The sequence below is a fragment of the Diadema antillarum genome, unplaced genomic scaffold (genome assembly GCF_040938485.1).
Source record: "Diadema antillarum isolate AM-2024a unplaced genomic scaffold, OU_Dant_1.0 scf00000017, whole genome shotgun sequence".
Lineage (NCBI taxonomy): Eukaryota > Metazoa > Echinodermata > Echinoidea > Diadematoida > Diadematidae > Diadema > Diadema antillarum.
This window is the reverse complement of record NW_027270906.1, coordinates 1,516,841-1,661,019: the sequence shown is the minus strand read 5'-3', so window position 1 is coordinate 1,661,019 and position 144,179 is coordinate 1,516,841. Positions and strand designations below refer to the sequence as shown.

At 38.4% G+C, this 144,179-nt stretch overlaps 2 protein-coding genes across 4 annotated transcripts; one reads left to right on the top strand and one right to left on the bottom strand.

The window, feature by feature from the left end:
• The first annotated feature begins 10,157 nt into the window (after nucleotides 1–10,157).
• On the top strand, nucleotides 10,158–11,291 carry LOC139725516 (galanin receptor 2a-like). The gene has a single exon (XM_071636603.1). It carries the CDS (start codon nucleotides 10,158–10,160, stop codon nucleotides 11,289–11,291), a length of 1,134 nt encoding a protein of 377 aa, XP_071492704.1.
• Nucleotides 11,292–51,344: 40,053 nt separating this feature from the next.
• Nucleotides 51,345–127,622, bottom strand: LOC139727148 (myosin-16-like). Of its 3 annotated transcripts, none has more exons than XM_071638140.1 (40): nucleotides 127,549–127,622; nucleotides 124,767–125,023; nucleotides 120,445–120,588; nucleotides 109,331–109,487; nucleotides 107,495–107,522; nucleotides 105,402–105,516; nucleotides 102,134–102,226; nucleotides 101,311–101,374; nucleotides 99,906–100,004; nucleotides 99,161–99,264; nucleotides 98,686–98,824; nucleotides 97,728–97,846; nucleotides 96,484–96,633; nucleotides 95,418–95,588; nucleotides 94,091–94,279; nucleotides 92,921–93,047; nucleotides 85,353–85,408; nucleotides 81,775–81,980; nucleotides 80,667–80,787; nucleotides 79,744–79,962; nucleotides 78,765–78,938; nucleotides 77,685–77,765; nucleotides 76,224–76,352; nucleotides 73,070–73,279; nucleotides 72,206–72,351; nucleotides 71,052–71,142; nucleotides 63,339–63,395; nucleotides 62,027–62,280; nucleotides 61,605–61,683; nucleotides 60,664–60,909; nucleotides 60,168–60,364; nucleotides 59,655–59,787; nucleotides 59,067–59,283; nucleotides 58,519–58,759; nucleotides 57,749–58,271; nucleotides 57,245–57,415; nucleotides 56,764–56,964; nucleotides 56,170–56,322; nucleotides 53,870–53,936; nucleotides 51,345–51,503 (listed from the first exon to the last, which is right to left on the bottom strand). In XM_071638140.1, the coding sequence occupies exons 2-39, from the start codon at nucleotides 124,944–124,946 to the stop codon at nucleotides 53,907–53,909; spliced, it is 5,814 nt and encodes a 1,937-aa protein (XP_071494241.1). In that variant the 5' UTR covers nucleotides 124,947–125,023; nucleotides 127,549–127,622; the 3' UTR covers nucleotides 51,345–51,503; nucleotides 53,870–53,906. The 3 variants fall into 3 exon arrangements, with proteins under 3 accessions (XP_071494241.1, XP_071494230.1, XP_071494236.1); XM_071638129.1 differs by lacking the exon at nucleotides 53,870–53,936 and adding an exon at nucleotides 53,265–53,343 and having other exon boundaries at nucleotides 51,354–51,503; XM_071638135.1 differs by lacking the exons at nucleotides 53,870–53,936; nucleotides 85,353–85,408 and adding exons at nucleotides 53,265–53,343; nucleotides 84,749–84,795 and having other exon boundaries at nucleotides 51,354–51,503.
• Between the last annotated feature and the right edge of the window lie 16,557 nt (nucleotides 127,623–144,179).

Genomic DNA, 144,179 nt, shown 5'->3' with positions numbered 1-144,179 from the left:
CCATTCAATGAGATATGAAAAGTGTCGATTGTCCCGAGATTAGCACGGGAACCGATAATCATGACACAAGGTTTGTCGGTGTTAGGGACGAGATGATTTTCCTTAACCCATGCCATAACTTTGTTTAGTGCAACAATTTATTTTTCTTCAAAAACTGTTCCATCACCAGCATTGGCAATGAGGGTCTTATTGTCAATGTACCATTGTACCATGATCCCTTCCATGGAGTACACTCGTACAGGTAGACTCTCTGTTCACATGATATTATAAAAAGATAAATGGAACCGCGAAGTGACCTTTGTGACACACCTGATTTTATAGTTGATGGAAGGCACTAGTACATTGTAACTGAACTTCCATACCGTCCCATATGTCTAGCGACGAGCATTGTTAAATATTTTCAAATAATGATAGTTTCATACTCAGTATTCTTCCTGTACGGAGATCAATATTCAATACTCATACTATAGGTCAGCGTTTATTCTAACAACGAGTTTATCATATCGTCTGTATGACAAGATGTCTCCCACACAGCGTAAGAAATTCTGCAGATTGACATTATCATCCCTGCACAGCTAGGGAATACCTAACATCACCTCATGACACGCTGAATAGAATGCCTTATTTTCGTTTTTGTTATCTTTTTCTTTATAATAAAAGTATGATGAACCCAGGACATTCAATGCAGTATTGTATGTTCTCCAGGGCCGGTTGAATGTATTATCAGAAAAAAAAAAGTCTACTCCTACGTCAAGTATAAAGGAGAAACGGAAAGCCTGCATGAGAAGTAAGAAAATCAAATGAATAGCAATAGTACTGTAGATATCCATTACTGTAAGGAATTTTTTCCCCTAGAATTGAACATGCTTCCGTATTGTGATAGCAGTCCAGACACAAAATACCTCTTCTGATGTGTTACATCGGGGAATGCATTTTTTCTCCATTTATGCAATTTCTGTACGAGTATGCCAACACTCTCGTATCTCTTGGTACGATTGAAAGCTCAAAACGCCAAGCCAATTGTTATGGTAAGAAAAAGATTAAGATTGCATGATGAAGCTTTCATATGAAATGTCAACTTGTCATAGTGTCACGTAAAACGAAAATCGTCTTTAAAGTAATAGCAGCAAATCAGGCGAAATAGCAGAGGAGCTAGAGGTTTAGAATGTTTCCCTATAGAATTTCTACTGATAAATATTGAATATGAATTTACGTCATCACTCCTCTTTCTTTTCTCCTTTTTAAACGTTATTATTGTTGGTTTTTTAAGTAAAAGCTTTGCCTATCGACTGAGCAAATAATTTTATCAGTAGTATGTTAACAGCATGTTTACGTCCGCATGAAATGACCACAATGAACAAAATCTAACAGGAATCAATGTTGGGTCTGAAGTGGTATGATTGAATAAAGCACAAACTTAGATGGTTTATGAATCGAATGTTGGCAAGACATTAATGTACACAACACAAGTCAGTTTCGTCGGGTCAAACCTTTCATCGTAAGGGGACTGCACTATACAAGTTTGCTTTTTAGCAGCCACTCAATTTTCATTTCCACCAAGTTCTTTATGAAACAAGATGTACACTCAGCAAAAAAAGAAAGTAAACACTTCTTCAAGTTCATCTTTCTCATAGACTATCTGGCTAAAAATGGTGTTTTATAATATACCATATTAAAGGTAATTGTAATCAGCTATCAACCTAGAAGGTAAATGAAAGGTTAACTTTACACATGAGTGAACACACTCGTTTTTTCTCTTCCAAGGCACAAAAGTAAAAATTGCAAAATGGACAAGTTTTTATTCAAGCGCATGTGCTCTTCCATATAATAATGAGAACAAAAGATAAATTCAACACAATAGAAATTCAAATCAAATTTGCACAAATCAACCTATGATCTCTATAATGTCTCTGTAACCCTCCAAAGATAACGAAAAGCAAAAAATAATGGAGGAAATTGAAGAATCTTCTGTCAAATCCGCAGTCAAAAGACATAAGAGAAAAAATTAGGGTAATAAAGAAAGTTAAATTTGAAACGTTATCAAGTTAAGAAAATTTGAAATAATATTTGGTTCTTGAATTTGTCTCATGCATTCTAAAATTCCTTAATTAAAAGGTAAAATGAAAGAAAAATCGGTCGATTTTATCATCTTTACGGCTTACTCCCTTTGTCATTTAAAGTTTGAATAGATGGAAAATGCTTTTGATTCACCTTCAGTTTCCCCACTATGTGTTTGTTTTGAATATAAAGGGAAACAAGGTAACGGAAACTTATTTCTGCTGATTCATTCATGTCTCTCATTGCGTTAAATTGGTCTTTTGTTATCATTGCTATCTTGGAGGGCATTTGCAAATGAATTTCAATATGTCCAATTCTGCAATTTTTTCTTTTGTGCCTTGGAGGACAAAAACGAATGTGTTCACTCATGCGTAAAATCTCCCTTTGTTTTAACCTACCAGGTTGATAGCCAATTTTAATAATCTTTGATATGGTATATAACACATTTATTTTTATAAAAAGTATCTATGAAAATTATTGATTGGAAAAAGTGTTTACTTTCTTTTTTTGCTGAGTGCATTATATTATGTTACAAGATATGTTATCATTTGGCGTTTGTATTACCTATGTATATTGATTGGAAATGAAAATAAAAACATGAATGAATGAATGAATGAATGAATGAATAATAATAATAATAATAATAATAATAATAATAATTGATATGATTTATATAGCGCCAAATCCACTCTGCAGAGTGCTCTAGGCGCGGAAGGAAGAGAAAGTGACGAGGTAAAAGACATACAAATATCAAGTACATGTAATGAGTAATCAAATTGAGGCTTTAAACAAGTGAGTTTTTAGACTGCTTTTAAAGGAGTCTGATGAAGAACAATTTTTAACGGCTGAAGGTAAGTTATTCCATAAGGTGGGAGCAGCATGGCCAAAGGCACGTGTGCCCCATATTGTAGTGAATCTTGGAATTATCAGAGAACCGGAGTTGGATGAGCGTAAAGATCTAGCAGGGATGTAATTATGGATGAATGAATGAATGAATGAATGAATGAATGAATGAATCATAGTTTTTGTATGTCGACGCTTTTATACGGGTAACAGACTAAAGCATGAAGACAAGTAACATTGCTATTTTTATTATTAACTCTCTGAGAATGATGGGGTCTATACAAATCGGTTTGTGATTGACTCGAATGGAGATCCCGCAAGGTTTAGATCAAGGAGGTATACCTCCTTGGTTAACATAAATCCTTTTCTCAAAGCATTACATAGGCAGACATGTACCACGCAAGCTTATGACTGCGACACGCAATTCAGTGAAAAAAAAAGACGACCAGACCACTAGAATGTAATTGTGTATCTTTATAGAACATAAAATTGTGTCATTCAACAGGAGTATATAGATGCTGGCCTAAATTCATTGAAATGTATGTCGCCATTTTCTTTCCCAACTTTTCTGACTCCATTAAAGTAAGTATAGGCCCTATTCCTATAACTATATCATGTATAAATTGTCTTGTGACGAATTCCCCTAATTGCATGAATGCCTTATCATTTCTTGCCAAGCTTTGATGGTAAATGAATTTGAAAATAAATCGAATACTATTCTCAAATGTCTGTTGTTGTTGTTGTTGTTGTTGTTTTGTCAAAGCTGCCGTTTGTTGAAAAGACTAGTCACTGCGACAGAAGCACAATTGAATACGAGCTATATAGTGAACCTCTTGTAAGATTCCTCTGTGCTCTATCAAGTTGCTTAAAGTAGCGTCTTGTCATCGAGTGGTCACGTGACAGCTTAAGTTAGCCTCATCCATCTCGTTGCGCGCTACATTCCTGATCCCAGTGAAACCTCATCGAGTCTTTCAGGGTGTCAGACACACACACACACACACACAACGCACACATACACACAATAACATTGTACATGTACATGCATATATATATATATATATATATATATATATATATATATACATATATATATATATATATATATATATATATGACATGGCAAAACGGGATGGCTAGGCCTATACAATGAATTTATTTGTCTAAATGCTGACTAACAGAATGTCGAATAACGAAACGAGGGTCACATATCGTTTTGACAGCGAACAACCTTCCGTCATGTGTCTCTATGGTCATGGCGACCATATTATGTATAGAACAGTATAACTGGGCGGGGTTTAACCTGAGAGCTCGCGAGAAGTACAGTAACCTTACCTCACTTCTCATTTCTGGCGGCGACCATATCAACCAACATGCTCAGTGAATTTGCAGTGAAATACTGCGCATCCCATGTTTGTCCTAATTGGTCGAGACACGTGTCTGAACAGTCTGTAGGCTGTATACTGTGTATACGATAAAGATTTTATTCGATGTTTCTTTGTCGAGTTTCGGTATAAACGTTTATGTTATGAAAAGGAGATTTGTCATTTCATCTGAAATATCAATGTGCATCGGTATGATTGCGGACACGTGCATGCATATTGCTAAGCAGATTGATGGGACGAAGTTTAATGAAGACCATAGTTCTGACTGATGTTATTGGAAAGCTCCGACTAGAGGTGCCAAACAGATACGTTGGTCAACACTTGTGGACCCTCTAATACCAGTGACGCGGGTTTTTTTTTTCTTTTGGAGTAGGACCGGCGACGTAAAAAACTTTTTTAGGTAAGTTGTATTAAATGATCTCTTTGTTTTTTTTTTTTTTTTAATTGTTCCATATTCCACATTTCAACAAATACATAAAACATAAACATCACAATACAAAAGCCTGGATGAATTGTCAAGTACAGCTTATAAGACAATAAAACATGTGAAATATGAGGAATCTACATAGAAGCATTGCTTGTAAGGTGTAGATTCCCAGATGCGGATGTGAGATTATTTCTTACTTGGTTATGTAATTAAAGGAATGACAATTTGTGAATTGGAGAAATATAAACGCCAAAAAGTAAAAAAGAAAAAGAAAAAAACAAAGAAAACAATGTCCGCGGCACAGACTTCTTGAGTGTTGCGTGATCACCCGAGCGAGGTACAAGTCAGATGCAGTGTACAATAGCAGAGATACCAAATGTGTACAAAGGAAGTTCAGGAGATAATACAGAAATCACGAGCGAGGCACATGTTACATAATCGATAATGTCAGTAATGTGAAGTATGAACAGAGAATATCGAGGAGGATTGAAGAATAGCTATAGATATGAATTCAGAAAAACTAGTTTAAGTTTATGTTTAAATGAATAAAGAGACTGAGATTGGATTATTTCTCTATCCAACTCATTCCAAAATTTAGGTCCTGTAGTGGTTATTGTTTTTAAAGCAGATACGGTTCGTACAGGAGAAAGATGAAAAGAATCTTTTTGTCTAGTAGGGTAAGAATGAACTTCAGTATTTTTGACAAACATCGAAGAAAACACATCAGGGAGACCACCTGAGTTTAATTGATACATAAATGACCCGATATTAAAATGATATAAATCCTGGATCTTAAGTGTTCTACTGGAAAAGAATAAGACATTAGTGTGTTCGAAAAAAGTGGCGAAGTTAATTATCCGTATAGCTCTTTTCTGTATCAATAATAAAGAATTAAGTCTAGTTGTACAGCAGTTTCCCCATGCCAGGATTCCATAACCTATATAAGGCAAAAATAGAGTAGAATACAATGAATGCAGAACATGTTTAGGAAAAAAACTATTTTAACTTATACATAACACCTACATTTTTTGATAATAATTTACGCAAAGAATCAACATGAACTTTCCATGTCAACTTACAATCAATATAAAGACCAAGGAATTATATATATTCCACCTGGTTCAATTCTACGTCGTTTACAACCAACTTACCCGGTAAAATATTGATTATATTGCTAAAAACCATAAATTTTGTCTTGGTCAAATTCAATGACAATTTATTAGCCTGAATCCACTTAGATACTGATTTTAATTCAGTATTTATGGTATTCAGTAAAACATGAGGGTTTCGATTTGAATAAAAAATACTGGTGTCATCGGCAAAAAGTAGAAAATAGAGCAGAGAGGACGAACTGCGAAAGTCATTCATATAAAGAATAAACAATAAAGGACCTAAAAGAGATCCTTGCGATACCCCACAAGTTATAGGCTGTGAACTGGACACATGGCCATTCAAACTAACAAATTGAGTTCTTCCAGTAAGGTAACTTCTAAACCACTCCAAGGCCCTCCCACGAATCCCATAGTGTTGTAATTTGTATAATGATATTTCATGGTTGATTGTGTCAAAGGCCTTGGAGTAGTCAAGAAAGATACCTACTGTATGACACTTGGCATCGATCGCTTTGATAATTTTCTCTATCATGAGTAAAATAGCATGAATTGTGGAATGCTTTTTACGAAATTCAAATTGATTTTCATCTATTACATTACAGTCATTTAAGAATCGGAATACACGTGTGTACACAATCTTTAGAAAAAGAGGTTAATAACGATATTGGTCGATAATTTCCCAGTTCGTCCTCTCGGCCCTTTTTATATATCGGGATAACTTTAGTGATTTTCATCCTAGTAGGCACTATACCGTTCAGCAATGACAAATTAAATATATGGGCGAGAGGTACAACAATCTCATGTATAACATATTTCAGAAGATAATTAGAAATTCCATCATAACCAGTACTTTTTTTGGCTTTAAGATTATTTACAATGTCAACAATTTCGGATTCTAATACAGGCATAAAAAACAAAGATTGATTATTGCGATGACTTAAATACGTAGAAAAAGGTATATCCGTTTCCGGAATAACATCAGCTAAATTAGATCCAACCTTCACAAAATATGAATTAAACGCTTCAGAGATTTCATTATCATCTCTTAACTCGATGTCATTTACACAAATCTTATGGATATCAGATTTATTTCGTTTCTTCTGAAGAACATTATTAATAACTTTCCACGTGGATTTAATGTCCTTCTCATGGAGAAGAAACAGTGAAGAAAAATATTTCTTTTTTGCCTCACGCAACACAGAAGTAAGAACATTACGATAACTAGTATATTTGCTTTTAGCAGCATCAGTTTTTTGAGACTTGAATATATAAAAGAGCTTATTTTTCTTATTGATAGACCTCAACAAAGATTTCGATATCCAGGGGGATCGTGGTATCTTTTTATAATTTGATCTAGATTGTGATCTTATCGGAAAATGAAAAGAGAATCTGCGTTCTAGAAATATAAAGTATTATCACAAAGTTTGCTTGTGGCCTGCTCAACCATTGCTAATATTTCGAACTGTTTTCATAGTGAATTACAGTTTACGTCAATTTTTACCCGACATATTGATTATGATTATTAAAGGAATGTTCATATTCAAATCATTATCAACAATGGGATCACGAATTAGAGAACCGTGGTCATAGATTATTGAATATCCCTATTGAAAATGACATAGGCTCCTGGCAGACTTTCCACTTTTTTTGTAGAATGTCTCTTATCATTTAAGTAGCATCACAATTGAATTGAACTTTATTTTTGGATATCTCAGTTATTTCAAAACAGATTTTCAGGAAATAAACTTTGATAAAGAATAAGAATGTTTTCTTAATTTAAAACAAATCACAATGAACAAGGACGATGACACAGCAGCTTCACCATAAAAGTGCATGAGTGAGGGCTGAAGGAAGCAGAACAAAAGAAGAAAGCATGCATAAATTCTAAATAGATGACCTTGTTAAGCAAGCGTTATTGTAATGGATTACATTGCTACATTTCTGAAAATGTGAGCCTCATGATCCCCATCATACTCACATTTTTATGGTGAGCCCCCACTCTTGCATTCTTATGATTTGTCATCAGCCTTGCTCAGTGTAATTTGTTTTGGGTTTTTAAAGAGCATTGGCTTCTCTGCTCAAGGACCACAATTAATTTCAAATATCTAAACATGGAGTTCTCGATTTATTTACTACATGATGTGAAATTATGAAAATCGTCTGGACTTTCCCTTGAAGTAACGCTAGGAAAAGAGGAATTTTAGACGAAATGTTTAAAGCGTTACTTTTTTTTGACAGGATTATTATCATCTCCATCATCTTGATCAGATAGTTATCGCGTGAAAACAGCAACTTGTGCATTATCCTTAACAATAATAAACACATACATAATTGTACATTTTACATCCCCTACACAGTGTGATAAATACTGTTAATTCGAATTGTTGAAAACAATCACGTCGTATACAACTAGTCTATCGAAATGGCGAAAGTGCATTTGTAATCAGACACCAAATTACAGATATTCTCCCTGTTCGTCCCTCTTTCTATGAAACACTCGATCGTCATCACAGATATTTACTTGGAGTCTCTCGAACACTCACGTCTAATAGAGTGAAGATCATTTTTATTCTTTATTTTTATTTTCGTCTCCCAACACTTTTCCTTTCTAGTGATTATACATTTCAAACTTTGGAGATGCTTCCAAAGTAGCAGTCGTTTCAGTAACAATTTGAAAGTTTACTACATGTACTTCTACCAATTCACATGGTATATTACATTTATATATGTTAAATACTACATCTGTGATGATTGTTATATTTATGTTATAGGCAGATAGGTATGAACTATGTACATGTGTAATTCTCATGTTAAGCGTTTCGATATGCCAGGGTTGAATGGGAGAATACTTGCTATATCATATTACTGGAAACAGGAGCATCGTGTCTCATTGCTCGTTAGGCGTACTATGTTTATAGTTAATAATGATAATAATAATAGTAGTAGTAGTAGTAGTAATGATAATAATAATGATGATAATAACAACAACAATAATGATATGGAAAATTTATGTAGCGCTTAAGACAAACACGAGTGCTTTACAATTATATAAAAAACATATAAATCAACTACGAATACAAATAATCAACGACACATAATCATCAGTTTTGTTCTTGAAAGAAATGGGTTTTAAGTTTGTTTTTGAAAATGTCAATAGAGTGTGGAGAACTGAATATGAGTAGGTAGGTTGTTACAGAGAAGGGGGCACAAACGGAGAAAGCGCGGTCACCATAACGGTTGTGGGTGTGAGGGCCATGTTTGAGCTGAGCTGGATAGATGGTGATCTGAGGTCCACGCGTGTAGCCTGTTTGGGCTTCGATGAGATCAGGGGGTGTTTTGTAAAGCTGTTCGTAAAGTTACGAACGACTGACGAACGACTGGTGATCAGTTCTTGTGCTGAATTGATATTGAAATTCTGATAAGTATGCACATCAGAACTGATCACCAGTCGTTCGTTAGTCGTTCGTAATTTTACGAACAGCTTTATGAAACAGGGGCCAGGTCAGTTAAGTATAAGGGTAAACGGTTTATGGATGATGTTGTAGGCGATGAGAAGGATCTTGAACTTGTAGGATTTACAGCCAGAATAGATTGCGGATGACATACTTCCTATAATACAAGTTACTATGAATACTAGTTTTCATAGTTACTATACGAAAACATTGCCCTCTTGAGAAACTATGAGTGTACTGTAGTATCTAGGAGTTGAATTCATCGTATACAGATATTGTATTTTTTCTTTTACAAACTGAGGGGAGGGAATTGAACTCCCCTGGTTGATGTGATTTCCATCTACTGGAATCTTACCATCTACATTATGATGGGTTATGGGTTTAAAAGGGAGCGACATATTGTCCCGAACAAGCTTTGACAGGAGGGCAGGTCGGCATCTGCAGAATCCATTTCTCTCCTAACACTGCCTTAGCGCGTTAGAATAATGAGTCTTTCGTGTATTGTGAAGAAATACCCTTGTATTTACTATTGTCCCCGCCGTAGAATACCCTTTTTTTCAGATGAAAAAAAAGAAAAAAAAAAAGAAAACAACTATTAGGCAGTACATACAAATTTCGAGAATTTTAGTTGCAAGAATAATTTTTCTAGTATCAATGGGCAAAGTCGTTTGCAATTACTCCTTTGAATTTGCAAGTAGTTTGCAAGTCATTGCAAACTATTTTACTTTGCGTGTTGAAACTATATAGAACGTTTATCCTTGCAACTTCAATTCTCGAAATTTGTAGGGCAGCCCTTAGTCTAGATGAAAGGCATTGATACACTTTTTTTTAAATTACATTCATCTACACAGGAACAAACCTTGTGATACACGCCCGATGAGACATGGCATACTTCACATCAGGATCAAAGTTTGAAACATCTGCGACCATTTCGAGCACCATTGCAGTTATTGAAGATAGCCCCGACATACACCCTGACGGCCTGAATGAGGCTAATGCCTCTATGTCCACGTATTTGGTGACGTGGTCTTGGCAAAACATTTCCTGGTCATGGTGGTTGATTATTCAGTTGATCTTTGCAATCGTGGGAATCATCGGAAACTTCATTGTCTTGCTGGTCCTCTCTCAGGGTCGTCGTCACCGCTGTTCCACCGATACGCTGATCGCCGGCTTAGCCGCTGCCGACCTCATAACTTCGGTTTTCATCATCCCGCATAGCCCGATCAACACTTTACCCGACTCAATTCTGGGTCAGATATTCTGCCGCGTCATCCACTCATCCGTACCCATGTGGACGTCCATCAGTGCGTCCGTCTTCACCCTGACAGTGATCACCATAGAGAGGCTGGTGGCAATTCGACATCCCTTTCTCTATCAGCGTCTATTCACAGCTGAGCGAAGTGTGGTCGCCCTCGTTCTAGTCTGGGTTCTTTCCTTTATCGTCAACACGTTCCCTCTTTACGTCACCTTCATTGATGGCGGCACTTGCGTCGTTCATTTTCCTACACAAGCGCTTCAGAAGACTGTAGGCATTACTCTATTCCTCCTCAAATTTGTAGTACCTGTGACAGTCATGATGTTGGCCCACGTGCTGACCATCCGCAGCCTAAAGATTCGCAAACAGAACCTGACTTCGGGGAAGGAGCAAGAAAAGCACGCTTTGAAGATGCTGACGGCACGACGTCGCGCCACCAAACTCCTCTTCACCATCATTATTACTTTTATAATCTGTTGGACTCCCGACCAGGTGTCCTTTCTTGCCTTGAACGTTGACCTCGTCCACTTCAATCACCTGTACAGCCCTCTCTATCGCATTTTGGTGGTACTGGCCTTCGCCAACTCCTGTGTGAATCCCATCATCTATGCCTCACGAAGTCCGAACTTCCGGCGAGCTATCAAGGAGCTGTGCTGCTTGGGCCGTTCCGTCGGTTTGCAGTCTGTCTTTGGTGGTATTGAGGATATCAGGGTCAGTACACACACTGTAGTAAGTGCGGTGTCATCTAAAGAAATAATGTAGCAGTAAAGACCGATCAGGGGGATTTAATCGGAACAATCAAATGATGTTCCGTGTTTCTCTCTTTTTGCAGTAGTCCTTTATGGGTGTTGGGTATGTGCGCGTGTGTTTGTTTTTTGTTATTTTTCTTTGTTTGGTCTTATTTTTGGTTTGATGTTCTTGTTGTTTTGTTTGGCCTTGTTTTTGTTGTTGTTGTTTTTGCTTATTCGCAGAGTGACCAATAAACATGTGATGAAGACGTTTTTCCAAAGACCTGGAGATTAAAGAAACTGTTCAGGGAGATAACAAGAAAATAAAATTCTTAGGGGGCTTTTAATTAGAAAAGTGTGAAATATAAAGAATATGGCACACACTAAGAAAAAAAGGTTCAATAAGGGAGCTAGAAGGGTTCGAAGTCGCGAAAGTGGGTGCAAACTACACGATTTTAGAAAATGGTGGAACTTTGCTTCTTATATGGTTCATTTTGGGTTCGATCTTGCTACTGTCATTGACGGTGCAATATTACGCCCCAAACTAGTCTCAAAACAAAGGCCATCCTTTGGTGTTGCTCGGCACTAAAACGCAATATTACATATCCTTGTGCTGATATTATGAACATATATTTTTTGATATCAGGAAACTTAAGTTTCTTTCATATTCTATAATCATTCATCGAGAGTATATGTGACCCGCTACAACAAAATGATCCTAAAGTCGGGGGAGGTCGATTATTTGAAATTGCATGATATAATCCCCTAATCTTTCTGCTTTAAATTGATATATAACATATTTTATAAAAATAATCGGCTGCGGAGATATCGATGTTTGAAAGAGAGCATGTCGAGGCGTCTGGAAAATCACTGTTTCGAGAAAAGCGCCCTAAAAGTCTTCATTTCAACGCATTCTCGACAGGGACACGCAAGTCATTTTTCACCTCTGGACGATAGAAGGTAAGTCCTAGCAACCCCCGAAGAGTTCATTCAAGCACATCAGCGTAGGCGGTGTCCTCACCAACCAATCAGTGACCAGGATGTGAGAAGCGGCTGAGCATAGCGCACCCCGCTCACTGATCTCAGGGACCCCGCCCGCACGCACCAGTCGACTGGGCAGTGTGCGAGCTTCACGCTTCGGTCAGCAGCAAGCAGCAAACTGACCAATGAGATCACTCTGGTCGTTGTTAGGGGCGGAACCTATCTGTGGCGCTCAATCCAAATTTTCGAACAGTTTCTGCTTCGTTGAAACGCCAAAAAACATGGCTCAGAAAAACGCTAGTTTTGGGTCTTTCCTTTGATCATTTTGCTTCAAAATTTCGACAGATGATAGAAGACATGTTAGACTCCAATAATGTATCAAAATCAGAAAATCGTAAGTTTTGACCAATTTTAATGCTCTGACTTCAAACTCGATTTTCACGGCTTCGACCGTGCGCGACTTTAGGACCTTTTTGTTGTAGCGGGTCACATATTTTCAAATTAAGTTGAGTCCATGATGAAAGGGGTCTACTAAAAAAACAAACGTAGAATACCTGATTGCTTGTCTGGTATTGACCAATCACATTGTACACATAACCTAGGAGGTTTAACAGATGAAGTTCCAACTGAATGTAATTATTCAAATAGTCGTCAGATTTCTATTGCTGTACAAAACAATTCCACAGGTGCATTTGTGCCTTCGCTGATCGGGATTCGATGCCGCCGTCTCGCTGAGCAATCTGAAGATTCATTTTGGACGTTTACATAATTTTGGCTATATTTTGCTTCAAATGAAATCCTATACTTTAAGATAAAAACATATAAAACAAAAGTCAATTCTGAACATAAATATTATTGTGCAAAAGTGTTAATCAGGGCTGTTTCATGTGAAAGTGTTTAAACTGTACCCTGGATAGCTGGTTTATTTTATCACTTTTCCTCATGATTCTGACAAAGCAAACTGATATGAATCTTCAAATAGAATTCTTTATCAATAGAAACATCAGATTACTGCCCAGGCATGCCTATTAGAATAATGTTCGTTTTATTTCATTTTTTTTTTGGGAGCAATTTCTATTCGTGTATCCCCGTGTCTTTAACATTCACCTAACCTATCTCTTATTGGTTATGATGTCGAAACGTAATTACCATTACAAAGACATATCTTCCTGTTTGTGGTTCATTCTTGCTAAGGTGCAATATTGAGCCCATAACCAGTCTCAAAGAAAGACCCATATGGTGTTGATCGACACTTGAATACAATATTGCATACCGCCGTGGTGCTACAATGTACATTTTTTTAAAGACATCATAAAACTTGATGTTCTCTTATAATTTCATAATCATTCATCGGAGCATTTTTAAATGAAGTTGAGTCTTTGATGAAAGGGTCTGCTAACAAGCTAACGAAGAATACTTGACTGCTCGTCTGGTATTGACCAATCGAAATGGAATATGTCACAGCATTCCCTGCATGCTTACTGTGCGATGATAGAGTCAAACCCTACTACACGCTAAAGATTTTCGTTGCGACTCGATCTCGGGACAGAAAAAAAAAAATCAATATTTTTTCAAGGCCCTCAAATCTGGAATTCCATCCACTCTGATGTGAAATGTAAGAAAACGGTACAAAGTTTTAAGAAAGCTTTCAAACGTATTTTACTTGAAAGGTTTTCTGGAAGTTACCAATACCATTTTACGAATTTATAAGAGACTAGCAAGATAGGGTGTGTTTGTGAAAATGACATCTTGTGTATTGCTAATATGCGCTGGTCCATGTTTTTGTCTGTGTATGCATGTGTGTGTATGTGTGAGTGTGTGTGTGTGTGTGTGTGTGCCAATGTTTTTCTCTGTATATACAATGTATTTACTTTTCCGGGATTAGTTTTACATAAGGCCAATTGCCTTCTCACTCACCCCTTCATTTGATATCTTTTGCTGTTTGTTTGCTTTGTTTGTTTGTTTGTCACATTGTTATTTTATTCGTACCATTGTCACATTTTATGTATGCATATTTCATTAAGTGAAAGTAAAGGAAATGATAAACTAAAATCATTTAGAGAGCAAACTCGCGGATATATAAGGGTGCAAACTACACGATTTATTTGTAAGGGTTGATTTTTTCCCCTTTTTTTCATGGATTCATGCACGGTAAAGCCTAAGGGTAAAATGCATGCACATGAAAAATGTAAGCACATGTTTCCGTGTGCTTGCAAACACCACATTTTAGAATGAATAAAGACCAGCTGTGATAGTGGAATTTCTCATGAATAGATAATAAAGCATTCAAACCCTGGCCATTGTTCAACACCATTGTTAGGGTGTTAACCACACACTCCCATACACACCCATTGACCCCTGTGCAAAGTGAAAATTTTGTACAGAGGGTTGGAAATAGAGCAAAATCTGTAACCTAACTGTGAAATTGATCATGGATTTCATGAAACTGATTTGTGTTTTAAACCACCTCCAACTAAATTGTACACTATACAACTATCTCCCATATCAATGATGGTGTGATCTGATATATAGTTACTGAATTATTAAGAATCAAAAGTGGAATTTTTTTAAACGCCTATTAATACATAGAATACATTCGATGCAAAATAATGACATGGATGTTTCCTAAAGTGTCAATTCACGGACCCGGTAGTTTGGTCACCTGGTGTGGGCATGTTCATTCTTTTCTTGAACATGATTTATGAATTCAATGAATTGTTGAGTCTTGCAAACTAATGTGCACATAAGTTGACTCCCAGATGGCTCATTGTACAGCTCGTTCATGCGTGTTTGAGCTGAGCATCTAGCGCAAATTCCATTTCCACAGCAGATCAGTTCTTCTGAGGCTTTTCGTAGCGGCTTACTGCAACTCTGACTTCAAAATCATTTTGTCCACTTCATAATATCAAGACCCCGCAGATTCCTACTACGTGGAAAATGGTGAGTTAAAACATTGTAAAGCATGATTTGAAATATCCACAATGTTCTCGACGAAGGCCTTACTCTCGATATTACCCTTCATCAAATTTCTTGTATCTGTTATGTTTTTGGTTGTATAGCCATGTCTTATAATGTAGGCTTGCAGGCAGTAATATTAAAATGTTCATTTTGGAGTTCTGTTAAAACTGGCTAGTTTTATGCGTGCTGTTTTCTGTTCTATTTTGTTTTGTTTCGTAACCATTCTGTGGAATTAGAGCAGCTTTAGCGATAAAATGTCTTGCTAAAGACGTCATGGCATTCCGATTTCAGATTTCAGATTCATATATTGTTCATTTAGGAAATTCTTTTTGTTGGTACATGGGCGTGCACATAGGAATATCTACATACATGCATAAACTCACATATATTCATGTACATGTACACGTTATAAATGATACAATTTTCACTATATACATACACAATTATACAAGCATAATTTATACTCACAATACAGTGAACACATACATAATCACAAATTTCAAGTAATTCTTTATATTTACCGATCAACAACAAAACAAAATAGTTAAGAAAACGTGGAATCGGATATTCCTAAGGAAGTGTATCCTTAACATAACCTTTATGCCACCTTCCCCCCCCCCCACACACACACATCCCCAAGGATAATACATCGCGTCGTGCCATACCACATTTGATTTAATAACGAATAAAAGGAACGGAAGTTGATGAATAATTGTTGATAAACTTATGGATAAATAGACCAGTGTACTAACTAAACTCATAATGGCAAACATTGCACGCTTATCTTTATGCTGGGATAATTCTCTGTAGTCAGGTAGTGTTAGTGGTGGACTTAAGTTCACCCTGTATGCAGCAAGGCAGTGCATAAGAATTGAACTATACATTAAGCTGCCATGGAGAGAGTTATGTAGTCACATTTATATAAGTTAGCTCTTCTGCAAAATTATTACACACGCATGAACAGTGGCCTTGAACTCATGACACTTGATTTTCCTTTTCAGGTATTCAAGCAAGATACAATATGATGAAGTTGCGCGCATTCTCCTGATCACGTAAACTTATATGCAATTCTGAAGGACAGAGTGATTCCTCAACAGAATATGTAAGTTTCATTAATGGGTTAATCCGTAATACATGTATATGTATTTTCAGGTTATTGATTCATCTAGATTTTCAGAATGTGATATCCGTGAAGTATATTATATTAAAGCTTATTATTACACATGAACGCAGTTCTATCAGTTACTATTACGTAGCCACCGTTTAGTGGGTTGCGGAAAATTTGATAAGACTATAGTGCAATTTTTGATACCATCTATAATCGAGAGATATGTTACTCAAGTGGACCACTGCGATCATTCATTATTGCCTTTTCCGTTCTACATCTTCTCAGTTTTTTTGGACTTTTTCCTGAAAACTCCATGATGGATTGTAACTCATACAGGCAGCATCTCTACCCCGCAAGAATCTTCATTTTTTTTTCTTTTTTATCTATTTATTTATTTACTTATCTATTATTCATTTTATTTTATTTGATTTGATTTATTTATTTTTATTCATTTATTTATTTATTTTTTTATTTATTTATTTATTTTTTTATTTTTTTTTTTTTGGGGGGGGGGGTAATCTTCTTTTCTGTAACCAGTATTATCAAAGTAAATCAAATCAATGTTATGAATAGGTAGAGGGGGCTATATTTTCACTTTTTTGTGTGTGTGGTTGCAGGAATAGAGGTGTCAACCATAATGGGCATCATTACACCATTGCCATGGCCACCACCCGGACCATCATCTGTGGCAAGCTCAGCAACGGCTGAATGGCTGAAGTCTATAAGTCTTACTCCTTTCCTAACTGTGTAAAATATACAGCAAACTGATGTTGAATTGGCATGTAATTTGATGTTGTCTTACTTTGTTATTTTATGTTATGAAGACTTTGAGTTCGTCAGGAAAAATGTGGGAATATTTGAATATGCCCTATGTCATAAATGTATGCAGGCCTACATAAAAGGTGTGTATTTTCATCTCAGTCCAAATTCGCCACATTTTTCTTTTCAACATGACTTTACTCAGGCTATTCCGCATCTATTCTTTTTTTTCAGCTCTAACTTAATGATGTCGGCATGCTGTCTCCTAATTCCCCGTCTGCCTGGAGAGGACATGCTGTATGTCTGTGACAAAGTAAGTGCTGCACTTTTATTTTTTTATGGGAGACGGGAATTCCATCTGCTTTGTGACTAGAAATGTAAGAGGAATATTTCTTTGCAACATTATCATGTTTTACTTATATGACAAAGAGCTGAAATAAATCTATCCGACCGGATTTGTTTAGAAACCAATATCAAAGCTTAAAGGGATGGTGGTGGAGGTGAGGATTTGGGCTTTTAACTTTTTGTGATATACCAAGAACCTACTTATGAAATAATAGAGAGTATGCCATTCTAAGAGGAATTCTAAAGATTATTTGATGAAAATTGGTTTTGAAATGGATGAGCCATGCAAAAACAAAATAGAACGCAGCGATCGTAATAAAAAGTGAGTCCTATATTATATTATTATTGCTCTGTTTTGGATATCGCAGCTATTTCAAAACCATTTCTCATTATTTCAGCAAAAGACGTTAGAAACCTGAAGTAGATCTATGCAATCAATTTAATTTTCCATTTTCTGGTCAATGGTCATAGTTGCAACCTGTTAATTTATGTAAGCAACACAACTGCGTAGTGTAAACGACCTATTTCCTTCGAAATTTTATTCAGTCATTATTTATTCATGCCAAAATCTCTTTCAGAACCTGACAGGACTAAATCCCACAATCTTCACTGTGAATTCTGCGCACTAGTGACATCACTATTTGGCTGGATGGTTGTGAAATCGTGTCTTCCTTCGCTACAATGTTTCCGGCCTTCTGTGCTCTGTGGCTTTCAGTATCCCAGACAAGGCAGAAACACCCGATGCATACTTCAGCAGTACATTGCAAGCCGCGATCTGAACAGGCAACTATCACGAAGAAAAACCTACGGCATTTCATTAACAATATTGTTCAATAATTGTCTTGATATAGTTTACCAGCCTAAAATTTATATTTCATGGTGTATACTTTTACAAGGAATTGTCACCAGAGAAATGATGTTGTTCAGCTTGTCCCTCCGTTCGTACATCAGTCTGTTATCGATTATGGCAACGTTGTATCACGAAGGGAAATGAAACGAAAAGTACAAGTGGACAAGTTAATGCAGGGAGATTACTTTAGCAGTTGAACACATCGTCACAAATTGAGGAATATCGGAAAATCCGTTGAAGAGCTATATATACACATATATTTAGAGTTTCAGTGCCGCCATTACGAGATGAGAAAGCTACATCTTTGACGTCAACCATGGAAAATTATATAAAGAAATGTAAAGAAAATAGGCATAGTTTCACGTTTCTAGCATTACAAAAGGAGCACTTGATTTACTTCTTCCAGAAGGGGGTGGGGGTAATATTACCCTTAACATTATGGCAACGACAAATAAGTGGAGGCAATTTGTACTTTTCATATACAATCAGATTTTATGGAATTCCCTTGATATTTTCTTCATATACGTTTCCATACATGAAAGTGACACTGAAACTTTAAAAAATGCATAACTTCCACTGGATCATACGATTTTCCATGTTCACTTATGTGTTCTTATGATATTGCTCCAATCCACGGGTACATTTGGGTTTCATTCCCCTTTAAGTACTGTTTGAGGTATCCAAATGAAACTTTGCATATTGACTACGCGATGTGCACTCCCCAGGGCCATTCATGGATACCGCTCAAGGTGAAGGTGGATTGTATGTACGATTGGACGAAGTTACTTCTACCACCTTGTGGGTGCCAGCGTTCAAGGTCAAATATTGTAGGTCATTGTCAAATTCTACAATGTCATTTCGTGCTCTTTCCTTGTATCTCACCTTGTAAGCACTGTCGACATAGTATTGTGGTATTCCTTTAATAACTTTCCACACTTTTGAGCTATATGACCACCAAATTCACTCCTCATATCATCTAAAGATGGCTGTCAAGTGTTGATATTGGTGAAGTCCGACTCCGTCAACAGTCAAAAAGTCAATGAGCTTACATTTGAAAATCAGTGTAATCACAAATTCGATATGTGGGCAAGACATCACTTCGCTTTTACCTTGTTAGATGGTGAATATTTGTGAAGCTTCCGTTTCTAATTCATACAGCATCAGCATACCTTATGTCTGAGAATAGTGGTAAAGAAGATTAGATACTTTGGCAACAGCGTGTAAAATTCGCAAAATTTTATTTTGTGCCTTATTTGCTGAACAAACGTCGTAGGAGGACTACAACCTGCCAGGCAGTATGGCGGAACAATTACTCTATTATTAGCGTCATAGAATATTAAAATGACAATGATGTAGTTCTGAAGCATGCTATTCATTAGATACTTTTGCAATGACTCCATGTATACTTTTAATCGAACTAGGTATATAATCATCAATGTCTTCGTACTTGAATAACGACAGAATGATTTCGGTGAGGAAAGTTTTCTGTCACGTCATTTAGGAATAAGGGAACGTGTCAATATTATGCTATTTGTTCCATAGTTATTTCTGAAGTGGTTAAATGTATTTTCCTTTAAAAAAAAAAAACATTTTATATATACCTACGTTGCATCCAGATGCCTATTCGTTGAAAAATATGGGCAATGTATTCAAAGGTCAAAGATCATACACTAATGGGCCTAGGGTATACAACATTTCACTAGTTGTTGTTTTGTTTTGTTTTGTTTTGTTTTGTGTTTTTTTTTGTTTTTTTTTTGTTTTGTTTTTTTTTTTTTTTTGGGGGGGGGACACGGTTCAAAGTGTCCTGAAACCTTGTATAATGCATGCATTTAGTCATGTATGATGCCAAACTGTTCCCGCTCATACAAATGCAGCCGTTTCAAGGAAATAACATAAGATTATTCTTATACTCCATGATTTGGTAATGCTTAAGTGGTTCATAAGAGTCCAGTGAAACTGTGTACAGAACAAAAAGTGGACATGACATTGGTATACGATATCCGCAATTTACTCTTTGACGGGGTCTATCATCCGATTAATATGTATAGTAAAGCACGGTAGTCCCCTTTTCGGAAACTACAAGTTAGATAAGCTGCAATCATTTTGCACGCGACCATGGCGTTATAGCCAAAGGTGATCTGCAAATCCCTGTGTGCCTACAGAGGATTGGAAAACGTAACAACTTTCTATGTATAGAACAACGAAACAGAAACTGGTGCATGTATTATTCTCAGTCACTTTGTTAGTCATTATGATGATTTGCTCATTGCAGTTCCGGAATCTCAGCTCGAGGGACTCCAATTGATCCCAAATCAGTCGGAATGCGTGTATCACCCAAAACAAAATCTGAATACATAACCATGATAACTGCGATTCTGCCTAGTCTCCATTGGTAGCCCATAAGGGCTGGTATCAAGTTCGATTTTCATATTATAATTATACCTTGAATTTAGATGTTTTTATTGAAATGCCCGTATACCTGTATATGGTATGCGTATGTCAGTTAAGTATCTAAACCATAATAAATTGTAGTCGTAATCTAAGTGCCAAGAATCTCATGATTTGAATAAGTGTGAACACCAAGACATGTCGTGATAAGGACTTTAAGACAATTGACATCGTCATTATAAAACAAACTCCTAATTGTAAGACATGTTTTACATTTTAGATAAATTCATGTCTATGCTGGAAACATATCCTTTTGATGATTCATGATGACGTCACTGTTACATGAATATTGTACGCATGGAAATATGTAGGCCTATTCGTTTAAATGCATACAAACAACTTGTTAAATCCTCTTACATTTTTTTTTTCAAGATATGGTGCATACTTTAGAAATGTACGTAGCATGCTCTTGTTTTTTGAGGCTTTGTGTACTGGTAAAAAGCATATCTTATTCTTATAGATTATGTGAATAAGTACGTATTCAAATGCGTTTTGAATAAAACGTATCCAGACAAATGTATATCATATTTTTACCTCTTCCTTCATGCAGATGTATGCTCTTGCCTAGAGGGTTTGTTTGATAGATAGTGATAGTGCTCACCTCATTGGAAAGATAATCGGGTAAATATTTGGTTTTAGTATGTCATTCAAACACAACTATAAGTTAACTTCTACATTAACATTTCAAAACTCACAAATTCCACACATACATTTCATGATTCACAGGATCCAAATTACACCAATCTTATTTACTTTGCAGAGTGCAACAATAGCATAAGTTTGATATACTGAGCAAACAGGCTTGCATTAGTTCGCACTATTCAAGGTTTTGTTATGTGATGCTAAGTATATTTACCTTATAGGTATAATGTTGCAAATATGTGGTGCTTATTTCATCCATAACTGCTGCAAAATTGCTTCTTTAAAGGAGCCAATCAGTGTCACTGCCTGTTCCTCTAGAGACGCAATATTGCCCAGTAATCTCAAGGTGCACTTGAGGTTATACTGGGCAACATTGCGCCTCTAAAGGCGTAGACAGTGACACTGACTGGCTCCTTTAAAGAAGCAATTTTGCTGCAGTCATGGATCAAATAAGCGCCACATAGGTGCAACATTATACCTATACATATGGCACAAAATCGCACCCTCAAGAGAGGCTACAATCTTGGAACTTAGGGTGCTTCTTTGCACCCTCACGAAAGGTGTAAAGTTGCACCAAAAGTAGAGGCAAGAGAGGGTGCAAAGTTGCGCCGAAAATTAAAGGGAGAAAGATCGCACCCTCAAGAAAGGTGCAACTCGGCACCAATTAGTGTGGGTGGAAAGATGCACCCTCAAGAAAAGGGTGAAACTTAGCATCACTTAGTGTGGGTGGAAATATGCACCCAAGGGAAGAACTTCGCACCCTGAATAAAGTGTGCAATGTTGCACCCTCTATGGTGGGGCAAAGGTGCACCCACAGGGTGCAAAATTATACCATTGCACCATGGTGCTACTTTTGCACCAATTTCTTGAGGGTGCAAGATAACACCCATAGGGAGCCACCAGTGTGACATCACTTTGCACCCTTAAAAGGTGCAAGAATGAATCATTTTTTCTTAGTGTGCATTGACATGAAATAATGATAGAGGAAAAGGGGTCACAGAGGAAAAAAAAGAGGACATCTTGGAAGACCAGTCTATACAATGCATGGATGAGAGGGAGAGCAAGTGGGCGGGTATATAAGACACAAAGAACTAGTGGGGCTGATTGAGAAGGCCAGAAACAAAGATTTGAGGCACACCTCCGAATACGTCACATGATGGAGAGAGCATTTTTTTTTTCCTAGTTGAAAAGCACAATCATGTGTCAGAGCTTTTTGTATTTCACTTCATTTTCCCTTAGAACACTCAAATTATCAACCCTGTCTTTATGATCGACTGACTTGGATTCCTCCTTTTGACTACTTTTTTACAATTCTTGCTTGTCGTGTAAGAATATGACGTAAAAGTGACATCGACTGAATGGTCACACACGCAAACAGTGTTTTTCTTGCGTTTAGACGGTATACGCCTATACGTATCTAGATCTGTTTAGATAGAGACCAGTAAACCTGTGCATGTATGTAAAGAGAGTAAAGAGGCAAAATGAGTGCTTTTAACAGTGGATAGTGGAGGAAATTAATCGGGCCTAAATGTAATTTTCCCTTTTTCAACTGCCGCCTGTGCAATTCAATTATAATCATTGGTCAATGCCTCTTTATCGATGGTCAACAGATTTTAAAGAAGTGGGGTCATTGAAGCAGTAATCGTTTAACTTTTGCCACCAGTTTTCATAGGACATCCCTTCAAGAGCAATCATCTTTTCTCTTTTATAAGTGGAAAATCGTTGAATTTTACTGAAAAACCGGCTAGAATGAAATTCAATTATTATCACTTCAATTACCACTACTCTCAAGTTTTTTTTTTCTTCTGTAAAACTCGTAGCAATTTTAATTCAATTTTCCTTCGCGGAGAAGACAATAGATTATATAAATATGTGTACATATATAATTATGCGTGTGTGTGTGTGTGTGTGTGTGTGTACGACCTTCTCCTTCGTTGTGAGGTTCTGGTTTTGAATTAAAAATCTCAACAAATATGATTAAATGTGAAATTAGATATCTGTTCAATAAACAAACTATGCTATGAAAATGTAAAATGTTAGTTCCTCTAACGATGCACTGGTATTATGAAACAAGTGCTATAAACATGAAGACCATTTGATTTTGAAACAATTATATCTCTTTGGTTAGATAGAAGCAACAACCTCGGTAGATCTATCTTATTGTGGTTAGATAGAAGCAACAACCTCGGTAGATCTATCTTGCAGTCAATAAAGGCACTATAGATAATATCAATATATTGCACATCTCATTCAAAATAAAAGTATAAACTATACTATTCTGGCTCACCTAATGACTTTAACGGTATATTTCTGCATAGCTAATTTATCATCATTCCCTGCTTGCATTTCTTAGAATCATTTTCGTTGATGTGGCCCTCGAAAACGCTGATCACTATTACTTTAACGTATTTTATCTTGCAATTATTCATCATAAATGAACTCGTTTCTCTCCCCGTCCATTTTAAGAGTATTTCCATTAATCAGCAGTATAGCTGGCATATATATATATATATATATATATATATAATCTGGACGATAATACTCATAGGCTGATTTGTGCCTTGGGAAAATTCTGAACTCGCGTAAATATGTGTTACTGAAATAGGCTTGTAGTCTCACTGTGCTCAGTGCTGTGTATTTTCGTTTACATATCGATGTAGATTTTGATTCATCCAGGTAGTATGCTAAAAGCGTGTAAATTAAATCTGTTCGACTGGACTTACTTGTGAAAATTACGGAGAAAACAGTTTCGTGACTCGTCCGAGTCACTTCTTCAGCTCTGTCTGGCTGGCGAGCATTCACCCGTGGAGGGTGAATGGGCGATGTTACTGACTTTTTTGTCTGTACGTCGAGGAATTTTTCGGATCACCGACTTGTATGTTGGTGAAAGGTTGTGTCGGAGTCCCCCTCCCCCTTGAGCCCATTAGTTGGTTTGTCGGACCATCACATCCAGAACTCAGGGGACTTCATCGAGAAAGTGCGGGACATTAAGGTCGAGGAGAAAGAGACCATTGCCTCCTTTGATGTGTCCGCACTGTTCACGAGTGTACCTCCTGACAAAGCCATTGAAGTAGTAAGAGAACGCCTGAGCAGTGACACCAGCTTACATCAAAGGACCAAACTGAGCCCAGAACAAATTTGCCAGCTGTTAGAACTGTGTCTTTCCACAACGTGTTTTGTGTACAATGGTGCCTTCTTCAAACAGAAGCATGGCTGTGCCATGGGCTCACCCATATCTCCAGTCCTAGCCAACCTGTACATGGAACACTTTGAAACATCAGCTCTAGACTCATTTAATGGAAGAGGGCCCTCCCACTGGTACAGGTACGTTGACGATACATGGGTCAAGATACAGTCTACCGAACTGGACAGTTATTTCAGCACATTAACAACTGTGATCCGTTCATTAAGTTCACCGTGGAGAACATCAGGGACAACAGTCTCCCTTTCTTGGATTGCTTGATCACGGTCAACAAGGACGGCATCTTGTGTTCTTCAGTTTATCGCAAACCCACACACACAGACCAGTACTTGTTGTTCGACTCCCACCACCCACTTATTCACAAACTTCGAGTTGTAAGAACTCTGTTGTTTCACAGAGCATCCTACCTCCCTTCCTCTGAAGAGACAAAGGAAAAGGAACATTAACACCTACGAACCGTCCTGAAAAACTGCGGTTACAAACACTGGAGCATTGAGAAAGCCCTTCACCCTCGCAAACGGGACATCAGAGACAGGGCTTCCAGTAGCACAACCCAGCAACGAGGCAGAGGGGTTTCAGTCCCATACTGCCAAGGACTGTCGGAGAAAATCCAACGGATTTTCAGCTTCTACCGAATTCCTGTATATTTCAAGCCGACCAACACTCTTCGACAGAGACTAGTTCATCCTAAAGACAAAATCCCAAAACACAAACGGAACAATGTAATTTACAGGATAAAATGTCAGGGAAAAGACTGCAAAGAAAACTACATCGATGAAACCAAACAACCTCTCCACAAACGTCTCTACCAACATCGTAGATCCAGCTCAGCTGGGAACGAGTCGGCCGTGTTCACCCACCTGAAGAACACGGGGCACCATTTTGAAGACAAAGAGGTCGACATCATTGACAAGGAAACCAGATGGTTTGAAAGAGGAGTCCGTGAAGCTGTGTATGTGAATGCGGAAAATCCTTCACTCAACAGGGGAGGGGGACTCCGACACAACCTTTCACCAACATACAAGTCGGTGATCCGAAAAATTCCTCGATGTACAGACAATAAAGGCAGTAACATCGCCCATTGCACCCTCCACGGGTGAATGCTCGCCAGCCAGACAGAGCTGAAGAAGTGACTCGGACGAGTCACGAAACTGTTTTCTCCGTGATTTTCACAAGTAAGTCCAGTCGAACAGATTTAATTTACACGCTTTTATTTTCGTTTACGTATATGCTCCTGCTAAATAACATCCGTATGAGTTACCTGACATTGCATTTACAGATGTCTCGTAGAAGGTGTATGGTTTTTGTATGGTGCCAGTGGAAATTATTTTGAAGTTTGTGCCAGAGAAATTTTCATTGATCGAACAAATAAGATGGATAAATTGTTAGCTGAAAAGAGAAAAATGATGTAAAGAAAATTGTAGATTTAAGGGGTTGTTTACAGTCCGATTTGCGTTGCACGGTATTGCATAATATCCCACATGATAAGCGCATGACACTAACAATGCCACATGTAACATGTTAATGTAAAAGAAATTTTCCTGACCCGGAACTGGCATGATTAAAGTTTTAGGGGCACGTGCACTTTCGAAGAAGTGTTTGAATTCTATGCGTCAATCTTTCGAATCTTGTGACTGGATGTTGTATACCAACACAAAAATTATACATCAATCTGTGATATTCCCTTTTATAATTACTATACAGCGATACAATCAACAATTCACTTCAATTCTGTCTGTTTTCATTGATTTCTTTCCTGAAAACAACATAAGGGAATTGTTAATGGTCCTGGGCGTACTTTCACCATTATCATATTACATCACATCAGGCAGCAGATCATATAGTATATGATGATATCAACAATGCATGTGATACATAACAGCTCGCCTTAGAATATCAGAAAAGATCTATTGTAATTCAAGGTAGATTTCTGGTACTTTTGTGGCTGCGAAATATACGGAGCATAGGAGCATTCCTTTATAATTATGGCATCTTCTCGCATATAATTTGAAAACCATAGAAATGACAGAGATTTCACATACGCAGGTTCTTACTACTCCCCAATTTTGCCCTTTTCCTAATTTTCCATAATTTTACAGTAATCATACAAATGTGTTTTATATGGATTTTGAAGAAAAAAAAAAGCTCACAGACGCAGCCTATTTACAGCAAAAATATACTTTCACTGTATATATGTTTATAAATCACATGCTCATTTCAATTATTGTAATCAAAAGTATAATGCTTCCGAGCTAGGTAATTTGCTTGATTAGACACGGAAAATTCAAGTTTGTTTTTCCAAACGCCGACATTCACGTGGCCAGTTACTTTTAATATTTGTGGTTAGACTTTAACGCGCTTTATTCATAATTATACACTCTCTTGACATATACGCCTTTTCTCCGACTTTCGAGGAAACAAAAATCATGAAAATAATGAGCTTGTTTTTATCATTGTATTGTGCCTGTTCATGTAGCTTACATCATACACGTGACACTAAAAAGGGAATTGACATATTATGTACACTTCTTCGTATGTGAAGAATTATAGAGTCTGTCACCAAAAAAGATATAATTTGTACATTAACTCATGTCTATAAATATTATGGAGTCTGAATTATACTCGAATTCTGGGTCCATAACCCCATGTTAACCAGTTCATCGAACGTTATGTGACGGCTTCATTAACAATTCGTTCAACAGGCGTGACACAATCTGACCAAAGCTTTAATAATTATGCTATCACTTTTCAGTAGCATAAATCGAACAGGAATGAATATAGAATCTTACATTTTTCTACAGATTTTTAGAAGGGTATTCAGCCAGTGTTTAATATACGATCCCTTCATTCTGAAAACATAAGTTGCAAGGAAAATATGTTGCTACGACGGTTGACCATTGTGTATTCTCAAATCGATACGACGATTACAATGAACTTCGATATTTTGCAGTCTTCTGGATATTAAACCTTTATTTACAAAGATATTCACCAAAGGACATCAATCTGAGGAAGTTCATAGAATTACCGGCAGAGTAAAACTAGAAAATAAATTCAGTACTTAAACAGACCAATGGGAAACAGGCTTACCAGAAACAAACTCAGTTTCCCATAACCAGACGTAATCCGACTATCGAGGACGATTTTGTCCATACGCATTGAATCTAAACCATGAACTCAATACGGTTGAATACTTTGAGTCATACCATGCATACCAAACACAGTTGAAGAGTCAGTTTGTACGTTCAAAACAGGCATAATTTCTCGTAGTACTAAACATTTAAACACAATTTTAGTCATCGACAGAAAGAGTCAGTAGCCATCCACAAATGATATTTGTCTGGGATATGAAGCGGCAGTGGATGTCGATGTTAGGGAGTTGTACGAGTACCGGCCATCGACGTCGCTCATCTCGACGAGGGAGAGATAATACACGCCGTCTAACCAGTACGTTTTCCCGCCAAAAACTTCGACGTCATACAGACTGGAAGGATTCAGTACTTCCTCGGTAAGCTGCACTCGTTCACTCGTTGATATGTCGACGGTGTAGACAGCCGTACTGTTGATAATGAAGAGCCGCTCTGAAGTGTTGAGAAAGAAAAATAAGGAATAAAATGATTGGCATGCACTGTAGGAGTTTCATGATTGTAAACCTTAAACTGTTGTTGTTGTTGTTGTTGTTGTTGTGATGACTAATTTCTTTTGCAGTCTACAAATTTACAAGGCCCCGTAAGGACTGGACTCAAGATAACTACAAATAATTTATATTGACACTGGTTTGCGTGAGAGGGTGTCTGTCAAACGATTATACTGATTGATTGAGCACCTGGCAGCAAACACCACACACACACACACACACACACACAAAACCCCACAAACAAACAAAACAAAAAACAAACAAACGAACAAACAAAAATGGACTGTTACATTTTGAAAACTTCAATAATCTCAAATCACGACTTTTTTAAACTCTGCAAGTCAATAAGTCAATGCTTTATTTCATATCAAAACATCACTTGAGCTTAATATAGGCCTACATGCGAAGCCATTCTCCTGTATCGGTGTTGGGAATGAGGGGCATTGCGTGAATTACATGCAACATAACGGTATATTGCTCGATCAACTTATTCAGGGTATTGATAGGAAAGACTGGTGAAAACAGAATACTTTCTATGACACTCTCTCTCCGATAAGAAGATTTTCTGGAGTTCCTTTCAGTTTCATCACCACTGCTAGATGGCAGACCATAATTCAACGACCATTCAAGCTAGGATTCAACCTTTATGACGTCATGCACGGGAATTTCAAAGTACAGCGTCTCTGATTGATCCATTCATGTAACTGAAAGAGCTGACCGTATATCAAAAATAAAAGTAGGCTAACAAGGCACATACACAAACAAAAGCCGGGTTACTCGCAATTTCGTTTTGTTTCTTTGATCTTGCGATTTTAGTATCCCTCATTGCTACTTTTCACAATATTTTCTTTTTAACAATGAACTTAAACAGTCTAAAAGGAAACAACAATGAAATAAATGATAATAACAAGAATGATAATGATAAAGTCCCCTTACCTCCCAGATCGACTGCAAAGCTGCGTACGTTCCAACCATCGGCAACTTTTTCGCTGGGTCCCGATGCGTTCATGGGAACTCGGTAGATTGTATTGAGACCGGCCCAGTAGACATATCTGCGAAAAAGTCAAAAGAGGATCTCTCTTTTTTTTCCCCTTGCAATATTCCTCCAGCTCTGAGAACCAAGTGTAAAGTATGCTGCAATTTGTTGCATCCTGGCATTACAACAAACGGATGATATTCGTTATTCCGAAGGTTCGTTAATCCGAAATAAGGTTCGTGATTCCGAGGGTTCTTTATTCCGAAACTCACAAATTCCCTATGATGTGCGTTAATCCCGAAATGAAATAGGGTTCATTAATCCAAACACTTGTGGCATATTCCGAAGGTTCTTCAATCCGAAAATGAAATGAGGTTCGTTATTTCGAAGGTTCGTAAATCCGAAAGTGAAAAAGAGGTGCGGTACTGACGAACCTTCGGAATTACGAACCTTATTTCATTTTCGGATTAACGAATCTTCGGAATAACGAACTGAAATCGCATTCCCATGCCTACCAAATGATGAATAGGAACGTTGAGGGCATAACATCATGTACGACGACGAACACACTAACCAGGATTCGAACTCAAGACCTTTTTACAAATTCAGAGTCTCATCCATATAGTGCTCCCAGTTAGTGTTTGCTTTGTATAATTATGTAAATGACTAGAACTTAATGACAAAGATAGTGATGAACATGTCATAAAAATGGGTCATATAATGTAAAACTACACGAATTTTAAAGTTTTGTCTGTTTTTCTTGGAACAGTTAGTACTACAGTAAGCACAATGACCATATACACAGAATTATGCACATTGGATGACGACAGTGATGATGTCCTTTTCCACAGTCTCCTATTTAGCTGCAAAAGAAAATGATAATGATAATAACCATCAAGCTATTAAAATAGTATTCCTCTCGATTCTAAAATGAAAGAAAAGAAAAAGACAGAATGAATTCTTTTCATTAAAGTTAACATTTGCAACATTGTCATATCAAAACAGCGATGACTGGCGGGAGAGGGAGAACCACTTAACAATGAAATTGGCGACCTAAAATATGAATCTTAATAACACTTTGTTGTGAAAAACCAAGGTGCAATCTGTCAGCACAATAATGACATAGCCCTATCTTTTGTATCCAGATGGTCGTGACTGATACAGCTATAACGTATCCGGGCAATTACCACCTGAGGGCAATTACCCCCCCCCCCCCCCCCCCCCCCGGCTAAATACTGGTTAGTGGTAAGGTTAGAGTAAAGATTAGGGTTAGGTTTAGGGTTAGAATTTTGGGTTAGGGTCAAGATTAGATTTAGGATTAGGATTAGAGCCAGGGGAAGGGTCCGGGGTAATTGCCCAGGGGGTAATTGCCGTAGACCCCAGCTATAAGATTCCATTTCTTTCTTATGTCTGATTTTGAGAGAACTTCCACTGCCGTTTGTTGGAGTCATCGAGTTCTACATGTACATCCTTTCCTGCCCAACGTGAAAAAGAGGTGGCAATAGCGAGCTTTAAATCTGTGACGCGGCCGTTAAGACGACGGTTGCTTTGACCGTTTTCTCCTTCCTGCGTCGTGTTGCAAAGTAGCTTTTGATTTCGCAAAGACGTAGCCTATTCAAAGTAAAATAGCGCCCCCATATATCGTTCGTCATAATGACATTAAGAAGCTCTCTGCGTTGTGAATTTGAGCGGACGCCAAAATGGCCCAGAACCGCCAAAAAGAGGGATCGATTTTGATTTAAACGGCCTTGTGCATGCTCAGAAACCATGTCCCCCTCTTAACGTCCGCGTCGCAGATCTCAAGTTCCCTGTAATGTTGCACATCTACTCACGTGCCATCATCGTCCACAGCAATCGCAGTTATCTCCTCCGCCACTGACGCGAGCTCTCGAGTGGAAGGGTTGTTCTCGATCGTAATGGCTGTCACTGTTGCTAAGCCGTTAGCATCGATGCATGACGCCCTGAACAGCATCCGAGATGAGTGGCCAATTGCCAGCCAACAGGGATCTGCGGCAGGTCAAAGGCGCCCACAACTGTATGTAATGACCGGATAAATGCTATATCCTATGCCAAGCATCCCCCCATACCTCCACAAGAATATAATAGATTTCATAATTATGATATGTTACAACCATAATTATACAGGGCATATACGTGTGGGTTTTTTTTTCCAAGGGGATTGGCGAAATGGGATAGAACTTTGCTTCAAAGACGAGCATCTAGGCCTCTGCGTAGTTGCCAGAGAATGTCTTCACTCATTTTTTTCTTTAACCCCCCCCCCCTTCTCTCTCTTTAAAAATGACTTTAATGACAGAGAATCGGCGATATCCATATCCAATCGTTATTATTACTAGAGTCCTACTCCTATTATTGTTGAAAATTGAGTAGTACATGAACTTTCAGTCAATTTTTTTTTATTTCAATTTCAATTCAATAGTTTATTTCTATCAAAGAAAAAAACATGATTCAAAGTGGTACAAGTTGTCAATCTGACTTTCATTCATCTGATAAGGACAGTTCATCGAACACAATGTAAAGTATATGCACGAATGATAATATAACAGGAAAAAAGAAACAATGTACACTTTGTCATGATAACAAAAAAGTCACACCTGTTATTTCAGGGGGATTTTAGGGTAACGTAATCTGAGGCTTGCTTACATTGGGCTGGGTCCGTCCAGAAAGTTTCTACTGCAGGGTTGACCATCTCCGTGCGCTGAATCACGCGGCTGCTGATGGACGTCCAGTAGACTCTTCGGTCTGTCGTGTCAACGGCTATATCAGATGGCCTCTCGCTGAGACTCAGGAAATCTACCGGCTTCAATGGATCTTTGATTTCAGTTTTGAATATTTCATTCTGTCCGTCGACTATGAAGAACGCTCCTGATACGTATCCAAATTATACAGCAATATTATAAGGAAAGAAAGACGAAATAAGAACAAATAACACACAGAAATGTGGACACACAACTGGTATATATACCAAAATTCACAATCAGCGGTAGGTAGGTTTATTTCAAAATCAATACAAAAGTCAGGGGCAGCAGAGGGAGGGGCGGGCTATTTGGATAGCACCCCCCCCCCCCCAAAGAAAAACACACACACACACACACACACACACGCACTTTTTTGGCTCTAAACAAAAAAAAACAAAAAAAACGAAGAAAAACACAACACACATGACTTTCCAATGCTCTCGCTCCGAGATTCTTCCCGTCTAAGCGGGAAGGGGTACCATTGGCCTTTGATCCAACCACGAGCACAACCCTTTACTCCTCCCCCAATCACACACACATATTATGATAATCATACATGTATAATTACATAATGTATCACATGCTATACTACCTCCTTATGTATTGTTTGTTTGTTTTTATTTCTGCATTCAATCAGATACAATTTGAATACAAACTTCAAAAAGTACAAAGACAAAGAATAAGAAGTGCAGTGAAATAAATCGATAGCAGTACATAAATAGATACACATAGGTGATTGCATTGAGCAATGTAGATACACAGAAGCATAACATAAGATATACAGTATTTTTCAGTAAACAACAGAGATCATTGAATGCAGGAGATCACCATCATAAGCGATTAAGCTTGAAATGGATGGAGGCCTCAATGTATGCACTATATGTATGTACTGTATAAATGAATATTGTATGCATGTACTATATGTATGTACTATATGTATGTACTATATAAATGAATATTGTATGCATGGTTATTATGTATACATACAGCAATGTCTTTCTTTTATCAAGGAGCAAAGACTATTACCGATAGATCCTGATGATATTGGGTTCCCAGTTGTTGCAACAGGAGATGTTACCACACTGTTCGGCGCATATGTGGCTACCTCTGATGTTGATGTTGCTGTTGTTGAATTAAATATAGATGTTGTTGTCAAAGCAATAATCGAGCTTGCAGCTTTACTTGTTGGAGGCAAGCCTGGATTCCCAGTTGTTGCAGCAGGAGTTGTCGCCGGCACACTGTTCTGCGCATATGTGGCTACCTCTGATGTTGTCAAAGCAATATTCGAGGTTGCAGCTGTAGTTGTTGGAGGCAAACCTGAACTTGATTGCGCTGGTTCGTCACCGTCAGACAATGTTACCGTCGACTGTGTATCCGAAAACTGAAAATTCAACTGCGACGTGGCGGCAACGTTGTCAGACATGCCAGATCCATGGAAAAGATCGGCAGTCGTATTCGGTGGAACATCAAACGCTGGAGGCGCTGTTGAGGTTGAAACGTTACGCATAAGATGGATATCTGGGGCAGGGGAAGAAATGTCACGTGACGTCTGGTACAGGTTGGGTGGCGTAGTCGATGACCACGAGCGGCTGGTCGGAGTCGTTCTTTCTCTGAGCGAAATGGATGTGGACAATGGTGTGGTTTCCCGAGCATTTTTAGCGGGTACGGTTGACGTCACAGAAACATTTCCCACTGATGCTTCGAGACCGCTGAGGGTTGTCTGCTGCCGTTGTGCAGTCGTTTGTTTGGTAGCAGAGGGAGATGTTAGACCAACGTCCGATATGATGTCGGCAGATTGTGTTGTTGGTGTTCGTGATGCTAGAGCTTGATCAATAAATTTGTATGATAATTGTCAATATCATACACATGAGTTGAATGAATTTCAAATACGAAATGAATGATTTTTCAGTTGAACATATATAAGTTATTATCATTGTAGCTTTGTGAAGAAACATTACAGATGAAAAGAAGTCGTTTTACATAATGTCTTTCCTCAACCATCTGCTTGAAAACTTTATGAGTGTGCTGCATCAACGTTGTACGATCCAAATTCCCAAATGATGATGTTCATATGTATTAATATTGGTGGCATGAACAATGCATTCCACTAAAAGCCATCACCACACAAACCCGACCCCACCCACCTTCCAACCCCGTCCCAGCTTCACGCACACCCACTAGGCTATCCCGTGCATATGACAGGATTGCAATACCATATAAGCCAACAGAGCGTGTTTTCAGTGAAGTGAGAAAACTCGGAGGCACGTCGGAAACCTGCTACATTGTATACAATTTGACATTATGCATACCGACATTACAGGATGTGTGTGTGAGCTCACTGGTGCCGGCAGTTTGACTACGTATGGTAATACTAGTAGCTTTACCTGTTTTGCAGTCTCTACCACTGAAGCCTGGGAAGCAATGACATTCATAGCTTGTCATAGTCTCCTCACACCAGCCGTTTACGCAGGAGCTGACGCTACAGTCTGCCGAATTATAACGAGATGGGAATTATTTAGGACAACATAGTGTTTGATGAAGCCTGGACTTAGAGGATTATGTGTATATGAATACAAACTATTTCATGGGATCAAGGACACAGTGAATAATTTACAATTTTCTCTCTTTTTTTTTGCACATAGTAATCACCTCAAAGAATGATCAGGACGCATTATACCTCATCCATGCTTACCTTTTCGAGAATTTTGATCTTTTGGCAAGGATCTGACTTGGGATGGTAGGAGAAAATGATGCAATAGGTGTAAATTTTAAGATTTATACATTTGCATTCCTCACATCGCCATAATCTTACATTATTCGTATAGTTATGTTACGGTCAATAGACAAGACTCTTTCTCTCTCCAATCCCCAACAGTTCTTATTCATAAATGATTTCATTTTATCCAACTCTGAATCAATGGCTACATTGAATAATCATCTTGATGATATGACATAGAGTGGAGGTCCCGTGTGAGAGACAGTCGCAAGCCATACACGTAAATAATCCCACTTTATTCACTCATCGCTGAGAGCATGGTGCATAACCCGATGAAAAAGTCCGCCCGAAGTACATACAACAGGACCCCGTGGAATACCAGCTATGATGCAGCTGGATGAGATGATTGTGTTACAGTGGACTACCGTTTTATAACGAAGTCCTCGGGAACGGCAGTTTTCTTACGTTTATATCGAAATTTCGTTATACTCGAACACCTTTGATAAACATTAAAAAACAAACAAACAAACAAACAAACAAACAAACATAGAACGGATAATGTTGCGGCCTGAACTTTTACTTCTTTGTAACCGGGATTTAGTGTTCGTTATAACGGGAGTGCACTGTAATAGCCATCTTGTATAGATAGAATTTTTTTTTTTTTAAAGACCAGTCGAACAAACTAACAAACAAATACGTTGTTGAAGAACTACTGGCGTTGCATTCATTTATTCTGTGGCGTGGACTTACGTGGTATACTGCAGATGCGTCGACCAGGCATGCTAGACGAACCACATGTTTTATGGAATGTAGAGATGGGAATCAGCTTCGGAATTGTCTGTACCATCTGACCGTTGATGTCCGGTATCTGAGGACACACTTCAAACATTGGTAGTGAGTAGTTCAGAACTGGTCGTTGTCGACACGAGGTGGCGCCATCTGCGAAGAAATTGCCTAGAAACGCCACAACTGCAGGGGGGGGGGGGGGGGGGGAGTTCCAGGGGTAAACAGATCAGTATAGAGTTGGGTCAGGCCATAATATTTTCTGAAAGTACACTCCAATGTTTCTACAATCCTTCAATTAGAATCAATTCAATCGAGTTGTGGACATGATTATGTAATGCATCTGAAACTTTTAGAAGCTTTTTTTTTTAAAGATTTGCACATTTGCGACTCCATTCATTTCCACCAAGGTTGCCCCACATCGCAAAGCCGGTTACTAAGTTTGTGGCATTGTTATACTGCGATGACCGTGACATGACCTTCTAACTGCCAATCCATGCTTAATATACACTTTATCAATTTGAGTTTGACATTGAACGTTATTCCGGCACCAAAGGCATGACAAATCAAAAGAAAATGACGGACACCATACCTGGGATATAAAACAGTCAAACAAATATTTTGAATTGATGCAAACGGCATGAGGGGCAGCTATGAATATAAACAGAGGCAACAGAGATTCTTCAGCCCATTCCAACGCGCACTACCGTAGCTAGCTCTCGAAATAATGTAATGAAAACAGAAAAAAATGAATGGAAAATATACAAATGAAAAAAAAAAGGAAATGCTGACACCAGTAACCTCGCTGCTCTGCTCACTTGGTTCGCAAGGGAGATGGGGTTATAACTCAACAATAATGAATTGGAGATATTCCACAATAAAACCCATTCTGTGCCAGGAACTTTGGAGAGTTTGTACAACATATGGGGTTTTCTATGCCAGTCTGCTCTCAAAACCATGCACACGTCGAGGTAACATTACGTTAGTACAATCTTGCATGAAACGAAATGAAATTGAATTTGGTTCATTTTCTTCTTCCACAGAACATAATAGAAAATTAAATACAAATGATCTTGAGATAATAATGAATCAAAACACATAGTTACATATCAACCTTGTTCCATGTTACATTGCTCATGCTCTGAGGGGGGGGGGGAATGTGGAGTCTACTAAAAAGTTTAGCTTGTGCAATGTGGACAACTCATACAATAGACTAAAAGAAATAAAAAAACTTACAAAAGAAAAAATAGGAAGTCATTCTGAAGACGACAGATAATACAGGGAAGAAATGACCGATCGAAGAAGCAAACATATAAAAATATATATATATATAAAATCACAAGAACATACATTGTGTTGTAACATGACTGTATAATGCCTACAAGCTGCTATTGAGGAATCGGAACAGGGATAATCAAGAGCGTTGCTCGAAAAGCTGTATGGCTGTCCTGATAGAATAAAGTGTACATTTCATTAAATGAGGATGAGATTATTCAAAGTCATTTATAGCTTAATGAGAAACACTGCCTCGATATTACATACCTTACGATTTACATTGCGTTAAGTATTTTTATAACTGATAAAACAATGCGATGGTGTGATGAATTCTGTGTATTTTGTGTTACTCTTTGTTGGATGGAAAGTAAATGAAACTGAACTCTGAAGTCTGCAAAGTAAGACTCAAACAAACAATATTTCCATTTGCGTGTAAAGGAATACGATGAGAGAGCGTTTGTTACATCCTAATCCAAAGATTCTAAAATTGATCTCAATTGAACGGCCATTGTGCCGCAAAGGGCAAGTGTGAATAGATTAGGCGTACCTCAAGGGTCAATTCTTGGTCCCCTTTTATTTTCAATTTATGTCAACAGTCTACCCGAGTGTACTGAAGAAGGTGTTATAGATATGTACGCTGACGATACGACCCTCACTGTCAGTGCTAATGACGCAACAGTTTTAGAAGAAAAGATAACTGTTGCACTAAATAAAGTAATGGGGTGGATTAAGAAAACTCGGCTCGTCCTTAACACTGACAAAACTTCTGTCATGATTATCGGCTCCCATGCTAATCTCGGGAAAATTAAAAATTTCAGTATTTCATCAGATGGTAGTCGGATTAAAAGAGTTCAGTTCACTAAATGTTTAGGTGTTTTGATAGATGAAGAAGTGAAATGGTCTAACCAAATCGAAAATGTATGTAAACGTACCCAAAAAAGTGTCTGCATGATAAAGAGAGCGAAGGCCTTTTTGCCCCAAACAATCCCTAAATTACTTTATAATACGCTAGTGTTACCACAATTTGATTACTGTTCTGTTGTTTGGTCAAACAGATTTCAATCCCATACAACTAAGCTAGAGAAAATTCAAAAGAGGGCAGCAAGAATAATTTTGGACAAAACATATGACACACCGTCGGCTGATTTATTCAAAAGTCTTGAATGGATGACACTAGACAAACGTTTTGATTTCAGCTGCGTTATGATGATATATAAATGCGTCCATAACTTAGCACCTTCGTACCTTCAGGTGCACTTAGTTAAGCCTAGTGATGTACATGAACATCATACAAGGCTAATAGACAGTGGAAATGTACGTGTGCCAAGATTTCGCTCTGATTGTCACAAGCGCAGCCCAATCGTATCCTCTGTACTTGAATGGAACAGACTAGATCATTCAATTAGATCAGCTTCTTCCATATATTCATTTAAGAGATTGTTTAAGCAAAGTTGCTATTTGTAAGTAACACACGAAATTCATTCTGGGCTTTATCATTCCTGTATAATAGCGTTTTAATTGTTATTTCGGCATTCTGGTGAACTCTTGCTGTGGCATGTACTTTTTTATGTTACTTTGCAATGTACAGTATGCTGGTATGTATCTACACTGTATATATTGTCATCTTCTGTACATACGTTTTGCGATTTAATGTACATATGTTCATCAATATTATTCAGGGCTCCATGGAAGACCACTATTTATAGGTGAATGGACTACCCTGACAAAAGATTAGAAATAGATAAAATAAAAATAAATAAAAATTAATGTTTTCAGAAAACAGTACTGACATAATTATGAAAATGATGAATCGTATTCTGTCCTTTTTTTACCCTGTAGCTAAATCTTCATCGTCGCTATTGCTTATAATTTTCCTATTACTTCATAAATGGCTGAGTGGACCTTGATATCAGTCTGTTTGACATGCGATATCCGATTCTTGAAAGTGCTCGAGGGTTGATTAACGTCAAGGAAAACATCACTCACCACTCACAAGATAAAGATCGAGTAGAGACCGTGAATAGATCACGAACTCGTGCAACGTGATTACCTTGATTTCATATTACATTGTATATGTCTCGGCAACTCCGCGTGTAGGTGCCTTCGAGATTTCGAAATTACTGATTGACGGGATCGATTTTTGTCTTCGTTTTCAGATATGAAAAATCATTCTCCGTCTTTCTACCTTTGCATGAAATGAATGATTACTTGTCGTATTCGTTCGTCAAGGCAAGGTATATCAATCCGCAGGTTATTAGTGTTTGCCGTACTATTGTCTATACCTTTGGACAATGATTCCAATAAAACGCAAACACGCAGCACGTGCCACTAGCGCAAAGCGATGTGACAGTTGTGAACAGAAATATGAAACCCTCGATCGTGTGCATTCCACTAAAAGGAAGCGATCGGTATTGGGAGCTCCTGGTGATTTCTTTATTGCTATAACAATGACTGCCTGGGTTATGAAGTAAAAAAAAAAATCGCCTTTTAAATCACTGCTGTCAAGGCGATCAGACAGGTAGAATTTTTTATGACATCTGCATGAATGGGGATAATGACTATTGCAAAATAAAGCCCTATTGAAGCATGCCTAGTGTATAGAATGTTCAAGGAGAAACATTTGAATGCAATTAAAAGGTAATAAGAATTTTCTTCCACGTACATCATCGACTATTCTTATTACCTATCTATTCTTAAATTATGTGGACTCAAACGTGACTTAGAACCCGTCAGATTATCTAACAAAATGTTTATAATATAAATAGGCGAGGATGTCAACATGATCATAGTATCATCTCTCTCTCTCTCTCTCTCTCTCTGTCTTTATTTTCATCTCTTCTTCCTTTCTAATTATTTTCAAGTCAGCGTAGGCCTACCGCTAAAAAATGGGAGAGAAAACTAGAAAAAAAAAGTATATCAGATATTAAATTTGCTTTATTGTTCAAAACGCGCTGAAAAGTAGTAAGGATTTTAGCTATTAATGAAATAGTTTATACAGGCCTTGCATGTATAAACCATTCATTTCATTTCCGACCTTTTCTTTCTTATGATTCAGTCTCATTTTGCCCATGTATTTTTTCAACTAGTATGTCTATTGAGGCATGTAAACAAATGACGTGTATCTAAATTTCATTTGGAAATGTAATAGTTACATTGTACTTAATTTGTTTATATGAAATTGTCATATTATATGCTTTGGCGGGAAATGAAATTAAAATGAAATGAATGAAAATGTAAGCAAGGCCATGCTAAACTCGCTACACAGTGGGTGCACTCGCAGAAGCTTTCACAGCCATTATTGTGTCACGATGTGACTGAGAGTGCGAGTGTGGAATGTGTGAGATTCCTTTGTTCAGGCAAGCCATCAGGTGTCAAATGGGGACAGCAGGCGTGAACAGCATAGAAATTTAGAATCGGGCAAGCCAGGTGGAGAGAAGTGGTTAAGCCCCCGTTCCACTATCACGATTTGGACCCCGATCTGTCCCGATCTAGCAGATCGGGAGAGAGCGGCAAAAGCGTACGGGGATCGGAAGGATCGTAGCAGCAGCGTGTGGAGGTCGGGGTTGGAGCGGGCATTTTTTCAGATCGGGAAGAAATTTTGAACCGGTTCAAAATTTCTTCCCGATCTCCCCGATCAAAATTGACATATCTTTAATCGTACGGCAAGCGGGGAGAGCGTAGTGACAGCGTAAACGCAGTGGGGAGAGCGTAGTGACGGCGTAAATGCAGCGGGATGAGCGTAACAAGGTCTTTCTGAGCGTAGTAACATCGGCACAAGAACGGGAAGTAATTTTAGCTGTATTTTTCGAAGAAGAAGAAGAGATGAAGAAAAAGAACAGAAGAAAGCAGCGAAGCAGCTACCCGTAAAAGGCGAAGAAAGAGGACTGCACGTGATGCTGAAAGAGGAGGAAAAGGACATAGCAGAATTTTGAAGAATATGAAATCATCTCCAACTGGAGGAAGACGGACTATAAAAGCAAGGACATCAAGAAAAAGCCTTGGAAAAATCAGCACGTCTTTGTTTATACAATGCATTGCTGCAAAAGAACCGTGAGTTAAGTGAGGAACCTCTTCGAGGTCCACAGTATATTTCTTCGGTTCTGCATGCTAATAAGTTGACTGACTGCAGGGTACATCGGGGTACATCGGGCACTTTTCAGCTCTCCGAACGGGGTAAAAGCGTGATAAGATCGTATAGATCGTTCACAGCGTAGATACAGCGTGCATCGATCGGATATAACATCGGCAACATCGCTGACAGCGTAGCTACATCTTTCTAAAGCGTACCGGCAGCGGCAGAGATCGTAATGTCTCATTCCCGATCATCGTAGTAAGAGCGTAGCAAGCACTTGGTAGTCGTAACTGCAGCGTACTTAGAGCGTTCTAACATCGTACTGTGTCCAGATCGGCTCAGGTTTTACCCGATCCTTCCCGACCTGAGAAAATTGTCAAATCGTAGCGAGAATGGCATAGTGGAACGGGGGCTTTAGGGAGAAAGGACAGTGTGGAAGAAAGAGGGAGGCTTATTGGAGTCAAGGTAGAATGGCTAATGTAGAAAGGGATAGTTGGTAGGAAAGAATAGGTATTTAGTTAGGGGGAGATAGTTGGGATAGATAGGTTTAAAGCCAAAAAGGGGAATTAGTTGGAAAGAAAAGGGACATGTAATAAAAAGGGGAAAGCTAGTTGGAACCAGTTTAAGCACAGTAGAGGGTGCAGTTATATTAGAGGCGACAAGGAAAGTAAATTTGGAGGGAGAAATCAGTTGGATCTGAACATCTGTCAGAGCAAGACATGCTCTTCTAACTCACTGGTGATAGGAGTAGAGAGGTAGCTGATCGGCCTACAACGCAGCGCTGCATTTCAGGCAGGAGAGTCATGGCACAGCAGCCCCACGCATAAGGGCAGGGCACGCGCAAGACATGCTGCAGGCACTGACAACAGCTGAAGTCTCCTCCTCACCATTATTTGAAGGTCTGAACACCAAATCAGACATCGACACCGACGAGCTGGGCTCGACGGAATCATCGTTATCTCGACGGCATAGCTAATACGCTCGGCGGAATCATCGCTAGTAGCTCAACGGCATCTTGGTTAGCGTGAGGGCATATCCCGCTACCCGGGCAGAATTCCTGTACCTTGGTAGTCCTCCGGTGCAAGCGGTGGCATCTCGGTCGACACGACGACAATTCCCGCCGGCCGGACGACATCCTCGACATCGCGATTATCCAGGCAACTTCTGCATTACCGCACAGACTAGTTCACCCCCCCCCCCCCCATTCCCGTCGGACAGTATACATTGAAACCACACGTGCGCACAGTTAAGTATTGAACCACAGGTATTTTATTCAACCCGAGTCTAGGATGTGTTTATAAGATTAGTCTAAGATGTGTTTACATGAGGAAAGGATTTATTAGCATAGTATGTTATCTCATTGGATTGCTCCTGTACGTTTCTATAATTTCTTTGATGTAAATACGAACGCAGTTGTGATAGGGTTTTTTTTGTGGGAAAGTATTGTAAAAATATATTTTTTGTTTATGAAGTTTTGTTGGAAAAATAAATAGCATAAGAGCTGCATTTTTTGTTCAGTAAACTCACGAAGTGTTGAAGTATATTAATTACAGTGTATCTCATAGCAGAACCAGACTCATCGTCAGTCGTAGATAAATGCAGATCTTAGAGCTGACATATTGTTCAACAGAAGACATAAAAGAAATTTCAATAACAAAAAGAAAGAGAAGATTCTTTATTGATGAAAGATTCATTGTTAAAGAAAAATGCCGCAGTGTCATGTAAAAGTGAAGAAAGGCCGAGTATCCAATGACATTGATTAGCGTTTATATGCATATGGTTTATTTTCCGTTCGGGGCGAGCATTTTGTACAAGTGAAGCAGAGAAAGGAGATGAATATGACAATCTGGACAGAAGGATATTTTTACGACAATCACTCGTATCTCTTAGAGGAAATGAATGTAACAAAAACAGATATTCGCTTTTAGCGCTCACGTTGATCTGCAGATATACTTTTAAAGCGATGTGTATACTGAGCGTGTAAAGATTGTACTCTATAAACACAACTTAATGCAATGAGTGGAAAGCGAATGGAAGTTGTTGGTCCTTAATGGAAGTTGATGGTCTCACTGGTCCTTGACAGTGAGCTTTAGATCTGCGACGCGAACGCTAAGACGACGCAGCCTCCCGGCTTGGACAACGGAAACAGCTGTCGCGCGCATGTGTAGAACACTATTTTGGCGTAAATAGCGTCGTCTCCGCGTTCTCGTCGCAGATCTAAGGCTTGCTACTGTCGCTTTTGTCACAACGCACACGTAACGGAAGAATAATTGCTCCCCCCCCCCCCACGTTAGTCATAACCGATTCTTCGCTAAAATCATTGATTGCTCAGTGAAATGATTGGAGAGGAAAGAGAAGACGATGGGATCCTATTCAATACAAATCAGAAACTAATTCAATCAAAATAAGCAAAGCAAGGAATGACTGCATTCCCCTTAAAAGAAGGGACGGGAGAATTCAAAGAGACATTCCTTGATACAAGTCCGATGTGTTGTTGTCACTTCGTATATATACATTTCTCTGCTCGTAAATGGTAACATTTTCCTTTGCCTTATCAACAATGTTTGTGATGGGAATTCATATTACAAGCTCTGCTTTTAACTTCCCCTCCATTTTCAACATTCTATAGTAGATATCATGCATCATTGCCTCAAAATTTATTGTATGCTTATATTACATTTCGATATGTGAAGAATATGCATTTTTTTGCATGTTATGAATGTTTCGTACATTTGTATTCTTTGCAGAAAATGAAAATAAATAAATGTAAACGAAATAATGTCAAGTTTCGAAAAGCCTAAGGAAAGAAAATGACGTATACTCATACAAACACACACACAAATACATTTAAGATAAACATAATGCATGTCCACAATCATGTAATACATATACTCACATCCATAAAATTTGTCTAAACAATATATAGTAATAATAAAAGCACATTTCACTGCACCTAATGCACTTTATTCACTACTCTGCACATGTTGTTTTCTTCTTTTTCTTTTTTTTTCTTTATCCCACTGGCGTCCCCTTGCGGACGCCACAAAATTAGCACAAAGCATTTCAATGGGAAATTGCCCATTTTGTATATATATTCGTATGTTTCTTATTTCCTTTTTTGAGATTCATATCAAACATGTGTTTAAAGACGGCAGGCTCTCGCATGTTTTTTCTTCCTCTTTATTCTGAAACAAGTGTATCCTCGATTCCTTTGATCTCATTGTTATGTTTATACCTCAAAGATTGTGATTATGACACTATGAATGTAATGTTTTTTTCCTATTCTGTTGTCACATACACGTGTTGTCATTTTTTGTCAATATTTGATTTCCTTGAAAAAAAATGCAGAAATGAAATCGAACTGAACTGAACTGAACTGAATTGAACTGAACTGAACTGAACTGAACTGAACTGAACTGAACTGAAAAGGGGAATACAATGAATTCATACAGAAAAAAAAAACATATTTCAGTTTCTCCCAAAACGATACAGCATAAAAATATTTCTTTGGATTTTCCCCCTTTAACGTTAATTATATATTTTCAGGATTACATTGTTCAATTATGTCTCCTGTCATCGAAGCAGCAAAATAGTAACGGCAATAAGTATAAAATGTTTATTTCTTGTAATTGTCCATAAAAAAATATTTTATGTTTTCTTTACGACAGAAAGCAGCACAATCACACCTTACATACAAATTATAGAATTCCTCCTTCTGTAGAGGGACTTGTAAATGGAACCAATGCGGCCTAAAAACGCCTGAACTCAACTGACGTTTGAAATTTTGTAGAAGTGATAATAAACACAATTTACCGTGTTACCACGTGATAAACAGCTTCAAACAGATTCAGGGGGAAAAAACAATTACATCGTGCAACATTGATCCTGTATAAGATAGTAAAGACAAGACTAATAACACACTATATTTAGCACCTACCTAGAGGAAAGGCAATTAGGAATAGGGGGACACGGGGGCGTCTGCCTTGCCCAGTTAGCTGTTTCTGTGTAGGGGGAAGAATGCAGGTATAATAGCATGAGTTGAATTTCTACCATACAGCGCGTTGTTTTCGACAAACTGCGATTTGAAATTGACAACATACATTTGTATTAACATTGCACCACATAAATGGATATCTTTCCTACTGTTCTCGTCCATTCACAGTATGTGCCAGCACTTTGTGGTGGGTGTGATCATTGAATGCATTCGAAATAATTTCTCCCTATAAATAATAATACTACAGTTTTTTATAAAGCGCATAATAAGCATATGCTTCTCTATGCGCTTTCTATATACATGTACATGTCACTTTGCATAACATAGCCTTGATTTTTACAGAGTAATTTTAGATACTTTGCTTTTCTCACATTGATATGTCTGAAAGGACATGGTACATTTCTCTCAATAATACTCAATAATACTTTTTCCATGAATAATTTTTTTCCAAGAAACTATTCAGCTTATTCAGATCATATGGCAGTATGCGTGCTTTATCTTCCTGTTTGGACAATTACAGCGCGTCGGGGCATGGCTACACGTTACTACTTTTACCATCTATTGCAATCATTGCCAGATTCCTTTTTTTTAAGCAAATGAACATCAAAACAGCGAATGCAACACAACGGAATACAGTATACTCTTACTAAGCAAAATGAATACTGCGAGTGAACAAAATGGTCATGGAGAAACTAAAGTATGGTTCAAAGTCTACGTACACGTCATGAAGATAGAGCAAAATGGTATCATCCTTATTGGAAGCTTATACTTACCATTTTAAAGAGATAAGTAGATACTAAAGAATGTCAGTCCCGTGTAAATTATAGGTGTTGGTGTAAGTTCCCATATATTAGACGAAACTTCAAGTGTGTATGGGCCGCGCTTTGAGATGAATGATCGGTGGTGGTATCAGCGGCACTGGGACTTGACAACGAATTAGCTTCTTTTAAAAGCCCGTTTATTTGATCGCCTCGTCTGGCAGGAAGTAGGAGGGGGCACTGCATGTCGTAGTCATAGGACCGTGGAGCGATAGATCGTGATTACGTTATCGATCGATTTCCCAATGTAGAAGTGATCGAAAATTATTAAAATGTGCACAATGAGATCTTCCATACGTGGAAACGCTAATCATGCATTACAATAGAGATCTATAGTGGCTTTCTCCTAATTGCGCTATTAATGAGCGATCCACACTCAGCGTAATAACATAGCGTACTATATTTTTTCCCTCTTTTTATTGTTCATGGACAAACTAATTATTCTTTTTTCATATCAAATAAATATTCACGGTATATTACACGGATATTCGCAATAACTAAGGTAAAGTCACATGATGATCTTAAGAAATTATGCGAAACATTTAGACATCTTTACCCTTGATATATACCAGTGGAAAGGTTACTATAGATGCATTATTTTCATGCACGTATTTGGGGTTATCATATTAATATTACATTTTGAGTGGTAAAACACTCATCTTAGAATCTCTTCATTCAAACTTTACCTAACATTTTCCTCTTTTACACACACACACACACACACACACACACACACGCACACACACACTCTATTTTTGTTTTCCTTGATATTTACTGATTTCATTCAAATCATTCATGAATCAACCCATTCTGGGTGTAATATGAACAAAAACAATACAAATAACATTCAAAACACAAACAAATCCATTTTTCAATTTATACTGCAAATAAATCCTCTTCAACATAAATAACTCGATTATGAATCAATCCCAATGATAATTCCTTCACGAGAAAGTATCGACATATACCCGACATATATCCCTTGAATATATTGAATCATGTAACTCATTCTCACCCCAACCAAAACAATTCTACATCTATCCTAATATAATCTCTCGTAATATAGGCGTCATTAATAGACTAAAATTGTGTTTCCCACAAAAATCATTACTTATGTTATACTCGTCATTGATATTGCCCTACCTTAATTACGGAGTGTTAGTTTGGGGCAACACCCACCAAAATTTGTTGGATAGAGTGTTCCTTTTACAAAAGAAAGCTCTCCGCATCATTTGTTATTCTCCCATACGTTCTCATACAGATGTATTGTTTGCTTCTAATAAGCTATTAAAAATCAGAGATTTGTTTTTATTTAATTTAGGACAATTTATGTATATGTATAATGATAACTCTCTTCCTGATATTTTTCATTCCATGTTCCTAAAAAATCAGTCATTTCATGAATATCCGACTCGACGTTCTATTGAATATCATTTACCTCTTCTTCGTACCATTTTAGCCAGGAACACATTTGTTTATACCGGCCCAAGTTATTGGAATTCATTGCATTCCGATATTAGAAATGCCCCCTCTATATATTCATTTAAAAGGAAAGTGAAATTTGTTCTACTGCAATCTTACAATTCTACTTATTTGAATTAACCAGCTGTTGTAACCCTTTATCTAAGAAAAGAACCACGTATTGATTGCTACGTGTATTCTCTTATTATTAAACAGCGTCCTATTGTAATAAAGCTAGGATATTTCTTCGATAATATCTCTAGTAGGCCTACATTGTTCTTTCTCGCGTCACTCTCTCTCTCTCTCTCTCTCTCCCTCTCTCTCTCTCTCTCCCTCGACATACTTCCGACGAGATCGCTGTTTATGCTAAACGTTTTCGTTTGTTTTGTTTGTTCCGTTCTGTTCTCGTACTGTTATGTTAGTTTTGTCTCATCTCGTAGTCAACTGTCTGTTGTACTGTTACTCCTATTCAGTCCCGTTTCATGCTTTTTTTACGAGTGTACATGTGTCTGTTTTGTTGATCTGTCTCTATAGTGGGCTTCCAGACCTTCTCTTTACTTCTAATTGATGTTTTTCGTCTGAGGGGCCCACATCCTACAAGACTTGTCTTTTTAGTGGGTCCCTCCATTTTTCGAATTATCCACAATGTTAACTTACTTCAAATCACTTGTGTTTTATGATAATGTGTAATTATTGCAAGGTGCTACAAATATTATTGTATATTCTTTTCATCCTACATAGTTTTACGCACCTGATTTTCTGTTACCAAAAAAGAAGTGATGTTTATATGTTCTTGTCGAAAAATGAAATAAAACATTGAATTGAATTGAATTGAATAGAATTGAATTGATATTACAATCCTACCAATTTCTTTCATACAATTTACAACTATCCTTCTTCAAATCAAATCCCAATCCCACCAACCCCCCAATTAACCAAAAACCAAAAGCACACCCACACCCACACCCACACCCACCAACTCACATACACACAACCACACCCACAACCACCAAAACAAACACACACACACGCACACACACACACACGCACACACGAAGTTACAGGAACGCACAAATACATAAGCTCACTGGCCTACCACCACCGCTCTACCAAGCGATGCCAATGCGGCGTGACATTATCCTCCTCCCCACCTTCATTACCATTATTCTTTTTCTTCTCATCATTCAACATACCATTACACTCACTCACACGCACGCACACACACATACACACACGCACGCACACACATAGTACAACTATATCACATACACACAGACATACAGCCTCCTGTTCTCTGTCTATAGTCATTCTACACGAGTCTCCTTGGCGCCACTTAATCTTCTTGCCATAAATGCTCGCACACCAATTACTTTACTTTTATTCTTTCATGGCATTACATGTCATTTTACAACTAGTCAGATACTCTTATGATTACATTTACTCTACTGTTATTTTGTTGGAGCAAAAGGAGATTGCATCTACGTTTCGGTAGTTGTTGTATATGTGTTCCTTGCCGGTCATGTTACATATCAATTTTTGTAAATGCTCAGGGTGAGTGGAGAGTGTTGCATGTTCTAAAAAAAAAAAAAAATGATGTAGCGATATATCAAATCATGCTGTACTATACCCTACATTGCCAACGTTTTCAATCGTACTTCATTTCCATCCAACAAATGGTACAATACAACACAAAGTGTACATCTAACAATCCTTTTTTTTTCACTCTGAAATACCTTTTGGTCAAATTTGTAAAGTATGCATTGTTTTTCTCACTGCACATTGATTCGTACGCACATTGTGCATTGACTTGTACTTACAGACTGAGAAAAATATACCGTCACATTTATATTTGTGTCATGCATTACCTTCTGTCGGATGGAATCAAGCATAACTGAATTGAATTGAACTTCAAAATATTCACCTTTTTGTGACTGTGTATTAAGTGGCTTGATTGTTTTGTCTGATTGTTTATCAATTTTGTTTGTGTCTAGGAAAGAGATGGAGAAAGTACTAAAGAGTTAAGCAAGACTACTTGATGTGTGCTGGAGGAAAGTTGTACGATGCCAGTGGGTATGTCAGTATGTGACGGTGGAGTAGTTATGATGATACCCCAAAACACATTCGGCCACACTTATATCGAACCACGCCCACCACCAGTCTTCCACAACCACACCAGGAATCATTTACTACTGCGCGACATTGTCGTACTGAAACTATAGCCATTGCATTGCAACACTCATCGGTACATTTCCATACAACCATCGCAAAAATATCCGACATCCACCATACTTGCGTAAACCATGCTAAGGAGGCGATATTCAAACGGCACTGTTCCCTTGTAATTCGATACCAACTCAAAAACATATTTATTTTATAATCGCTGTGACAATGAAAGCATGATTTTACAAAAAAGGAGAAGAAAAAGAAAAGATAAGGCATTTTCACTGGATAATCACAAAACGAAATGAATTATCAAATCTATTCTTCAAAAAAGAAAAGAGGATAACACTATGAGAATTTTGACAAGTGTGGAAGAAGAAAGTATTTTTTCCTCGATTAAGCCTGGCACACATACGCACCTACATTAGTGCATGTTTTATAACCATTCATGCCGCACGCAATACTAACTAAGGGGAAGAAATGTAGATATATGTACACACATGGATGGCTGTGTCTTCTAGTAGTAGCTCAAGGGCGTCGGGACACAGGCATTGTCAAGACACGAACGACAATTTTCTCGAGTTCTAGCAAATCTACGCCATGAAGTAAGATTGTATAATGGCGCCTAATACTTTCGGATGAAAACATAACAAATAGGTAGTATGGAATGGGAACAAATCTAGAGGGATTTTCTTTGTTTAAAAAAAAAGATAAATTAAATGAGGGGAACGGAAAAACACAAACTGAGTATTGGTGCGATATGCATGGCGCTCATGTCACAAGATGCAATCGTAACCATAGAAACGTGCCATTCGAATCATGCCCGAGTACGACCAGAAAGGAAATGATCTTATACGTCTTTCTTTTTCTGAGTCATGGTTTAATGGATGTTTCTTCGTCTTTCTTCGTAATTGTTACAGTGATGAAGAGATGTTTTGATGCTATATCCACACTACTACATCGCTCGAACTTGATTTTCGTCAACTCCAAATTTAATGCTCGTATCATATCTTTCGCATAAATTTCCAACTTGTAGATAGTGTGTTGATATAAACTTTTTTCATCTTTTTACAAACAAGTATCTTGTGAAACTGCAAATTTGGTGAGTTCTGCATCAGAAAATTGCAATCATACGATACCCCATCCATGCATCATGACAGTAATGAACGTTCATGAGGACCATTCAATAGTGAGCATCACGTGATTGTCGATCTCGACGCTGATTGGACGGCAATGTGATGACCAAGCTTTATGAGTGCGGCCAGTCAGCTTGCAGCTAAGGCTCCGACTCGCATTCAGCCTACACCGGCTGACCTGGGCACCATGCACGCGATTCTTCCGCCTCACACCAATATCAAGCAGCTCTTTGTAAAATCAAAGTGAACATTTTGCGTCTTGCAGAAAGTAAGAATCGTGATGTAAAACGAAAAAAAAAATGAATCACTCACACTTCAGGAAAAAATACAATTTCATTCCACACAGTTTCATTTCATCAGTTCGTGACATATTTCTGATGTTCAAACAGAAAAGTGTTCATCATCACTCGGTTTTTTTTAACGTTATGTATAGCAATCCATCCTGGATTTTTTTTTTAGTACCTATCTTAATAAACAAACTACATAGTTTTCTCATGAATATGATTATACACTTGATAGTCAACTATATGTATAAATGAAATAAATTAATCTGTTTTTTCTACTGCACATTTTGTTAATTCAGAACACCAGGTTCTGCCAATCGCTGCACCTGCCAATGCCCACCCTAATGACTGTTCATAGTAATGATAAATACACATAGAATCTACAAATCAAATTCGTAAAGACGAGACAAGATCAATCCAAGCAACATGAATTCTAAATGACGTAAATGATGAAATCATAAATCAGGCTCCGCTTCAAAAATATCCACGGAGTTAGTAGCGAAGAGAACTCTGCCCGCTGTCCAGCGAAACAGGCGTTCCTTCTTCAAGTTCAATCATTCACAATAAAAATACAATTTTCCATTGTTTCTCAATGATGAACATAACCATGCATTTCACTTATATTCAAGGCTTATAGAAGAATCACCAGTAAAACAACATAAAAGTTTCAAATAACTCTCTCTTCCACCTTGCAAAATGACACATAACGCGAAGTTAACGATTTCTCGAATGAATGTCTTATTCTTGCTTATTTTGATGGTTGTTGGTTGCACGGTCATAATCTCCTCTTTGTGGCGGGGTGGAGACGTCCCCCTTGGCCGAAAAAGCACTAATTACTGAGCTACTCCTAGAAGCACGACGAAAAGAGTTGTAGAGACCGGAGCCACCCTGTTGAGACGCAAGGAGGAAAGCATGGGGAGAAAGAGAGAGAAAGCAGCGAGTAAGAGCAGTGTTAGAATATGCTTCACAGCACAGCAAACGAGGACGTAAAGTAACAACCAGGCAACCTAAATAAACGATCTTCTCTTTTCTTTTTATACCTTTTCCTGTTCTTTCTAATGCAAAAGTATCTCACAGACAAACTGTTATTCATTAACATGTTACCAAGCTTCTTGCCTCTGAATTGCATGACAATGAGAAATCATTTAGTTCTCTCAGATCTGTCACACATGCAATCAATAAAAAGCATCCAGTCCATCAGGGTCTCCAGGGGGGAACTAAAACGGGAAGTTTAATGAGCAATACCTACAATTTGTTTTTCATATTTCTGTGCGTCGTCATGCTGAGATATTGAGAAATGATCTTTATTTTGCATGCTCTCTCGTACGAATCGAGCAGAATACTAATTTTTAGACAAGTAACGCCTAAAAGTGTGACATAATTCGCATCCCATATCATGTCAGTTCAAACAAATCTTGGGAAGAACAATAAATGAAACAGAAATAAAGTCTTTACATTACAAAATGAATAAAAGAAAATATAAAAAGATGAATAAAACACCACAAGCAAGAATGCAAACGTTATACTGTGAACAAGGCTGGTAAATCCCATCAATACTTATTATCTTAAGAACTAATGAGAAGGGATTGAATGGCTCGCTTCATTATCACATAGAGTTTACTAGGACTTTGAGATATTACATCTCTTTAGAATATCTATTTCGCCGATAGCGAATGTTGAAATAAATCATTTATATTAGATTTGCTGATTTGATTTGATCGGTTTCTGCATTATAATTGTGCATGCATGTACACGTGTGCGCACATTGAGATTATAAACAATAGTGTGGAATCTTTGATTGTGAACTGGTTAAAGCAATAATTTGGCCTTTGTGCCGTCAAAATGCGCAAAATCTACTTCTAAGCAGAATTAAACTTGTCTATATCCGTTGTTTAAGGAGTAGCATTTGAGTCAGGCGCTCGGCTAAGCAAAATTAATGTATTGACAATTAATACACGGTGGAATATACCAGCATCCGACATTAGTGGTACTTTGTCAATCTATTCAGCGTAAAATTAGCAAACTCTACTACAAATCTGTGCATTTCGTTACATTTGTTAGAAGGCAATAATGATCATACAGTTCCTAAAGCTTTTTGATGAGTGACATGTCAGTAAATGCGTCAATCATATTCTTCAGAAATTATCGCTAGTTGTGTCATCATTGTGGCACGTTTATGAGAAAGGCCTAAAGAATATCCCCCACCCCCCCCCCCCCACCAAAAAAAAAAAAAAATCACTTCCATACAGTGAACAGTGTGCACACTAAAAATTGGCACCACGCCAAGAAAAGGACCACGCCCTGGTATCAGCTCCTCGTGGCGCCGCAAGTGTGTGGCGCCGCAAGTGTGTGGCGCACAAAGTCTCACAGTGAACAGATTGGGGCCAGTGATCGTTTCCAGACTGGCTACAACATGGTTTGCACAACAGGATGGGAGAATTGTTTGTTTGGTTTTTTTCTCGCCGAAATATTGTCTCCTCTCCAAACAGTACATTGTAGATAGTGGATTGGAACTTGATCATATGTTCTTTTGTCATAATCACTGTCGGTCCTGCAGGAAACCAGATTGCACCAGACTTGAATACGATAATATCCATCTCTGTGCACTGGAGGCTTATGTTGCCACGCCCTCCTGGCGCGTCTTCCTACCATTGGTGATCTAAGATGAGGACATCGATGCAGACATTTGTGAGCTTCTTGCCGAGGAGCGAACAACCTTTGACCCCACCTGGGCGTCGAAGCAAGTGAGGGTTTCCAATCGGTCGGGAATCGAAAGTTTATGATTCGAGTGTTTTTTCGAGTTCAAATCACGCACATGACATGCACAGGTTTCGAAGAGATGAGATCAAGAATGCATACAATATGGTTGAGGTGTTGAGGCAGAATTTGATGTGCGGGTGAGTGGTATATGGAAAGAACAAGAGAAGAGAAGAGAAAACACATGTCAACACTAGTCTACCGACGATGCAACAACATGCTATCAGAGGCATTGTTGTAGAACTGATTGCAGTTTGCACATTTCCAGTGTCAAGTGAGTGCCACTAAATAACTCACTACGTTCGGTCAGGTAGCATTTTAAAATATGTCAACCCCCAAACACGGGATATTGATCAGCATTCTCTTCAAGTCATGATCTTTTGATGCCGAAAGGCAGAGCGACAGGTAAACAGTCCAAAAAAGACAAGGGAAATGTGCAAACGAGTATCCCATTGCGTCATAATGGGTATGTGTCACGTGATAATTCCGGGGTTTACCATGTGGAACCTAGAGCTGAGCTACAGCACAAGGCCTCTATTGTTTTACGATCTTTGATGAGGATTTCTGTGGAACAAAGAAACAGGAACATGTGCACGAGTTAATAGTGATAGACCCATAGAGCTAAGCCCATACATGACTAGAAAGGACACACAGAGCAACAAAGAGACTATGCGAATATAGCAGTGACAATAATAAGGCGTGAACGGTATATAGGGAAACGAGAATATAGTGAATGAAGAGGCGTTTTTGGAGCCCGTTTCCCTGAAAATTAAATGTGATTGTGACTAGAGATAATGTCATTGGATATTATTATTATTACTATTATTTATAGTGCGCTTTTCCCACAAGGCCCAAAGCGCTTAATTACCATTATACAAACATCGGATAGAACGAAGGAAACATTACCATGATATCCATCAACTTATTATCTAGTCATGCTTAGTTTGATTATTAGCTAATACTGAAATTTGTGCTTCCAGCAGTTATATTTGTAACCTGCAGAGGTTGTAATGATTAATTGTAAACTCAAGTTTGTTCAGGGGACTGGGATAATGCGTGACTAGCTAGTTTTGCGGTGCGACAATCTCAAGAAAAGTGTTGTCTGATGACAACGTTGATACTCAAACCTGGAATGAAACGAAACGATTGGTACAAAGAGATGGGTTCAGGAGGGAAAATTTGGATCCACTTGTAGACGGTATGGCTGGCGAAAGAAACATCACATTATATACATGAAATCAGTTCATAGGTAGATGAATGACGCTATGATGAGAAGATGTATGTATGATATCATAGAGAAGATGTATGTTGCTAACGCCCTAGCAGAGAAAGGTCGATTTCAGTAACAATTCAAATGAACAGAATTAAAACATTTTGACATAACCTTCCAAGAGCTTGATGGATACATAATATCTCTCAATTGATCGACGCCTTGTACTGTTAGAGTGTTGGTAGTCTCGGCAGAGCAAATACGGCAAAACATCAATTTTTTGATGTCACTAACAAGAAGGTTACATTATGAAACTATTTTTTAGATATAGGGGAAAACTAAACCCCATTCAAATCAAATGTAGAATTAGTAACTGTTTTAAGTACTCTGTTATCATGTCAAAAGATTGTGGTTAGTCCCATTTTCGTTAGTAGTCAGCAATGAGAAATTACGGGGTTAAAAACATTTGAGTTTTACCTCTCGGGAACGTCTGAGTAATAAAAAAGACATGTTGCATTTCTGACTGAACATGCACATTTCAAATCGTTGTTCAAAGTTGATTTTTTTTTTCAAAGCTTGTAATGATTCCGATTGAAGAATATTGATATCGGTTTCACGGTAATGTCACACTAACTAACAAACAATGCCATCTCAGAAATCTGATGAATCAAGATTAGAAAAAATATGGTGGACACGAGAGCGAAGAAAGATTGAAAGTGTGACCCATGTACTTTGCCATGGTCCGCTATACTTAAGCGATTTTGAGGTATGGAATGGGCAGATGAACGAATAAAACTACAGGTAAATGCGCACTTCCGGTGAGATTTGCTATGCTTGAGTATGGTTAGAGAACTATGGCACAAAATGGACACGCGACTGGAGTTTAGTGGCATACTTCATCTAGCGGGACGTTTTCACCACGATCATCAGTAACGTTTAGTTTTGTTTCTTATCTGTGTCAGGCTCGTTCCCAGAAAAGTAAGTTGAAAACTGGGAAAAAGGGGAGAATGAAGAGTTGTTATCTTGATGATGTTATAGTCATCATATTAGCGGAGCAATAATCAACTCAATCAACTGGGAAATGTGTGTGGAGTTGAGGAGACAGAAAAGACACAAGACTGCAAGAGGAGACAACGATTGACGGGCTGGTCATACGGCAAAGCCGGATTGATAGCATCCAATTGTTTACTTTAATTTAGGGGAAAGTATTATTTACGAATCAGGGATAAGATGAGAAATCTTTCAGCAGTTTTATGAGACCAGTAAAGCCAGTAAATTTTATGAATGGGGAGGATGCGTTTTCCCCTCAATGCCATTTGACCTGACTAAGGATCAGAACAGCAACAAATCATCTCCATCGTCATTATCATCTTAGCTGTCACTAAAGTACTCAAGTAAGCCCAAGCAACATCAGTCAACGAGAAATGCGCAAGTACCGTGAACAATGTGAGAAGTTTGCCGGATGGAGGAGAGTGTAGTGATGTATTAGTTAGTGTACAGCATGGGAGATAGATCATCATCATCATCACTATCAGCATTGAGAAGAAGAAATTCATCCAAATCTGAGAAATCTGAGTCTAGCTGTACCGAGGATACGCGGGTGGATGTGGTGACTTGGCTGCGCTGCTTGGCGCGCATCTTGTTCAGTGCGGTTTCCGCGAGCTCCACACGCTCTTCGTAGTCCTCGAGGTCACGCTGTGCGTTGCGGTACTTGGCGAGGTTCACGTTCACATTCTCCTCCTGCAAGTAAACAAAGGAAACAAGAAGATTTTTCAGTATAGGAGGAAGGATTCCAGCATGTAATCTTCAAAATCTTCAGGAGTCATGATGGCTATTGTTTTTATTTTTTCCGAAGTCATGCTTGAAATTGACATGCATTACTACACTTCGTTGGTAAATGTGAAGATTTGTTGGTTCATGAATCGCCAATGAAACCAGCCAATTGGAGTTCAGGTAGAAACAAAGGTATATCTTATTAAGTGCGTAAATCGTGGTAGTTAAGGGTGAAGAAACCTAGAATATATTTCCTGCATCTCTTAATTGATTGCTCCTATTGATATTTTATAATAATGTCTTCCGCTCGTCGGATAAGAATGCTACCGAGGTTACAATGAGAGAAACGTTCAGGAAAACAAAGAGGTTTTGGCTATCGACGGGAAAAGGGTTGGGAGAAGCACTTACAGACTCCTCAAGCTGCCTCTTCAGTGTCTTGCATTTGACGGTGAGCTTGTCGCACTGCTCTTGCATGCGCTCCTGGATCTTGCGGTCTTCGTCGGCTTGGAAGAGGACTTCCTTTACTCGGCGTTCCTGGCGCCTGATGGCCTTCTCGGCATCGGATCGGCGGCGAGCTTCGCCCTCGAGCTCAGACTCGAGCTCACGCAGCTGGACGTGGAAAGAGAAAAATATGGGTGTTAGTGAAGTTTTCAAGCAATTCAAAACACAGACAGACTAGCTTTGCCTATCATAGGAATGGACAACAAAGAAAAAAATACTTTCTCAATAACAATCGTTGTGGTTCAGAATCGTCATCTGAAGTGTACTAAATTCTTAGCGATTTATTTAAACAAGAGTGGAGTTATAAAGAATATGACTTTGATCTCGAAATATAAATGTGATTTTGACAGGAAAAAGCAGGGAGAGGAAGGATTATCTTCAATCTTACCCTGGCCTCGAGTTTCTCGATAGTACGTCTGCCTCCCTTGAGGGCTGCAGCTTCGGCCTCGTCAAGGCGGACCTGCATGTCCTTGATCTGTACCTCAAGGGACTTGCGGAACTTCTCGATCTGGATGGAGTGCTCCTGCTCGGTGCGCAGTTCGTCAGCAAGGCGGGTGGCCTAGAAAGAAATGGAGAGAGAAAGGGAGGAAAATAGAACGACGGTTAACTCATCGTTGTCAGTTCATCCATGCTTAGATATCAATTTCAATGATGTTCCAGGAAATGATAAATGATTGTTGCAAGAACTATCAAACAACGGCGAACAGAATGGCAAATCTAACAATATCCACTTTTGACAAAGGATTTATACTTTGGTTGATCTGCCCCCAGAAATCAAAAGAGAACATTGCGGGGTTATATCAATTTAAAAACTTGTGTGTTTTGAGCTGCAAGTTTGGCATTAAGGGCTGGGAAATTTCAGGGTTTAAGAGAGAAGGGACCATCCACTCACGTCGGAGATAGCCTTCTTGGCCTTGTCGTCGTTGTTGCGGGCCTCGTTGATTGCCTCCTCGAGCTCGGCAGTCATGGTCTGGAGTTCAGCCTCGGCCTTGCGGCGTTGGTTGCTGATGACGTGGTTCTGTGCTGAGACCTCAGCAAGGCGGTCGTTGGCATCGGCAAGGTCGCCCTCAGCCAGCTTCCTGGAGCGCTCGGTCTGTTCCAGAGTGGCACGGATTTCTTCTACCTCGGTCATGAGCGAGTTGTAGCGGCGCTCAACCATCACAAGCTGGTCGTGCACGTCCTCCCTCTTACGCACTTCTTCGTCGTATGATGCCTGGAGCTCCTTGATTTGGATTTGGAGCTTCTTGATGGTCTTGATGGCCTCGGCGCTGTTCCTGTTGGCGTGGTCGAGCTGGATTTCGAGATCGTTGACCTCTCCCTCGAGCTTCTTCTTTAGCCTCTGTGCGTCGGTCTTGGCCTTCAGTTCAGCCTCCAGGGAAGCCTGCATGGATTCCATGGCACGCTCGTGGTTCTTGCTGCAGGTGAGAGACAATAAGGTTAAATGAAGGGATTGTAAGCTCAAACGTCTCGGGTAACTTATCTCCTTAACATGAAGACTCTTCATTATGAAAACATAGGATTTGAAATAGAGATATTTACAAATTTAGAAATCTAAGAAAACCAAAACTTTTGTTGACGTTGTACGTATTGTACTCTGATGAATGTAGAAAACATAATTCAGTTATCGATTCATTGTTATAAAGCTCGTAAAAATCTACTCACCGTGTGACCTCGAACTCCTCGTCCTTCTCCTGCAGGCGGCGCTCGACCTCCTGTTTGATCTGAGTGACCTCCAGCTGGGCACGGATGACCTTGGCTTCCTCGACTTCCAGGTGGGCCTCGGCCTCCTCCAGGGCCACGCGGAGTTCGTCCTTCTCCATCTCGAGACGCTTGCACAGCTTCTGGAGCTCGTGCACGCTCTTGCCGCCCTCGCCGAGCTGGTCGGTCAGGTCCTGGATCTCCTCTGTAGAAAGAATCAAGGGAAGTCGTTGAAAGAAATATCTAGTCTCGCTGTTTACATTAGATATTGTGATCTGATACTGTTAACTGTCTCCGTGATAAACTGAGAAATGTGAGCCAACCTTTTCTACTGAGAGCTGAATGCCACTTCAAAGTAATAAACCAGAAAATGTGCAATTTCTGCGGTTTAAGAACTAACCTCGTTTAAACATACTTATCAAGTTGATAGTTCTGCACAGTGTGCTTTACTTTTAAGAGTTGAAGAAATTCTTTCACGATCCGGACTATCATCAAAACAGTTTGGGACTAACCCTGGAGGGTCTTGTTGTCGCGGCGGACGGTGGCGATGACTTCGAGACTCTCCTCGTACTGGTTCTTGACCTTGAAGAGCTCGGTGCTGTAGGTGCGGGCCTCGCGCTGGGACATGTCCAGCTCCACAGCCAGGGCCTCGCATTTTTCCTTCCAGGTGGCAAGGTCCTTGTCGAAGTTGCGCTGCTTCTTCTCCAGTTGAGCACAGAGTTGGTTGGACTGTACATATGCATGAGGCAAGTGACCAGCGAATATTTATTGAAAAAGAAGAGATATCCTGCTATGCTGTGAAAACAAACCTTTGATTTATTCAAAATAGAATTGTTGGCACAATGTAAGATTTCCTTTTATCCTCGTATACGTAAAAGAGATGATCGGTTTGTTTATCCTTTCACACAGAAATTCGATTAAACACTGCAAAGTTACATATGTCTGATGATGTCATTCTACGCTGACTCATATACAAAAGAGAAGAGAAAGATCTGTAGCATAAAGATGAGACAGTGGATTCGATTATGCCACCATCATGTTCTCTAGTATCTAAGATCCAATTTCCTTGCTGTCAACGGCAGGTGGAAGTAAATACGAACCCTCTCGAGGTCCAGTTGGAGGTCCTCAACCTCGCCGGTAAGGCGGGCCTTGGATTTCTCGAGACTGGAATTCTTGGACAGGGCGGTGGCGAGTTCCTCCTCGACTTGTGCAAGGCGGATCATCAGTTTCCTCCTACAGCGGGACGTAGAAAGGATCGTTGCAAAAGATTGATCAGAGGAACACGGCAAATGTTTGATTAAGAACTACAACACTGGCCTTAACAACTTCAGCTAGAGACATTCTGTCATTAAATGGCAACTGAATCAATCTTACTTTAGCTGGAGAACCAAAAAATAAAACTAGTCCGGACATTTTGTAAGAAACAATCTGACAATCTGAACAATCTGAAGCTGTTTATCAAAATATGAACTATCCAAATTCGTTCTTAAGTATTTCAGGAAAGAAATGTGGGAGTCCGTTGTTTGTGAAAATGAAAAATAAATGTGATGTTGCAAAGTGAAGTAAGTGACATATATAAGGGATAAGCAGTGTCGGATTAAACGTGGACGTACTTGGCTTCTTCGAGTTCCTCTGCGCGCTGGACAGCCTCGCCGTCGAACTTGGCGCGGAGCTGGTTGAGTTCGCCATTGACCTTGGTGAGTTGACGCTGAACCTCGGCGCGGGCCTCAATCTCCTCTTCGAGCTGGTCGCGGAGCTGGTCAACGTCGGCCTGAGACTGTCTGAGCTGCGAGGACAGGGAGTTCTTGGACTGCAAAACAAAACAAAAAAGAATGAAGATATACGTGAGGTAAACAGATCACGCTTCTACAGAATAGTGAGAGAATAATTGGGCAATTGTGATGTTTAAGAAGATTGATATGGAATTATTCAATGCAGAGGATTCCACATAATTTCATTTTAATCTACAAGAGTGGTAATCTGTTCGATGACAGTGTCTTATACAAAGATGCCATTAGGAGTAAAGGTGTTAGTGATGTTCATTGCACATGCTTTTGTAAGATGTGGTAACGTAGGGAGAGAAGCTGTTTGATATGATTGCCTTCTCACCCTGGTCTCTTCATCCAGGCTCCTCTTTGCCTCATCGAGTTGAGCGGCCAGGGAGGCGCGGGTCTTGTTGATCTGGGAGAGCTGGTTCTCCAGGTCCTCCAGCTGGCGGGTGAGGTCGGAGTTCTCGCTGCCAAGTCGGGTCTTGGAGTTCTGCAGGTCGTTGATGCTGCGGTCGCGCTCTGAGATCTGAGCACTGGCTTCGCTAAGCTGGGCCTCGAGGGTGTGGACTGATTTCTCGGCACTGATCTAAAGGTAGAAAAAATGTTGCCAAGATGTTGTCAAATAAATGCTTTGTCATTTAGTTTTGTCTTTCAACTTTAATATTGTGTCTCACTGGAGATCGCACTATAGGGGAGCCCGAACTTCTGGACCATACACAACAAAATCGCGAAAATTTGTATTTTGTGCTTTACATCCATAGGTTTGCGTTATACTGGGTGAAATAAATAACGGCAGTCAATGTTTCTCAGATGTTAACGTTACATGTTTTTGTCAAGTTTCCATATCATTCAGGTTTAAAATGCCTTGATAATATGTTCAACCGAAGGTTCAATTGCTGTCATGAGTATCAAGAGCTCTTACGTGATCTTGGCTTTTGTATGCATTTAAGCTGAGTGAACTTTGTAAGTTTTGAAATGATCTCATGATGATTTACTAATATACAATTTTCAAAATGTCCCTGTCTTTTCAAGTAAATGACGGTTTTTTATGTAATCAGCACAATTACAATTATGATTTCGCCTAGTTTTGGATATAGTGTTAAAGGAAGTTCCTCGCGCCAACGCCAAAGATGTTGTCTTTCCTCTGCTTGAACGCGAGAGAAATAGTTTACATTTCGTAGAACATGTCAACTAAAAGATCGATATTGTAAACAAGAGTTGATAACGGACTGACAATTACACATGATGTGTGTGCTGATCGAGACAATCTAGAGAGCATACCTTGGCCTTTGTGACGTAGTCGAGGTTGCTGGAGACATCTTCGATCTCAACCCTAAGTGACTGGCGTTCCTTCTCGATCCTGCAAAACAGAAGGGGAAAACTTATTGTTTAATTTCTTGTATCGATAAAGCGTGTTAGTTATCTGCATCTGATTAATTGCGTGGTCAAAGTTTTGATTTGTTTTAACACTTTGTGCAACGTGTGGCTCCATTCATAAGGTGGCTCAAATTAATTTGTTTTCCTACAAATTTCAATCTGTTTAATTAACTCTTGAAAAGGTGCCGTGGTAGTTTAATCATAGTGTCACCATAGCTCCAAGGATATATGTATTCTTTCACCTTGAGGCCTGACAGTGAGCCAAAGATTATCTAAATATCTTAACATTAGTTTCTGCAAATGGGAGCTCGGACGATTGGACTCACTTTGACTTTGCCCTGTTGACGCTCTCGAGGTTTTCTGTGAGTTCTGAGACGGCGTCTGTGTGCTTCTTGCGTAGCTGTGATGCAACGGATTCGTGCTGGACGATGGAGTCCTCGAGCTCGCGCTTGAGTTTGCTCAGCTCGGCTTCGCGGCGCTTGTTGACTTCGATCTGGGCGGCAGTGGCACCTCCCTGTTCCTCAAGACGGTCACCAAGTTCCTCGAGCTCGCGGCTGACGTCTGACCGCTGCTTCTCGGCCTGTGCAAATTAATAGAGAGGGAGGTGGGGATAGAAAGAGGAGGAGAAAATAGCTGTGAAAATATTTCTCTTTCGTGATAAGCATGCCAGGTAAATGTCTCTAATTAAAGTAAGATCTCGAACTCTCCCTTCACTGCCGCAATTTCCTCTTTACCACTCATTAGATCGTCATCCTAATGTTTTGCATCAATTTTTTAGGAGTTTGATTATCATCAAATCATTCATCTTTATCTTTCTTTAGGTCAGTCAATTTAACTTTAACTTTGCTGAAAGACATTCAAATATGGCACTCATGACGTTTTCGGTTCTGCACTTTTATTCTTATAGGTGTGGTGTGCCCTTAGTAGTAATAATTGACCTCCTAGCTATGCGTCTTGGGAGGACCGAGTGCATGAGAGTGCGCGACACAAGACTAAGAATAGCCACATGTCCCCAACAGAGGCTTGTCTGGAGCAGGGAAGCCGGTGATGACGTCTTAAATCTCCACAGCCACGCAGTAGTATGCAAGGAATGAGGCCTATGCGAGGTATGTCACACGGTCGACCCTGCCCCCTTCCTTCCCTGGGCGTGACAGACCATATTATGCCTACAATATTATTGGCCGTCATGTTTGTTTGTTTTTTGTACCCCTTCCCACCCTCCCCTCTCAGACACATTAGTCATTTTCGCTCATGAAATGATCAACACATTATTAGTCACGTTTCATAAATCACGGGATCCATATAGCCTTTGTTGCCTTTAGAATGTGTAATGCAAAAACTATGCCACAAATATTTTATATCCCTGATTCATTAATTTTGCAACATCAAAATATTGATACTGGGTAACGTTAAGAGATAACATGAAGTTAAGCAGGTGTTGAAATGAATATAATTTCTTCCAATTATGCTGCTAGATTGCGTCTTTATTCTGTTTTGTTTCGAAGTCCCTTTTCATATTCCTCTTCCACAGAGTGAGAATCAGATATAAGCAATTTGGCTAACCAGTTTTGTTTTAAAAAAAATAAACCAGAGGTACAATTACTTTGGGATTGGTCATGAAAATGGATATTTCTTTACCTTGGCACGAGCCTGTCTCTCTGCTTCCAACTCCTCTTCGAGCTCTTCGATGCGGGCCTGAAGAAAACAAAAAGAGACAAGTAAAATCCGGTGAATAAACCACATTTGATCGCTGGAAATGTAAGCATTCACTCAGGACAAAGCCCTCATTCAAGACATGACATCAACATGCATAGAAATTGACGCCAGTTCCCTACGAGGTATTTAAAACAAGGGGTGCGTCCATGGAATCGACGATACGATCTAGAGACAGATTTGATGGATTTTCTTCCTATTTTACATCCTGCAGTCAACTTTTCCCTTCAATAGAATTTATATGATCAGAAAAAAAAGCATCTATAACATGACGTGCGTACAGATGCAAAACCCAGAGAAGCTATTCTAGCTCCAAGTCGCTTAGTGAGTTATATCCGTAGTTATTATCCACATGGAGATGCATTCCGTGTTCATCCAGCCGATTGGAAGACAGTTGAATTCGTCATAATCCCGTTGCCTCCACGTAATCTCAGGAATGACATTGTCTAGGGATTGCCAATTTAGGGGTATGCGTCTTTCTACTGATCACAAAACTTACGGTCAATAGATTAACTCCTTTAATAATTCCTTTAAAAAAACCTGTCATTCCAAATTTGATCGGCTTCTCAGCAGTTGGGGGTATGTAATACCTTAAATCGACGAAATGTTGATCTTTCCATCCGAACCATGGGCTCTATATCCAAATGCCCTCCATTCACCGAGGGTGTCTCTAACTGATACGAAAAACTGTACTTCGACCAGCCCATGATTTTGAAACACCTTCTCTGGTCGCGAGGAACGAAAGCACGAGCAGTCGCAATGACTTCCAAATCGCAAACAGCTCATTCTTGGCACCTTACAAAGTCTAAACTGCTTCTCGCCTCTACTCGGGGAAATAACTCCACACAGGAAAGAAAATTGAAGGCATTTCTACTCATTAGCGTCATAATCACCAAGCCACAATTAGATTTTGCTACATCTCAGGCGGTGGTATGTGGCACTTCAGTTCTAGACTTCGCAACCAGTCACTTAGTGCATGTTTGCTGAATAGCTTGCATGCCTAGAGTTATGTGGTCTCTTACTCACTATTTGGATAGTAAACTCGTTTTTATTTGCCAATTAAAATGACTCAGACAAGACGCAGTCAAAACAAGTTTGTCGACCGAGTAACCTCTCTTCCTCCCGTTACTTTCCTCCTGCTTCTTCCCTGGCTCGTAAAACTACGATTTGACTTCAACTCAACTTCTTGCATCCTTCCCTTTTTATTTAACCTGATCAACTCAGTTCCCTGCTGATGAGTTCACTACGACCTCTAAGCCAGTAATTTCCTTGTTCCTTCAATATATATAATCATCCTTGAGTTCCTTGCTCTTGCTTTGCGAAATAATTGTTTTAATCAGTAAAGTGAACATTTAAAGCGGAAGATAAAACGGCAAGCATGAAACGTGTCTCGATGATGGTTCATATGTTGAAGCTAATAGCATAAACACATCTCCTTAAAGTCCTAATAAGGTAGGCTGTGAGCACAAATCTAAAGCTGTTCGCGTTGCCGATTTGGCTTGCCGAGTTTACAATTAGCATCCAATCCATATTGTGATATCACATAGCAATGATTGGAAAAGTAATGCAGACATTGGGATATAGTAAGATCGAAGGAATGAAATGCAAGGTAACGTTAACTTGTATGTGTACCGGATGGCTTTTCTATGGATTCAACGGCATTATTATTGAAAGAGAAGATGCATGCATTTATAACGAGTCCTAACAGCTATAAATGTAACGAGTGAAGCTCGTACAAGCATGCATGTGAAAGACTTGGGGGAGACTACCGACCCCTACCCCTCTGCAGTTTAGTCCTACCTTGCCAACCTGCGTGTCAAAACCCGCTGTCTGCTGCATGCACAAACCAGTCATTCATGCAAAATATAGTATGGGAGAGGTTGAAGATGCCTACTTCATAGAGTTTCCTCATGCCCGCTGCACTGTCACCCAATTCATAGCTGCGCCTGATGAGTTGTCTCGACTTCGCGCTCAATTTGTTGTAGTTGATCTGGCCTCCAGTGGAGCTGCTGTAGTCTGTGACATATCCACCAGACACATTCCTCTGCACCACCTTCGTACTACTGGCACTACTACTCAAACTCGCCGCCGAATAGCTCATGGTTGCTGTGTGTTTGCACCGTCGATGCTAATTCCAATAAAAGACCAGAGGGCTTCTGGCGATGCGTGTGGCTTCAAGGAGAGCTCCCGCTCGAATGCGATGTGATTCTGGAAGGATGCAGCTCAAGCGCGAGTGTGTCATAAGCTCCGGTTAGTCCAGCTTTATTGCACGGTCCCCGAGGAAGAACTGAGCTATGGATAAGGCAATGGCACCGGTAAAGTGAAGGGCCGTCAGCAGTGAAGACAGGTCCGCCTCGCTGGTGTCTCAACTCTAGGAGTACTGATCATTGATGAGATGTCAGCTACGCCTTTTAACATTCCGTGTCCCGTAGGCGAAGGGGATGTGTAGCGATGGGTTGCATAGCCACCCCTGTTGAAGTCATCAACCAATGGTGATGAGCAGTGAGAGCATCGGCCAATCAGCGCTCAGCAGGCGAGCTGCCAGGTCGGGGCTTATTTGGCATTGGTATGCGGCGAAACTAGGAAGGCGCACCCCACTGTCTGGACGACGTGCATACCAAGAGGACGTAATTTGACCCGGTTCAACCGCCGTCCCTATAGCTATATGAGGTTCGGCTTGGCCTGTTGCATGTGCATACCAAGCAACTCAATTTGCATCACACAGTCTCAACGAGTACGTCGGCTGTGTGGGTACGAGGAACCACAGCCCTTCCTACCACTCCGCCCCGTGTGGTTGTAAAATTGTTGACAATATACGTAGGAACTCGATAGCTGCTAAATTTTTGGGGTGGGAATTGATAGCTCCACTGTGACCCTAAAGCAATTCTTGGCATTCCGAACCAAATGTGGATGGTCCATTCGTGTAATGTAATGTGACATCACACCCAGCCCATTCATCCGCCCCCAATAGAGACCTCCATAATGATGTTCCCTGCATCCCTGGTATTACCATTCATTACGCCGGGCCATCCTCGCTACACTAACCATCACCTCAACGTCATAGTCATTGGCCGTATGTCCTTATTCCGTCCCCGCTATCACATCCTCCAGACATAACCATAAACATACCCTCTACCTCCCGCTGCTCTTCACCTCTCGGATCACTGTTATCATTCCTAGAATGTGGTAAACAACACGTTCATCAAACCGTTCTATTTCTGTCTTCATTGTTCCCCTGATGCCCCCCATTTTAAAATATGCAAACCCCCCGTCTGCCTTCCTGTGGGTATCGTTTCCTCTCAAAATATTAGACATTCCAAAGGTACAGAGATTCATTCTTTCTTTACTTACACCATGCTGGTAGTAGCTCCGCTGTGTTAACCCTGACTACATAATGACATCTATAGTAGATCTGTACATACTGCTTTCAACGTCGTTGTACATGATCACCTGATAAGCGTTTTAGGAATCATAAAACAAACATTATCTTCTTTGGCCTATACCATGCCGTGCACTTTGTGCGCATTACTGACGTATTCTGCATAACTTCATTTTTTCTTTACGAACGGGGCTAGCAATTTAACCCTTAAAAGTATCGAAATGTAACCTGAGAGTCGAACATTTATCTCATTCTAAATACTTAATTTCGTTACGGAGGAAGGATGTAAATATTTGGGGATGCTAACATTCTCCGTTGCACACGGTACCCTCGGTCATGAGGCGGGCGTTTATCAGCCATCTCTGTTAGATGTGAACACAGTCGAATAGACGAGGCCCGAGTGGGACACGATATTCAAAGCCCACACGCCGTCAAAAGGACCATTGACCTATCCACAACCATGATTAGTCTACAGGGACTCTCCCATGAACCAGCTGGACGGAGTTCTAGAATTCTGGGAATGTTTAAAGGGGAAGCCAGGACCTCTACAACCCAAGCAACATGGTCCGTGTCCATAATGCTTTCAAGGTGCTCTAATTACGAAAGAAACGTGTATGTGTTGTAACTGCATTCGGTTGTGCAGGGGCTGTATCTTTCAAGTCTCGTACCGTACTATGGCATTCGGGTCCTTAATATCACACATCCATGCCATATGCCTTGACATGAATCCCACAAACATATGTCGTGGATGGCTGCAAACACGATGAGCGCGCAGACGACATATCGGGAAGGTCGCAGCAGAAACCCGCTTAAGCGCTCACCAGACGGGAAGCGCTCTTCGTAAACTCTTTACGAATTCCATCACGCTGAACAATTTGGGGCCTATTTTGGGAAAGTCTGCATCGAATTCTGCTGATGAAACCACTTCCTTTCCGCTCAATCCATTCTCTTCTGGGTGTTCTGGTACCCCCCTCCCGCGCCATTTACTCAGCAGATTTTTCGATTCGCCCTCTATTCTACACACTAGATTTATACCTAGATAAGCGAAATGCTTAATCGTGATTACTTCCACTGAAATGACAGAGTGGTTCGGTTATATTATTTGAATGTTATAAGTATATCACCTCTGTCTAAAAAGAGATACACTGTAGTTTCGGGGCATTTGAACTGTGAGGTAAATCATGATTTTCTTGTGTGCACAGAGCCCCAGTACTTCCCAACTGCAAGTTTATTTTACATTGTGCTAGCTTTCAAGTTTCGAAAACGATTTAAGAAACGTACGTTTTGCTAAAACAATCGGCTCAATGCTGGTTGACATTTCCTAAGGCAAAAAGCTATCTAATAAAGACATTACATAAGGATGCATAAAGTATTTCATAGATGTGACTCAGTATGAGTAAGTTAACAAAAGCGTCATCAATTATCAACTAACACATTGTCTTATCACGTAGTCATATTAATGGAATGTCTGGGACATACACCAGCTGTTCAAGCCGCCCCGTTCCCATCCTCACCCGACCCCAAACAAGCCGCAAGGGAAGGATTTCTTCCTAACGACTGGCAGTCTGAACCTACGTGCTCATGATGAGTTATAGGTACATTATCTTGGCCTCGAGACGCATGCCCTTCGCATGCGTGCAGACGGCACCATAGCCAAATAATTGAGAGTGGCACGCGAGGAATGTAGTGGTCCCTTGAATGCCCCATCCTTTTTCGCGGCGCCAACTGGCCGGTAATCAACTGCTCTAATTTCCATTAATGAGCGGCGAGGGATGAGTTGCCGGCTTGCAGTTACTCACTACACAGCATCCCAGTGTGGCCATGATTTGGAGATAATTCAATCATACCATGCCAGATTGTATTGCCTGATATACCACTAAAACGTCAGTCAGGTCATTTAGACCAACATATTTAAACAATGAGAGTTGCACGCAGCGATAGGAATTAGGTGTGCGTATGGGTGTGTGTATGGGGGGGGTAGGACTATAATACAGCAATGGGGGCGGGGGGGGGGGGGGGGTAAAACATTTGCGTTTTAAGCATGTTCGAAGCGAAAGAATGTTTAAAATGTAGGTTCATTTTCAGATACCAGTATCACACGAAATGTTACCTTGATCATATTATCTGGGCTTCCCATAACCCAGTAGGAGACACAACACGCACACACACACACACACACACATACCAGTTATAAACACCTGATACACATAATAGTATTCCCTTTTATGTTCCCGCCTAAATGATCTTCAGAGGGCGCATGTTAAGTGGAAACTCATACTAACTCATTGATTCCGTTCGGCAAATGAGAACACTACATTTTTCATCTGATATTAAGGTGATACCCAGGTGGAAATTCTTATGGCATTCTTTGCATAGTTTTCACTTGTCGATAGTTTCCGAACTGAAGCCTACGTACAATCCATTAAAAGCAAACTTGTGACGCAAAATTAGTAGCAGGTCCACTTATCTGAAGATTCCTTACGCTTTTACTTCAGATCTCTCTCTCTCTCTCTCTCTCTCTCTCTCTTTTTCTTTTTTTTTACAGGTTACTGCTGACCATCAACACAAGTGCCAATATTGTCACTTACAATTCTGCACTCATTACAGGCGCTGGATAGCAGTATTCAAATGGAGGTCTTAGTTTGTCACTTGAAATTATCCCGTCTCCGCCGAGACATAGAAGTTATGTTTAGATGGTGATCCTTAACTTCGAGGATAAGCTCTATGGGGCGCCAGGTGTTGCACGGTCGATTTTGTTACGAAATCAGTCATTTCGTAAATCGACCGTGCGACACTTGGCGCCCCATAGAGCTTATCCTCGAGGATAAGGATCACCGTCTGAACATCGAAAATGTGATTTCCCTGGAAGTTTGACACATGTTTCACCCCACTTCTTTAAGAACCGTTTTGAAATAGAGGTTTCATAACGACGACAGCCAACTTCTCATGCAGAGCAGGGCGAATTTTAGAGACAGCAAAATGCCTGCGTTATTTTTCGCACTGTTTGACAATTATCTGTTTGCATTTCAATTGGATTTGAATAGCAAATGTCGAAATTTGGATGTATAAGCCTTACATTTGTAAGTCCTCTACATAGGTTCGTCGATTCCATGGACATATGAGATTATTATGGCCTTATACGCCAATCATAAAAACCCTCCAATACCACAATCCATCATACTGCATACTACATACAAATCGCTACACAATAACATACACGCTATAAGTAACAACATCAATTACCATAGCATATTATCAAACGACATGGCTACTGATGGAAAATGTTCAAATAACAGTTGTTGTTATCAAAAGCTGTCCATTAGATTAGGTTTGGTGATCAATCCTATACATTATCCAATATCATTGATTTTTCCAGATTACTGAAATATTCGTCAGGACAGAAATAATTTTTCGTAACACCTTTTTCCTTCGAATATTTATCTTTTTGCAACGACGGGAAAAAAATGACGACAAATATCATAATGTCGTTGGTCCTTGAGTTCTAATATATCAATTACGTGTATTTTGCAATAAGTAATATCAAACATTGATATGAGATTATTCACCAGGATAAACTGATAGAATTTAAGTGCAACGACAAAAACAATATGAAACTATATCATAAAAGGATTACATGAACAGCTTAGTCCAATCTACACTAAAATCAAAGAATTTAGTAGCCATGTGTGGCAGGTACAAGACAAAAAAGACAAAAAATGATTTTTGTCTAAAAAATGCAGTGATTTCTTACGTTTTGGATTTCTAGCATTTAGCTGTCACAATGATATGAATTAACAATGTTTCAACTTTTGACATCTTCGCAAAGTAACAATAGCTATAAGTTAAAAGAAGAATAATTAACTGATGCATTTCAATGCCTGAAACCGATCAGACAATCAGAGCAATCAATATTTTCGAGATAGCAGTCGTTTTGTGCGTGTTTTTAACCAAAGTTCTGGATTAACAATACTTTATGTAAATTTAAGACCTGAAATGAGGAGGGTAGAAATCCGGTTTTGTTTTGTTTTATCTGTTTTTTCAAAATTGACAAGTCTTCGGAGTCAACTCTTCTCTGAAAACTCAAACACTACTTGGGCGTGTCAGAGAAAATAACCTGCAGCAAAATATATGCCTGTTCGCTCTGAAGCAGTTTTGAGTGTATGGTGAAAGAATGTATGTGTCCATCAACTGCGCAAGTGACTGCACACAATCTACTTTTTTTGAAATATTGTTCCCCCAACCCTTCGGAATGCACTAACCTGCAGTTCCTTGATCTTGCGTTGGAGCTGAGCAACTAGACTCTGTTCGTCTTCAAGGCGGCCGTTGAGTTGGGAGAGGTCGTAGTCACGCCTTCGTGGTGTAAGAAACGAAAAAATGGTATGAATCATGGTGTGTTTCACAAATGTCTAGAAAAAAAGAGTAGTCTTCATCTTAGAGAAAAACAACAACATAAGAGTTTCATACATGCAAATTTACTACTTGAGGCTGAAATTGCGTAATCCTCGTGGATTACATTCATGAAATATATGTGTTATTTACTCGCCAGAAGACTGAAATAGCGCCCATAGTATTACAGGTAAAGAGGTTACATGTCCGTGTTACCAATGGTCCTATTTCCATTTCTGGATGCCGTGCCGATGAATGGTTATAGGTACACCTATAGAAATGGTTCTTCATGGCAATGGGTGAAAGGCTTGTCCCCCAAAACAACAACAACAACAAAGAAAATGAATAGATAACGTACTAGCAAGAAAGAGGAACACAAAATCCAATCGAGTTACCGCATATCATCAATTTCTCAATTCCCCTTACAAAACTGGGAGGGACCCATTACAATAGTCATGATTGTACTGGAAGGGTTTGCGTTTGTGGTTCTATCCACTGCTGCACTATAAATGATCTTCCATCTGGGATAAATACTTTTCGTTTATTCATTCATCGTTCGTTCATTCATTCATTTTTGTTTCATTTTATAACAGAGACATATATCCTTTTTTTTCACAGAAATTGTTACATTACAATATACAATAAAGTGTACAAATAAAGCTCTGTAAATATAACGTAATGGGAACAAACGACATCATGACATAATAGGTATTCTTTGGTGAAGAAATTATAAAGGCGCTATAGATATCTAATGATTTGATAATGTTGATAGTGTTGATGCAATCATACGGAAGTTTGATATTTGACACAATATTATACAGTTGTTCTATACATATAATGTCGGTCTTTAATGCACCAAGATTTTTTGTTTTGTCTTATTTAGAAAGAAATAGTCGTTGAAATGCTGTCGTATAAATCTTCACAAAACATCACCAAATATTCTAAAATTGCCAAGATTCCTTTCATGAAGGAAAAGTCAATTCATAATGGTGTTAATAATGAGACGCCAATCGAATTTCAGACTCACTTCTTGATAGTCTCCTCCATGTCACGCTTGCTGCGCTCGAGTTCCTCGACGGTTTCCTGGGTCATCTTGAGGTCACCCTCCAACTTTCGCTTGACCTTCTCGACGTCGGCACGGACCTTCTTCTCGTGCTCGAGGTTGTCTTCCAGCTGCAAGGTTTTGAAATTAGGTACCAAAGTTTACGATTCTGAACGCCTGAGTACAAATCAAATGACCAAACATTTGAGAGAAACTCATCACAACGGCTTTGAGAAAGACTACTGTTACGCACCAGGTATCGATTTAATGCAGCTGCACTGTTCATTCTATGTCATTGGAACGTGCCATCAAGTTTCATATCTAATATTCTTACCCAAGTATTGCTTTAAACATAATAGAAGAGTAATTATCATCTATTCGCTTGCTTTATGTGTGTGGCATTTAGGAATTTACACACATCATATTCGATTTTTGACCTTCAAAACCCTATCGTCTAAGCTTTTGAATTAAGAGTTTTAATGATGGTTTTCCTCGAATGACTAAATTGATGGTGTACTTGATGTTGTAAGAAATATGGCGATCTTTTTAGGTATGTCTGTAAGTTTTTATTTTCCTGTGGTTTTTCTTATACAAAGGACTCCCGTTGTAACGAAGTCCTCGGAGTACGGCAGTTTTCTTTCGTTATATCGAAAGTTTGCAAGAACCAAACACTGAAGTATGTAAAGATACAAAGATGATAATTTTGGACCCTGAATTTTTACTTTGTTGCAACGAAAATTATGCTACAACCGTGTTCGTTATAACACAGTACACTGTAAGAGTACTAGTAAACGACAAAATGGAATTTTGAACATGGCAAGAGGAAAGGACGTGACCTCGAATACCGACCTCATCACAAGTGGCCTCCAGCTTTGCCTTGACCTTGGTCAGGTGATTGCACTTCTCCTCTTCCTGGGCGAGGTTGTCCAGAGTCTTCTGGTGCTCCTCGTCGAGGGCGGCCTTCTCCTTGGAGAGCTTGGCAATCACTTCGTCCTGGGCGGCAACGTCGTCATTCAGCTGACGGATGGTGGCGTCCTTCTGCTTCTTTTCCTCCTCAGCCTGGACGTATTGGGGGTGGTAGAGAGCGAAGACAGGGGATGGTCGAAGAGGGGAAGAGAGGGTGGTGTATGGAGAGGGAGGGAAGACAAAAAGATCCAGCCTACCGGTTCTGCGAAATCTTGGTAACTCCGCACACGGTGTTAGTATGAACGGGGAAAAAAGCGACGCCAAGATTGAAATCGTTAAACGCGTTGCAACTGATTGCATGCATGGGCATGGGCAGAGTATTCTAAGTGATACTCATAATTCTGGATATACCAAATCATGCAGGTTTATTATCATTTTTGGGCGTTATATCCCTTTCTGAAAAGCAGAATATAAGAAAAGGAAATCCATGTCTCGTCGTAGGTCATTGAATTGGAAGAACGATGACATCAACCTCCTTTAACACAATAATGATTTCTTACTTGATTTCTCAAGTGCGAACGCACATTGTTACAACCAGAGCCCGGAAAGGGGCGAAGATTCATCATAAGCTGCTATTTGTGTACACTTTTTTTTTACCTTCCCACTTGATAAAATGACAACGACAGGTATTATAAATCATTTTCATTTTCTTTCTGTGCGACCTAATAATGTTCTTGTATTTGCAGTGTTATTTACTTCGCAGATTGGGCTCGAACAAGTCCAATGGTTACCAACCTTAACGTGCATGCATGATTAAACTTTATGACCGTGTGACGAACGTGTATCAAAAATGGCTGAAAGGAAAACGTTGTAGTAAATTCCTCTCTGGAAAGGAAAGTTCTAATGTAATAAAGTCATGCTTCCGAGGATATTCGCAATGAAAATATGAAGAAAATGTACGAACGTTAGAGAGAAAACCACACTACTGCACAGCAACTGTAACCCACACACTTCAAAAGTACACCAGTATATGGACAGTTCCAGTCCAGCGCCTCAGGTGCATGTCATGTCATGTGTAGGTTTCTTCAAGTCTAGTTAGCTTTTCGTTTAATGAATTGAACTCAGTTCATTTTTATGTCTGGACCTAACCACTGATATCAAACCCCTCAAATGATAGATACCATTGATCACTATAAATAATTTTTCCCCTTGCAAAAAATTACTACGTGCATTATGCCAAACGTAGTATTTTGAGTAAAATCTTGCATGATTTGCTACGATTAACCGATTTTGAGTAGTGCTGTCTTGTTATCGTATTATATTAACGTCTTACAAATGGGGAAATGAATAAAAGCCTGTTTGCCCGTGTAAGGATTTAAATTACTATTAAAAAATGCCATAGTTGGCTTTTTAAAAAAAATTTCGATTATAAAATTATTCTGCCTCACTTTTTATAAGGAGGCATCGCAGACTCAATCAAAAGTTGTCTTACGGCAATAAAAGCACAATCATAGAAGGGGAGTTGTACCTTTAAACTAGGTGTAAGTTTATTCACATGTCATTGACCAAACAGGTTAGGCACATGTTGAAAAAAAAATAAAAAACGCCAACGTTGCTATAGGACACGAAACGTCTGTCAAATTCACTTAAAATTTGGTTACCTTGGTATTTACGCTAGGAAAATGAATTGATAAATCGATGTAAAAGCACAGGCATGCACCACTGCAAGACATTGGAATGATTTTTAGTTTTTCTTCGAATGAAAGGCAAACTACATTGTTAATGAAGAATATGCAGGATACGAGAGGCTTTAGAACTATAGTTATCATTCGTACCTTTGGAATGAGATGATATTATTCACTGTTCATGCAAATGGCAAATCGCGAAGGTAAAGGAAAACGGCAAAGAAACCCAACATGACAATGACAAATGCACAGCAATAAAATGAGTAGGAGGCACTTGGAGAAAGAAACTGATCCAGTCATCACTAATGGCAGACGTCGTGCATTGAAATGTATTTAGTTTATTATTTCGGCTGTACAATCATTGTATGTCATACTAAAGGCACTCACAAAGCCAGATGGAATGCAGGATGACATTCAAGTAGACGTCAAATACCTATGATTGTAAGGCGATGATTATTTTTTTGCACATTTGACCGAAAATTATCTTTTCTTTTTAAATTTTACGTTATATCTGACATTTTGATTTTCGAATATCAATCACTGAACGCAATTCTGTGTGAGAATGCAACATGTTCGTTGATTGAAAATTGGGAGCTATATTCAGGGTTGAAGAAAATACCAAGAAGGTAACGTCGAAAATTTCGATTCATTATACCAATTTCGATTTTTTTTTTCTCATGGTGGAGGGGACTCTTATTGTCTTCTTCAATATTGTTTGAAGTAAGCTGTGATGTTAACGTTAACAAAATCCAGAATTTCAAGGAAAAGCAAACTTAATACCAACTGCACGACAGGTTAGCCATTGCTGATGACAAACTGATGGTTGTAACCAGGGGGCCGATACTAGGACGGTGTCGAGGAAAAGACTGCTCTGCAAATTAGATCGTTCCTGCATTTGATCTGCTTCTTTTCTTTTATTCGAAGTTTAAGTCATAATAACTGCCTACACAGGGGACAGATGATCAAAGGGTCTTCATGTGATCAAGACCAACTATTAATTTGAGCGATTTTGGTGAAACTGACAGTTATGCCTTCATACATTCGAATTTTATCACGCGTTAAGCAAGATTCTCATGGCATATCAGTTGTATGCACAATTTTTTACAGTTGACGTATATGAGGGAATATTCATTTAGTGCTTATGGACGTACGCGGCTGATTACAGATATTTTATGTTTTTGCTTTGTTTTTTCTTATTTGTTTTGACGATGCACGTCAGTGAGAAAGAAGAAAAGATACAGGTATCTTATTAAAAATAGTTTTGTGTTCTTGTAGTCGGACGTGAAGCAAACGCCAAAATGGCTGCCGCCTGTGCCGACAACCCTTCTGCAGAGCATCGTTTCAACCACACACCCTCCCCTAGCCCTCGGCCCTCAGAGTTACTCACTGCAAGGGGGTTACTGGAGCCGTACCTTAGTGAGAGAGATCTCGAGATCCTCGATGTCGCGCTTGAGCTCGGCCGACTCCTGCTCGAGCTTCCTCTTGGCTGCCGAGATGTTGGCGGCGGAGTCCTCCTCGTCCTCGAGGCGATCTTGCAGCTCCTAATAAATCATTGTCGGTGGACGAGAAGAGAGAAGAGAGGGAATCTTCATTTCAAAAGCAATGAATTTCAAGTGCGTTTATACTGGTTCTACAGAAAACCTTAAGTGTTACAATGTGGTTTTTGTTTTATGCAAAATACTTTATATTTTCTGCCAGAAATAAAAAGAAAACATTAAGTTTTAGCCAAGTTTGTCATGTTTTATAGCAAGCGAAGATAGCAGGTGAAAATATGTCTGAAAAATTGAAGGCTTTGTATATAATGTCAGCTGGAATTATATTCACATCATTTAGACTGTTTGTGGCTGCATGTCAAATCATATTATTTATTTTATGTATCTGGTATTATGATGTGACATTATTTGTACCTGAAAGTTGATAAGAGAATAGCTTTGTTTCACTCCTTGTTGGATGGAAAATAAAATGAGATTGTATTGAACTGAATTGAATTGAATTAAATTAAATTAAATTGAGGTACTGTGTGTTTCATTAAAATGTCGACTGAAGGATGATAATACTAATAATGATGATGGAGATGGTTACAACGCAATAGCAAAACGAAAAGATAAAGCTGATGGTTTTTATATGTAAGTCATTTAGATTGCCTACGCGTTTCCTTTCCCAACGAATTACAACAAGACACTGCGAAATCAACAGGCATTCAGTATTACTGTATCACAATACTCAACAATACAGAATGTTCCCCATCCAAAACTAGACATTGTGATATAAAGATGTTCACATTTTACATCGATCAAAGCCGAAGTTCCCAGCCGAGGGAATTCCTTCTCAAACGCTATTTCTAAATGTGCTCTCTTTACGCAAGCCTAGCGTTCTATTCAATATTCAAATTTTCAAATTTTCAGTTTTTCGATTTAAATTATACTTTATTTCAATCCAACGAAAAGTAATACATAATACAATGTATACGTTAGGCAATTCACGTTGTTTCAGAAGTATAAAGTCATAAGATATTATGCAAAATAAGTGTACCGATAGTGATATGATGATGACACAATACATACTTTGCAATGACGACAGATAGCGATGAAAATGCGTGATCTACTGAAAAGCGGGAACTTATGTAAGACCGGCATTATTCGAAAAACAATATTTGAAGGGTGATGTTAATACTCTTCTTATTTCACACAATTTCACGTGTATCCAACTTATTTTGAAATTTGGAGGCGGTAGAATTGAGGTGACGTTTTATCTCCTCTACATTGGAGGCGGTAGAATTGCGGTTCTCCTTTACGTAGGAGGCGGTAGAATTGCGGTTCTCCTTTGCGTTGGAGGCGGTAGGATTGAGGTTTCATTCTATCTCCTTTACGCACCTGCAGCTGGGATTGAAGGTCCGACTTGAGGGACATCATCTTGGTGAACTTCTCCTCGAGCTCAGAGGAGGCGTCTTGCTCCTACATGGTGAGAGAGGGATAGCAAGGGATGTAAGAGGAATAACTGAAACATATAAATCCTAACTGCGTTCATACTTCATTTTCCATGCTCACTTACAGCAGCATACACATGTGATACCAACGATTATGTTAATGCAAGAAATTTAGTTTGTACTTAGCAACTCACATACAGGTGAATACATCGTTTAAAGTGCTAGTTGTCTTTTTTTTTAGACTATCTAGAAATTATGTATGATTTAAACGTCAGCAGAAATATCATGAACTTATCTAGATTGCCATTCACTTCACAGAGGCTCGCACAATCATACTATTGCCTTCATTATGACAGATTTTGCCAGACCTAATACGGCCAAAAATGCCTGTGAAATGGAAATCTTTAACCCCCATTTCACCTTGCTCTTTGTAAAGCTTTAGAAAGTTGGATCGGATTGTGTTTGGGTTTCCCTACATAAGTGATCCCGACTTTTTTTTAAAGTATTTCGCCTCTACACATGGGGTGGAGTTGGGACATGCTAACAGGTATCACTGACTATAAAATGGATGGCGTTACCCGTCCATACGGAGCTCAAGTTGCATGAATTAGGAACCTTTCAGTTGTCAGACCGTGGTGTTAGGCAAATTTGCGGCTGCTGTGCACTGTCGGCGCCACGTTTTTAAAAGTTGGGGGCGTTTATATTTCTGGTGCCACTTCCGGGTTTCATCAGGTTTCAAGCAAAAAAAAAAAAAAAGCCTTAAGTGCAACTTTCTGAGTCTACTTCCGGGTTTCTTCAGCTGACAAGCCCCCCCCCCCCCCCCCCAAAAAAAAAAAGGCCTTACCCGCCCTCAAATTTCAATATTTCATAGGCTGAAAAAAAAAATCGCTCAGGTTCAACTTCACTTCTGGGGTAAAAAAAAAGGGTGGGGGCCCAAAGTGGTTACACCCTGTGTATTCCTATCATGCAAAAAGGGTTGCCCGAGCCTCCTCGGCTCCCGGTTCCACCGGCCCCGCTGTGAACTTACGGATTGGAGTTGCATGAGGAGATCGCTCTTCTCCTTGATGAGGTCGGCATTCTTCTCTTCCATAGCCTTCCTCTCCGTTTCCTCCTTCTTGAGGCTGTCCTTGGCCTTCTGCAACAACTCATCCTTGGCTTTCATCTCATCCTCGGCACGGGCGACGTTCAGCAGAGGCTTCACCTGTTGCCATGGAAACAAAGGCAGGGTAAAGTCCAAAGCCCTCTTCTATGCAGCAGCAGTATAACTTGATTGCATGAACCATTATGAATGAAGAGCTATGAACATTATGATACTTTCGGAAATCATCATGTCTTGTGATAGGAGAGTTCAGTGGCCTTGTTAGATTACCGAGTACGATAAAACAGGAAAGAATCTGTGCCTTAAACTTCAATATCGTTATATGCTCTGTGCCACACTTTTTACATCTGGGTATATCTGTACACCTTGATATCAGTGCAATCACTCTGCTGTATATGCTTTTGTTGCCGTAGAATTGAAGTTAAAGAAATAAGTCATTTACTGGTTATCACTTCACGAATAAGAAATGACCTTTACTACCTTATTGATCGCCGTACCCCGAAAGAGTAGTTTGCCATCATGCCGTGTATTGCACTGCTAAACTTGACACTTCTTCCGTCAAACAGGGTACCTAACATGCCTAACAATGACAGTGTCCGATCTTCTTTTTTACTGTGTGCTTTACAAGGTGTCCAGACTTCGCATAAGTATTAATTTTTTCGTATGTATAGAAAATGGCTGAACATCGACATTTCAAGCTTATCGGACACAAGAGTTTAAAAGTACCCCCTGTAAGAAAAAAAAAAGATGTCTCAGGGAAAAAAAATCCCGGCCGAGTAATGTCTATGGAGACGCATGTTTCAATCCAACATAAGCTGCGTTGTGGATTTGACAACATACCGCACTGGGAAACCGCCAAAGAAAAGTTACAGACACCTTAGCGTTAGAGATGAATATAGTGGTTTACCTTGGTGTAGAGTCTCCACCATGGCCAGTTTCTCAGGAGCAGGTACTTGCGGACGTTTCGCTGGATGACGGCCAGACCGATGCGCTGGTCGAGCATCTTCTTGAACTCGATACGGGCGAGGTAACCACGGATCTGGGCCTGCAACATGGAGATGATCTCGGCGAGACGGTCGTCGCGCCACTCCTCAAGCTTACCCAGAACTCCGGCACGGAAGAAGATCTGGGTGGAAAAGATAAAAATGAAATGAAAAAAAAAACGTAAGAGCGCCTTCTCCGTTGGCTGTCAAGTCGTTACATTCTTGGATGTTGACAGTCGCCTAGTAATAAGCTGTTGTGAATGCTCTTGCATGAATATACTCGATGTTAGTGACTAGTCAGTGCATCACGTGAAAAGCAACATTTCAGTATGTGGAAATCTAAATCTTGAATTTTGTTGATAATACTCGAGATGCTAAGGCTGCATTTTAATATAACACACGTAAAATGCATGTACACATTGCTGACATCGAAGCATATATTTATGTGCCTGTGTCCCCTAGACCACATAAAGAGACTTAAGTTGCTAACATTTTCTACGGTTAAATGAAGATCAACATTTGTTTTATTCTTTAAGCTGTGAAATGTTATTGTTGAGGGACTTACTTGAGATGAGCTAAATAGTTGGCCGATCAATTCACTGTAAGGCTAACGCATCAAGCAATGTGTATTTCTAAAGGTTAAAGCGATGACTTTGTGCAGCCGTGTGAGCTTTGGTATCTATGTTTGTGCATGGAAAGTTTTGTACCTGTCTTCGACACTGTGACTGTGTGTGATGCGGTTGTGTATGCACGCATGTGTATCTGTATGTTAATGTATTCATATTATGTGTGTGTGTACCTATTATAATCATGGAAATTTGTGCCTTGTATCTGATGTTCCTCTCACCTTGGTGTGGCCCATACGGAACTCGGAGCTTTCGAGGGGCAGAGCGTGGATGAGAAGGTCGGCAGCCTTGCGGCTGTCCATGAATCCCTGGGGCACGGCGCTGGGCGCGAGCAGGGCATATCTGCACGTTGACGTCACAAATGAAAAAAAAAAAAACATATCAGCTTTCTCTTCTTGAATCAAGCAAGCCTAATGACTATTTATGTCGATGTAGGGTAATTTGTCAATCAGTTACAATAAAAATAAATAAGAAATGAATAACAAAGGCCTAATGATGTCATTAAAATATCGATAACATTTTTAAGGCATCCTGCTAAACTTGTTAGTTGAAAGCACACCAACATGTAACATAGATTTGATAACTCAGCCTGTAAGAAACGTCAACTCCTTGTTTATCTATTGTAACGCATTGAATGACTACAACGAGTGATTACAATAATAGCAATGATAGTGATATTGGGAAGTTACACTATTGGAAACCGTCTACAGATGAAATTGTAACGAAGTTCTTTATCATGCTTCACCAAAAGCGACATTTTTTTAGGCGGTTCGGATCATCATTGTCATAACTATTTGTAACACCGCGCATTTTTTAGAGTGAACAAAAGTGTCAAATATGAAACAGGTGTGTTGTAGTATCACAGTTGCATTTTTTTTAAAATCAAGTATTGATGGTCATATTTTCACAGAGCTTCATAGTACTCTGATAATTCTGGGCCAATAATGTTCACCATAGAAAAAAAAAACAGAGCGTAAAAAAGGAAAAATAGCGCTACGCTCTAGAAAAGATGTCATCACATATACCTTTTTTCTGGTTTTTTTTTTTTTGTTTTGTTTTTTGATAGATGGATTGTTCACATAGGCCTGATACATTGTATGTCCTACGTTGCTCATAGAGTACCGAAGTGACGACGTTACAGTATTTTATTCAAAGAGATTTATCTCTTTGAGTTTATTACAGCATGGGTAAGAACCAGGTGCGTGCATATACACTCAGGCCAGGAGAGGTTGTCTAGAACCAGTTTCCATGGCGAGGAACGACATCACACTTTCGCACGCTACACAACATGAATGTTTGTTTGTTTGTTTGTTTGTTTAAATGGCCTACCTCTGTTTGAATTCACCGAATGGGAGTCTGTTGGGGAATCCCTTACGACAGATACGGATACCCTCGAGCACACCGTTACAGGCAAGCTGGTGAAGCACGAGGTGGGCGTCGATCACGCCGGGTTTCTTGTGCTCGTTGGGGATGATGCAGCGAACGAAGTGGGGCTGTGTGTTGTACAGTGTCGTCAGCAGACGGTTCAGTTGCTCCTAAACGTGGGAAAGAATCGTTTCGTAGAGAGAAAAAAAATCAGCACAAGAACGCGTGCACGTTTCGCAGTGGATGTACATGAATTCTTGCCGATCTAGGGAAACGTACCACTGAAATGAAAAATTCGTTGTCTATACCATTAACTTCTTTTTTTATTCTCCATCATGAAAAAACAAAACTACAATATCTATAACTCACTTGTTTTAAATGAAAATATCTTAATATAAGTAATTGTCCGATAAAAATTCAACTCCTCACGTAAGCATTACACATTTCAAAATGTGAGGTAAAGCTGACAGATCAATAATCATACTAATTTGTAAGAATGCCTTCAGCAAACTCAATGAAATAGTAGGTATTCGAGACAAGATATTGATAATCACTTAATGTGGGGTTTTTTTTATACCATTGATACTTCGTCGAGTAATACCTACATCACTCTAAATCTACAGCTGAAAACTAATTGTATAATCACACAGAAACGGCAATTGTACGTATAAAAACACACAGAAAATACGGGTTTACATATTTTCTATTGTGTGTCAAACTTCAAATACAGCAAAGTGAAAACAACACGCCTTTCTTCTGACCCATTCTTGCCATTTCCAAAACTTCTACCGAATGAAAAATCACTGTTTTCCCATATTTTGGCGTTGCTGTCACTTTACATCTTTCTCCGCATAACATGAAAAGTTTGCATCCAGATATTAAACTTTGATGGCCATTCTTTTTTTTTCTTTTTTTTTTGCATAGAATAGGTCAGAAGAAAAAAAAAATGATAATAATGATTTCTACGAAAACGAATTCGGTATATGACTTCAAAACTACAAATGTAACTCAACAAATCAGTTTGTCATCACTTAGGATGTGTTTTTTTTTTCTGAGTAAGATTTTCAAGATAAAGATATCTCCAGCTAAATTTCTGAGCAGATATGCTCAGGGATATGTAACGAAAAATGGCGAACTGGTATATGTCTCAGATGCCAGGGAAAGATTGATTGACTTGATGAGAGTGACGCAATGAAATCTAAAGATTTGCTTTTGAAAAGTCAAGCAGAAGATGGGTGCTTGCTGACAATATCATGAGTGCACTACGTTTTCAAACTTTTGCAAATCATCAAGGTAAGAGAATTACTCAAAATTTGTTTTGTTGCGGAAAATCGTTATATTATGTGTTTGTCTTTTCTTTAATGTAGAGAGACCTACCCAAAAGACTGGTTGAAGGCGCACTCTCAAGATTTTTTTTTTCGCTGTTGTTGTTTTAATAATGTCGGTGAACGTATAGTAAATGAAACTGGGGACCACAATTAAGGAGCAGACAAACGAGGGTTGAGAGCGAATTGATTGGCAAGAAACTGATGTTTGAAGAAAGGAAATGGAATTCTTCTGATTAGTAAAATACAGATATCTCTTCGTTATCACTTTCAAATAATTCTTAGGAAGATGGGAGAAGAAAATGGCACACTTTTCGGCTTGGCTTTGGTAGCAAAGTGTTCATGAATATTGAGATATCTTTCCTTGTTAATCTTGAACAAATGCCGACGTTGGCTTCGAAACTTGCCAACACTCTTTGAAGGAATTTTCAAGTGAATAATTGGTCACCATATTTGATCTTTTTTGCATAATTAGGAAAAGGCATGTCGTGATGACAGAACGAACACTAACTGGTTGAGTTACGAGACGTTACGTTTTACATACATCTTGAGAGAATAAATATAAACATATAAATATATATACATATACATATAGATAGTATGAAAACAGAAAAGAAAATGTGTGTAATGAAATTGATGTGTATTTATCCGTGTGTGTAAAATCTGTTGACCTGGCGAAGAGGAAGGTTGACTAAGATTGAGTCGTACAGATGCAAGCTTTCCTTCCATATCCAGCATATTTCTAGCATCATGCACGGGTGGGGTCTTATCAAATGCGCTTCTTTTGATATCAGGCTTTTTAAAAAAATAAAGAAAACAAGATGATGACATCTATTTCCCTTTCTCGAGCACTTTAGAGCAAAAATGTAAAAAAAAAGTCATGACAAAAGGGGAGTAACAGCTTCAGCCGTTTTGATGCCCATGCTCATTACAATGAGGAGCAGGAAAGACAAAAAAAAAAATGATTTATTCTGGAATCATTCCTTTTCGCAATCATTATCTTGTGCTTTGGGCAAACATTCCGATTCAAATGGTTAATCTAAAAGTCTGCAAATGAGATTTATCAGTTTCGATTTTGACCTTAAATGGTGTGGTAATGTTTACTTCTTGATGATTTTTCTCTCATTATGCAAACGTCAGGCTTCATGCAAGAGAATGTTAGTACCTTTAAAAAGGCATGCCACTGCAAGCCCCCATGCAGCTTATCTACGCATTCACTCAATAATTGCTGGGTTATTTGCTACGATTTTGTCACTTTAGAGTATATATTGATGTGGTGAAAGGAGCCTAGTGTTTTCAGACTAATTCGAATATTGGACCAAAAGAAATGTAGACATGCGTCATGCGTTTTCATATTTGTTTTGTTTAGTTTTCCGACACGAAAAAAAAAAATGATTCCGAGTTTTTGAGTATGCGAAATTATTCCAAATAAAATTGTTGAAGATTAAAGGGAATAACTTCTGTCTCGTTGAACCTTGTCACTTTCATGGAGTTAAACAAGACAAAAACAGCAACGTGAGAATCCAAATGAGAACGCCCAACATGAAAGCTCTACAGACAGTAACTATAAAGAGTTGATAAGGCCTGAGCCAACACAAAGCACACATGCGAACCCTGTGCCCGCCGCTAATGGTCTTGATTTTCTTCTCTTTCTTGCCGCCTGTAAATTAAAGTATATAACAAATGCAGCAAAAAGAACAAAATGCATTAAGAGATAGATAGAGAAGGAGAAAACGGATTCCTCCAAAGTGGACGAGGGAAAAGGAGACAACAGAGGCTTAAATGACATAGAGCATGGGGGAGGGGATTAAAAAAAAAAAAACCCGATGAAAGTGCTGAAGACTCGGCATAGCACTGAGCTAAAAGGTGCATTTCAGTAGAGGAAGTATACCGAATGCAAGTAGCAGGTAGGGAGGTGGTAAACGCAAAGCATTCACCCAAAAATTTAAAAAAAGAAGTGGAAGACAAGTTCGGTGAAGGAAGCATTAGAATGCAAGATGCAGGAGTGATAGAAATGCAGAAATCTTTGAGTGAAGTCAGTGGTGGTAAAAGTAGCAGTTTAAGGTTGCAGTGGGTATCGGGCAGCAGTAATGTGGGGGGGGGGGCTGGTGGTGTGGTGGTGAAAGATTCGGTGGTGGTGGTGGTGGTGTGTGTGTCGTAGTGTATGTATGTGAGATGATGTGCGTGTGTGTGTTTGTGTGTGTAAGATGGCCATACCCTGTGCAGGGCCGATACGGTCTGGAAGGAACCACCCTTCTTGCGATGACCACCACCTAAGATGTCACAAAAAGAAGACACACAACCACGTCACAAACGGGTCCGCATACAAGGCTAGGTTCCATTCTAAACTAATATCTACTCACTTAAAGGGTATCCACTCGAAAAACGACTTAGACATCAAACACTATGACATAAACAAAACAATTTACATTACAACATGACATATCTGCTGTGAACAAAATTGTAACAAAATATTTTTTGGGGAGGAGTTTTTGGTTCATTTACGTGTAACTATGATAGACTAAGAGAGAAATAAAGAGAATCATCGAGTATGTTCAAAATCTTTGTAAACTAATTGTAACGGGGTGATTTCATGACGTTATTCCGTCGGAAACAATTTTTTCAATTTTCAATTTCAATCTTGCTGGAATTAAGAAATGATACTGACTTTATTTAAAAAAAAAATCACGGGCAGGTGATTCATGCCCCTTTCCTGGACTAAGGGCTTTGCATAGATGTTTTAAGGTTTGACAGATTGTTCAAATTATTTAATCGATAAATGATTAAGTATAAAACGCAAGATGACTTATTCATGAATTCTTGTCTAGCGTATATCAACTCTTGTTTGGTGGATAAAGATTGAATTCCTACGGTTTAAAGTATAGCGCACACATACATATTATTTTGTTATTATTATTATCATTATCATTATCGTAACGTGAGTTTATGAACTTATACACGGGAAATTATGTGACAATCAACATGACAAACACGTGACATTTCTTCACAGTTTCGTTCAAATATAGTGCGATTGCGCAATCTATGCACTCTTAAATGGTTCAAAGCCGAAAAAAACAAATATACTTTTGCTTTTCCAAAACGATAGAAATCTCATAGTATAGTTAAGCACTGCCAAAGTTAAGACTGGAAACATATAATACGGAAAATAATTCGACTCTCTTTGTAAAAGCGGTGGCATGCAACATAATCCAGTCGTGAAAAATCTGCATCTACGTGATGAGACACTCTGCGCCAATCAGATCGTGAGCAAGACTAAAGTGTGGCCACCCATGAAATTTCATCAAGCTATAAATATAATCATGTATCATTGGTGCCATGACAACAAGAGCTGATGGGAACATTTGGCGGGAAAATATACACGGGAACATAAAAACACGTAGTTAACACTGAAGACATCACCTTTTACACAACACGAGGGGTAAATTACACTCTAAAGGTAACATCGACACTGAACTGCACAGGGTGTATATTCATGGTGTCAATTAAGAGGTCGAAAACACTTTCAAAAGTAGTGTAAAACGTGTTTACATGGAAACGCGGTCATCACAATGGTGCATAAAAGTGACTAGGTTTCTGCTCAGGGGGATAAAACATCTCTTACTAAGTACACCCAGTCATTAGATGCGACAGAAATATTTCAAACACCGAAAAATATTTTGATACAATGCAGGAACATCGAGAATTAAAAGAACTACCTTTCATACCTTGCTAACTCTTTCATCGAGATTTTTTTTTTTAATTCAAATTGGTTGAGATATTTTGTCTAACGATTTGTTATCCAGGATTTTCATATCTGTTAGAAATCCAATGTAAACAACGAGTGTGAATTCTGCATATATCTCCTTTTCTGCTGAATCGGAAGTAACACTAAGTATGCGTCAAGTTTTTAAACTTAAATTCCACAGACAGAATACTAATGACAAGATGCTGTTAAATCATTTATCTGTTGTAGGGGTAAAAATAATAGTATCACGTCATCAAAACATTAGAGCACACGATTTCCATAGAGGGGAATTGATTTCATTAATGAAACTTTTTTTTTCAACATTGAAGTTATTAGGACACATGATTACAACGTATCGGTGAGAGAAGAATTTCTTAGGATTTAAAGTAGTATACATTCAGGAAAGACATATACGATCATCTTGGACTGGTCATCACACAAGAAAAAAGTGAAAAGATATCATAATAGTAAGCGGTTAAAACAGTTATAATTACAAACACATACTTACAAAAAAAAAATAACATGAAATAGAAAGAAAGAACCTAAACGTGATAACCCTACTGTCAGTGGAACGTAATTACAAGGTGATCACATTTCATTACGGTAATCAAACTTCAGTAAGTTGTATGTTTGTTAACCTTTTTTTTCTGCCCTCAATTTGGTTGGGGTATTTCACACTAGTCGCCACAAGTCTTGCTGGTATTCCTTTTTAAAGATGATTTAAAAGGTATACTGAACAAAGGTGGAAGAGTTCAAGTGTAAGAAGTAACATTTCACATTTGCAATATCAAAGCTTTGAATAAATTGACACTATAGGTAATTAATTGCCATCGCAGAGCCGGGGTTTACCAGAAATGAGCGACAATGTAAAATTTGATTCTCAAGAAATTATAAAATTGACACAGATTATACATCCGGAACTGCCAGTGTGTCTGTGCCGAATGTTATAGTTAAATCGCCAAAATAGTTTGTTAAAGTACTGTGACGGAAAAAAAAAAGTTTGGCACCAGCTGTGGCTTTAATTCAATAAAATGTGATCACCAGTGAATTACTGTATATAAAAAGGCAATAGACTGAGGTGCATACTATGGTATAATGACACATGAAGTAAACGCAGAAATTATCACAGATTCCCTCACATACCTGCCAGATACATACCTGTTTCGCGATAAATGTCTTGGAGAAAAAAAAAAAGTCCTACTTTGTTGTTTCCAAACGTTCTAGTATGAAACACACACTTACCAGTAATCAGAGAAAACTGATTGCTTTTTAGTTTAACAGAACTAGGCCGGGCACAGACTATAGTCGGTTATATACAAGGTTATTATATGCACAAAAAAATAGCATTTAGTTTCCACAATATATTAATAACATAAGTGAAAAATATTAAAACTGGTTTTTTCACAGTACAGTAAGCTTAATCATGGAAGGGACTGTTTTCACTGGTACTTCGCAGTTCCCCCAGAATGTTTTGGTCTGATTAAGGATGTATGAGATTAATAGATACCACTTTATTTTCCCCATTTCGTTAGCATAAAATTTCTTTTATACTGATAAATGTGAATACCATGCTTTATTGCATTGATTAAAGGCATTATTTATTTAGTGCTTCAAAACAGCTCTAAGATATAAGTTACGAATAAAAACTACCAGCGTATATAAAGCTTTAAATCAGTATTATTAGTGTAAGCATTGTTAAATATACAGACTGTGAACAATAGTAATAATAAAATTGTTTCTAGACTAAATCGGCTGCAGAAATGGTTTAGTGAGAAAAATTGTGATATTTCCTTATATTTCAGGCTTTATTGCGAAATGTCTATCTGGTAAGATGTTTTGTGATACAACTGATCTACACATATGCATGAAATTTCATAACTCGAATACTTTTTTAATCACTGCTCCCAATAGTAAACAATACCTTTGATAGACGGCAATAGAATTTTGTTTCTTCAATTTAGTCAAAACATGAAACTTTTTCCTTCTTAACCGTAATATTAACTACGTTAGATAATGTATTTAATACAATGATTACAAACAGATATTATATGATAAGGTGACTCTAAACTGAGAAATGCTAAATGCATGTTCGTGGAGTAAAGAAAAAAAAACCCTTCTACACGTGAAAGAGTAGCATTTCTACGTAATTATCATGGTTACCGCGAAAATGCGCGTGAGTATTAACTGTGGCAACAAGAGTGGAAGTGGAAAGGCGACGAGACTAATACTCAATTAAAGAAAGAAAAAGAAGAAAGTGAAGGATATGGTGTTTGAATAGTACAGCAATAATTGTGCTTAGTATGAATTTACATGTTCTACAGAGAAAAGGGGGACAGAGCGGAAAAACTGCAGAAAATAAAATAAAAAAATTAGACCATTTAGTGTGGAGTCAGCAATGACAAGGGGTTTTTTATGGGGAATAAATGTTTTACAAAGGAAATACTAAAAGAGGGGATTTACTATGAACTATATGAGCTTCATATTCGATTCCTCTTTTACCTATAAATGTCTGGGATGTCTGCTTTGATCTACCGACTGATAGTAAAGGAAGAAAAGGAACTATGAACATGATGAAAAATGACATAATCACTACACCTCAAGAAAAATAGATTCATCTTTGCACCTTTAGCAGTGTCACACTGGGAGTACCTTTACGGGTGTAACCTTCCAGATCAGTTAGCGCTATGAAGGCAACTTTTGCACCTTCCCGATCTGAGAGGTGCGCAATTGCACCCGTAAAGGAGCTCCAAGTGTGACACCAGGTGCAAAGTCTAACCTATGTTTCTTAAGAGTGTAGTCGAAAATTGAACATATGAATGCATATGTATATATATATATATATATATATATATATATATATGTATATATATGTGCGAGAGATAGTTCCCTTCCCAAACGTACGCTGTGCCTCATTGTGGGTAGCATAATATAGTGAAAGAAATTAGGCTTGAGGCGGACGTTGCTCTTGATGTTTTCCCTTTTAATCAATCAAGCTTTCGGCCTGTCATCAGGCCTTCATCAGGATCTATATACCAACAGGACAATAATATCATCTAAATGGCTTAATGTGTCATAATATAATGCAATATCATATAATACCAATCTTCTGAAATGTTATCCCTTATATACACAAATCAATCATTCAATTAAATACAGGCTGAAAGCTTGATTGATTGAAGGGGAAAACGCCTCAAGCCTAATTTCTTTCACCATACCACATAATATAGGTAAATGTATACGTATGTATGTATGTATGTGCGTATAATAGTTTTCTAACTATGTTCCAGACTGGTAAACTGAATGAATATCCCTTTGGTCAGATGATAAGCTTTCATATTGTGATGATATTAACGCGTTTGGGCTTGAAATGAGACTATTCTGTCAAGGATGCTACACATAGTGATAAGTAGATGAGATCCCTGTTTAACACTCACCTCTGCCTCGACCTTGAGAGTTTAGATCACACGTGACAAAAGTTGTAAGATATATCAATGATTTCACACACACTTATTAATGTTTAGAGTCACTCTCGTCTTCTCTGATTGTTCGCGAATGATATACGTAATCTTTGTTGTTGTTATTTTTTGTTGTTATTAATGTAATTAGATTTGAAACGGCAAAGGAGACTTTGATAGAAAATTAGATTCAATTGAAGTTTCTTCAACTGTTAGAAGTAAACAAATACGATTAAACTGGAAGGAACTGTTCTGTTTTCCGGGTTAAAAGAAAGCATTTCACTTAATCAAAACAACATGAAGCAAAGGATACGAGAGAGCAACTTTTTTTTTGCATCCAGTAGACTAATTACATTTAAGTAAAAAAAAAAATGATATATAGGATGTTCATATCTGGTTAGCCAGTGTATTCGTCTTTTAATCATCTTGAACGTGTGTTATATGAAGAGATCGTAATACCATAAGAGCAAGTTAAAGACACAGTTAGAAATATGGGGCAAGGAATTAATCATTTGAATTGACTGTCAAAAAAATTATAAATTTCTGAATACTCTCACGTAGTATACTAGGAATGTGAGGCAAAGATATATCTTATTAGTCAAACAACACTTGAGTAATATCTTATGACATAAATCTTTAATCGACAGTAAAAAAAAAGCTTTATTTTATCTGATAATCATAAACTTTAACTTGTTTCATTAGTCACAAGACACTTCAGTTAGCACTCGACTTCGAGTATCACTTGTATTTCAAAATAATCACTGAATAATTAGTTAATTGATTAACAAATTTTGTTGACAAAAATGTGAAATCATCAAAGTTACGGTAGTCTCAAGTTTGTTATCCAACTGCAGGGTGACGATATTCTATTAAAGAAATTATTTTACAGGTGTTTACAAATTACAACAAATAATTACAAACATTATTGTTGGTACCGGACACCACACCGCTATCAAAGAAATGAAATTGTTGTCTACTTACTCTCTGTAATAATGAAAACCAATAAAGAGATATTTAAATTTTGCTTCAACGCGACAGGCATGATGTAAAATTGGATGTAAGAAAAATCATTCAAGAAAAATCAACTATAATTGGAGTATTGCTTCTTTCAAAGTTTGTCACATTCACAATGAACAGTTGTTGAGGTGAGGGTGCTGTAATGAAAGATAACTCAAATAATAAGATTTCGATTTTACTTTGGAATTTAAAGAATAGTAATGCCATTTGAAAAGACAAAGAGCCCTGGAAATATCTCTTCTAATGTTTAAAGCTTTCAACCCAGTTGTACTCTCTTATAATAGAGGAATGAGCAGTCTCCAGTAATATCCTAGATACCGTGTTTTTAATGCTCCCTCGTTTGTTTGTGTTTTTTACTAGTTTCCGTTCTTCAAGAACATGGTATAAACGAATCATTGCCATCAGTCACATTATGTAACAATATTGTTTCAGCCAAAAAAAAAAATGTAATTTTAAGGAATTTATAAGAACTACTTTCATCAGTAATGACCAAGATATGTAGCGAATGCCTTCAGCGAACCTGACGTATGTTGCATAACCTATAGGACAGTGCGACGTTTCCTTTGCTCTTAGGTTTCTCACTCATCTCTTTTACAACGTTGAACAATTGAATCTACATCACAATTACTCCTGTCAGCTTAGGTAGCACCAAGAAGATTTCATCATAGTAGTTAAAGCCATTTTTTTTTTGTCATTATCGATGTGTAAGATAACAAATAAGACTGATCAGGGCCCTGTTTCCTAAAGCTGTTCGTAAAGTTACGAATAACTTACGAGTGACTGGTGATCAGTTCTGATGTGCTATACTTATCAGAATTTCCATAATTCAGCACAAGAACTAATCACCAGTCGCTCGTAAGTTGTTCGTAACTTTACGAACAGCTTTATGAAACACCCCCCCCCCCCGTTGCACTTTTACAATCTTTTTGAGAATCCTGCCTAAATTCATTTGAACAATGCTAAAATCCTGCGACAGATTACATAATTCCTGGGTCTGATCGTAGAAGTGAAGTATCAATCGATGTTAAGTATTCAGATCCTGACTGTGTTCTAGTATGTTTTACCCTATTTGCATGATGATTCATCATAAAACCAATTCTACTGACTATATTTGATTTGTAAGCAAGCCTGATGCAGGATGACGATATAATAACAGTATCTCTTTATAGCGTTTGCACTTCCAGCATTTTCTATTTCAAGCTTTGTTTGTACGAGAAGAATAAAAAACCCTTTCTCAAACATTATCTGCAATTGACGGGAAACAGTAATACTCAGCGGCTTCAAGATGCAGTATCGTCATACGTCATACAGGTCACCTCCCTGGACGGACACAGTGACCGCGATGTACAGTGACGCCAGAAGGAATGGGTAAAGAGCCCCTGGCCAGCTTCTGATTGCTATGGGGATACTATCTATCAAGTCTAAGGGGAACCACCACGCCTCGTTAGAAAAAAAAAAATCTTAACTCTGTAGCTATCACCACGACCATTGAGATACAGTATACTATAGTATTTTATAGAACCAGTCCTGGGAGAGTTAAAGATTCGGTGTTGCATAGGTTAACTTACCGGACTGTCCAGATTCGGCGAAGAGCTCAGCCAGAAGGGGTTCAGCAGATTTGCGGAAGATCTCGACTACGGCCTCGTTCAGGGGATCCTTGTTCTTGTCCAGCCAGTTTTCTACGTTGTAGTCGACCTGCACGATCGCGAATATGAGGAGGTATCAGAGTGAATGCTTCGGTCTTGTCGATCTTTCAGAAAAGATTAAACTTCATTAACTATACACACTTCTTTGCAATATTCATTATATATCCTGAAATCTGAAATCTGTTCCTTATTAAACACAAAAGTCGTCACAAGTCCCAGGTGGAAATGACTCTGGAGGGGTTTTTCCGCTAGCAGGTCTTATTTTTATCCTTTTTTCTCTCTCTTTCTGTCGAACACACACACGCACACACACACAAACATACATACACTTTTGGTTGAGGCTATGATTTTACTTTACAGATGAATACATGTATGTCCGACTTTACGCCGACCCCATGATATAGCAATAACCACCACTATCATCATCAAATACGGCTCATAATAATGATAAAAATGATGATAAAAAAGACAATGTCCTATTGACCCACAATGTCCTATTGACTCACTGTAGGCTCTCCAAGATTAGCTCTGTCACGGAGATATTGTCAAGGGGCTAAATATTTATGTCTTGGCACCGTCCTTCCGAAAGAATCTTATAGGTACTAATACATGTATCACTACCCCAGTTTTGCCAGGTACCCATATAAACGAGTGAGTTGAGAGGGCAGTCGCGACGTCGTGAAATCTTCTTGTCCAAGGACTTAAGCACTCGGCAGGACTCGAACTTAAATTCAGGAATCTTATCCACTATACTCCACGCTACCTCTTACATGAATTTTTTAGTTTTGGTTTGTTTGTGAGTATGCGTGTGTGTTTGTTTCGCACAAATAATGACATGTTCTGAACCCAGGAACAGAGAAGGAATTTTTCACATACGAGATAAATAGTGACTGTTGCTAAGCAAAAGAAACTAGAGGGAGGATGTAAGCAGACAATATCTATAATCAATCACGCATTATTCTGTTTTGTTACGTCTGGTGTATTTTTCGCCTAAAAATTATGAGAACATTATACTCCTCGGTTAAGAGGGACATTTTGTGAGCAAACCGTGCCATAAATGGTGCATGCAATGACAACAGTGTCGATACTCACTGTTCCGGCATAGTGGTGGATCTCGAAGTGAACCGCGTGTGGCTTGGGCTTCTTCTGTCCTCCTACGGACGGCTTGGTGAGGTTCTTGGACTTGCCGTGGTGCTGCTTGATCAACTTCTCCAAGAAGGTCATGTCGGTGGCCTTGGGGAACATACACTCCTCCTCAAGGATGGCGAACACACCCATCGGCTGTGGAGGGGAAAATGATTAGTAGGAAAGTCATTTTTCCCCGATCACTCAGCTACAGCAGTTGTAAAAGTCTGTATAATTGTCTAATGCTACTCAAAAACCCTCTTCAAATGGGGTTCCTTGTTCTAAAACGGAGCACCGATTGTAAACATTTTTTTCCACGGTGATGATTAAAGTGATGAAGCTGATAATCTCGCCAATGTAGTTGTTGCAATGGGCAAGTCATCCCACCCCGCTTCCCCACTTTGTTCATTTCTAGAGGCACGCTTCCTTCTTTTACATACAATATCAATATACACCGGGCTGCGCAGGGAATCTATTATTTCTACATATAGCAGACAAATTTACCAACTGCCTTGCGATTTGCAGAAATATAACTATTTCAGCACTCTCGTTTTCATTCAGCTAGAATGATCATGTTGTGTCTTTCAGATGTCTTGCAATAATGACTTTGAATCCTCGGGTTAATGTTGGCTTGTAAACGTTGGATGAAGACTGTGATACATTATTTTGTCGATGTGTGTGTTTTGTACATTGATGGCTATTTTTGTATACGCATACACATAAACACTCAAACAAGCACACACTCTGCAAAAACATCGGTGTTAAATTTAACACCACGGGTGTTTAATCTAACACCGATCAAGTGTCAATAGAGGACCACACCCACAGGTGTAGAAAGTATGTTGTGATAATGTTGAAAAGTGTTCACCTGGCACTTCATGGTGTTAATTTGACAATGCAGCTGGTGATATTTTTGACATTGCGCTGGTGTTGATTCAACAATGACACCACATGGTGTTCATTTTTTATTGCTGGTGTTAATGTCAATGGTATAACACCCGTCTAGCTTCAATAGGAGACCACACCAACTGGTGTTACCGTGGTGTAAATGTGTTCATACCTTTTTTTTCAAAATCAAGTACTTTATCGAAAAATTCTTGATCGTCTTGTTGAAGTTCAAAATCAACAAGAAAAACAGTAACTAAGAAACTATTCAAAAAACAATGTCGTATTACGAGGTGACACCCGCAGGTGTTGATCTAACACTGCAAATGAGCACCGAAAATTTAACACCAGCTCGGTGTTTCATATTTAACACCGAACTTATTGCAGTGCGCAGACTCCTCCTACTCACTCCTTCGATGAGGGTGATGCAGTCCTGGAGATCGAGACCGAAGTCGATGAAGACCCAGTCGATACCCTCCCTCTTGTACTCTTCCTGCTCGAGGATGAACATGTGGTGGTTGAAGAACTGCTGCAGCTTCTCGTTGGTCAGGTTGATACAGATCTGCTCGAAGCTGTTGAACTGCAAGATGGGCGGAGGGAGGTGATCAAGACTGTTACGAATCAACCATTTTCTAGCGTCGGGATGATCACACAAAAAAAAAATGGTGCGAAAAATCGGAAAATCAGAAAGGCAATGTCGGCTGTGCTCGTCTTCTAAAACTTATCGTAATCCAGAAGGAATGTTTACAGCACCGGTGTTTGCATGAAATTAAAGTATATAAAGATTCACTCTTTGAGTATATCTCTCTATCTTTTATAACCAGTAACTCTAGTTCACAACTTTTTGCGATTTCACCAGCAGTTCAAATGACAATATCCTTTATTTTTCAGTTTTGTATTGTTTAGAAAGAATGATAAATTTTCATCCTTTTTTTTTCCAATTGCTTTTAACGCATGTTTGTCATGGAAATCGCTGTCTTTTGATATGTAAACGATGCATCTTGGACTTACACGGCGTTCGGTAATCCGACATCAACACCAGCTACAATTACAACAAGATTAACATAATCACAATATACATGTACACGTAAGTGAAACGTGTGTGGTAGACGCTGTCTCTTTGAAGGGACATTCCAGACGATTTATATAATTTAACGTTATGTAGTAAAGGAAATGATAGTACCTTGTATACATTTTAGAATTCACTGTGGTCCTTGAGCAGACAAACTAACTCTCTTAATGAAAAAAAAATGCGAAAGTGTATGTGAATTATCCAGAGGTCTCCCTTGAGAATAGATCATGCACCACAGCCACCATCGCACCCACTAGCATTAGGGAGCTTTAGATTTTTGGGACAAGGAAGTTTGAAGAAGAAAAAAAAAAGACCCCCCAGAAAAGAGTCTTCGTCGAAACGACGAACGTCCTGAGTAGAGAGAGACACGTATAAGTCCACTCTACTCTTCTAGATTCCTCACCTCGAAGATCTCGAAGCCGGCGATGTCCAGTACGCCGATGAAGACGTGCTTGGTAGCCTTGGTGGCCAGGGTCTTGTTGACACGGTTGACGAGCCACGAGAAGAGACGGTTGTAGATGGCCTTGCCGAGGGCACCCACGGAGTACTCGACCTGAGCAAGAGTTATGGTGACAAAGAAATTAAAGTGACGAGATTAAGGGATTTCAGCCCATTAGCATAAGACATTATAGATACGTAGATAGATAGATAAATAGATAGATAGATGTATAGATAGATAGATAGACAAACAGACAGACAAACAAACAGACAGACAGACAGACATATAGATAGATAGATAGATAGATAGATATAGACAGACAGACAGACAGATAGATATAGACAGATAGATACATACATACATACATGCATACATATACATACCTACACACACATAATATACATACAGATGGATAGATAGATTGACAGACGAACAGACAGAAAATATGAAAAAGAAAGACATACAGACAGACAGAGAGGGAGAGAACAGAAATAAAGAAAGAACGACACACAATTAGATACAACGGGAGACTCACTGAGGGTTTGAAAAAAACATAAAGTCTAATGAAAGAGCAAGAGAGAGACAGACTGATAGAGATCCAGAAAGAGAGAGTGAAAGAAAAGGGGAAAAAAAGAAAGGGAACCGTGAAATATTATTAGGGAATGCATGTGATGAAAGTGAATCTTTCCTGGCTCCGTGCAGATTGCAGTTTTGGAGCAACCGTCACTGGATGAGACGACTTTTAGCAACAGTCTAGTGTTCGTGACGTCATGCATTGGAAATGATGCAAAGAAAATATAAAGAGAAATCCACCTGAAAATACTGTAGTTTCACTGTTTATGAAAAATACACATCCCCTCGATTGGTTAGTGTAATGTTTTCTGAACGAGGCAGGTGAAGTGTTCTTTCATTATGCTAGAAAATTACAATAAACCGAATTTTCTTTATAATTGCTTTCCACACATGACGTCACGTAGTGGTAAAGTCTTCTCATCCAGCGATGGTTCACCAAAATATTACGAATTCACAACTTTTGAGCAGATTGTCCGATTTTCCTCAAACTTAGCTAATGCATCCTTCTAATGTTGCTGCGCTCCCTCAATTCACATATCAGGTTCCATTCTCCATATCTTTCCTTCTCCTTGAAAGACGAAAGGAACTACTTCCCCAAAGAATTTTCACCTCCGATTGTCCGTGTAGCGACGTACCTGTTTCTTGGTTCGGCCTTGTTGGACGTACTCGCTGCCGACCTTGATGCGAGGCTTCAACAGGTTCTTGACCAGTTCTTGGTTGTTCACAGCGAAGACAAAGGCGACCTTGTCAATGACTATTGCAGATAAAGAGATGATAACGAATCTTATGTCAGATATGAGGTCATGCTATATTAGAACTCATCATGTACCTCGTGTTACTAATACCGGCAAAACTTTGCGTCTGTGCAGGGCCGGCGCTACGTTTTTTAAAAGTGAGGGGGCCCAGTCTGTATTTCTGGTGGCACTTCCGGGTTTAATCAACTGTAATACCTTGGTATATGTTGTTCAATAATCAAAGCAATATTTTACTTATGAATGAATTGTGAGGTGTAAAACTATCCGTTTTAGAGTGAGAAAGGAAGAGAGAAAAATAGAGGCAGAGAAAGCGAGGATGGGTGCACTGACACGAACTGTTAGATAATGACTGCTGTCTGGATAAATTAATAGATATTGTTAATCTTGTTCTAGAAGAATGATTAATATCAATAAACATGTAAATTGAGAAATGGGTATGCTAATGTCAAGCGCTTTGTCGTTTCTTATTTTCTTCGAGGGAAAATATCCGTTGTTGTTTCACGTAATATCTTTAATTTCAATGAAAATGATGAATTTTAACTCCTTATAAGAACTATGTTTTAATGCATTTTACTATCATGAATGTTACAGTAATCAACCTGATAATCGTTACATTATTTCATTTTGCATCATTACAGCATAAATGATGATATCATGATTGACATCATTTTTACTATTATTATGATTATCATATTTCAATAATGATCGTCCTAATCATCATCATAATAATTTCATCAGTCTTTTACCGAAAATAAATGTTGCGTTTTTATACTAGTGATTATAACGATGTTGATATAATCTTCGGGCAAAAACATAAGCAGGTAGAAATAGTACTCACGCTCTGGTGTTTCGATTTCGGCCTGTTCCTCGCGGGGCCTCTGCTTCCACTCGACGTTACCGAAGTGGAGGATACCACCGCACATCTTGTAGAGACTCATCTTCTCTTCATCTTCGAAACCGAGAATTGTCAAGGCATCCTGCGGAGAAAGAGAGGACGGTACCAAAACGGGTCGATTAGCAATCGTGTGCTAAGTAAGAACCTTACTCTTCGTTGCCGTAAACGATGCAAGCATGCCAACCAAGCATGAAAATGATAATACAGCCACTTCTTGCACAACGTATAAATCAACCAGCGTTTCGTCGATTTCCTCTGGCGAAAATGTCACGCGTTCTAGTTTGATTCCACACGAACAGTTCACTGTGGTAATTTTTCTTTTATTTCTTTCTTTTTTCGTTAATTTTCACAGACAAATGATTTCCAGCAGGACTATGCAGATTAGGGACGAAAAAGGGCAAGGAAATAAGGTTCTTACATCAGTGAGCTTGAATTCCTCAACGTCATTAACGTTGTCAATCTCAGTTTCGCCCTGGCTGATGAAAGCGTACTTCTTGGGGTTCTTTTCAACCAAGAGAGCCTCTGTATAGGATAGACACAGAACCGAAGCCACATGAGTATATAGTTCAAACGTTTGTTTGATGGGTTAGGTCTCCGTCATTGTTATGGAGATGTACAATGCGTGGTGGAGGAACTGCGTGATAGTAATATTCTGCGGATATTCTTCGAACATCCGTAAAAGAAAAGAAACGATACAAAATGGAAAAGAGAAAATTAATGAAAATACTACAGTTAAAAGGCTACGTCTCGAGAACAGCGAAAATATAAGATACTCACTTTTATCATTATCCCCGATGATGACTGTAATTATGTAAAATGATAATCATTATAATTAACTATTAATTGTAACTAACTATTGATTGTAATAGTAATACTGTAATCAATCACTATTGTTCATTACTATGGCAACTAACCAGGTAATGACTTGTTTCTCATATATTAAGCAAGAGATCGGTTTTGTTTTTGTTTTAGGGTGTTTTATTCATGATTGCGTATATTATTATAACACAGTCATGTACTTGCCAGTTAAACTTAAATACAGTACAATAGAAGTTCAATATCAGTTTAAATGACAGTAAATGTAAATCGTGAGGTCAGGTCATTCTGGCCCACTTGATACTGCGAGCTGAAAGAAAGTTCAAAATGCGAAGGACAGGACGTACCAAGGACATCGGCTCTGTATCCAGAGACGATCTGGTAGAAGATGTGGTAGGATCGTTCACCGGGGGCTTGGCGGATTACACGAGATTTCTCGAGCAGGTCTTGAAAAGAGACAAACGAAAGGAGCCGAGCGTGAAACGATTGATGAGAACCACAATTGAAAAATGGCTATAGATGTTATTTGAGATTAGTAAGCTTACTGTCCTTTAAATGCTTTAAAGCGAGATGAAGACGATGAATCTAAATCATGATGGTGCACATTGTCGAATGCGGTGAGTTAGCTCAGTCGGTAGCACGTCTGCCTCACGATCCAAAGGACCCGGTTCGATCCCCGAGTCCCACTGAGCAATGTTACGTGTAATCATACCGTTCCCTTTAGTATCATAAGAGGCAAAACATTCTGTCCCTCCGAAAGGACATAAAACGGAGGTCCCGCGTATGAGAGAGTCACAACTCATGCACGAAAAAGATCCCATTTCATTTATTCATAGCAAAGACAGGATGTTTCACCTTTACATCCAACTGGACCCCATGCAAGACCATCTATGTAATAGTGCATAGCTGAATATGGGCTATCCAGCCATCTTCTCAGATGGAAAATGAACAAACAAACGAAGACCTTTGTCGGCAAGGTACAAGAGGCAGCCTATATTCGGAGGCATGAGATCCTCCCTCTCCCAAATTACGAGAAAGATGAGTTCTCGTTTGGATGTGCAGGTCTGCGATTTGCTTTTAAATCTCCTCATCTGGTTTGGAGTGTTGACTTTCAAATTCAGTAAGACTTTGAGGTATCATATCAAGCAGTGTGGATTGCTTTTATTATTTGTTATCATGTCATTTCAGATAATGGTCTCTACACACACTCTATGATTTGTAAACGAACTAAAACTAAAACAAAAAAATCCTGTCAATTCAATTGTTACTCTTGAGATGATCAAAAAGCTGAATTTTGGAAAAAGACAACTATTAAGTAGCTACTGGCAGCTGATCGCACAAAATATATCATACATTTTTGTATACACAAATAATGATATTAACATATGTTCACACAGAGTGCATGTGGATTTATATGCCTCAAAAGTATCAGTCTAGAAAGAGAGAAAGAGACAGGAAGGAAAGAAAGAAAGAAAGAAAAAAAAAGAGTGACAATTATAAGCTGGTGCATTTCTTCAGTTTTGTCATGACATCACAACTTGTCATCACAATTTTCGTTTAAGCAGGCACTATAGTCAAAGGGAGCCGCGGCGCTGAAAAAATAATGATTTCGTAGGTGGGTTTATGCCTTGATAAAGATATTCCAAGTTCATAGTTTCACTATGGTTAGTGGAGGGATTAAATCGTCAGCGTGAGACATCTCGGGGATAAGCTATCTTCTCGTACGTGATCTGAATCAACTTCGGTGCTTACATGTTTCAATGTCGGCTCCAGCAAGCTTGCCGCTAGTACCGAAATGGATGCGGATGAATTTACCCTGCAGAAGGCGTAAGAAAGCAAGCATGGTGAATGTCTAGAATTTACGATCGTTCATTTCAATACACATTATTTGGCAAAAATGTGGGCTCTGTACAAAAGTTTTGTCTTCAAATAAGTGTGCCATTTGATTAGAAAATGCTTAATCTGCGTTAATTGTTGTCTGTTAGTTGTGTGTCTAGCTGTACATATGATAGCTTAACACTCAGCAACCAATAAAACTATACACTTTAAAAAGGGACGAAGCCCTAGAGCATGTAAAGCATTTAAATTAAAGCAAGCGGATGTCCTCGGGTACTGCGTAGATCATTACGCTAAGATTCATTAATAATAATTATTCAGTAAACCGTCCGAGACTTCGCCAGTAATTCTCCATTATAAAAATTTTAAGTAGACCTTGCACCTACCTTCTAAGTCTATACCAACATTTGATTATATTTAGCTCAGTCGGGATTTTTTTTAAAGCGTAATACGACTGTATAGGATAGGTTTTACTATTGCCAATTTGACGTACATTCATTCTGTTGTATTTTGTGTGTGTGTGTGTGTGTGTGTGTGTGTAATGAGACAGTAGGATATGTTTTATCATTGCAACTGATTGACAAAATTGCCCTACGTCGACGTAATTAAGCACTGAATTGATCAGTGTTTAGTATTAGCCATGATAAAAAGTAGACATGATCTATAAAAAAAAACAACAACTCGACGGAAGAATTTCATGATTTGAATGTTTTTTTTATTTTCAATTTAAGGTACTCACGAATCGAGAGGAGTTGTCGTTCCTGACAGTCTTGGCATTACCGAAGGCTTCCAGGGGTGGGTTGGTCTGGATGACCTGGTCTTCCAGGTTTCCCTACACGTGATTGGTTGGAAGGAAATTTTCGTAACCCGTTTCATGCACATGCACATACGCAATTGGACGCGAGCGCGTCTAATGGCCATCATGATGCACATGTATTCATGGAGCCATGCATCTTTGCACGATGCAATATTTACTCTACTTTTAAATTTCAAATTACACCCCATGGTATGGTGTAAGAGCACCCCAGATAAAGGAGGTTGGAAAAGCTGTCAAAGGCCTCTCTTTTTATATATATATATAAAAGTAGAATCTGAACGACGTCTTGAACATAAAAAGTGTTTTGGCGAATTTCTCATCTGTGTTTTCAGTACCATAACTGCTTGAAATGCTATAAAATATCTGCTGGCGTAATTTTGAGGATTTGTTTGTTTCATTTTTTAAGACTATCCACGCATGTCTGGGGTGTTTCTTACATTTACATAACATAACAATGAAATCACATTATTGAACAGTATATTATAGTTACACGCATCCCAGGATTCTGTTTTGTTTTGTTTTTTCTTTGAAAGTACAAGCGCCACCAGAAGTACAATTGGCATAGACGTTACCGCTGGAAGAGTGACGGCCCGAGGTCGCCCAAAAGTATGCTTCAGCATGTTCCCATCCGGTTCGTCGGTGTGGCCGAGTCAACCTCCTCCCTCTTACAGTGGAGCGACACTGTCACTTGGCAGCGGATTTACCTGTTCTGCTTCTTATCCATAACTGATACTTTTACCCAATAATTTCGTCAATGCATTGTCATTGATTTGTTCTGGCAATTTAACTAACGGACCAGGTGCACGAAATCATTTGGACTGTTAGACCTTCCAGCGATAACCCGTTAGTCTTCCAAGAGCTCTAAGAAAACTATAATATTGTCAATTTCGAGATTGATTTCGAATTGAAGTAGTTTGATTTTTTTACGGACTCTCGGAATTGTTGTCGGGACCTGTCCGTAGTTCTTGTAAGGGGCCAAAACAAAATAAATGACAATGCACTTTACCTTTAACAACTGTGAAAAATATAACGGGCAACTTAGCATTCTCTCTTTTTTTTTTTACTATCAAGGCATGTATTCATCACGACAAATGATATATTTCCGATGAGTGATGGTGATATCTTCTTTCTACAGTAACAGAGGATAAATCAAAGCAAAGGTGTTGCATGGCGACGTGCACTTTTTTTTTCATTTTTCCAAGAATTACTAACTGTATCCGGGAGCCAATGGGGTTCACTTTTACGTCAAAGAAAAATGGCAATGAACAATCTCACATCCTTGATGGAATCAATAAATTGTGATCATTACTTCATTTTGCTTCGGCATATTGCGAACAAGTATACATCGAGAGGGCATAACGAATCAAATAACCCGTTGAAGAAGTCATTGATGTCAGTTCCAAATACGTGTGATGCGGTTTGCCTCAAACTTAACTCCTGCCTTTCCTCCCTTTGTTTGTGGTTGTGGGTTGGAGTTTATCCTTTTTTCCCCCCTTTTTTTTAATACACTCTGCCAGCCTTGTGTCCGTGTCTACATGAGCCAATAATAACGATTCGACGGCATACTGTAATCAGAGGGCATGACGGTAACGCCCTCTTTTGACCACCTCACATTCATTCTGACATTGAGTACTATCTCGTACGTATTCTTTTAGTAATCAACTACGTTTTGCAGCTCAACAGTAAAGTTAAGACCTTCTGTCAAAGCTGACTCTGCTGGGCATTAAAGGTCTCCACCATCAAGCGTTATGGCCGTGCCGAAGCCTAGAAATATATGTTCAGGACAAGAACACCTGTCCGAAATACATGAGTTTTCTTTGAATAAGAATATTTCTAAGGCAAATATCATAAACTCAAAGCTAACATCCTTCATAGTTATCATTTTTGTTGTTATTGAGTTGTTGTCCGAGAAAACAAGGGTAATTTTTAGGAGAAAAGAGAATCTCGGAACGGCGTTGTCTAATTTCTAGACACGGCACTATGATGTGAGGAAATGCCTAGAAGACCGCCATCTTTGTTAAATCATATAGAAAAATAAAAGATATGGTGAACAGGGGAAAACAACAAATTAGCATCCACAGACCCGGGTCTGGGCTGTGTACTTTTGGTCAGTCTTTGCCAAGTGATGACACGTTTTCTTCACTTTCTTTTCTTCAATCTCTCGATGGCTTGGGAGGCGGAATTCACTTCGCTTTATCAGAGCAATTGAAGAGCTATCCCTTACAACCTACGTCGAATATACTTTTCAGGGGCCATTTTATTCTCTTTCTTTTCTTTCTTTTTTTTTTCTTCTTCTTCTTCATCTAAGGTCATGATCACCGGCTGGGCGGAGTCGAACTTCCGTGCAGTTTTGCGCGTAATATTCGCATGAGTCTCGCGCAAAAATCAGAAGGAAATTCAATGCCCAGCGTTTTTCGTCTCGCTAAAGACGACGTGATCACGCACCACAAGGCCGGGGTTGTAGAAGGCTTCTGCAACGTGGTCAAATCAGCGTGAAAACTAAATATTTGTTGCAGCAGAACTTGCGCAAAACGCACTCGCACAAGGTTCTGAGAGACTGATTTACGCAGTTGCAGAATGTGCTCACCCTCCAATACATAGCAGACGTGGCGCCCCCTCGTGGCGAAGGAAGAGAGAACCGTGATTTGATACGCCGTTGACAGAGGAAATAATCTTATACCACAGTCTAAATATCATTTCACGTTTAAAACTGTCTGAAGTTAATGGATTTTGAACCGAATGACATTTCGTATAGGCCTACTTCGATTTAAATTTCTTTGGAAAAAAAAATGTATCAGACAGTCAAAAAGTTTGAAAACTAATCCGAAACACATCACTGTTAGCAATGAAGAATCCTAAACAAGGGTCACTATCATAATTTTGATTGATGTTTACTCAAAAGTTCGTCATCTACAAAACAGAAATAACAAGACAGAGACAATAAATCTTCAGTTTTCCATGTCAGTCGTGCATTTCAGAAGGAGGAATAGTTGATACTCAATATAATATCTCTGCCAACTGTCAAGGCATAAACAAACTGCGCGTAATCCCAACCTCGTCGCCACGAACCACTTTACTCAAAGAGTAAGTGAGAAGCACGCGAAGGGGTACAACAGAGGACTGTTCCTCCGCACGCTGGTTGCTCCACGCCGTATATGCGAGTGAGGGTGTAGCTTAAACAAAGAGATACCTTCTTCCCGCCCTCCTGGCTGTCCTGCTTTGCTCCCGTGGATACACTAGCAATGTTGGCAAAATACTGGATGACCTTTTTGGTGTTTTCTGTTTTCCCTGCACCCGACTCTCCACTGGTGGTGATGAAGTGGCGTGGACAGGTGGCGCAGGAGGTGATTGCGATGGGTGGCGGTGACGGGAGGGGAGAGGTTTTGGGTAGGGGGTGGGGGGGGGGGGGCAATTGAGGAGATTGCAGATGCCAGCGATGATAGAGAAAAGAGGAAGAACATGGTTAGATAATATCTTTGAATGAAAAGGAGTGAAATCAAGCAGCAAACAGCAAAGAAAATTTAAAAAAAATCGTACAAGTTAGCAAAATACCGGACAGCTACAGATATTTTTTGAGCGATTAGTAATGAAGCGTTAGTTGTTGGAGTTTGCTTTCTTTGAGCGGCTTGCATGAGGCTCAACCGATTATTCCCCAGAGTTCAATTATTTAAAATAAGATCCATGCCCCTAAAAATCGCTTTGAAATAATTCAAACTTCATTTTCTAGAAAAAATGCACTGCACGCGTACGTTCTCTGTGTGTTTTTCATGTTCAGAACTATTACTGTATCATTTTCTCATGCGAAGTCGTGTCATTCCTTACATGCTGCATCGTGCATTGTAACTATAACTTAAACGATTTACAAGACAGATCAGACGCACAATACATGAACTTTGTAAGACATTCAAATTAATCATCAAATAGTTGAAAGTTAGTTTTGAGTTCAATTTGCCCAGTTTAATTTCGAATCATTTAATGTCATTCGCATTCGATTATACGGATGCCATTGAAAGTTGAAAATATGCAAGACAGATAATTGAGCGATACTGTAAATACGAACTTTTGTAGGCATATGTAGGAAAAGTTGCTGCTATAAGCCATGCTCAAATGCTTGCTTTTGAAACGGGCAATGCGAGAAGGTAATTTTTGGAATGGAGGAAAGAGGAATCCTTACTCGAGCATGGTAGGGAGAGTCGCCCTAAATATAGCCTTATAAATTCAAGATATGATACGATGATAGCTGAACTCAATATGAAACTTATCAATTCAATTGGAGAATATTTAATAGCATATAGGTGACAGAAAGTACCTGTACATCAAATTTCGTGTCACTATTATGACATGTGTTTGTTACATTAAATATCATATTGCAATTTTATGGACGTTATTTTCATTTTTGGTGAATTTTGAAAAGAATGGGGTATTGTTTGAGCTCAGCTAAAATTTACAGTTTCGAGATTGATAACAGTTACAAATCAGTATAAACCTAAAGTACACAGACACTGACTACGGTACGATAATACATGAATACATAAACGGATACACTAAACGTACATGTACAAGAAGACGTTCAAGATTTTCGAAGGTTCCACGACATCCGAAATTTGGGATGAATTACTTTATCATCCAATTTTGAACATCTGAGACGGAATGGATTCTAATTGATGATATTGTGCTCCTTGTTGTAAACAAGGAGATAGTACGTATTGTATAAAAATGCGAGTGTGTAGTTATGGTTTTTTTTTTTTATTGTGAAGTGGAATCTCCGACAATCATGTTCCAACAACCTGCGATTTCTCTACCAAACGTACGATAGACAAAATAGCTTCTCGTGCAATTATGAAGTGTCGTCATTATGATAGCTGTAAGAAAAGATTAAGAAATCACCACTATTGTATGAGAGTGAAAAACAACAGAAGAGAAAACCGTTAGTAGATTTCACATCATGAAGACATAGATACATGAAATACAGCAAACATATTAAAGTCATCACAATTACACTCAAACAGAATAGTGGTCCTTTGCTCTTCCTACAAAGTATGATATTATGTAACTCTCAAAATAACATTTCTAAACACTTCGTTTTTGATCATTCTCATTCTTATTCTTATTCTCTGTAGCTAATTCTATGATTTTATCAATGTATAAAAGGAAACTCTCAGATAGCACTATTATCAACATATTGGTGCTTCATGATTATAAATATTCTGCAACAAACAGTTCCCTTAAACGAGATTGCTATTGTCTCAACGTTATGTCCCTCTGTCTACAGGCATTACTCACGTGATCAACATTGACTGATTCTCGTGGTCTAGATACAAGAAAAAAAAAAGAACACACAAACAAAATGGGAGAGAAATTAATATGATTTCCGGGTACATCAATGTGCCTAGTAACCATTACTGAAAAAAAAGAGAGATACATCTCATTATGCATGGATAAAAAACCTAATAGAGGAGCAAAATTTGAAGAAAAAAAAACTAGAAATGTCGCTAAGGCGACTGGTATGCCTCCGCCATAATGCATGATTCTCCTAATAGGTCTATAGTACATAATATTTATGGACAATGTGTGATTACATTTTCACAAAATTGGCAAAATATTAAAATGACAAGTTGGTCACAAATGTGTTGAATGTTCACCTTCCTTAACCTAGGTTTAATTGGATGAATAGGAGAGCATGTATTTGGGGATTTAAGGACTTTAACTTGACTTTGCCAATTCATAAGTTTATGCATTGAGTAATTTTCAAGGTATGGAGAAAAAAGTGCAATTTCTGTATTGAAAAGTACATTGTTACCATTTTCATCTGGCCTTTGACCCTAAAATTCATAGGATAATCAGTGTCAGGCAGAACATGCATGAATATGTAGAAAGTTTCAAGATAACTTGAGCCACTTCATAGATATGGAGGAAAAAGTTAGTTCACGACTTTCCCTTGATCTTTGACCTTTTGATCTTTGAGGCAAAAAAAAAGTTTCCAGAGAATCTCTAATAGGTTATACTTGCATACACCAAGTGTAAAAAAAAAATCCTGCTGGCATTGCATAAATATGAGGGATAAAATGTTGAAGTGTTGCCCTTGATCTTTGACCCCTGACCTTTGACCCCATGAACCCTAAATTCTCTAGATGATCACTGCCAGTCAGTACATGTATATACTATGTTCCATGAAGATACCTTGATTAATTTCCAAGTTACGGAGAAAAAAATAAAGTTTTAATATTTTTACTGGACCTTTAGACCTTTGACCTTTGTCCTCATGACTGCAAACTTTTACCAGAGAATCTTTTTGGTAATACATGTATAAACTAAGTTTCAAGAAAATATCTTCAGGCATTACATAGATATGGTGGAAATAGTGAAATTTTACATATTTGACCTTGACCTTTTGATCTTTGACCTTGAGCATGTGCACCCAAAAGTTGATAGGCACAACTTCATTCCCTAATACACATACATGCCAAGTTTCATTAGGATACCTCAAAAGGTTTTTGTAGTTACCCTGTCCACAAAATTCATTACGGACGGACGGAAGGACGGACGGACGGACGGACAACCCGAAAACATAATGCCTCCGGCACCACTTCGTGGCGGAGGCATAAAAACAGTTATGAAAAAAATGTACGGCCCTGTTTCATAAACAAATGCAATCAAACTTATGTCGAAAAATCAAATCGAATTCAGATATCAATCAATCAGAAATGAGTGTTCAGAGTTTATGTTTGATCTCAAATTTTATGCGGCAGGGTTTAGGGTACTGGGTTGTTTTGTCTTGTTTCCTATTTTGAGGATGGTAATGCGTCTTTTTGCCTTATGGCCACAGCGCACCAAAAACCATGATTGCAATGACATTGAGTTAATGTTTCAATTACGTGTATAGGTGTCAGTGGTATTTTACGTGCATATAATAACTTATAAACCAATAACTTAACCACATTAAAGTGCTCATCTCACAACTTATAAATATTGGTTTCTGATGCCTGTCTCTCATTATCATACAGCCAAAAGCAATGTTTTCAGATATTTTAGCAACACACTTAAGATAAGATGAGCGTCAAGTGATGGGTGGGAAGGGTTGTGGGGGAGAAAAAAAAGGGGGGGTGGTCGAGAACTCACTCTGCAACATGTCGTGGTAGGCGTTGTCGGCGATGGAGTAGACGTGGGGCGGCATCTCGCTGCGCCTCTTGCCCTTGTAGAGCATCACGACCTTGTCGGTGTAGATGGGGAGCCTACGGTATGGGTTGATGGCCACGCAGAAGAGTCCAGAGTAGGTCTGTATGCAATCGATGTAAAAAAAAAACAAAAAAACAGAGGAATTGATCGCGTTTGATCGAGTTTGATCGAGTTTCTATGGGAAATGGATGCTGATATCAGGGGCGGATCCAGGAATTCCGTAAAGAGGGGGCGCGTTTACAAAATTAAAGGGGGGCGCGCGCACTCCTCCCCCCATTTTTTTTCTTTTTATTTCTTTCGTTTCAAAAAAAAAATAAAGGGGGGCGTGCACCGGTTGCGGTCCTCCCTGGATCCGCCCCTGGATATTCATGACATGAAAAGAAGACATTTTTGTCGAAACCTTGCACAGTATAAGAAATGATAACATTCTCGTTCACAGCGGGGTCACTTAATGTGAATTGATATCCTGATAAAAGTAGTAGTGACAGCAACTGAAGTGGATGCAGAGATTAACATGTCTTGAAACATAAATTCACTTTTCGTTTCTTTGCAATGCGCGCAGTGATCTGAACGCATGCTTTACAATGTACGATTTTGTCATCGTAGAAGTCCCATTATAGCCTTCTTTTATGTACTCTCTGTATAAAAACCAGCTGTATAGCTACCTTAACATCTGAATATACGTCTATCTGTCAGTTCGAGGTTTGTCGTGTAATCACAGCAAAATGTATAATTGTACTTTCATACGGCTGTACTATGACATTTTAATGGAAATCGAATGTCATTTGATTCCATTAGCCTTTGTCTATGTTTCATGATATATTACAGACACAATATGAAAGGATCTCCCCCTGCTCGATATATCTTAGGGTGTACATTATTGTTACCCCTTGTCACAAGCACGACCAAAGGTTTTTTTAACCCCTCTCTTCTCATACACGCGTACCACTCAACACTCTCCTTGCATCCATACCAATTTTTTCCCCTTTTTGTTGGTTGGGTGTTCTTGTTGTTGTTGTTGTTTTTGTGTGAAGGTGTCTTCTGTTTTCATCTTGGCAGGTACCTCACATTTAGCTCAGATGAATCCGATTCAATTTAGTGTGAAATTCACAGAACTACATGATATGACGCTGGTCGTAATGTATGTATCACACATAGGCCTAACAGTGCAAGGCGAAAAGTGAAGTGCTTGAACTGTCTTTACATACTGAAAAGCTTATACGTTGTACATTGGTTGCGAGCTGAATGAAAAATTAATCAGTCCGTAAATTAGCTTTTCAATAGTTCACAAAGATTTGGCTTGAACAATGAGGGAGTCCTTATGTGACGAAAAAAAAAATCTCACAAACAGAATTGAAAACAAAAAACAATAGAAATAGCTCCTTTAGAGCATTCCTTTCTATATACGTACGTTAAACCTATTCTTTGAAATAGGATTTTACATGATTATGTAACGCTGAGAGATCGACTCATATAAAAACGAACGCTTGTAAGGATATTGCAAAGCGTGAAGTATCGCGATATTTTTCTTTCAACTTAGAATTCGTTCGTCATGCTAAAAGAAAATAATGTATACACAAGAGGCTAAAATTTTTCATAAATTACTTATGTTGTATGGCAAATTACACTTTCATTAATAGAATAGTTACGATGAAAAAAGAATAATTACTGAAGTTAATGATCCACAATAGTAATGGATATGTTACACGTTTACACTAATGCCCCGACTGTCTTTCCACGCCGCAATCTCTTATTCAAAGTATTGTCCATGCAATTAAGTAAAAATATCAAGCATTTTTTTAATTCGGTTGTTATGGATATTGCGTAGTTCTCATTTCTTCTCTCGCTTACGTCCTCCCTCTTTATCTTTCTTTCTTTCATAATATGAATATATTTGTTTAAGCTTTCGGCACTCTATATGGCTTAACTAGGTTTTATCTCTTTTCTTTTTCTTTCTCTATTTTTTTTTGTAATATAATACATGCCAGCCAGTCGTGATTACTCTATATTTGTCTTTTATTTGATATAATAGAGTCTGATTAATGAGGTGAACCGACCCAGCCCGTGTCTCCCACCCAACCCCTTAATGCCGGGCTCTCTGCCGCGATATCGGGTGCGTGAGGGTGGAATGACTGAGGTATGCTACGCACGCCATACGCCGCGATTCCTTTGCCCATATTTAGTCGCCTGCTCGGCTTCTTGGTAATATACAGTACGGGGCGCCGAGCCCATGGCCAATCCCTCCATCTCGGCCATCTCCGACTCACTGATATGTCATGTGGATTTCTGGCAAGGCGAGGGTGGCAGGCGGGGGCTGCCTTTTGAATGTGACGGCTCAAGTAAGGTGGAGAAATAATGCGGCAGCGCTAGGATGACTTGCGTGACATTTTGCGGGAGGGAAGAAGTTCAAAGACCGGCCATGACGGGGAATAAGGGTGGGGTGTGAAGGAGTGGAGGGGGAGGCATGACCGATGGCTGTCAATTCAAAAGAGCCAGGTATCTCACGTTACTCATTACAGGCATGTAGAAGACAAGACGAAACGAATCAGGAGTGTTTGATCATGAACAGCGTATTACGTTTGAGAGTTCACGGCGAATGAGATTGAAGGCAATTATCCTTGTACATGTAGGCAAGTAGTTTTAATTACATGTGTTTCTATAACGTCATCACACCCTGGCAAAAGCCATTTACCAGCTTGTTTTGACATTAGGTAAACCGTAAACCACAAGATCGAAATTTAAGTCGATCGTTACTTCTGTCCTTAAAGGGTCTTGAGAAATAAGCCCGTGTTCGCGAATATAGACGTCCAGCCCCAACCCGACCCCCACCCCCCCCCCACCCCACACACAAAGATGTCATGGAATAGGTGGCATCATGCCCTAGTTTTGATCACTGTTTGATCAATGTTACAATAGAATCTAAAGGGGCATCTACTCGTAAGCACTGCGTACGAAATTTCACATTATTTTGTAAGTATATAAAACTCTTTTCTTTTTACTCTTCAATTGAAACGTCCAGTGACGAGAAATACTGCCTTTTCAATGTCTTCGCCAGCTGTGGTTAAAAGTTACGACCGTGCATGCATTCGTTTTTCTCGACTATACACTCCATTTGCCAATGTGACCTTCGAAAGATCTTATTTTGGTTGATGGGTGGAATCCCCCGATTTCTCCTTCTTTCAGTTATCACACCTTTGGGCTAGTCATTGTGTCAACATGTTTGCTCTTTAATGACTCAGTCTCCACTCTCGAGGAGAATACACACAGATCAAAAGACGCTCAAAGCCTAATAACCCTCAATAAAAACACCCAGAGCAGACAATAACGACCACTTGGCATGTCAGAGTCGTGAAACGTCAAAAGTTTCGTTGTCTAGACGATTGATATAGGGTCTGGTGTACTGACAAATAAAGTTGAGATGACTTCTGAAAAGACGTTTTGTTTTGGGGTTTGCTTTTTGTCCAGTCATTGAAATGATGCTTTCATGTCTTCTTGCTGTGAAATTCAAGTTCAGTTATCTTGTTAAAGAAAACTTTATTTAAAGTTTCAAATATCAAAGTGGATGAGTGAAAAGTTACACGAGTTTTTTTTTTATTCCACTAACATGTATTTAAAAGAATGAATAATGTCTGTAATTACAAGTAGCAAAATTAATATTAATGTTGATATGTATTGCTTCTGATGACCTGCTTATCAGAACGATGAAAAAAGTTCATCAACCTTATTAGACCTGTACCTTTTAATATTCATGATAGATATCCTTAATTGCCCAGGTAGAAAAAATCTGAGCAGAGTCAAGCCTGCGAGCAAGTATAAAATTAACTTCAATTCTTATATTTTCACTGAATACATCAGGACAACATTAATCATTGAGTAACAGCGATATGCCCGGCGGGGCTTTGAGGCGACAATAAATCTCCATTGAGTATGTATCTAAAGATAACGACATGACTTGAGAACAGTCATCCACATGGGGTCCTCTCAAAATGGACTTGATTCGTGACTGTGACGGAATGTGATGCTTGGAGTGGAACAGGCATTTCAGGGGCAGGCGAGAAGAGAACATAGACTGAGCTTTACTATATAGCTACCAAGAATGTGTGCAGGAAAATTTCTTGTCCTCCCCCCCCCCCCCCCCCCCCCTCCTCCGCCACCATTTCTGATGAGACTTCAGCCGTATATTTTTATCCTATTTCTGCAATTTCCCCACTGTATAATACCCTTTTAAGTCCTATAAGAATCCCTTACTTGAATAGAACTTGACAATATTGGAGACACATCTCCTTTCAACTCTTTTGATTAAAGTGATAGAAAAGTATGCAATTCTGGAAAAACTTTTCCATCTCGCCTTGATATATTTTACCTGCGTTCAAGTGTTAATATTAAGTTTTTATTGGGTCAAACTGATTGATAATGATGATGCTGCATGCTGCTGCATGCTGCTGATGATATAAAAAATGATAATAATGATGATAATCACAATGATCACAATGGGAGATAGTAGGAGTAATAATGGTAACATTGATAACAACAAAGATGCAGATTTGATCTTTATCATGGGTTTTTAAATTGAAATGGCCTGTGCATTGGAATGGACAAGATAAGTTTCCCCCCATTTCTGTTGATTTCATTGTGTTTGTTTTTTATCGAAAAAATGTACGTAGTGTCCATGCTCGTGACAGCAAATGTTAATGAGAGAGAGAAAAAAAAAACCCTGGGTGCATTTATAAGAGTGAAAACGCGCCAACAGCGGAAGCTATACAGAGCGATTGTGTTATATTCCATTTACATAGATATGCATCATCTACACATACTCTGCACTAAATATACCCTCCCGTTTAACATGCAATGCGCATTCCTAACGTGCTTTTTGGCTTACGTTCTATTCTATAAGTGGACACGCATGCGCACATGTCTTTTCTTTGTTTGCGATTCATGTACTGGGAATGAATACGAGGACAAATTTATGTATCACTTATAAGTTGATATCCATTCTCTGTAAGCAAGGTAAGTAAGATAATGCTCTGAACATTTGTATTGATCTCAATCGTTGACTCGAAAGTTAATTGTTCTTTTGTTTTGATTTCTGTCCTAACAGCATGATCATAAAGCAATCACCAATGCGTTTCATATTCAATAGGAGATCTAAATAATAATGCAGAACTTCTATTGAAATATACGACATTATTCGCTGCCCTTGTAACTCCTTGTTGTTTCAAAGGATGATCGTTTTTCTCCTTTCTAGTTACTTTCAGAGCAAATTATGGTAAGAAACAAGTTAAGAATGTGATCTTCTCAGACTGTAGAAATTGCCACTGTCTCTCAATTGCGCCGTATATATATACGAAACGAATTAAGGAAGTTTTTGAGCAGCAGTTAATGCATGTGATATATCAGAAATGTTGTGTTACAGGTTTCCGGTCGTCCTGATAACAGTCATACTATTTTGGTTTTATGCATGCTCTTTGCCTTTACATGACTTGTTAGTAGAATGCGATTCGTTTAGCAAACAACGCCATTGGGTCTGTTGGTCAAACAACAGCTCGACAAACAATTTACTGGCAGATAACACTTTGAGCTCTGATTTCATGCCACACTATACTTAATGCGCCGGTAAACACTTACAGCTTGACGTGTTATTGTGTTCATTCCATAGATTGAAATAGTGATGTATTTTCTCATCATGCTTTTTTGGTGTGCAATGTGTGTGTGTGTGTGTGCGCGCGCAAGCTCGCGCATGTGTGTATGTGTTTAAAATGGAGAGTGACAACTAAAACATTTAGACTTTCAAAGAAATTCAAGTAAGAAATCCAATGTGTTCAAATATCCATTCCCCTCACACTATACTAAGGACCGTCATTTGAAAAGTTCAAATGTCACTCTATAGTCTAATCCCAAAACTTGTGTAACATCGTGTAATGTCAAGGATGTGTTGATTTTTCTTTACTTAATTTCAATACACCGACACTGTACAGTAAGTTTTGAAACTTCACTTCATACACTCCCACAGGAGAATCCACAAGAACAAGTAGGATTAAAGATGTTCGAGCAATGTGGGCTTTCGCATCTCATATGGAAACATAAACTTATTATACCGGAGATATAAAACTGTGATTTCATGCCACTGTATTAAATGACATCATAGACTCAATCTGCCATTCATATCTCATTTTCATTCATATCATCCAAATCATGTTAACATGATTTAACAGCTTTTGCTGATTGGGCATTTTTATCCGTGTTAAAATGAAATGAATGAAATGAAATGAAATCTGAATTAAAACAAGGCAAGTAGGGAGAAGAAAGGAAAAGGAAATCAGGAGGTACGAACTTTTTATACAATGTGGTATATACAAAATTTAATGTACTGCGTTATTCGCCTCACAAAAGGCAATGCAATCACAACTGCTTCTAGCTATCAAGACGCCGTTCTTGTTGTTGTTTTTTTTACTTGTACATGTGTATGTGTACTTTATCGGTATGTGCGCTTTTCTCTTTTCGCAAGGCTAAAAGGCAATCGTTTGCTAACATCCCTAAGCTGTTTTTTCATCCTTTTGTCCCTTTGTCGCCTTTATTCGACATTTATTGTAACCAACACGAACTTGTTGAATTGACAAAAGCTGTACAGCATCTAACCAAACAACGTGCGGTCTTCCCTGTTAGAACAGCGTGTCGCGGCTAAAACCCAATCAGTCGTGCATGTAGACATCCCTCCCTAATCCCATTCCGTTTCAGAGCGTGTCCGATGAAACTTTCAAAGACCTTTTTTTTTTCCTAAACAGTCTGTTGCTCTGAATTACACAAATGCAACACTTTAAAAACCTGCAGCCTAGACTAACACTAGTCTTCATGACCAACGATAGAACATTTCGTGTGTTAAAACGAGCGTTAAGTCCTAGTTTCATATAAATGTATTTTATGCAGATTTAAATATCAACAAAGTATAATATGGTCCTTTAAGATTTTTTATGATAGCTAACAAGGACGAATCTAGTCCAGACGTCATTTTATCTTAACATTCTCTTTTTTCTGTATAAGTTTGTTTCTCCTTTCTTGATTCGAAGCTTAAAATGCCTAGTTTCATAACATCTTTTAATCTTTAAATATCAACAATGTACATAGTCCTTTAATGCTTTTTAAGATAGCTAATCTACTTAATCTGAGACGTCATTTCTCAAAGCGCAGTCGGATTTATTTTCTGTTTTAAAATTATATTGTTGTTTCGAAGCTTAGTCTGCAAACGAGCTTTAAGTCCTAGTTTCACATAAAGGTATTTTATGCATATTTGAATACAAATAAAGTATATGGTCCCTTAAGATTTCTTAAAATAGGTAACAAGGGCGAATCTAGACCAGACGTCATTTCATGTTAATGTAGAGTCGGGATTTTTTTTTTTCTGTTTGAGTTTGTTTTCCCTTTGTTGATTCGAAGCTTAGAATACCTAGTTTCATAATATCTTTAATTTTTAGATATCAACAATGTATATTGTCCTTTAACACTTTTTAAAGATAGCTTATCTTCTTAATCTGAGACGTCATTCCTTTGTCATTTTTCTATTTTAAAATTCCCTTGTTGTTTTGAGGCTTAGCCTGCAAAGAACAAACGAACGTTCACAATACACCTTACTATGTATGCATAATCACAGTGGTGTAAGTATTGCATGTATATGTCTTATTGATGATGATAACATGATTTCCAGAAGACATACATACAATTATTACAATTATCATGAATCACATGTCATAACAATGGCAATGAGTGTATTCATTGAGCAATGAAATAAATCTGAATGATAATGATGACAGTGATGATAAAAATGGCAACAATAGTATTGATGAAGATGATAACAAATTATGATAACTTGTAAAGAAAATTATTGCGTACAGTAATTTAAATTTAAATCTTACCCTTTGTCTAAACCCTCATATCATTTTTAACTGAGTTTATGTGAAATGCAAGGCGGAAAGTAAAGTGCTATAACTTCTTAGAATGACAATATTAGCTACTAAGCGATGTCTATTATAGCACAATGTAGTTATATGTAACAGAGAATTCAACTCAGAATTTGCTTTTAAGTTCATAGAACTTTGCCCTTATAACGGGTACAGGACCTGCCTTACATGTACTGAAATGAACGGGCACCACTAATTCAACATAAATCTGTTTATGTCTCACTGTGTCAATGATTATGTTATCCTATGTATTCCCCATGTTGCCAGAACTGTAATGGTTATGTTTATTGCTTCATTATTTTGCACTTGATATCGAGTTTAGCACACCCATTTTGTGTGCATTCATTTTCTTAAGATTCGTCGCCATTCTTGTTAAATTTCATGTTTCTTTTATCTTTGTTCATTTGTATGCATGCATAACACGGACTTGCCAAAAACCAGCCTCACGGCTGAGTGCGAGTTTTAATCCGTGTTTAAATGTAATAAGACAGACAAAACAAACCATAGCTGTAAGTGTTCATGTTTGAAATATATTCCTATAGATGTTGTGTCTTGCGGGTATATACATGTCTATAATATATATATATATATATATATATATATATATATATATATATTATAATCATCACAATATGTATGTGATGTATGTCCTATGTATGTAGGCCTAAGTAAGAGAACATAATTATGCACATAGATTATACATGACATGTGTAGGCCTACATACATAGCGTGAGAGTATGTATGTGTGTAATGCAGATTCAATGCCATTTCACCCCACTTCGGTAAGTGGCAGCGTCGCTTCGAGTTAATCTATCTGACAGTCTTTAGAGAGCCGATGCAGCACGACATCTGTTCTCGACGCTCCGAGGATTCTATTTCTGCGCGAGAGACAAACTCGATGGAATGTGCTTTAATGTTGACCCAACGGATATCCGCAACATACCTCGTCTCTCTCTCTCTCTCATAGTCTCCTCACCAGACTTAACATACTTTTTCCCATTCTCCGCATGCACGTCCTACTTCCAATGGGTATCGTACCGCTACCTATATCTATGTCTTAATGTCACATCTAACTTTTGAGAGGCTTTGAAGACAACATTACTTTTCTTCCCTTTTCCGAATGTTAAATGGACCTAGAATGGCTCTCCCTTTTTGTTTTCATCTTATGCGAAATGGGTAAAACTCTTGGGTAAATTGGTTCACCTTTCTAAATCCAAGCCCATTAAACATCTTTCTCGAAATTATGATTTAAGCAATAAATATTTTTAAAAAAAAGAAACATAATAATGATGTCTTATTTAACCCGTGTACATGGCATCATTCCGTTGTTGGTATTTTCATTTCGAATAATCGTTCCTCATCTTAATCTCATTTAAATAATGTATTGTCCTTATACCATTAAAACATGGCAAATGAACACGAAGATAGACGAGGGAGAGCTTTATATCGACAGTTCTAAAATCAAGTATATCCAAGTTTCAGGTTACATTATAACAACCATTTAGAAATAATTTCCCTGTAAGACACTACATAAGAAACCCTTATGTTCTTGGCTCTATGAGATACCCAAATTGAATTAATCCTCAAAGTAAAGTGCAGTAAAAATGACAATATTACCAAACCAGAGTTGGCCTTTGGGCGCCTTGCCACGGGTTTTAGGAATGATAAAAGCATGCACGTGTATTGTATAAATCTACTTTAACCCAATATTGTCGGGATGAAAGAACACAACTTCCCTTCCTTGGAGATTCCTAAAATGTACAGTCACCGACCACCTATTCAGATGCTATAGTACACCCCTTATATCCTCTATCCGGAAACCGGAGTCGTGGGTATCCGCTAATAGCATCGAAAGTTCCCTATATGGTCAAGAGTAATTCGCGCACTGGTATGACCGACCCCGAACGTGTTTACCGCGTACAGTAGCGCGCTAAAAGGTCAAAGCGGTCGGCTACTTCTTTGATGTACGTCGTAATTACCCGGGAAGCCTGATTTTGATTGGTCAATCCAGTAAACACAGATGAGAGATGAGAGCACTGGAAAGCAGCTACGAGAAAATCCTCCGCCGAAACTACAAAGGTTATTTGCACTATTAAACAGATATTTCCATTTTCTGCACATTGCGCTCCAACTGCTCATGTGAAACGGTTATACCCTCGATCAGATACATTTGACAAACCTCTTATACGTATCTTGTCACAGAAAAGATACCCTTAAACAGAAATTCAGAATAACATTTGCCTTGATTGGACATTATTTTAGATAAGTGCTCGCAATGACTGAATCGTTTTTGTCCTCATTGTTTTTCTATCCACATTACGTTTTTTCTTATCCTTTCTGTATATGAATTGAATGGATAAAGGATGACAAACAACTGGATTTAAATGAGTTTTCCTGCCAATGACTAAGAGGCACATTTCTCTCTCTCTTCTTTCATTTGATTTTGAATCTCCAGCTCATGCGATTTAGTTACAATTAGATCTATCTGAACTTTGACACAAGACTTGAGGTCACGGGAGTGTCTGAATTGGTTTAATCATGCACGAATAGCTTCACGATATTACTCTCTTCTCTCCTACATTAGCTACCACAGCGTGTGGTGGCATTTGAACAAAACATTGTGTCGTCTATATGCATCACATTTTGTATCGATATGCAAATATAAAGAATCAGGAAGTATTTCCAACGTGACGTAAAGATGAGGTCAAAAGTAGCCGACGCTATAATGAGTGTATGCTATCAACGATATCAACCATTCGCAGATTCTGATGTCAAAGGTCAAAGGCAATGTGACCTATATAGCTAAGATCAGAGTGGTATAACTCCTTTGTTACTTTCAGTCAAATGAATCAGGGTGAACTGGGACCGAATTTGGAGGGAGGTTTGCGATCACTGCATGTGACACTAATCTGGTTACCATAGCAACACTTCAAAATCTCACAGCCAATTGGCCAATGTTCAGTTGCCGCCAGGTTTTGTTAAAACCTAATAACTTATCAGACTTTGCTGAAAACAAAAAGTGATAAGTGAAGAGCACGGACTGAAGGCCATTATACTGTCTCAGATTATCTCGTCAAATTTTCAAGTCACAAATTATTGACTTACGTAGATCAGACCGGAGTAGTATCTTTGCCTCAGGTTTTCCATAACGCTGGCTTCGTTGAGGTATGTCATGCCGGCCATGTCTTCGATCTTGTCGAACTTGGGTGGGTTCATCTGTTGGGTGTCATCTTTCTTGAGTGTCACTTGCTGCGAATGAAAGACAGAACGTGGAGGGTGAGGTGACAATCCGATAATAAGAAATATAATTATTGCAAACTTACCTTTCACGTGTGTCGACGATGGAAACGATATAAAAATGTTGTTTAGTGGTTTATAGCCATTGAAAACTATACCTTTCACGTGTGTCGACGATGGAAACGATATGAAAATGTTGTTTAGTGGTTTATAGCCATTGATTCTTAAGATAATTCATCATTTTATGCAATAATTGTTATGACAGCGAGGATATTGTGACATTGATTATGAGAAACACCATAGTCCATGATCATTCTCGTTATCTCTCGAGGCTTAGAGGAAACTATAAAAAATAGTGAAAACTTTTCGCAGTGTTTGGAAGACCTAAATGTCAGCTTCCAAATGAATGCAAAATTAAAACGAATCTAACGCAATGAAAGTTAGCAAGTCCCATCAAACTCGGTTTTGCTTTGTTAGTTTACCTTCATTTACCTAATTGTCCTATTATGCCACAGAGTTTCACAAAAAGTATTAAGCCGATAGCAAGAATCATTTCATCTTCTTTTCTTTTGATTTAATTATCGAACTTTTGACCACTCGACCACACTTATTTTATGTCACTTGGTTGAAAATGATTACTTAGAATGACAAGGATACATGAGTTAAATGCACAGATGAAACCTAACGCAGAGAGAATATAGAAGTGATCATTTATTAGTGTAGTATCTAAATGGGGATGTGAGAGAACTGAATCCTCAGCTGAGAGAATTGAAGGAATTGAATCAACGATTTTTCTTCTATTTTTCTTCAGATTACTTGGGAACGCCCACAAAAAAAAAAAATCCTTCCAAACCAATATTCCTCAGATTACCTCATTTGTCAATCATTACTTAAGTTCTGAAATGTTTAACAAAAGACATTGAAATGCACCTTCTCCTCGACTCAGCATAACTTGCATGTTCCCTCGCCATGTCTATTGTTAGTTACATTAATATCACAGAAACATGCAAGTTATGCTGAGTCGATGCTAAATCTGAAGAAAAATAGAAGAAATATCGTTACAAATATATGGAATGTTTCTAGATATTCGTTCCACCGCAAAAGTGATGTTGAGGGTATCATAAATCAACACAAATCAACATGCATTTGGATTTCAGGGGCCCTTTAAAGGGTTCCTTATTATCATGATCAGTGTGTGCATTAAGTTCCAGCAAATTGATAAGTTAATAACAGCTATATAATTGTGCAGGCCATTAATATTTTGACCTCTTTCTTTTTTGCATCCAACAACTGAAGAACGATCGAATAAAAGTGAGTTCGATTGCAGCAAGGTAAGAATAAGTGTTAGTTAAAATTTTAGCCAATCACTCCTTAACCCCGAGCTAACAATTTCAGAAACTGTTTGCACAGAGCTCGTGTTTTAGACAAAGACCACTCCTCAAACGTCCCCTGATTACATAACGAACGTACCTCGTGAACTCATCGGCTTTAAGCGATAAACTGATGCGCTTTGTGCAAATAGGAGAAAAAAAAAGTAACGTCCTAACGAGTAGCAAAGCTCAATAAAGGGACCTATTCTTTCTTCTAAATATCATGGGGGACGTGAAAAGCGTTCTTCTTCAGTATATTCCAGCACGCTGTGAATTAAGAGAATCAATGAACGCCCTATAATTTTAAGCGTTTTAAGTTTCAGTGCAGTCCTTAGTTTAAGATATAATTCTCGAGTGACCACGCACTGTGGAAAGTATGATTTCTTATTTGGATTCGTATGTGTTAATGGTGGTGAGTCACCATTGTTATTCATGCCTGTTATTTGAAAAAAGGAGATGGAGAAAATCCATGAACATTATGACCCAGTTTAACTCCAGATGTATCATAATCGTAATTCTTTGTCAGGGGGTAAATTTCAACGAATTAGAACTGAACAGTAATGTCTTGTGACCGCATTGCGTGAAATATTTGATATCAAACGTCTGAAGAATAGAATGCCATAGTGACATACTGCCTTGCTTATCAAAGCAGAACTTGTCATAAATACTCGTTACATAATTTCAAATGCAATATCGAGCGTAAAACGAGACAAAACAACATCATAAATCAGATTGATGACCACATTCATTTACTTTATGACGCAATGTTTAAGTTTGAAATAGATAATAGCAAGATCTTGGAACCCTAAACTTGTAAAGTACTATATAACAAACAAACAAATCAATTTTGAATAGGAATCATGTCAGATGAAGACATACGAGGTTTCTATTTACAGTGTGACAAAATGAATGATTTTTTTAAATATTTAAATAGAATCTGTTTAGAATTTCATCAGATTTCAAGTGCATGTAGAAAGCACATAAATTCCCCATGGAAACGATTTCTAATCATTTTTTTGTTGAGCATTTACTTGTAGATGTCATTGCTAACAAAAGGGAATATGATTCATCATATTATCACATCAAACAACCTTTCTCCCAACTGCTCTGTTTAATCTAAGTGACGAATATAGACACAAACAATTTATTGGCCCTGTATACATGATTGAGATATTAGAAACCTGTAGTCAATTTCCTTGTGAAACTTATATTATTTGTTTGCATTTATTCTGTTTCTCCAAGTCATATTATGAATAATCAAACACACATAACTATATAAATTACAACGGAGCAAAACAAAGTACAACCTCATATAATACTACAGCATGATTATGATAAAACATTTGGGGATGTATAAATCTCGAAAGGCAATACATGCGATTCAAACAGGAAGCAGGAGACCGTCAGCGTAAGCATAGACTAACGGGGCTGATGACCTCATACATGGGGAATTTAGTTTGCCATTCACCATAGATGTTCACAAAAGGTAGATTTTTGCAGTATAAGGCAGTGGGAGACAGATGTAAGGTGTATGCAGTATGTACTTCGAAATATTATTATTTTTTTCTTAAAATACAAAGTGTTCCATATCACATAAATAGATGATTTTTTTTTTAGCTCAGGAAATAAGTTGAGATTGTATTTGTAAATCTTTTCATAGATACTAAGGGGCCGGTTTTAAGTTACTTTTCTCAAGATGCTTAAGGAATCCCTTGCGGCAAATTCTTAGTCACTCTTGAAAAACAACGTGATACTATTTTTTGAGGATTGTGGTTTATTGCCATGATTCTATTGTTCTTTACGTTATTGTAATTTGTTGTCATGTCCTTATACATTGTCTTTAACAACATCAACTACAAGATAGACGTAATGATAATCATTATGAAAGATTTGATTTGAAAGATGACAAGATTTGATTGCATCACCTTTTCCACAATCACTAATAAAGATTCATGATTATCACTGTCATTTTTACCTAATAATCACTTACTTAGTCAGTTTTGGTGGCCATCATGCACATAAATGATTTTTGCGTCGAGATATATATTATTGAAGTGACTGACAAAATGCACTATCCATGGACGTAAATTAACACCGATTATTCAGTGTCTTAGGTAATAGATTAGGTATGATAAAAAGTCACGGGTATATACACATGGGATTCGAACTCACGATCTCCCGATTGCTAGACAGGCATCACATCCACTAGACTATCGGGCTTCCACCCGATAACCAGTGAGGGTCTTACACCTTAAGGCGCCGCCGTAAACTTTAATTTGATTTGATTTGATTTAAATTCATTTCCACTTTATGTTCACAAAGGTATGAAACAAACATAACTGAGTTGCAATGATTATTACGATTATTACTATGCAATGATATTTTTCAATTTTTACGTACAAAATACTGAATGAAAAAAAAATGTTACGTACAAAAATAATCGAAACAATAATACATGTAATAGCAACATCACTTGCAACACTTACAGTCGTAAGAATCAAAGTTTATTCAAATGAATGATTTTTTAGGCATCGGGATGATTTTCATTACAACTGATTGACAAAATGCCCTTCATTGACGTAGATAAAACCCGATTATCATTGTTAAGTGTCTAAATGATAGTCATTAAAAAAAATCATGGGCATATACATACTCGGATGAGATTCGAACCCACGAAATCCCGATTACTGGACAGGCTGTTTATTGGTTATTGTTTATGAACGTGTTAAACTGTCGATTTCTACGTACTTTGCCTATTAAGACTCTCGACTGTGTCTTCACTTGTCAACTCTAATATACAGGATAAAATGTAAAGCTTACCTTTCCTGTAACTGTCTTGACCGTGACCTGGTCACCCTTTGTGCTGATGACCTCACCCTTGATAAATCCATCCTTCTCATCGGGAATCCAGCAGTTCTTCTTGCCGTCAAAGGTCTGGGCCTGGGACTCGAGCTGGGATTTCCTGTCGACCTGCAGGAAACTTTCCGGATCGTCCGACATCTTGGCGGAGCTAGGTGGTGCGCTTCGGTAGGAGGCTAGACTGAGAGGAAGCCGTTGAACTCGGAGGTAGGAGCAGCCTGGAGGAGATTGATGATGACGAGAAAGAGAATCGAGTGAGTCCAGTATAGAAGTTCTATCCCTTGAAATGCATTGCGGTTAGCTATTTATTTGGATGTGAAAAAACCGCCATTGTACTTTGCATTATTGAAATTGGGAAGAATTGATCTAAAATAATGCAGAGCGGCAAATGTCAAAACAGTAATGAGAATTGAAAGGATATTAGTTGAAGTCGAGCGAGATTGAAGGTGACCTTTGACCTACTCTGCATTAGCTAGCTAAGCCTTCAATCGGCTAGAAATTACAGACTTTTACATTGCTCATCAAATGACAACCAGGTAGATAGGCCTACAGATGAAATATTCAATTTTCCACTCAACACCTTACAAATTATCAAAAAAGTATACAATAGATTAAACAAAAAAGAGAAAAGATGGTATTACAGTTAAAACCAAAACATTTCCGGAGAACATTGAGGAACCTTCTCAGAGAGAGATATCTACTAGGTAAGTGATGCAAGGGTACACGCATGCACGCACGCACGCACGCACGCATGCACTCACCTATGTACTTGTTCGTGCATAATCTAATTCACGCACTTATTTATTCCTTGTGATGGAGTGAGAGTAAATGCTTACATACAAGCACCCATAACCATTCCTTCATATCACTTGTATTTACCACTGCGATCTTAAATGTCTCTTCTGCAACTTTTCTCATAATGATCAAATTGTCCCTTATCAACTTAAAATGCATCATACACTCAAATCCGCATCATCTTATCCATGGATAATTGAACTATATAGACTGAAGTGAACAGGTACAGACATTACTGACAGAAGCCAATCATTATGACTTATGAGTTACGACTTCTTTGAACACTGTCATCCCAAAGCTTAGCTTGAAAACTTATCTTACGCCCACAGTGTATACTATTCCTGCAATCAATACATTACGGAGTACACTGGAGTATATTATTAATAGCTTGTAAACATTTCGGCAAATTCAGTGTCCGTTAAACGTTATTGTGTCTCGGGGTAACATTATAGGAAACAATTTCACTTCAATTTACGAGAAATACACAAAGTTACAACGAGCATCAAGCATAAGTATGACAACTGCTTTTTACATATCAATAGTTTATCGGTCGTTGAAAGTATGCACATCGGTGCAATTTCATTGAGATAAGCGAAAAGTCTTCACAGAAAGTCTATGAACGTAAACGGTAGCAATACTATAGGACAATATTGCCTATTGGATTGCATTTGGTGCGTAAATGTGGAATATGGTGCTGACCAATATCAGCAACCAACTAAAATGTTCTCAGATTATGGAACTTTTCTGCAAAGTTCTTCGGTATTTAAATTGAGAAATCACTCTGTGTTTTAGACCAGTAGACTGCAAGGAAGGCCAAACCACAGGGTTTAATGTGGCGAAGACCTTGGTTTGAGTCTGACCGCGCACAGCCCATATATGGTACCTGAGCGTCCCTACTCAGCGGGAGGTGAGGCTGGTTGTTTGGCTCATTACTTGCCCAAGAGGAGGCTAATCTCCGAAATGCTAAGTTTTTACTCTTCAAAGACGAACGAACTGTTCGGCCGATTTGTCTAACTAAGCTACATGTGATACTCTAAGTAGATGAACAAAACAAATCACCTCAAGTCAAAGATAGAATAGATGGCTACAAAGAAACACGAGATATAGAAGTGAACACGAAACAAAAATAATTGAGCAACTTTGTATTTTCAAACTTATAATGACTGTTGTAAATAAAGGATGACTCTTATTTTGAAAGGTGACTACCAGTCTGAAGTATCACTATGTTAAAATTCCATTGTAAAAAAAGACAAGTTCTCTCATTATGTTAAGGAAAAGCATATACAATGGCGACAAAAGGTTTAACATTCTATGCATATAATTGATATGGCGGAATCTAAATCAAAACAGTTTGAAAAAAGTTTCAACCTTGCAGGTGCTTTAAGCTATTACACGCTAGTAGTATATCAACTTAGGATGCGCACGTAGAGATTGCGAACGTGTGTGTGAACACAGAGAAACGAACACGTCAGAGGTCCCCTATGACACAAAATTCACAAGAAATTCCTTACAAATTCAGTTAGTATCCAAGCTCACTGTAGATTATGTTTCAGACACCAAAATCGCTCGTATACGACGTGTGCACTCCAAGATGGCCCCAAAAGGAGTGATATCGCGACTCGTCTGCCAAGCCAAACAGGCAGTATTCTGCGTCAAGTTCTCTCTCCTCACGCTCCGGTTGACACAAAAATCCCAAGTACAAACTGTGTTATCCTCGCCAATAACACAAATCCTGAAAATCCACAAAAACAACGTTCTATGTAGCGATGTTAGCGATGCAATGCGATTGACAGACGATGGAATGTCATCGATGAGCGACGAGGAAAAAGAGACAGAAAAAAAATCAGGAAAACAAAGGCCGGCTTATTGAGTCCAAATTGGTCTAATGGGAAACGGAATTCGAAGGGAGAAGGAAAAACTCAGTGGAGAGAATATAATTCTTACTTACCGTAGGAAGAGGAGTCGGAGAGTCGACTGAGACGAGACCGTCCAGATTGCGAGCTAAAGCAATCTGTGACTTGGTGTCTGCTCACCAGCAAACACCCATTCAAGTACTTCGCACTACGAACCGGCTCGACGCTGATTGGCCAGCGGCCTGGGTACACCCTGTCCGACTACTTTCAACCAATGACGTCAAAATGTGAGCCGAACATTAGCATCTCATCTACATAACATGATACTCGGGGTAAAAGCGTGACGTCACGGCACGAGCCACGGGTATGTAGTCGGTATGCGAAGAATTTGGTAGCAGGAATTTCTGGCGAGAGAGGCTGTAGCGGAGTTACACCGTGCACCAAGCGTCCTCTGCCCATTGCAAGTGCCAGTGCATCGGGGCAGACTGTGGCTGGATCTGTGCGTGTGTCCCATTGGGTAATTGATATTCCGTTGGAGAGGGGAGAATTCACGTTTAATCTCATTTAAGTTAACTCCTTAGTACCCAAAAGTAGAAAGGGTGCCCCTAGCTCAATCCGCCCTCGACAAAATGACAGAATTGGGCAGATCTGCTTTAAAGGGTTCATGCGATGCCAGCATAAGTTTTTGCGTGTACATGCGGTACCCTTGGGTTAGTAAGGGTTAAGACAGTCAAAGGCAACTAATTACACAGCGAGCGCACATTCCAAATATAGTCAACAGTGTGTCGTGTATGGAGTAGGGCCACTCGCCGTGGTATGTGAAATTCCCTCGTACAGATAGCCAGGGCTGTAGGCTATCGGACCGAGATGGGAAGAAAAGCAAGATGGCGGACGGGGTTCGACCCCCCATAAATGGAAACGGGCCATCAATGTCCGAAAATGATTTCTGGTGAATTGAAGAGATTGAGGGCGGGATTGATTACGGAGCTCCGATGGGCATATATAATATATAGTCTCACACCTGAAGACCACACTCCATCTATTGATTACGTAACTCCAACAACAACTGGCATGGCTTTTCAATTGGCAGTAATAGAAATCTTCACGAACTGCCTGACCAATCAATGATGTGGAACGTATAATTTTATTTGGCATAGTATCATATCCTGTCCCCTACTTAAGACTGATGAAGTAAAGGGTAGTGGGAAATACACCGAGAACTCCACTGATAGATAGGCTAGTAGGTAGAGGAGGAAGAGGAAGAGAGAGTGAGGGTGTTCAGAAGTACGAAATTTTCTTTTACTACATTAGACAGACTGACAAAGTTTAAGTGAGGCAAAGACATACGCCAGTAAAATATGATGTAAATTTAGCTCCTATCAAAAAACAAAAGAAAAAAATGTGGTGCATCATTTGGAGTTTGGTGGTTTAAAGAAAAAAACACTTTTACGTAAGCAAAATGGTACGTGATTGTCTGCCGCCATCAATCGTCATTGATATGCTATTTCTTTTTCACCATCATTATCATGAATCATAAGCAATATGCAAATAGCGGTGAAAAAAAATATAAATGAGACTATAGTGATCCGCGAATCGAAAGTGACAAATGCAGCTCACGGAGAAGTTTCTGAAAATGAAGATGACTGGTATAACTTGATTATGATGAAGTGACCGGTGATATCACCTGACCAAACGAAGTGGATCGAGAGATGGTAGATCAAGGATTTGTTGCCTAGATTTCTATTTTCCCGAGATGACCATCGCTTGTCAGGATTAATGCGCACGACCCTTGATCATACGGGTGCGGCGTGTGCGTTATCAGTGTGATGGTGGCGATGGTAACGATATGCCGTTATTAGTAATCATTATTTCCACAAAACTGTAGTTACATTTCATATACTTTAAAAAAAAGCAAGCAGGGATTACCTCTGTTGTTGTTGTAGCTCTGTTTATTAGACATGCAATCAGTTGATGAGACCCGATTGCGTGAAGAAAAAAACAAAATGACTGAAACTTTGACGAAGTATTATACTATAATATGCACATATTTTCGTCTATATTTTCGTCACTTTTCTAATCCTATTGTATCCCCGTGCTTGTCGGTTGTGATGATTTATCTCTCCAACCTCCATTTATATCCAAAAGTATCACTATCACGTGTTCCTCCTGACGAAAAGATTTTCCTGGGTTTTTTTTTTTTTCTGAAGTGGTAAGGTCTTCATTGGTGTTTACAATACAAATCTGTTCGATGCAACTTTATGTGAGTAAGATCGGCGGAATGATAGACTGATCTCCATTATCATCATCATCATCATATCATCATCAAATGATTTTAAAGGTTTTATCATCTTAGACTGAAACTCTGCGGATTTGCTGGGGTTTTTTTTGGGGGGGGGGAGGGAGGGGTTGGTTTGCTTTGTTTTGTTCTGTTTTTGTTGTTGTTGTTGCCGGGGTTTTTTTTTAACTTTTGTTTTTGTTTTTGTTTTTGCTGTTGATGTATGTATGGGGTATTTTTTGCCCTCTGCTCCGTGATAAACTGTATGCTAGTTTAACAAGGTTTCTCCTTCCATTGCCTGCGATGCTTATCATGACTTGAGTATGTAGATATCCTCTATTCGTCATATGGCGAGGAGGATGCTTGCTGTTGTCATGACAACCCTGCCTGCGCCAGAAGTTTGGAATCCACGGAATTTGATAAGTCTCAATGACATGTGCACGAGTCGCACAATACGCACATGTTGACATTTTCCTCCATATTTTTATAATGTCCCTATAAATAAGCTTGTCACTGGAATCACATTGTGGTAAATATTTAGAAATCTCCTTCATAAGTGTTCGGTGATAATGCTGATCACATAATTATCAAGGGGAGCAAAAGAAGAGTTTTATATTTCGTCTATTACATTGCTTCATAATTCAATTCTTAATTCAAATATTCTAATTCAATAATTCAACGAAATATGTAAGTGTTTTTTTTAATTCAACAATATTTACGAGTCTGGATTTAAGTATTGTTCTCATAAGGTATTCAAATCGATTAACATAGTGGCGTGGAGTCAACATTTTTTTTCAAATTTATATCTCCTTTCATATCAAGGTGAGTTTTAATCCGTGTATTGCGTCTTTTGTCGCAATTTCCAATGTGAAATTAGCTGTTTCGCACATGACTTTATAATAACTATGTATTTCTTGGACTTGTGCAATTCATAACGAAAGACACAGTGGAACATCAATCCTACTCCAAACATCGACGTTCACATTTGTACAACATTATTTCACATAATTATCTTACTGAATTCTCATTCACAGTTCACACTGTTTCTCTCATTTGTGACTGCATTAGGGCATCGGTCTTATCTTTTAAACCTCTAAACAAATACATGTAGTACTTTTACAACTCCATTTTGTTTGATTTGAGTTGATTTATTGTCTGTGTGACATTGCTTATGCAATTCTAACAATTCTAAGCAACTTCAGCAAACAATATTCAGAAAACCAAGTATATGTTAAGTTTTACGCACAGATATCATTTTTGATGACGTTCATTTAGAACGTGTATCTGACAAAAAGTTTCTCGGTATTACAGTGGACGATATTCGTGGAAGCCTCATATTATTAATATTGGTAAAATAATTTCGCGTAATATCGGTATTTAGACTTAGATCTCATATCCCGTTGCCTTCTTTGTTGACGTTGTATTTTTCATTAATATTACCTTATCTTAATTATGGAATTTTAGCGTGGGGTAGTGCCCATCAAACTTTATTAGATAAACTATTGTTATTACAAAAAAGGCACTTCGTATTATTTGTGGCGTTTCACCACGTTCTCATGCAGATCCATTTTTTGTGAAATGTAAGATTTTAAACATTAAAGATTTGTTTTTCTTTCAGCTGGGTCAGTTTATGTTTAATTATAACACAAATGCACACCCAAGCACCTTTAATTCAATGTTTCCGAGAAATCAATTTTTTCATAGTTATCCCACCAGGTGATTTAATGAGTTTCATTTACCCCTTCTGCGAACATTATTGGCGCAAAATACATTTATTTACACTGGCCCTAGGTTCTGGAATTCTTTAAGCTGTGATATAATGTTTATGTTTATGTTTCTACCATCCCCTCTTCCATTTCCCTTGTTCAGGGTGGAGGCATTCTCTCATTCTTTCTTTTTCTTTCTTTCCTTCCATTCTGTTCATCTATTCTGGCAAGTTGTGTCACGTTGTTGTGTTTCTTCTGTTTTGTCCCGTCCTGTATTATACCATATTTGTGACAAGTGTTTGTAAATAAGTAATTCATAAGTTTTATGAGTGGTTCACAATATACATGATATACAAGCTTTGCTTTTTAGTGGACCTCTCTATTCTTAATCAACTGAAGCATCACTTTGTATCATCTTTTTTTTTTGCCAGTATGCGCTCTTATGTTTATCGATTTCATTTATCTATTGCAAAGGCAAATGTTTTTATTTATGATGTAATACCTGATTTATCTTGTGTTATGTTTTGTTGGGAAAAAGAAGAATGAAAATAAATTAATTGAAATTGAAAAAAAAAACTCTTTATCTTTGAATTCGTTTAAGGGTAAGTTGAAACTTTTTTGTTAAGATTTTTTGCTAAGATAACATACTATTCATCACTTAGATGGTCTCTACAACCTAAGGGTTCATCGTCAACCATTTAATTCGTCAATCATTTGATTCATCATTGTGTATTTTTTTTACATTATCTTATTTGTACAAACTTTGCTCAGCTGCTCGAGCTCTGAAGCACCTCAATTTCCTCTTTCGATCCCGATGTTCAGCGTGTTGGCTTTTCCTTTCATATTTCCTTTTCTGTCCTTCCTTTCTTTCCATTAATTTTTTTTTTGCTTTATTACTTTCAATGGTATACCCTTCTGTCAAGTCATGTAATGTCGTGTGTTTCTCCTGTCTTGTTCTGTCCTGGTTTGTTCTATCCTGTCTTTGTAAACAAATATGTTCACATGAAGGATCCTTTGAATGGTCCACAATTTACAAGCATGCTGTTCAGTTTTTCTCCAGACATAACTTTGTATTTTGCCGGTATGCATGTATAATTTTGTATTTGTTAACTATTATCTACCATGTAAAGTCGAATACATGCCTATGATATGTCTTCTGATTCATTTCGTGTTACGTTTACCGAAAAAGAGAGAAAGAATGAAACAAATGAAATGAAAAAAATTGTTAGTATGCATTACACAGTCTAGGCTTGTACTGTTTCTGTGTTAATTTGTAGGCCTACAATCTCAACAATTTTCATTACACATCTGTAAAATGATTACTTGCCCTAATAATTGGCTCTAAAGTTTTGCTTTTAAGATGAATTGCTAGCAAGAAATATGTATATATATATATATATATATATATATATATATAGAGAGAGAGAGAGAGAGAGAGAGAGAGAGAGAGTGTGTGAGAAGGGGTATCGACCATTTACAGTACCAGTGTGTGGCCTTCATTATTTGCATTCAGTGTGAAAAGAAGAGCCAGGTGGACGTAGCTAGGTCAACGTGTCTGTTTATTGCCGCCGAGCTTTCGGTCCCAAACGGACCTTCATCAGGGCTGTAACGATACAAAAATGACTCACTCGTATGGCTACACTAATAAATACTATTTCTACTATTTATTAGTGTAGCCATACGAGTGAGTCATTTTTGTATCGTTACAGCCCTGATGAAGGTCCGTTTGGGACCGAAAGCTCGGCGGCAATAAACAGACACGTTGACCTAGCTACGTCCACCTGGCTCTTCTTTTCACACTGAATATATATATATATATATATATATATATATATATATATATATACATATATAATTTAATACATTTAAAAATGGAGGTACAAACTAATTCCTTAACATCAAAGAGCATTACTATACCACAGTATGTCAGAAATCGAAGGCAATAAATTGGTGTTACCATAGTATGGTAGCTCCATGGTGTTACTTGGTCATATCTTTGCTGATATCTTCTTCCCCCCCCCCCCCAAAAAAAAAAGGTAAAAACCCTGCTAAATAGATATTACAGCTATAAGTTTGGTAGAAGCATATGATTTGTCCATGAACATTTGAAGCAATTACAAAATCATAAGACCCAAAGGGCACAAGCATAATTTGGTCAAGTCGGCTTCCGTCCTGTCAATCAAAATTTAATCAGAATAATCTATTATTTATTATTATCCATTTCCTCTTTTTCACTTCTATCGTAAGTGTATTTGCAGAAAATGATGATTTCAACAAACAAGAAAAAAAAAATCAAATTACATTCATTATTGTGACATCATGGACTATAAATGATAACTTGTAATTAACAGTGGTTAAGTATTATGCTTAATATCCTGTAAATAACAGACATTATTTTGTTATGGCAAGCATAAAATAAGAGCCCTGATTTGATGGGGTCATCCTACGAGCCCCACACTCACGAGCCATACGGCCCACGAGGTCGACACTGAAAAAAAGGTCCATGAGTCCGACACTAGGCAAAAAAAAAAAGGCCCACGAGACTTAAGCCCGCCGCACACTACACGATTTTGCCCACACTACACGATTTTCACCGGTCTTAAGACCTTAAGACTAGAAGTGTGACGTCACAGTCTTGCCAGTTTCCAGTCGTACGACTGGGTCTTAGCGCCAGTTTTAGAGATTTGACATGTTGAATTTCTACGACCGGTCGTAGGCTTTCATCCATTCACAATGCAGTAAAATGCAAGCGCGCTTTACAGTCGTAAGCCTACTCGTAAGGTTCGGTCGTATAGTGTGCGGTTTCCGGTCGTACGACTGGTCTTAAGACCCACCTTGGTTTAAGACTTTAAGACCAGTCTGATCGTGTAGTGTGCGGTGGCCTTTACACTACGTACATTAAGACCCGTGATGTAATGTGTGTCCGACTCATGGGCCTTGTTGGTCCACTTTGTCGGATACGTGTCGACCTCGTGGGCCGTATGGCTCGTGAGTGTGGGGCTCGTAGGATGACCCCATCAATTGCCTAGTGTCAAGCTCGTGGGCTGTATAACTCGTGGTCTGCATGGCTCTTGGGTGTCGGACTCGTGACGTGCACCCGATTTGATCCCCTTTTCTGAAAGTCACTTGGATGAAATCCAGAGTGCCCTGTATGTAATGGGCAATAATCCGAGGAGGGTTATACCGCTTCCAGGACTGTGACCTGTTTAAAGGATATACGTTCATGAGACACCATGGATAGTCGCCAATAATGTTACATACACGTGGTCAGGCGATTAATGATGATCCATAGTCTGAACTTACAGATTTAACCCAACGATGTCCTCACCGAGCTACACTAGTTTAGAAATCCTGACATTTCGGCATTGGGCGAGTTAACGTCATACTGCGAACAAACATGACACAAGATCTGGGAAACTGTACCGCGTGCTGTTTATATACCCGACTCATGTTTACGAAAAATTGGCAACTGTCGCACATTTCGTCAACCGTCGTGGTATTTCGTCTGGATCGTGTTCGCAGAGACATCTCTGGTCTTTCTGGCATGGATCCACAGCTCCGACATCAAGGGAATCTGTGTCAAGAGTTAAGCGGAAAAAAAAATGGAATAGATCTATACAGTGCACTCCCGTAATATAACGAACACGGTTATAACGAAATTCGGTTACAACGAAGTGAAATTCAGGTCGCAACCTTATTCACCGTATGAAAAAACAAACAAAAACAAAAACAAAACTGCCGGTCCCAAGGACTTCGTTATAACGGGTGTCCACTCTAGTTAAAGGAAACCAATACCGAAATATAAATGTGGATTGAGTAAAAGCAGTAATATCAATAGAACACATCAGCGAAACTTTGAGGAAAATCGAACAATCGATTCAAAGGTTATGATTTTTTTTTTCGGTTCCGTCATTGATGGGTAACAGGACTACTACAGTCCTCATGACTTCGTTCTGGACAGCAATATATAGAAAATGTAAGGAGAATTCTACAAAATGTATTTTTTCATGAAAAGTACACATTCCATCGACTTGTTACCGACCGCTATATTTATTTTAATGGTAAGGGTATTATTATTCCCGCTGCTTTCCGAAAGAGGTAAGTCAAGTGCTCTTTCATATTTCTAGAAAAGTATAAATAAGTTTAAATGTCTTGTTATTTTCTATATATTGTTGTCCATAATGAAGTCATGAACTGCAGTGGTCTCCTTAACCAGCAATGACGGCACCGAAACTTTAAAAGTCACAACTTTTCAGTCGTATTGTCCGATTTTTCTCAAACTGTTTTGATTTTGGTTTCCTTTAAATTTCTCTGATACTGTTACCAGGCAATCAACTCTGACGGTAAGAATCTGGAGAAATCTTTCTTTCATGACGATCTTTTGTCAACAAAGCAAGAAAACAAAGTAAAAACGAACTTCCTTTTAAAATGAGTGACGTGGGCGATTTTGATAACGATCCTTGTCAATTGGTAGATATGATTCAATTTAAGTGTTGTTATCCAGTATACTCCATCTGCGTATAATGTAAACTGTTGCATATTCTTCACCAGCATTATTCGATGCTTATGAAACTACATAAAATAATGCGCAAAAACCAAGACTACAAAACTCGCGAGCGTTATAAAAAGTCGGACATCACATTCCTTTCATGAATGGGTTATACACTGTGTGGAGCATGTGGAGTGGCGCCATCTTTTTAAGTATGCACTGCAACAGCACATATTAAAGTCATCGGTCATTGGTGAAACTTCATGGTCGCTGTATACATATTATCACCTCTACAACAGCCAATTGGCACCATTTTTACCCCAATGCATATCACGCTCACACATAGCACATAATAACACTCATACACACACACACACACACACACACAAGAATAATCCATGTGCTCTCACTCTTTAGGTACACAATGGCCCGAATTCACGAAGGTGGTACAAATGAAACCATGGTTTAAACCATGGACAAAAACTATGGAGCGCCAAGTGTCGCACGGAATATTTCGTTACGAAATCAGTCGTTTCGTCGACAAAATGACCGTTTCGTTAACGAAATTATCATTTCGTTGACGAAAGGTTCATTTAGTTACAAAATGTTGTCATTTCGTTACAAAATAATCCATTTCATCGACGAAATGACTGATTTCTTAACGAAATATTCCATGCGACACTTGGCGCTCCATGGTTTTTGTTCGTGGTTTAAACCATGGTTTCATTTGTACCACCTTCGTGAATTCGGGCCAATAGGTTTCCACTCGTGAATAAAATACCATGTGCAATGGTTGTGCTCAAGACTTTAAACGACTTTATAAAGAGAGAATGTAGAAGGATAGGAGAAAGAGATCTCAAGAAGTAATGTTTGAAACGAATCCCAAATTCTCACTTTCCATATTATAAATAATGAAGAGTTTGATCCCAAAATGGGTTTTAAACATTTTAAAGTAAGTCCATCATCAGGTAACGCAAAGTGAGATTTTCCAGTGAAGCCAGTCTTGTTACATAATAAGGAATATTCTCGAAGTTATTATCAAAAATATCCTACATCTTCTTATTATCATTCGTTCCTTTGGCAGTTTTAATCGCAAATATTCTAGATTAACAAGAATGTATAGTTTGTGTTGCTTGAGGTTCCATGACATTTGCCCCCGAGAAAAATTGCTCCCATGCATTATCTGCACGCTAATCCAAACATAAAACATACCCACAAATATAGCACTAACCTGCAGTCGTCACATTAAACTAAACCTTAAACCCCATTACAGCCTGAACCCAAACCCTAAGTCCTATTAGAGAAAATAAGACTGGAGCATTGTGACAGGAGCAAGTGTAGTGTCACCGTTGCTTGAATATAGGTAACTCGTTTGCTCGTTAGTCAATATGCGATCAAACTTTACCTATTATAGGTATATATAATGAAGAGTTTGATATTATGTATGTTTTACAATGTATACATACCTATATATTATACATATACATAATAATGTCATATAACTATATATGTATATGAGGTATATATATGTATATAATATATAAAGAGAGAGAGTGATGGGTGCAGCAGTAAATGGAATTGTCTGTCATGCGTGCAATTATACGGCGGCCCTTTGGCAAACGGGTCATTGACCTGGGCACGCTTCTGCCAGACGGGGGTAAGATAAATACTGTTACAGGACGACACACTGACCAGTTCACTTCACTATATCAAGATGCTGTGACCTTCATGCCCTGCTTACTCCCGTTGATGGGTGTCAAACCTCAACATCTGCACGTACTAAACGGCATAAACGTTGAAATATAAAGCAAAGTCTGATGGCAAAAAAAAAAACAACCTCAACCTCTCCCTCTCTCACTTCCTCGCTCTTTCCTCTCAATGGAAACGCAACAGTTAATGATTGACCTGCAAACGCAGATGTATACATTATACACTATATATTACGACATCTTTATTTATGTAAAGTCCATATTGATTTGGTCGAGATACATTTTTAAGGAATCCAGGTTGCGATGGCAAATACAAAAGGTCAATAATGTGTGACAGCGATCCATGACTATAATACCTGTCTTCAAAATGATAATGAAATTAACCAAAATCGACGATGGACAGGCTACGGTTATGATAACAGCAGACAATTCGATCCATTCATTTTCCATTAAAGTAAATCAGTAAATGTTGGGACATATTCTACTGCAAGTGAAATCCAATCGAATGATAAAATGGTAAGTCAAAAATCACCTATAATCATCTGTTGATTACATTTATATATCCAGACATGAGAAAATCATTACATAAAACTTTGCAATGTATAGCATAACCATAACAAACTACCATCTGTTTCGAACTTGTCGCTCTGCAAGAACAATTCTAGACCAGTTAAAATTTAGTCCGAAAAAAAGGAGTACCATTTTGTAAATACAGCAATCAAAGTTCGATCAATGCCGAATGAAAATTTGCTGATTTGTGCCAACAGTTCGTGAAAAGTCAATATGAATATGCAAATGAGTGAGCTGATGATGTCATCGCCATACAACTTGCCATAGGACTGGGAATTCAGGGCTCGACACTTAGTTGGGTTTTTTTTTTTTCTCTCTCTCTCTGATTGCCCATTATTGGGTCACTAAAATCATTAGATTTGTAATAATGATGGCCTGATAAAGAATGTAATGGCACTGAATAAAAGACTCCCGTTGTAACGAACACGGTTATAACGAAATCCCATTTAAAACAAAATAGAAATTCAGGCCGCAACGATATCGGCTCTATGTTCTTTATTTGTTACTTGTTCGGTTATAACGAAATTTCAATTTCGATATAACGAAAGAAAGCTGCCGCTCTCGAGGACTTCGTTGTAACAGGAGTCCACTTTAGCAGCTTACTCTGAATCTTGTTGCCCGATCAGGCACCAAAAGCTACATGCTTCCAACCAGTCAAGGAGTGGCGCCATAGCTTCCTCTGCAGCAGAACTCTCCAAAAGGAAGGTTGTTGTTGTTGTTGTTGTTGTTGTTGTTGTTGTTGTTGTTGTTGTTGTTGTAGCTGCTTCTGATTTTTCAGTAAATTTGGTAACAATCTATTGTCACTTATCTTATACTTCCGGACAATTCCATAATGGAAATCAGCGGGAGTGTCATAAGACATTTTTAAGAAGCTCGGCAAGATCTACTGAGGCCTATTGCTTGGAAGGAAGCCATTGCCACAGTAAAAGCCTTTGTGTTTCATCAACTTCAGTGATTTTCCTTGGTCATGAGTAAGCAGTGATGGACGTCAATACAAAGCTTTCCTCTGTTACTGTGCTGTGGTCCTTCCTCACGACACTCCCTGCAGTTATTTCATCAAGAGAATAAATTTTATCATATAGAAGCCTCTTCGCATAAACACCGTGGAATTTTACTTAATAGGTGTACCATAAAATTCGCTAAAAAAAAAATAGCCTGTGCACATCAGTTCAACCATCCAAAGGAGAGCTTTTGAGGGGAGTCAGCACCATATTTCATTGATATATGCATCTACCTGTCCTAGCACAAATAATTTTGTTTCAAATAGGTGGAAATGTAGGGGAAATATCACATCTATGCAATCCAAACACACAGAAGCAGAATAAAGTTAGTCTAAGGTAAACTCACCGGTGCCATCTACCATCTTGTTGAATGCACGATGTAGTAACAAGGCAGATGAACTCCTATAGGTTCAAAACCACTAAATATGTACAATTTAGTGAAATACTTGTCGCAATAGTTTTACCAAAGAAAAAATAAAGCAACGACCGATTGTCATAAGTTTCGGGTAATAGTTACCGTTAGTACATTATTAACTAGAACTGCCGAGAATTTGAACATCCAGTTATGATTCTTTCGGAAGTTATGCATTCATAAAGATGGCAAACCCGCCAAAAAAAGCATGTCGCAAATTAATAGTTTTGCCGATATGTTACTATTATGCAAATGAAAGCATGATCTTTTTTCATTAAAACTTGTTCTAAGGCAAATTAAGCCATTTGCCTACACGTTAGAATAAAAAGAAATATAATTGAAAACTGTTCAGTTGAATTATTTTACAAGTCAAATTTGTCGCAAAGGCCTGTGAAACATACGTTACCGTGATTTCAAGTGTTCCTTTAAAACATTCCCTGGGGTTGAAATTGTGAATTATCCGTCCTAAAAACTTAGAAAATGTCTCGTCCAATGCTGTAAACAATAGTTGTGCCACCTGGTTATCTGCTGCAGAGAAAAAGCTTCAAGCACTAATATGTGTCAGACCGTATGGTTAAGAAATGAAACATACGTTACCACCGCTATGGAAAATTAAAAATGAAAATGTTACAAGGAAGATGCCAAACATAGGCATACGGTACCCCAATCTCTCCACTGAGATTTCAATTTTGAGCCATTACTAATCGCTTGAAAAAGTCACATCGAAGGTCTGATGTAACTTACGTTACCGAAACATACGTTACCCCCGAAAAAATAATCTTAATTATATTCACTAACATTGCAACCATTCATCGATAACAAGTGCTATCTAGAGCCATCTTACTCCATAGTTGCATAGAAACAGTCCTTGCGACAAAATGGCGCATCACGTTGACGACTCACAGGGAATGGACTGCACGAGATCTTTCTCAGTATCTGAGCGAACGGTATATATATTTTCAAAGTCATGTTTAGCGTAATCACATTCAAATATTGGTACTTTTTTACTATAAGCAAGTACTTTGGTGTTTGTTTTGTCGAGGAGAATAATAAGTTTACATCACACTCAGATGTTATACAACATTAAGGTACTTAAACATAGGGTCAATATTGTAACGTAGGTTTCACTTAAGGTAACGTAGGTTTCAATTTTACATCTGCATGTACACTGTCGTACTTTTCACCAAAGCTTTATCCTAAAAACGACTAATATCCATAAATAAACAGATGAAAAACATATTTCAATTTAACGCTTGCACTAACCATTCTTTTTGGCGATAATCATTGTCAATGAGGCCCTGAATACCCTGGTAACGTAGGTTTCAATCACTCTATCAAAATCAATCCAATATGTATGTTTATGATATATGAATGATGAAAATAATGGTTTTCATTTTAATTATCATATCATATACTTCAAAGTTATAGTGACTGTAGTCTACCAAATTCATTATGTGACACTTCATTCCTTGTAATTAGAGGTAACGTAGGTTACGTAATTATGTAAGAATATCTTATTACTGATTTGCAGTATGGATTTTCTTATTTCTCTGTTAAGGGAATCTTATCATTACTCCTTCGGTTCCTAGAGGTCAAAATGGGAAAATAAAGAGCCAAGATTCAGGCCGATTACTGAAGAAGGAAAAAGGAAAAGATTGGAGAAGAAGCCTTCCGTACTCTCTTAAAAAATTGAGTGAATATATTCACTCTTCATCGAGTGAATACAAAAAAAGAGTGAATTTAGAGTAAAATTGGAATTAATTTTGAGTAAAAAAAAGTTCATTTTCACTCATTTTGGGGTGACCTCAGGGATCACTCGAAGATTTAGGAGTGGTCCCTGAGCTCACTCTAAAAATAGTGAAAATGAACATTTTCACTCTAAATTCACTCTTTTTTTTTATTCACCCCATTAAGAGTGAATACTTTCACTCGATTTTTTAGAGAGTAAATCCGAGAAACAACGTGTAAAAAAGTATTACGTTCCTGTGGAAAATCTTAAGAGTTGGGAAAAACAAGAGCACAGAAAAAAAAAATGAAAGAGTTAAAAAGCACAGAGCGTTCGGCAAGAAAATAAAAGAAGACTTAAACCGATCTCAGCAAAGGGTGAATGAAGGTGATAATGTCGACTTGATTGACAAGGATTGACAAGGAAATTGATTCACAAATTTAAAAATTTGCTAATGATGTATACTTATGTATGCTTTACAATGAAAGGTACTGTATAAAAGTGTTGGCTTGTAGATATCAAATTGAAAGGATGAAATATATGTAAATTTCCTTGTTTATGCACCGAAAATCATCCATGAAAATTTCTACCCAATCTAACTATTCCGAGATATTAATGAAAATATGAAGTTTAACCAAGAAAATAGAAGAAAGCGTCATACTAACGCTCTTATACCAACTTTTATATAATTTCACTAAAATACAACTCGCCACATTTGCATTATTCTCTCCTACACTGGCTCTTACCCAGTATGCCTTTTATTGAAAGTTGCCTTTTGCAGAAAAATACTAGATTGTGAGTTTACAGTTGTCTTTTATAATGATGTCCACTGAAAACATTTTATAGGTCACCGAACTTTTATTCTATGTAATGGAGATAGAAGAACTGCAATTTGTTCTTCTGACATTTCTATGCCTTTTCCATTGCCTCTCCCCCCCCCCCCAAAAAAGGGGGGGGTATCCAAATTATGAAAGGTGCGCCTTTTTGTGTTTATCATTGTTGTCTTTATAGACTAGTGTGTCATAGGTCAGTTATACTCTCAATCTAAAACCGTGAGAAAGCTGTCTATTTACGTGACCACTCTTAAATTGTTCATAATTCTGTATTTTTGTGACTATTACCCAAACCATGCATTATTGTTGCTTAAAACTTACAGATTTCTTAGCACATTATTGAATAATGTGCCAAGAAATCTGTACGTTTTAAGCAACAATAATGCATGGTTTGTTCATTAATGAAACTCGTGATAATCATGCATTATTAATCATAAAGCAGTGCTGGTGTTTGCATTTTAAACTTCATAGGCTCGATGTGATTTATTTCACATTTTTCACTCTTATGCCTGATATACCTTATTGATGCAAACTTTAATATGCTGAACAGTTAAGTGCTGACCAGTTTGTGCACTCACATTGTGCAATGTTGTTTAGCGATGCATCATTCCTTTTTAATGCACTTTCCAATGCATCTCCACTTTCGAGTGATTAATATTTCAATCTGGAAATATTTGAAACATACGTTACAATTGTTTATAGTACACACTGATACATTTTAGGGGTTCTTGACAATGTCTTTTGTGACTCTTATATAAATGCATTCCTTTGGTTTTAAACAGGGCACTTCAACAGGTAATTTTGCAGTGAAACTCATGATATTCAGACAAAATAAACTCTTGAAATCTAAATATTGTATTCCAATTTTTCATTTTTGGCCAAATGTATATACTATAAGGACGATAAAATCAGACGACAATTAAATAAATCTGCTTCCAGAAGTACTGAAGGTCTTGCAACGCTGGTACTTTTGATATTTATTAGAACTCTTAAAATTTATCTTCTTTTTTAGTGTTTAATATATTCATGTAACATACGTGACTCATATGCGTAACAAACGTTACCAAGGTTTAAACAGTCACATTTTCATTTGTCATATGGTGACTGAGATTGTTTGAGAATATGTGCAGGACAAATCCATCTAAAATCATTTGGCAGTTTTCTGAAAGTTCTATGTGTACGAATAAAAAAAATATAGGAAACAATCTAACTTTACATAGTTAACAACCTCCATCATATCTATCAATATCTTAATTCACGGTTACAGCAACTCATCAATGAATGGAAAATATAGCAGGCACATTGAAATAAGAATGGTCATATCTTCGAAACTATCCACCAATAGAAGGATAGTTAAATTGTCCATCTCTAAACATAATGAATATGGTCAAAGAAAAATAAGCGCAGTAACGTAAGTTACAGTGGTGAAATTTTCATGTTCAACTTCAAATTTCAGAACATAAAAAGTTTGCAATATTTGTTGCTCATTTTTGTTTAAGTTGAAATTCAGTGTATCCTCTAGCAATTTTTCGTTGTCGGAATGTTTTTGAGAAAACTTTATTTTTTCAAAATTTCAAAACCTGAATTGTACATTTTTAATGGTTTTGGCCCTATAGCAACTTCAGACACTAACACCTTAAAGATGTGCATCATCTGATTGCAGGTCAGAAACTGGGTTTTTTTTTGTCGAAATGACGGCCTCAACATGTCTTTTTCCCTGCATGTTATGAACTATTACATTGGGACTGCTACACGGGTGTTTGAATCCAACATCTGACATCGTCAGCTTATTTAAGCGTATATTATAAACGAAATGTTTGAGAACTGTTGCGCAAAAATTAGCGAAACCTCACAATTGTATAACTTTCCTAACCTTTTCCAATTTGATCAAAATGAATTTTTACTGCCGTACGCATGCTTATTAAATTATGTATTCTTTGCTTACAGACTGACATTTAACTGGTCCGGAATTGCCCTATACGATACTCTCGAAGATTGCCTTGTC

Coding starts and splice junctions, on each gene's coding strand:
- LOC139725516 (XM_071636603.1), top strand. CDS start 10,158: ATGGCATACTTCACATCAGGATCAAAGTTTGAAACATCTGCGACCATT.
- LOC139727148 (XM_071638129.1), bottom strand. CDS start 124,946: ATGTCGGACGATCCGGAAAGTTTCCTGCAGGTCGACAGGAAATCCCAG. Junction 100,005..101,310: donor TGGAGCCGACATTGAAACAT/GTAAGCACCGAA, acceptor TCTCTTTTCAAG/ACCTGCTCGAGAAATCTCGT. Junction 60,910..61,604: donor ACTACGTCACAAAGGCCAAG/GTATGCTCTCTA, acceptor TTCTACCTTTAG/ATCAGTGCCGAGAAATCAGT.